The sequence below is a fragment of the Dromiciops gliroides genome, chromosome 1 (assembly GCF_019393635.1).
Source record: "Dromiciops gliroides isolate mDroGli1 chromosome 1, mDroGli1.pri, whole genome shotgun sequence".
In the NCBI taxonomy this organism is placed as follows: Eukaryota; Metazoa; Chordata; class Mammalia; order Microbiotheria; family Microbiotheriidae; genus Dromiciops; species Dromiciops gliroides.
In genome coordinates, this window is record NC_057861.1 from 621877198 (window position 1) to 622017508 (window position 140311).

At 38.8% G+C, this 140311-nt stretch overlaps 2 protein-coding genes across 3 annotated transcripts; one reads left to right on the forward strand and one right to left on the reverse strand.

Moving 5' to 3' along the window:
- Window positions 1-841: 841 nt before the first annotated feature.
- Window positions 842-76464, forward strand: TRAP1 (TNF receptor associated protein 1). Its single transcript, XM_043975257.1, has 18 exons — window positions 842-1297; window positions 21838-22002; window positions 23548-23630; window positions 24858-24998; window positions 45214-45285; window positions 49502-49662; window positions 58106-58215; window positions 59162-59235; window positions 63250-63405; window positions 64876-64996; window positions 65627-65696; window positions 67226-67373; window positions 69323-69508; window positions 71156-71294; window positions 72055-72140; window positions 73787-73932; window positions 75586-75658; window positions 76065-76464. Exons 1-18 carry the CDS (start codon window positions 1201-1203, stop codon window positions 76164-76166), a joined length of 2130 nt encoding a protein of 709 aa, XP_043831192.1. The 5' UTR covers window positions 842-1200; the 3' UTR covers window positions 76167-76464.
- A 1706-nt stretch (window positions 76465-78170) lies between these two features.
- On the reverse strand, window positions 78171-91315 carry DNASE1 (deoxyribonuclease 1). 2 transcript variants are annotated; one of them, XM_043977081.1, is made up of 9 exons: window positions 91215-91315; window positions 87354-87510; window positions 85911-85999; window positions 85432-85515; window positions 84517-84632; window positions 84114-84226; window positions 82711-82865; window positions 80771-80867; window positions 78171-79026 (listed from the first exon to the last, which is right to left on the reverse strand). In XM_043977081.1, exons 2-9 carry the CDS (start codon window positions 87492-87494, stop codon window positions 78973-78975), a joined length of 849 nt encoding a protein of 282 aa, XP_043833016.1. In that variant the 5' UTR covers window positions 87495-87510; window positions 91215-91315; the 3' UTR covers window positions 78171-78972. The 2 variants fall into 2 exon arrangements, with proteins under 2 accessions (XP_043833016.1, XP_043833017.1); XM_043977082.1 differs by lacking the exon at window positions 91215-91315 and adding an exon at window positions 89062-89089.
- Window positions 91316-140311: the final 48996 nt, after the last annotated feature.

The window sequence follows — 140311 nt, forward strand, 5'->3', positions numbered from 1 at the left end:
TAGCTAAGTCCTGATCTGGTTCCACTTATCTCTCTAGGCCTTGTTTGTCCTCTGGTTTAGTTTCTCAAGGAGAAGGTTCTTTGATGTGCCCCCAGAGAACTTCTGGGGTGCTCTTGGCCCATAAAAGAGAAGACGAATTAGTTTTGTTTGAGCCCAGAGGGCAGAACTTGGACCAAAGGGTGGAAGTATCAGAGAATCAAGTTAGAGACACAGTTAAGGAGAAATTTCCTAACATATAGAGCTATCCAAAAGCAGAGTGGTCTGACCCCGGGAGACAGTGGGTTTCTATTTCACTACCGGTCTTGAAACAAAGAAAGGCCAGATGACCACTTGCTGGGATTATCGTAGAAGGGTTGTTCATCAGGTAGGAGGCTGGACTTGAAGACCTCTCTCCTAACTTGGATTTAGTGATCAGGGGAAATGGGAGGGTCCTTGGAGAGAACTTCATGTGGGATAACGAATCTCCAGAAAGTGGCAAATTTTAATGCAACACCTAAGTGTCAGATCGTCATCACTTCACCACCATCATCATCAACAACAGCAGCAGCTCATCCAAACCCTTCTTTTTATAGATGGGAAAACAAGAAAATGAGACACGATAAGCACAAGTTTTGTAGACTCGCGACTTCGACATGATGAGGCTGACTTGTCTCTTTCTCTCTCCTCTATTTTAGCTCGTCACAAGTCACAGGTCACACTTGACAATTATCTTCCAACCCCATGGAGGGGTGCCTTGGGAGGCAAGCGGAGCGTTGCCCTTGACGACCAGACAGAAGGTCACTGAGGTCCCCTTCCGGGATTACACTCTAGCAGGTATGTCTTCGCCTAAGCCTGGCCGGCGTGGGAGCAGGTGCGCCCGCATCCCAATCTCCTCTCAAGGGCGCTCTTTCTTCTCTCTCCTCCCTCCCGTGCTCCAGGACTAGATGCACAGGCTGCCGGTATTTCGGTAGGAAAGCCTCTGAGGGTCACTCGAGGAGCGAAGGACCTAGAGCGGGATGGAGGGCGGCCACAGCGCAGGCAAATGGCCTGGACAGCCTAGTCGCATGGCAGGTGACGTCAACGGTCGCCGCCACGCGCTGCCCTAAGGCCCCGGTTGCTGCCTCCCTCTCAAGTCTTCTGTTCTGTCACCGACCCTGATCCGTTCCGCTCCTCACCCCTACCCCGGTCCGCTGTGAGGAAGCCTTTTCCCGGGAATCAGAAATGGCGCGGGAACTCCGCGGCCTGTTGCTGCTTGGGGGCCGACATCTACGGCCTCTCCTCGGGTCACGGGAGCCGGGGCTGCGGACTATCGCCGGAGGTAAGGAGCCGGCAGGGGTGGCGACCTCGCCCCCCGCCCCCCGCCCCCCGCCGCTTCCTCAAGCCGCTTTGGAGGAAGAAATGAGGCGCGGACCGCCAACCCGAGAGTTGGGCTGGGGCAGATCCACGGCAGACCGCGGAGGAGCTCGGATACTGCCCCGGAGGCAGCCCACGTGGGATTTCTGAAGTGGGGCGGGTCCGGAGGGGGGAGGGGAAGGATGATGATAATTACTGGCAACAAAAGTTTTTCTTTTCATTTCCGTATGAGACCAAGATGTAAACAGTCTTATGTATTCGGTCTTGGGATTTGGCCCGATTATTGATTAGTGGGAGCTTCAAAAAAGTGTTGAAACGGTCTATATGGAAAGCACTGTGGTAATCGCTGAAGGAGGTAAAAATAAGACCCAGCTCCTGCTTTCGTGGAACTTAGAGTCAAATAGAGGAGGACACCAGCAGGAGCTGTGATATTTGTGTGTGTGTGTGTGTGTGTGTGTGTGTGTGTGTGTGTGTATGCATGCGTGTATTTATGAGAGGGAGAGGTGCAAGAGAAGTGTTAGGGGAAGCTTGTCGGGATCAAAGACACTTGTGAAAAGTGGGTTTGAGCTGGAATTATCAAAGGGGCTAAGGGAGAAGACAGGTGAAGGAAACTCGGGTAAAGAGAATACTTGAAAGGTCTCAAAATAAGAGTCAGTACGGACAATTCGGTTTGAGTGGAGCAGATTACATTGAGATGAGTAAGGGGAAATAAGGCAGGAAAAGGAAGGTGATTTCGGATTGTGGGGGCCTTCAATGCCAGGCTGAGGAATTTGAAATTTACCGAGTAGGCAATAGGAAACCATGTTAAACTATTTGCGCAGAACAACAGTAACTAAGTTACACATAAAATTAGTTTTACATGAAGAATCCTTTGGCAAAGGAGTGGAGATGGCAAGCCCTGTTAGGCTGATGCAATATAAGTAGTTGATAATTGTTTCCATGAGATTGGTGGCAGTGAGGGAGGGAGAAATGAGATGATTGGGTAGGATTCATGGGGGAGAGTCATTGTTGGAGGCAGGGTGCCTGGGTGGTACCATTGACAGAAATTGTGAAAAAGAGGAGGAAGATTGGGTAATACCACAATAGTACAGTGGTGTGTGTGAATTAACTGGGAGAAATTAAAACAAGTTTATTAACACACATAATAAACATTACAACTTTTACTCTTTTAAAGAATGTTTAATATGTGATATATTCCTTTGCTGCAGTCACTTTACACGATTTGATTGTGGGTATGGAAGATTTTTACATTTTCACTAATTTATCATAAAATCATACTTTCAGCACATTTGATATTAAACATACCTTTGATAATCTGTTTTTTCAGATCTACACCTATCAGAACCCATAGATTTTTAAAAGTTTACATTCTGAATTTAAGCACCAACTAATTTCCATATACTATATAGAACCAGAAAAAAAATTGTACATGAAACTATACATCTTTATTTACAGCTTCCTTTTCCTTTTATGTATGTAATAAATTCAACATAAAACTTTTAAAGTCTGTCCTGTTTGTTTACTTCTGGCTTCCTTTTTGTCTCTTTTAAAATATTTCAGCAACCTTTTTCTTTTGGTACCCCCAATAGCCATTTTTTCTCTTCCTCCCACTCCTTCCCTTTACTTCCATTGAAGCAAAAACAACCAAAAAAAAAGCCCTCATGCATACTCAAGACAAATTTTGGAAGTGGTTCTCTGAAAATGGCTGACTATTCTGAACTTTGAGCATCAGGAGTCCTGAGCAATTTACTTAATCTAATTATCCTCTGGAATAGGAATTAGTCATTGTGTTAAGTCTTTCAAGTAGTTCTCCACCCCCCCCCCCCCCAATCATGGTTCTTGATTCTGCTCACTTCACTGTATCTCTTCATACAAATGTCAGGTTTTTTAGAATCTGTTCCTTTGATAATTTCTTATGGTGCAGTATTCTAGAACATTTATTATAATTTGTTCAACCATTCTCCAGTTGAAGGGCATCCTCTTAATTTCCAATTCTTTGACAGTACAAAAAGAGCTGCTATAAATATTTTTGTACATATGAGTCCTCTACTCAATCTTGGTATATTTGGCATAGAAACTTATTAGTGCTATCACTGGGTCAAAGGATATGTCCAGTTTGGTGACTTTGGGGGCATAGTTCCTAACTGATTTACCGAAAGTCTGGACATAATCACAGCAATACCAGTAATGCATGAGTATGCTTGTTTTCCTGAAGCCCTTCCAACAGTTAGCTAGCTTTTTCTTTTTGTTGTGTTGTCAATTTTTGATAATAAATGTGATGAGGAACCTGAAATGTGTTTTGATTTGTACTTCCCTATTACTGAGTAGGAATATTTTTTTGCAGGGCTGTTGATAGCTTGTATTTCTTCCTTTGAGGATTACCTGGTCATATCTCTGGCTATTATTTTTAGGGAAATGACTCTTGTTTTTATATATTTTAATCAGTTATTTATATATCTCCGATATAAAATCTATCAGGAACTTACTGCAAAGATTTTCACCCCCAGTCCACTCTTTTCCTTCTAACTGCATTGGGTTTGTGCAAAAGCTTTAAAATTTTATGTAACACAGATTCTCCATTTTATCTCCTATGATCTTTTCTTTCCCCTATTTGATCAAGAATTCTTTAAACATTTACTAAAGATATCCTTCCTTGCTCCTCTAATTTGTTTATGATGTTTTATATCTAGGTACTATATCTATTTGGAACTTAAATAATGCTATGTTGTGTGAAGTGTTGGTCTAAATCTAATTAATGCTTAACTACTTTTCAGTTTTCTGAGCAATTTTGTTAAGTAGGGGATTCTTACTCCAATAATTGGGATTTGGGGGTTTATTGAACATTGAGCTCCTATGGTTTTATGCATGTTACATATCTAAATTTGTTCCATTGATCTACTTCTCATTTTAAACCAGTATCCAGTATTTTTAATGACTACTGTTTTATAGTATAATTTTAGGTATTCTACTGTTTTCATTACTTCCCTTAGTGTTGTTGACCCTTTTGTTACTATTTTTTTCTAGCAATGTAATCACTTGGTAGGTTGATTAGTATGGCATGTGTGAGATTTAAAATTGGATACTAGAGCATTAATCTCCCCTCTTTAACCTTTCCCTTAATTTATCTCCCAGACTAGTAAATGGAAGAAGCTTCTGGTCTCTAGTTAGAGCTTTTATTGTTTGGTAGTTACAAGGTGATGTTGATTAGAGGGATAGGAAAGTAGAAATACAAAACAAATAGTCTTAAGTCTAAGCTTAGTCTATATTCCGTATAAAACTCACCAAAAGCCCAAGGCCACCTTTGTGGGGGGAGAGCAGAGTCAAACATTAGATCTGCAGTCAGAAAGACCTACATTCAAATTTTACTTTCAGTACTACCTCTGTGGGACCTTTTGGCAAGTTATTTCTTGTTCCTGGTCTTCCATTTTCTTACTGTAAAATGAAGGGGATTGAATTAGATTGCCTCTCATGGCCAGATGATGTTTATTATTCCATGGATAGCTATGGAATTTTGAAAAATGTAGATGAAAACTAATATTTTGGGGGCAAATTAAATGTATCTAAATAGCCAAGCTGCCCGTGTAGGAGAAAACAGTACAGCCCTACTTCTCTCCTAACTACTCCAGCAAAAACTGTCAGACCAAGTAGTGATTAGGAAATCTAAGGAAAAAAATAGAGTGGGGAATCTTTCTAGCTGAAGATCACAAATTTGACCTATAGGCAAGTGACTAGGGCAGGAACTGTGAAAAAGTGTAGGCCAGGATTATAGACTCAGCCTTGGACCTAGTCAACAGTGTGGGGCTTCTAAGAGTGGCTAGTATTGCAGAATTAGCCCTGGGGCTGAACCCCGGTTTGACAACTTAGTTAAATGAGTAGTACCTCCAGAATGTATTGGGAAGTTTAAACCTGGGCCAAGAACAGAGTTAGTCTAGTAGGGCAATTGTTCTGAACCTGATATACCTTTTAGCTAGCTGATGGTGAATGGAACCTACTGTTGTCCACTAGGGCGTTACCCACAGCTGTGTTGCCTATACACAACTTTCTGGACTCTAGAAAGTCTAGAGGACAGTGATCAGACCATGACCATGATCTAATGTAGAGCTTGCTGAAAATCTCAAAGTCTTCAGCTCCTTGACTTAAGTTGAACCCTTCAAAAAGGGTGATTTTTTTTTTGAAGGACCTAGCACTTGATACTTGAAGAATATAGCAACAGGATCCAAGATCATCCAAAACCACGTATATTTGAATCGGTTATTTACATCTCTTGGATATAAGAACAGAGTCTGGTTCTGAAACAATGTTCCAATCCTGGAAATAAATCTGGAAGAGTAAATAAACAAAGAGAAAAAGCTAAACAAATAAACAACAATGACAAAAACCTTGAAGAGGAGAATAAAACACAAGCAAAACTTAAGGGAAAAAAGAAAAACAAAAATAGCTTGGGCAAAAGGTAAACTACAATTCCTAACCTAAAAAAAATAAGAAATTTGAGTTGAAAATTATTATTAATGAAATGAGATTAGTAGAGCAAAGAATTGAAAAAGAAAAGAGAATTGACATCTTAGCACAAGGGGTACAAAACCTTACCCAAGCAAAAGATTCCTTGAAAGTTAAAATGGAAGTCAGAAATTAGTAACTCTAAATAGTCAAAGGCTATGAATAGACTGTTTTCAGAAGGAGAAATCAAAGATATCTATAGTCATTTTAAAAAATATTCTAAATCATTACTGATTAGAGAAATGCAAATTAAAATAACTGTAGTACCACCTTGCACCTATCAGACTGGATAATATGACAGGAAAAGAAAATGTCAAATGTTGGGGGGGGGGTGTGGAAAAATTGGAACATTAATGCACTGTTGGTGGAGTTGTGAATTATTTGTTCCAGCCATTCTGGAGAGCAATTTAGAACTATGCCCCAAAGGCTCTAAAACTATATACCCTTTGAGCCAGCAATACCACTACTAGGTCTGTACATCAAAGAAAAAGAAAAAGGGTTTGTATGTACAAAAATGTTTATAGCAGGTCTTTTTATGGTGTCAAAGAATTAGAAATTGAGGGGATACCTCTTGGTTGGGGAATGGCTGAACAAGTTGTGGTATATGATTGTGATGGAATACTCTTGTGCTATAAGAAATGATGAGCAGGATGCTTTCAGAAAAACCTGGAAGACATATGACCTGATAAAAAGTGAAATGAGCAGAACCAGAACACTGTATGCAGTAAAAGTTGTGTTGTATGATGATAAATGACTGTGAATGACTTAGCTATTCTCATCAATACAGTGATCCAAGACAATTATGAAGGAATATGATAAAAAATGCTATCCACTTCCAGAGAGAGAACTGATGGAGTCTGAATGCTGATTGAAGCATACTTTTTTTTTAACTTCTTTTTTTTCCACCTATTTTCTTTTGCAACAGTGCTAATATCGAAGTGTTTTATATGACTTCACAGGTATAATCTATATTGTATTGCTTGCCTTCTGTAAGGGGCTGGAAATTCTAGCTAGTCTAAAATATCTAATGAGTGGTTGCCAATAAATTATAAGCTTTAGCAAGAGTTAGACTTTTAAGCATTTATTAAGGAGAATAAGAATTTGGTGAAGAGAAAGAGAAAGGCCTAGATTTATCTGTCTATTAAAGGGAGAGCACATTTCTCACTCCCCTCTCCACCAGAGTCCTGACGAAAGAGAGCAAGAGCGCCAGTCTCGCCCCCTCTTCCTCCCACAAGCAAACTTCACTTCCTGACACCAAAGAGCCGCATTTCTTACCTTCCTGATGCCTTATCCTCATGGCAGAGCTTTTCTACAGTAAGTCTCCAGCAGGTGGCATCATTCCAGTCATTAACACTTCTCAAGGAAGGAAGGGAGGGAGAGAATTTGAAACTCAATTTTTAAAAAATGTTAAATTTTTTTGTTTACATGTAATTAAAAAATTTTTTTAAAAGATTGACTCTGTGATAAAAAGAAAAGTCAAAAGAAGAAAAAATGAACAAAGTATTTTGTAGCAAAAACAATTGACTAGAAAACATATCAAGGAGAGAGATAATTTAAGAATCATTGGATTAGCTGAAAGCCATGACCCCCAAAAAAGAGCCTAGATGTCATTTTTTCAAAAAGTCACAAAAGAAAATCTCCCAGACCTATTTGAACCAGGTAGTAAAATGAAAATAGTCACTTCATGAAAGAAACCACCAAATGAAAACTCCCAGGAACCATCTTCGCCAAAATCCAGAACTTCCACATCAAATAAAAAAAATACTACATGGAGCCAGAAACAATGAGTTCAAGTACCAAGGAACTACAGTGAGGCTCACACAAGATTTTAGCTACTGTGAAGAAATATAGATTAAGATATATATAAGATACAAAACATAAAAGATAAAAGATTTACAACCATTAATGTACCCAGCAAAATTGAATATTAATGCTATAGGAGGAGAAATGGATTTTTAATGAAATAAAGGTCTTACAGGCATTACTGATGAAAAGATTAGAGCTTAGCAGAAACCTTGAAATTCAGAGATAGGAGTAAAGAGAAAAGAGCATAAAATGGTAATGTGTGAATGAGCAACTGGAAGAGACTTTGTAAGGTGAAATATTTGCATTCTAATGTGGCAGTGACAAGTAATTTCTCAGAATTTTTTTGGGGGGGGCGGGTGAGGCAATTAGGGTTAAGTGACTTGCCCAGGATCACACAGCTAGTAAGTGTCAAGTGTCTAAGGCTGCATTTGAACTCAGGTCTTCCTGAATCCAGGGTGGGTGCTTTATCCACTGTACCACTTAGCTGCCCCCTATTATTGCATTAAAAAAAATTGTTATTGTACCTGTTTTAGCATTAAGCATATTATTATAACAGTAAAGGATTGACTGTGTATCTCCCTAACCTCTTATGGTCTCACGCCTTCAGATGTACATTGTCCTAAGAGGGAGACTGGGCACCAAGAGATGGAGGCCCTGGCATGGCCAAGGGTTTTATCCTCCTTTGATAGAGGGGGGAAAGTCATTATACATTGATCAAAGCTGATTGGTTAGCATCATTCAGTTCCATTGATCGACATGACTTGAGGGTGGTCTAAATTAAAATGAACTCTACAGATGACATCAGGGAAGAGTATGCAAAAGACCTGGCTAAAGTGCAAAGGTATCAATATCTAGGTGTGGTTTGATCCCATCAATCCTTCACTGAACTAGACAAAGGAGTCTGTCTCCATTTCTTTTGTTACCTTGGGTTTATCCCAAATAAGATCTGCTGAAGTTCCTGGTCTTTGGGGAGTGGGGGTGGGGATGGGGGCAGAGAAAGGACTGATCTCTGGGTCCCCCCAAGAAATCCATAATTAATAATTATTTTCTCACGTATACAAACAATTTTTTTGACATTAGCTGTGTCCAAAAGAGATAGGAAAAAGAGAAGAAAAATATGCTTCAGTCTTCAGGTTGAGTGCATCAGTGCTCCATATGGAGATAGATAGCATGTTTTGTCATGAGTCCTTAGTCTGTGAGGGCTGAATTTAATATATGGAGAGTTAATTGAGTGGCTTGCCATAATATTGGGGTCCTGGAAATAATGAGGCACCTCTAGGTCCAAAGCTCCCTCCCTCCGAACTGCCTTTTTAGATATTTCTCCCAGGCCAATAAGAAAGGAGCCTAACAAACAGCCTCTTTTACACAAACGAATCAGGTTTTATTAATGCAAATGAAATAAACAGCAAAGGTGAAATTAATAAAAATCAAAGAAAAGGGAATAGGGGAAAAGAAATACGGGTAATCCTCCTAACTCTAACCTGTGGATATTAGATCATAAATCTATCCTACTTAACCTTTCCCTTAATTTATCTCCCAGACTAGTAAATGGAAGAAGCTTCTGGTTTTCTAGATAGAGCTTTTATTGTATGGTAGTCACAAGGTGATGCTGATTAGAAGGATAGGAAAGTAGAAATACAATACAAATCATCTTAAGTCTAGGCTTAGTCTATATTCCGTATAAAACTCACCAAAAGCGGAAGGCCACCTTTGGGGTGAGAGACTGAGTCAAGCGCGTGCTGTTAACCGAGAGCCAGGCCGAGTCAAACTCCAGTCCGCGTCTGTCTGTGCAGCGCAGCCAGGAGACCAGCGGAGCAGGAAAAAAGGCCCCACTTCCGTTCTCTCCTTGCCTTTTAAGCTCGCACCCCGGAAGTCGAGTGCTCAGCAGGCAATCTGGTCTGCGTCGCAGGCGGACTGGTGTGCGTAGCTCATGCTGTTGGTCTCCTCCCCAAAAGGGTGGTCCTAAAAAAACCTGGCATCTCTCCATTATCTAACTGACTGTTAAAACTTTTTACCACAAACCTAAGTCTAAAAAATCCCCAAACTTGCTTCCAGTTCAGCTAATTCAAAAGAGCAGGGCTCATATGTTAACTCACCACCTGGGGTCTGTAGCTTCAATGGAAAAACAGCTTTGCAGCCAGGGCCCTCGGGACTCGTCTGCTGTTGCTGCTCGCACCAGAAGAGAAAGTCACTCTGGAAGAGACTCAGCTCCCCTCAGCGAGCGTTTACTCTTCCTCCCCCAAAAGGGGAGGTCCTTCAAAACTGCCTGTGGAGAGTGGTTTCTCCTGCTGACATCAGCAGCACATGGCACTTAGGGCAGTCCAGGTGTGGCTCATCCCAGTCAGTCAGCCAAATTCCAATAATCTTACCACATTCCCCCTTTTGTTTCTTTGAGGAACACAGGGTGTTTCCTTGATGAAACAGTAAAAAATAACATAATACCCTATGCTAATAAACAATATGTTAATAACAATATAGAAAAGGGAGAAAGGGGAAATTTTGTCCAGAGGGGCGGTCTCTCATGAACCCGTGCTTTGACACAGTCTGCAGAGGGAAGGCCTCTGCAGAGAATACATATTACAAATGGTATATATACTAACAGAAGGAAAAAAAAAACCCACAACAAAACAGAACTGTTCATTTAAAGTCTTTGAGATTTTGTCTTCTTGGAGTGGTGAAATGTCATCAGGAAAACTGGACTCTGGTCTGGATTCTGGTTGTCTCTGGACTCTTTTACTTCTTTAGCTGTTGAACTGCTGGATTTTCACTAATCCTTAGCATAGCATTATCAATGATCAAATTAAACAGTGAGAGTTCTTCAAAATATAACTCATACTCTTTATATATAATATTACATCTCCCCCTTTTATATAATACAGAGTTGAGGCAGTTATGCAATCTATAACACTTCTTATCGCCATGTGTCTGGATCAAGGCCAAATTTAGTAATGATGACTCCTGAAAATGTTATGGAAAGGTTCCCATACCACATCTTGTGGTTCTGAGACATTCAGCAATTGTGCTAGGCCACAGGTGGATGGATTCTGACCATGTCATCAGACTGAGTGAAAGAAAAAGAAAACAAGTTAAGTTAAACCAGGTGCATGTGTTGGAGCTTCCATGACACCAGGCTATTTTTGGAGGGAGAGAGGAAGAAACTGTACTATGTCCAGCAATTGTGGTCTACATAGTCGCCATCATAAGCAAACTATGGACTACCTGAATGTATTTGGCTGTTTTCTCATCCTCCATCAGGGCATCTTATGTGTACCTGTCTCTCCTCCTGTTGTACATATATTCTCTCCAGGGCCTGCATTGTGGAGTTGAACCATCTCCATCAAGCTCACTGTAAGAGCAATTAGTTTCTGAAATGATAAGTTTCCTTAAGTCATGAATCTCATATTAATTGCACCAAAGACAATATGATGGTAAAAATGTGTGTTATGCTGCATAACGCAGGACATATTTGTAATATATATAATAATTCCAAACCATACCCAGAGTATACATAATCATAATGACATATAAATGATAAAAGTAAAATAAATGGCTGATAATATTAAACATTATTACATAATCTTCTTTGAGCAAGTAAACCACATCACCTTGTACATGAATTCTCTACCTAGTATGACAATAACAGATACTTGAAGTGATAATCAATTTATCAAAAAGAAATAAAACTTCAATCAGCAAGACTCAATATTCAATATGTTCATTGATAAATCAAACAATAGGGTTCAATAACCCCCCTTTTTTAAATAAAACAATCCCATAAGTAAACTCATTAAACCCATGGTTCTTTCTTTTTTTTAAATTGTGATAGCTTCAACTTCTGAGGCCCAATGGCCCCAGGTATATACTTAAAATGTCTTTGAAATTTACTCAGTTTACAAAATTGAGTTAAAAAGAAACAAAAATCAAAACCAAAACCAAAAAAGCAAAAGGTTCTCTAAATACCCTTTTGTTAATGGGAATGAAATAAACAGAAAAGGTGAAATTAATAAAATCAAAGAAAAGGGAATAGGGGAAAAGAAATATGGATAATCCTCCTAACTCTAACCCAAGTCTATACAATTCCCCAAACTTGCTTCCAGTTCAGCTAATTCAAAAGAGCAGGGCTCATATCTTAACTCACCACCTGGGGTCTATAGCTTCAGTGGAAAAACAGCTTTTCAGCCAGGGCCCACAGGACTCATCTGCTCCTGCTACTTATACCACCCGAAAGAAACTGCCTGTGGAGAGTGGTTTCTCCTGCTGACATCAGCAGGACATATCACTCAGGGCAGGCCAGGTATGGCTCATCCCAGTCAGTCAGCCAAATTCCAATAATCTTACCACAAGTGTTTGGTCATTATATTGATCTAAGTTACTAAGTTTTTCACGGTTGATTTACAATAATGCTATTTCTTACTTTATAAATTGTTCTCTAGTAGTAGTATCAATGGGTCAAAGCTTATACACAACCCCATAGTTCCAAATTGCTCTCCAGAATGGTTGGATCAGTTCACAACTCCACCAACAGTGTATTAGCTTCCCAGGTTTCCCATATCCCCATCAACATCCAATGTTTTCCTTTTTTGTTATATTTGCTGCTCTGATAGGTATGAGGTTTTAATTTGCATTTCTCAGTGTTAATTTGCATTTCTTTGGTGAATAGTGATCTGGAGCATTTTTTCATATGATGATAGATAGCTTTGCTTTCTTTGTCTGAAAATTGCCTGTTCGTATCCTTTGACCATTTATGAATTGGGGAATGAATGACTTGTATTTTTATAAATTTGACTCCATTCTCTAAATATTTGAGAAATGAGGTCTTTGTCAGAGGTACTTGTTTCAAGAATTCTTTCCCAGTTTTCTGCTTCCCTTATAATCCTGGTTTCATTAGTTTTATTTGTGCAAAAACTATTTAATTTTATATAATCAAAATCATCTGTTATACATTTTGTATTGCTCTCTATGTCTTCTTTGGCCCTAAATTCTTCCTCTGTCCATAAATCTAACAAATAAACTATTCCATGCTCTCTTAATTTGCTTATGGTATTGATGTAGGAGGCAAAAAAGGGTTAATAGAAAAACCTAAGATGCAAGCTCTAATTCAGATATTAGCTCCAAAAGGGAGTTAGACCCCAGTTAATGGACAACTTTTGCTATGTTATCATACCCACAGTGATCAGTACCCATAATGGGACCATAAAGGGTCAGGTCATATGACAATAAAGGAAATGACAAGGATATAGAAATTCTAATGAAAACTGGAGATATTTTGAAACTAGCCATGGGAATCAGAAAGAGACATGCGCAGAAAAGGCCAAATTTGTCCCCAGATTCACCTTATGATGTTTAAACCCCCAAACCACACCTGCAGTGAAAAAGGTACCCACCTCGGTGGTTGGCTTAGGACCTCAGGAACTCTAAATTAGGATAAGCCCCGCCCCTGTAACACCCCTAGGTGGAGAATATTATAGTGAGGACAGGCCCTCCCCTGTACCTCCCCAAGGTGGAAATTATTATAATGAGACTGATAATCAATTTATCCATACTATAAATATAACTGTCTTTCCTTTCACTATTTGAGGGATACCTTGCCACTATTCTGGTTCTCTCCCTGTGGTCACCAACAGTATTGCAATAAAACTTGGGAAACTGAGTCACCAAGTCTTGTAATTCTTTTGGGACAACTCATGATCGATTTGACCCCAAATTCCATCCCACATCATTATCACTCCTTATGTGTAAATCATGTACCCATTTTGAACCTATTTTAGTATATGCTGTGAGATGTTGGTGTATACCTAGTTTCTGCCATACTGTTTTCCAGTTTTCCCAGCAGTTTTGGTCAAATAATGAGTTTTACCTCGATATTCTTTATCTTTTTTCTTCCAGATGAATTTTGTAATTATTTTTTCTAGCTCTATAAAATAATTTTTGGTAGTTTGATTGGTGTGGCACTAAATTAATTTAGGTATAATTGTCTTTTTTTTTTTTTTTTTTGCGGGGCAATGGGGGTTAAGCAACTTGCCCAGGGTCACACAGCCAGTAAGTGTCAAGTGTCTGAGGCCGGATTTGAACTCAGGAACTCCTGAATCCAGGGCCAGTGCTTTATCCACTGTGCCACCTAGCTGCCCCCTATAATTGTCATTTTTATTATATTAGCTTGGCCTACTCATGAGCAGTTGATATTTTTCCAGTTGTTGAAATCTGATTTTATTTGTGTGAAAAGTGTTTTGTAATTGTGTTCATATAGTTCCTGGGTTTTGTCTTGGCAGGTAGACTCCCAAGTATTTTATATTGTCTATAGTTATTTTAAATAGAATTTCTCTGTCTCTTGCAGCTTGGTTTTATTGGTAATATACAGAAATGCTGAAGATTTATGTGAATTTGCTAAAGATGTTAATTATTTCAAGTAGGATTTTCTAAGTATATTTGAACCATGAGATCTGTTTGCAGGAGGGAAGGAGGACTGAGACCTTTGTTCTCAAACAGGTCCTGAGGAATGTAATTTGAATGGTGTTAGTTATATACTGTTGAGGAGACCATTACCTTTCCTCACAGTGTCATAAAAGGAATTTGGTAGGACTCCTTCACCTATTTTCCTGAATAGTTTATACAGTATTAGAATTAATTGTTCTTTCTTTCTTTCTTTCTTTTTTTTACATATAAGGTATTTTATTTTTTCCGTTACATGTAAAGATAGTTCTCAACTTTTATTTATACAAGCTTTACAATTTCAGATTTTTCTCCCTCCCTCCCCTCTCTCCACCCTCCCCTAGACAGCAGGTAATCTGATATAGGTTATATCTATATATCTATATATCATATCCATATACATATAGATAGATATATATATATACACACATATATATATACACATAATAACATTAATCCTATTTCTGCATTAATCCTGTTACAAGAGAAAAAATCAGAGCAGTGATGCAAAACCTCAAAATAGAAAAAAAAAACAACAGCACCCAAAACAAAAGAAATAGTATGGTTCAATCAGCATCTATACTCCACAGTTCTTTTTTTTTTTTTCCCTTGGATTTGGAGATCCTCTTCTATCATGAGTTCCCTGGAACTCTTCTGTACCATTGTACATTGGTGAGAAGAATATAGTCCATCACAGTAGGTCAACACTCAATGTTGATGATACTGTGTACAATGTTCTTCTGGTTCTGCTCATCTCACTCATCATCAGCTCATGTAAGACCCTCCAGGCTTCTCTGAACTCCTCCTGCTCATCGTTTCTTATAGCACAATAGTATTCCATTGTATTCATATACCACAACTTGTCCAGCCATTCCCCAATTGATGGGCACCCCCTCAACTTCCAATTCCTTGCTACCACGTAAAGTGCAGCTATAAATATTTTTGTACATGTGGGTCCCTTTCCCCCTTCCATGATTTCTTTTAATTGTTCTTTAAGTGTTTGGTAGAATTCACCTGTAAATCCATCTGGCCCTGGGGATTTTTTCTTAGGGGGTTCACTGACGGCTTATTCAATTTCTTTTCTAAAATGATGTTATTTAAGTATTCTGTTTCCTCTTCTGTTAATCTGGGCAGTTTGTATTTTTATAAATATTCATCCATTTCACTTAGATTATCAGATTTATTGGCATATGATTGGGCAAAATAGCTCAGTATTGCTTTAATTTCCTCTTCATCGGTGGTGAATTCAGCCCTTTCATATTTGATACTAGTAATTTCATTTTCTTTCTTTTTTTAAAAATCAAATTAACCAATGGTTTATCTATTTTATTGGTGCTTTGTCCCCCATAAAATCAGCTTTTGGTTTTGTTTATTCAATAGTTTTCTTACTTTCAATTTTATTAATCTCCTTTGATTTTTAGGATTTCTAATTTGGTTTTTAATTGGGGATTTTTAACTTGTTCTTTTTCTAGGTGTTTTAGCTGCATGCCCAATTTATTGATCTGCTTTCTCTCTATTTTATTGATATAAGTGTTTAAAGATATAAAAATTTCCCTAAGAAATTTTTCCCTAAGAACTGCTTTGGCTGCATACCACAAATTCTGGTATGTTGTCTCATTATTGTTATTCTCTTTGATGAAATTATTGATTGTTTCTATGATTATTTTTTCTATGATTTTTTTTTTGACCCATCCATTCTTTTTTTTCTTTTTCTTTAGTGAGGCAATTGGGGGGTAAGTGACTTGCCCAGGGTCACACAGCTAGTAAGTGTTAAGTGTCTGAGGCCGGATTTGAACTCAGGTCCTCCTGAATCCAGGGCTGGTGCCCTATCCACTGCGCCACCTAGCTGCCCCCTCCCATCTATTCTTTAGGAATAGATTATTTAGTTAACAATTAATTTTTTTTTTTTTGGTGGGGCAGTGAGGGTTAAGTGACTTGTCCAGGGTCAGACAGCTAGTAAGTATCAAGTGTCTGAGGCTGGATTTGAACTCAGGTCCTCCTGAATCCAGGGCCAGTGCTTTATCCATGGCTTTTTATCAAATGTAATTTTCTTTGCATTATGATATGTAAAGGATGCATTTAATATTTCTGCTTTTCTGCATTTGATTGAGGTTTTTAATGCCCTCATACATGGTCTGTTTTTGTGTAGGTGCTATGTATGGCCAAGAAAAAGGTATATTCCTTTCTATCCTCATTTAGTTTTCTCCAGAGGGCTATCATATCTAACTTTTCTAAAATTCTATTCACTCCTTTACTTCTTTCTTGTTTATTCTGTGTTTAGATTTGTCTAGTTCTTAGAGGGAAGGTTGAGGTCCCCTAGTAGTATAGTTTTACTTTTTATTTCTTCTTGTAACTCATTTAACTTCTCCTTTAGAAATTTGGTGCATATGTTTAGTATTGATATTACTTCATCATCTATGGTACTTTTTAGCAAGATATAGTTTGCTTCCTTGTCTCTTTTAATTAGATCTATTTATTGCTTTTGCTTTGTCTGAGATCATGAATGATACCCTTGATTTTTTTTTCTTTTTACTTCAGCTGAAGACTAATGGATTCTGCACTAGCCTTTTACCTTTACTTTGTATGTTGCTCTTAGCTTCAAATGTGTTTCTTGTAAACAACATATTATAAGATTCTAGTTTTTAATCCACTCTGCTATCTACTTCTGTTTTATGGGAGAATTTGTCCCATTCCCATTTATAATTATAATTATTTCCTGTTTCCCTCCATCTTATTTTCCTGTTTATACTTTTCTCTCTCTTTTCACTTTTCTAGGAATTCTTGTTAGGTTTGTGTCTGGTCTGCATTTTTCTTTGAAGCTGTGCTTGTTTTCAAAACATTTTCTTCTGTGTTTGAGTCTTGAGCTTTCTTGTCACAATAGTAGCTTTTTGGGGGGGGGGCAGGGAATGAGGGTTAAGTGACTTGCCCAGGGTCACACAGCTAGTTAAGTGTCAAGCATCTGAGGCCGGATTTGAACTCAGGGAGTCCTGAATCCAGGGCTGGTGCTTTATCCACTGTGCCACCTAGCTGCCCCAATAGTAGCTTTTTATGGTCAGGTTCTTTTTCTGTTTGCTCATTCTTCCAGCCTGCTTCTTGACTTTGGACTTTATGTTAGTGCTAGATTCTGCTCATTTCTGTGTGGAAGAGATGTCTGGCCTTAGCTTTTGAAAAGTTTCCCTTTTATATCCTACTGCTTTCACAATTCAGTCTGGGAGCCTTAAAGTTTTCAATGCTTCCAAAGTGGTGTGGAGTTTATTGAGCATGTCAGATTTTGCTTAAGGAAAATCACATTAGCAGCAGTGTGGAGTGTGGGACACTTTGAGGCAGGGATACCAATTAGGAGCCCATTGCAGTTATATAGGCTGGAATTGATGAGGGCCTGAACTGAAGTGATGGTTGTATGAGTAGATGGGATCCTAGAGATGTTTTATAGTTACAAATGGCAAGACTTAGCAGTTGATTATGTGATACAGAGGTTTTGAGTCTGAGAGAATATACAAATGGTGGTGCCTTCAGCAGAAATCGGAAAGTTTGGTAAAGAGGTGAGTTGGATACAAAAGAAAATGAATTCTGTTTTGGACATGATAAATTTGAGAAACATCCAGTTGGAAATATCTAATAGAATATGAGCTCAGGAGAGAGATGGGTTGGATATTTAGATCTGTGAGTAATTTGGTGTAGAGATGATAATTAAATTCATGGGAACTGATGAAGTGTGTATGTTTGTGAAGGTGGAAATGGAGGAAGGTAGGAGGGGGAGAAAGAGGTGTGAGAGAGAGAGCTGTCAACTGTGTCAATTGTAGCAGAGTTCATAGGATGAGGACTATGAAAAGGCCATCAGATTTGGCAATTAAACCATTGGTGACTGGAGAGCAATTTCAAGAGTTACCTGTTTGGGAAGACAAAGTTCATGAATATGTGAAAAGTCAAATAATAGTAATATAAGAAATATAAAAAGGCTCAGTTTTCAAATGGATGCTGTAAATTGAGAGATAAATTTAGAGAGCCAGTGTGAGCTGATCACTTGGTCAGGGTAGGTAGACTTTATTGAAGGAGAAAGGTTTTGAGCTGAGCTTTGTAGGATACGGTAGGGTTTTGGTTGGGGTGAAATCTTTAGCATTGTCCTCCTTCCCATGGCCTTTTTTGTTTTTGTGGCATATTTTTTCTCTTAATGCTTCCTATTTTGTGTGACCTAAGCCACCAAATAATTTAGCACTAGAACACTGTAGTCTATCATTGAGGTTTGTGGTTTTTTCTTTGGGGTATTGGGGGAAAGCAGCAAAGGAAGAAGCAATGTAGATAACATATTTGGTATCTGGTTTAAATACTATTGCATTATCTGTTTGAGACTTAATTCTAGATGTCCTTATTCACCTGGAATCTAGTTGGTCACTAGATGGGTTTCTAATTGTTAATAACCTCAGAATTGTACTGGGAAATATTGAGGTCTCCTTTGGAAACCACTATGGATCATACCCATCATCTCTTCTTTCCTTTTCCCAGTTCTGGGTTCTGCTTTGAAATTTTTTGACTTGATGGAAAGGGGAGCCTCAAAATATTGGAGTCTCATTCCTTGGATTTATCTATTTCTTGTGGAGCTCATGTATTTTTTCGCCTTCTGACTTTATTTAATGGAGGAGAGGAGGCTAAGAGGAAGAGAAGGGGGCCATTCTTAGTTAAGGAAGGATGAAGGACAGAGAGGAGCTATGAAGGTCCCTGAAATAGTGGGGGGGTTTTTGTTGTTTTGGGGGGAAGCAAAGATTAGAGGAAGTGTAAAGCTAGAGGGAATAAGGCTCCAAAGAAACACAGTTTACTAAATGTTCAATGGTAATGAAGCATGAATTACAGGATTTACTAAAGTGAAAAACTGGTAGCCTTTCCCCTTTTCACTGTTTAAACCCTTTTTGGGCCAATAAGTCAATAGGCACTGATGAAGTACCTGTTCTATGTGCTGGTGCTTTTGGGGGAAAGCAGTAAAAATTAGCATTCTTGGTTTCAGGGGCAGATAGTATGTGAACAGGTAAGGATGGGCATGGGATTGGTGAGGAACAGTGAGCAGACAAAGTGGACTGATGTGGAAGCATAGATAAAGGTGGGACCAGTTGTTGAAGGGCTTTCAGTGCCAGAATGAAAAAGATTTGGTCTGAGAGGCAGTAGGGAACCAACCATACTAGTTTCTTAGCAAGTCAGAGATTGACAGTGAAATTTATGTTGGAAGACTCATCTGTCATTGAGATAGGTTGATGTGAGATGGGAAAACAAATTAGGAGGATTTTTAAATAATCCATGTATAATTGTCTAAAGAATTGACAAGTCTTTATGCATATGTGGATATAATTGAAACTGTTGGGTTTTGAAGCACTTAATTTGAGTATTAAGTATTACAATTTCTTTATTCCAAATAGAATGTGAACTTCTTGAGGTGAGGGACTGTTATTTTATCTTTATATCCTCAGGGCCTACCTAGCACAATGCCTTTATATAGTGAATCCTTAATAAATGCTTGTTAAATTGAATGCTTTCTTGGCCATCCTTTAGCCTTTGTAATTCCCTCCCTCAGAAATTCTAGTCAGCCACCTCGGATCAGCAGGTCATTCATTGATCCTTTGCTGTAGTGTTCTTCCAGTAGTATCTTATTGAACTTTCTTTCTTTTTTTTTCTTTTCCTCCTAAAGGAATCCATCGAAATTTAGCACTGATCTACTTTGTCATTGAAACCTTCCAAGTAAGAGTGAAGCACATCAGAAAACTATTGATTCAAACCAAGTGGCTAGAATGGTTTTGGCTTTTTAAAAGTTAGTGCTCAAATTCTCTTTGATCCAAAAAGAGCACCCCTAGGAGATCCGAAAGAAAGAAAGATTCCTTATGTAAAAAAAATATATATAGAAGTCCTTTTTGTGATGGCAAAAAACTGGAAACCAAGGAAGGGCCCATTTCAGAGGAAATAGAAAGATTTGTATGGATTGATGCCAATGAAGTGAGTAGAACCAGGAGAACAGTTTATGCTATAATATCAACATGTAAAAATAATTCATTTTGAAAGATTTAAGAACTTAAAATCAGCGCAGTGATATCTTAATTCTAGAGGATTGATGACTGAGATTTCTACCCACCTCCTGATGGGGAGGTGATGGATCAATCTGAAGAATTTGGCACACATTTTTAGACAAAGTCAACATGAATTTATTTTTCTTCGCATACTTATTTGTTATAAGGGCTTTGTTTTTCTTCTTTTCCAGGTGTAGGGGAGGAGTAGGAGAGATAAAATGTTGTTTGAAAATTGGGGTGGGGGGCATTTTTTTTTAATTTAGAAAGCAAAACCAAAACAAAAAAAGGATATTAGTCATGCTGCCAGCCAGTGAAGTTGAGCTTCTCTTATACATGTTTTCATTTTTATTATATGTATGTACTTGTCTTGTCTCTGCTAAATGATCAGCTCCAGGGAGGCAGGGACACTATGATATCTATCCTCTCTCCCCCCCCCCCACCCCACCATTCCACCTCCCCCGTGTCCCTTCCTCTATACCAACCTTCCTTCATTTATAATCTCCTTTAGTGAAATATACATTGCCCTTCACATTGTAATCATTTAATAAAGGACATTTAGGGCCCTCTATAATATGGCTTCCACTTACCTTTCCAATCATATTTCATATCCCTACTCTTTGTGTACTTTTTTAAAAAAAAATTTTTTTGCAGGGCAGTGGAGGTTAAGTGACTTGCCCAGGGTCACACAGCTAGTAAGTATCAAGTGTCTGAGGCCGGATTTGAACTCAGGTACTCCTGAATCCAGGGCCGGTGCTTTATCCACTGTGCCACCTAGCCGTCCCCTCTTTGTATACTTTTTTCAGACTGCTGTGCTAGCTCTTTCTCATACAGGATATTCTATATTTGTCTTTCATATCTTTGCATGGGTCATCCACCATGTCCCCTATATGTAATACTCCTTATCTCTGCCTCATAGAATCCCTAGTTTCCTTCAAAGCAGGGCTCTTATGCCACATCCTACTGGAGCCTTTTTTCTGAACCTTTCCCATGCCGTTACTACTTTTGCTCTCTTGAAATTACTTTGTATTTATTTATCTGTGTACATGTTGTTTTCCTTCCAGTGGAATGCAAACTTCTTTCAGATAGATTCTGTTTGTTTTTTGTCTTTGTAGTCCTAGCACCTAGCACTTTTATTTGCTAGTATGTACCTAATAAATAAATGTGTGTTGAATTGAAAGGATTGTTGAATGCATGGGGTAAGTCAGTGTAGCAGTTCATTGACAGGTTCCACTAGAAGTCTGGAGACCTAAGGCATAAATGAATTGTGTTTTGTGAATTTGAGTTTTTGAGATGTACAAAGGAGGATAATCAGAATAATAGTTAAGTAAAACAGAGGAAAACTTTGAATTAAGTTCAGGTACTGCATTTATTTCTTGTGGAATTATGGGCATTTTTGAAAAATTGGCAGCTTTAGAAAAATCCACACTTTTTCCTGCTAGATGTCATAGTACACTAACCTGTCCACATCTATTAATTGGGCAGCCAGATAGCGCCTTGGTTAGAACCCAGGGCTTGGAGTCAGTATAACTTGAGTTTGAATGTTACACCAGACACTCACTTAACTGTGTGACCCTGGGCAAGTTATTACCTCTTTATGTTTCAGGTTCCTCATCTGTAAAATGGAAATAAAAATCTCATCTACCTCACAGGGTGGTTGTGGGTATAAGGTGAGTTAACATGTAAAGTACTATAACTTTCCAACCATTTTGAATTTTTTTTTTTCCAGGAAAACTCTCCCCATGTCTGTGGAGAAATGCCAAGCTTGTGAACCCTATGCGGAACCTGGCTGTTTCTAGCATCTATGGTGGACAGAAATATAGTACACAAGCAGCTGAAGATAAAAAAGAGGAGCCACTGCACACTATCATCAGCAGTACAGAGACTGTTCAGGGTACTGTGTAGGAATTGGTTTGGGTATTGCTGTTGGGCTCAACAATAGGAAATAGTTGAGATAATGGAAGCAATTATGTGATAGAGTTATATATTAACTTTGAAATATAGCAGGCCTCAGACATATGAGGCGTCTCACTTTCCTCCCAAAATAATGTGCCATCTCTGTATAGCAAGGACTTATGGCTTTAAGCCTAATGTGTCTCACACCCTCTGGTGGCTGCCTATAAAACTAGGGGATGGTGTACCATCTCCTTAAATGATGATTTTTTTTTTTAGTGCTCATCAGAGGTAAGAAGTAACCTCCAAGTTTAGGAGGTTACTAGCTGAGCTTCTCCAAGGATTCATTTCTTAAATTGTATCTTTCATTCCCCAGGGGTTTTAGAAACTTTATAAAGATTAACTTAATAACCATTCTTGAAGTCTATCCATTTCTGGTTTTCAGTGTACAGGTAAAAGCAGGGTGTGAGAGAGAAAGGGATGAAGATAGATTCAATTTCTTGGATATAGTCTAGGGTCTGATAATCAAGTATGAAAAATTTTGGTTGCCAGATAATTGTGCTGTTCTATAGCCTATTAAAGGAATATCTAAAACCAATTCCACAATTTTAAAGTACTTGCCAAATTGATACTAATAGAATCTTTTTTAAAAGCCTGAGTCCCGTGGTAGTCATTTTTATATATGTATTTTTCTTCATCAGTAAAATTTTTTAAAAATTCACCAATTATATGTTAAAATAATTTCTTTTTTTTTTTTAAGTTTTGAGTTCCAAATTCTATCTCTGCCTTCCTTTCCTCCTTCCCTGAGGTGGTAAGCAATCAGATATAGATTATACATGTGCAATCATGTAAAACATTTCCATATTAGTTATTTTGTACAAGATATTTGTGTATTTTAATTCACACTATTTGAAATTTTCATTATGTGAAATATATTACCTGGTCCCAGGCCACCCAATGGAAATATGCAATGTGAATTCAAATAATAGAATCACTTCAGGGGAGTGAGTTATTTGCATTAATTGGGACTTAGCTGTAGACTAAGTTTCTTTTTCACTCTGTTGTAAAAAGGAGCCCTAGAAAACCTGAATCCACTGATCAAGATAGGAAATATTTATTTTGTAGGACCTCCTTACCAGGAAGACTCAACCAGAAATTATGTGTTCCTGAAATGTTCATTGACTCCCTTTATACTATTCATTATTTTTTTTTTCATGTTTTAAGGTTTAGTCCTCCATTAGTCATTGGATTGCTATTTCTTTTTTTTTTTTTTACATATAAGGTATTTTATTTTTTCCGTTACATGTAAAGATAGTTCTCAACTTTTGTTTATACAAGCTTTACAATTTCAGATTTTTCTCCCTCCCTCTACCCTCCCCTAGATAGCAGGTAATCTGATATAGGTTATATCTATATATCTATATACATTACTATTCATTATTTTAAAAAACAATAGCAGGCAGCTAGGTGGCGCAGTGGATAGAACACTGGCCCTGGATTCAGGAGTACCTGAGTTTAGTGGCTGTGTATGTTGATTACTTACTAGGTTCCATCTCCAAACACGAGTTCCAGGCTGAGACAAAGAAGCTTTTGGACATTGTTGCTCGGTCCTTGTACTCAGAGAAGGAGGTATAGTACTTGTTATTCATGCCTAATTGTTTCTGTTAGAAAAACTGTATTTTTATACAATTCTGAGGAATTTCAGATAGTATGTTAGTTATGAGGATGTACTGGACTCTGGGCAGGTTCTGTTCTAAGCTACCAGAGAGTCCTTTAAACAAAAATCTGTTTCTAGTTTCACAGATAAATCCACCCATATGGTCCTTTGCATAGGTTGACTCTGGAAATAAATTTTATTTTGTTGACAGTTTAAATCAATAAATCCCCTTGATGTGTTGAATGGGGGTGATAAGGAATTATGCTAATTTAAATCTGGCCTCAGACCCTTGACACTTACTAGCTGTGTGACCCTGGGCAAGTCACTTAACCCCAATTGCCTCATCCCCCCCCCCCAAAAAAAAAACCCCAATAGCAAAAATCATTAAAAGTAGTGGATAGAGCACCGGCCCTGGAGTTTAGAATTCTCACAGGGGAGACAATACTTAATAAATGAAGAATAGAAAAGTCTTAAATATATGTACATATAGTTGGTTATTGCTGTACAGAGATAAATAATTGAGTATTGGGCTGTAGATAAGAGTAAAATGGAAGGTTGACATGTATATGGTAAAGAAGAGAGGGCATTAAAAGAAATATTGTGAAAAGTACTGTTTTAAATATCTCAGTTTATACCAGATTGAGTTTTACTTGAGGTTAAATTATACCCTGTGGGTATTGTATGTAATTTTGTATCACATATATATGTAAAGCGAGGTCTATTATAGACTAGTTTTCAGTTGTCCCTAATAAAATAGATTTGTAGTGGGTCCTATATATATATGTTTGTAGAATACAGTTGATCTTAGTTTTATACAGATAGTTAATTGAAAGTCACTACTTGAAAAAGAAGCAGTGAACTTTTCTTCATTTATACAGTAGAAGAGATATGGTATAGTTTTTAAAAAATTGCCTAATAGCATTTACTTTTGATTTTAGAATTTTACATGACAGTCCCATAACTTTTGGCTGTAAATTCAGAAAAGATTCCATGTCATGACTTTATTTATACCTCCTGAAAAAAGGGTTCTGCGGAACTGCCTTGAGAAACCTCTTTGTAGTTAAAAAGTCAGGAAAACCCTATGTTCAAAGAACCAAACATGCTGAGTTTATTATTCCCAATCCTGTAGTGGTTTTAATTGTAGCTAAGTATTGCAGCATTTATTACAGGTCACTTCCATTTTGTCTCCCTTTTAATAGGTATTCATACGAGAACTGATCTCCAATAGTAGTGATGCCTTAGAAAAATTGCGCCATAAATTGATTTCAGAAGGCCAGACATTGCCAGAAATGGAGATTCACTTGCAGACAGACACTGAGAAAGGCACCATCACAATCCAGGTATCTCCTTTTAAATACCCAGCCTTGTATAATTAGAGAAATCATCTCTTCTTCCTTTTTAGCACTTATTTTAATTTAAAATTTTTTTTTCTTTTTTGAAACATTTTTTTCCAATTACATGTAAAGATTTTTTTTGAGTTCCAAATTTTTCTCTCATCCTCCCTTTCCTCCTTGCTCCCGAACCCGAAAGCAGTCTGATATAGGTTATACATTATCATGTTAAACATATTTCCACATTAGTCATGTTATAAAAGAAGAATTAGAGCAAAAGGGGGAAAAAACGCAAGAAAGAATCAACAACAACAACAAAAAAGCTGCAACAAAAGTGAAAATAGTATATTTCAATTTGCATTCAGACTCCATCGTTATTTTTTTGAATGTAGACAGCATTTTCCACCATGAGTCTTTTGGCATTGTCTTGGATCATTGTATGGCTGAGAAAAATTAAGTCTATCACATTCTATCATCACACAGTATTGTTACTGTATATAATGTTCTCTTGGTTCTGCTCATTTCACTCAGCATCAATGCATATAAATCTTAACAGGTTTTTCTGAAATCTGCCTGCTCATCATTTCTTACAGCACAATAGTATTCCATTATATTCATATACCACAACTTGTTCAGCCATTCCCCAAGTGATGGGCATCCCCTCAATTTCCAATTCTTTGCCATCACAAAAATAGCAGCTGTAAATATTTTGCACATGTGGGTCCTTTTCTCTTTTTTATGATCTCTTTGGGATATAGACCTAGTAGTGGTATTGCTGGGTCAAAGGGCATGACTCCAGATTGCTCTCCAGAATGGCTGGATTGGATCAGTTTACAGCTCCACCAACAATGCATTAGTGTTCCTATTTTCCCATATCTTCTCCAACATTTATCATTTTCTTTTTTTGTCATATTAGCCAATTGGATAGGCGTGAGGTGGTACTTCAGAGTAGTTTTAATTTGCAGTTCTCTAATCAGTAGTGATTGAGAACATTTTTTTAGATGGCTTTAATTTCTTCATCTGAAAACTGCTTGTTCAAATCCTTTGACTGTTTCTCAATTGGGGAATGACTTGTATTCTTTTTTATTTGATTCAGTTCTTTCTATATTTTAGATACGAAGCCTTTATCAGAAACACTGGCTGTAAAAAATATTTCCTAGTTTTCGACTTTTCTTCTAATTTTGTTGGAATTGGTTTTGTTTGTGCAAAACCATTTTAATTTAATGTAGTCAAAATGATCTACTCTGCATTTCATAATGTTTTCTATCTCATCTTTGGTCATAAATTCTTCCCCTTTCCATAGATCTGACAAGTAAACTATTACTTCCTTTTCTGATTTGCCTATGGTATTGCCCTTTATGTCTAGATCATGTACCTATTTTGACTTGACTTTGTTATATGGTGTAAGATGTTGGTCTGTGCCTGGTTTCTGCCATACTATTTTCCAGTTTTCCCAGCAGTTTTTGTCAAATAGCAAGTTCTTATCCAGGAGGCTGGAGGCTGGAGTTTTTGGGTTTATCAAACAGGAGATTGCTATATTCATTTACTGCTGTGTTTTGTGTACCTAACTTACTATACTGATCCTTCTCTCTATTTCTTAGCCAGTACTAAATAGTCAGTACTTCTAATGGGTAATATCTATAAAAAGATCATGAAGGGATGCATGGTACATTATAGCATTGGACATATTTTACTTTAATATCAGAGAGTAGACATCTTACTTTTTTTTTCTAAGTTGATATGTTTGTAGGAATATAGGATCTTAAAACCCAGAACCTTAAAGGTCAAGCATGGTACCTTGGAAATAGTAGGCACCTAATAAATGTTACCTGTACTAAATTGAGTCAGATCCACCTTTCTTCTTTTCAGATGAAGAAACAGGCTCAGAAAGGTTAACTGACTTGTTCAAGATGGCACAGCTATTTAGTGACAGAACTGTAACTATTACCTCACCTGTTTTTTAAATTTAATTGCCCATTAATGTGAGCATTCCCTTTATCATTATAGATCTAGATCATCTCTGCCTTTTCAGCCTGTATGATTTTTGTTCATGTTCTTTCCTAGTTCCTCCAGAGAGGATCTACCAAACACATTTGAAGCATTTCTCTGTGTCTTTTTGTATTTTACATATGACATATAGATTTCATTGGTGATAGCACAGTGCTGGTACCTAGTCGGCCACTGTCTCTCTGAAACGCATTTTTTTAGTTATTGCTTATTGTTTTGCTGGTTCTGATTACTTCACTTTGTATCAGTTCATGTAACTTTTCCCCTGTTTCTTCGTATTCATTAGTAATATTCCATTACATTTATATACTACAATTTGTTCAGCCATTTCTGAATCAAAGGGTTTTATCAAACACTCAGCTATTTTTTTTAATCATAAAAGTATTTATTTTCCAGTTACATGTAAAGATAGTTTTCAACATTTGCTTTTTTAAGATTCCTAGTTCCAAATTTTTCTCCCTCCCTTTCCTCCCCTTTCCCCAAGACAGAAAGCAATCTAATATAGGGTATATATGTACAATCACATTAAACAAATTTCTGCATTAGTCATGTTGTGAAAGAATCAGAACACAAGGGAAAAACCTCAAAAAACAAATTTAAAAAAAGCAGAAATAGTGTGGTTCAATCTACATCCAGATTCCACAGTTCTTTTTTCTGGATGTGGAGAGTATTTTCCATCATGAGTCTGTTCAGTGTTTTTGGTGCTTGCTAATTTAATCTGTTCCACAGATCCTACATTTTCTATTTTTAAGTAGTACCAAATAATTTTGATGATTACTCCCTTATAATATAGTTTGAGGTTTGAGAGTATTGCATTCCTTCTGTAAAGTTGCTATCTGTATGGTGGCTAAAATTCTAGATAAACTGTCTAAAAATCTTTTGAGTAGTCGCGATAAATTATAAGCTTTAGCAAGAGTTTAGGCTTTTAAGTATTTATTAAGGAGCATAAGAATTTGGTGAGGAGAGAGAAAGAGGCCAAGATGCCTTCATCTATCTATCTATCTATCTATCTATCTATCTATCTATCTATCTATCTATCTATCTATCTATCTATCTATCTATCTATCTAAGGGAGCCAGCATCTCTGCTCCATTCCACACGAGATCCCGGCGAAAGAGCGACCCCCTCACTCCTTCCTCCTCCCAGAAACCTCTTGTGAAACAGGAAACAGGGCTGTCTATACACACACAGCTCCAAGCTAATTGGCTGATATCTTTGATCGACAGTACCCATGAGCAAATGTCACTTCCTGACGCCAAGGCCACATGGCTATGTCCTCAGGCCAGAGCTCACAAAATGTTCCCAGCAGGAGGTGTTATTCCAACTCTCACACTTCTTCATTCCTCCTTTTTTCCTAGCTATTTACTTGAAATTCTTTGCACCTTCAGTTGTATTTTGTCCAGTTTTGTAAATTCCTTTCCATTTTGACTTTGATAAATTGTGACATCAATAAGAACTTCTTGACTTAGTGGTGGAAGAACAAAAGTAATGATTTGTTTAGATACGTAATAATGAAACAGCCATTGAGCAGGAGTGAATCTTAGAGGAAATCTAATTTATATGCAGTTGAATAAGAATACCTCTACAAAGTGGTCATCTAGCCTTTGCTTAATCCTGTGCAAAAATATTCAGTACCAGTTCCTCTTTAGTATACCTCTAATTGTTAGGAAGTTTTCCTTGACATCAGGCCTAAATTCACCTCTGCAACTTTCATGTGATGTTCCTAGTTCTGTGCTAGGGAATGTAGTAGAGCAAGTTGAATCCCTCTTCCATGTGACAACGTTTCAAATACTTAAATACAGCTATCATGTCTCTCCTAAGTTTTCTGCTCTTTAAACTTAAACATTCTTGAGACTCTGCTGTCTTAGTTGCCTTCCTCTGAGTTCTCTCCAGTTCCTCAGTGTCCTCCCAGAACTGGACTATTGTTCTCCTGATCTGGTCTGGCCATGGTAGATTATAGTAAAATTGCTTTCCTAGTCCTGGACTTAATGCCTCACATTTCAGTTCAAGGTTGTATTACCTTTTTTGACAGCCAACTCACACTGTGGAATCACAGAGGGCTGACAGTTCAGATATTTTAAAAAACAAGCTGTTTAACAATTGAGTTCAATTTGCATTAGTAGCATTTTCTCCATCACTTTCTCAAGTCTGTTCAATCAACAGAACAATAAATCAAGCTTTGGTTTTTAGCAGTTGTCGACTCTTAAGGTGTAAATGCTCACACTAAAAATACAGCAAGCTTTCAGAGCTGATAAGAACTGGCACACCTCTACAAACTACTATCTAGCCATGCATTACTCACCTTAGATTTGTCAAGTAGATTTTTTTTTTTTGGTTTGTTTTTTTGTGGGGCAGTGCGGGTTAAGCGACTTGCCCAAGGTCACATAGCTAGTAAGTGTCAAGTGTCTGACGCCAGATTTGAACTCAGGTACTCCTGAGTCTAGGGCTGGTGCTTTACCACTGTGCCACCTAGCTGCCCCTCAAATAGATTTTTTTTTTAATTTAATTTTGAAATTAAATACCTAAAAAGAGCATTTCCATATATACAGAAGAATATAAAAGGGGGCTATATGTGAAACTATGAATCTCTATTTCAGACCACTTGCTCTTTAAAAAAGCACTTAATAAATTATACTCATTATTTCTAAAATTGCCCTATTACTTTTCTTCTCTTCTGTGTATTTTTTTTAAATGGCCCCTTTTTGGAGGCATCAGCATTTTCCTCATCCCCCTCTCCTTCCATGCCTTTAAAATACAGAAAACAATAGTAACAAAAAACCTCTTAACAATGAAAATATGACCAAAAAATGAATCCACATATTGACTGTTTCCAGACTTGTATGTTTCTATACCCTAAGTCCATCACTTCTCTGTCAGGAAGCATGTACAACACACTTAATCATACAGAAGATGGTCGAATATTGCATTCATCAGAATCTCAAATCTGTTTTTTTGTATAATGTAGTTTTTCTTGTATAAATTTTTCTCATGATTCTGCTCACTTCACTCTGTGTTGCTTTATACTCCCCTGAAAACTCTGAAAGAGTCTCCTTCATCATTTTTTACAGTTCAGTAATACTCTATTACATTCATTTACTACAGTTTGTTCAGCCATTCCTCAACTGATAGGCACCTCATTAGATTTTAGTTCTTGGTTCAATCCCTTCCCTTCCCCACTGCTTTTAATGCTCCATTCGAGATTGGGAGGTTTGTTTTGCTTACCTCCCTGATATTATCCTTTATCTCAATACCCCCCAAACCCTCACCCCTGATTGTTTCCTTGTTGAGTTTGATATATTTCTGTACTACCAAACTGTTTGTGTGTGTGTGTGTGTGTGTGTGTGTGTGTGTGTGTGTGTGTGTTCAATCCTCCTTTGTCCTTTTCAGATAAGATTGGCATTAATTTGATGCCCACTTTCCCCACCCCTTCCTCTCATATTTGTATACTTACGTAATTCACTTATGAGAAATTGCAAGTTCCAACACCTCTTTCTTTTTTTCTGACTTTTAGTATGTTCCTTTTACTCTGTTCTCTTTCCCTTTATTAAATTTTTTTAAAAAATCATCTATCTCACTTCCTGCTCCCCTTATTAAACTTTTTTTTAAAAGAAAACCCTCATTATATATGTGTGTGTGTGTATATATATATATACATATATATACACATATACATATATATATATATATATATATATATATACCTTAGCAAAACAAATTCCCATATTGGTCTTGTTCTGCATTCCTTCTGTCAGGAGGTGAATATTGTGTTTCATCTTTGGTACTGTGGAATCATGGTTTGTCATTGTATTGATCAGAATTTGCAAGTTTTTCAAAGTTGTTTTTCTTATGATTTCCTCTGTCTGTTAAGCTGCCTGTTTGTAGGAGTAGAACAATACCATGGTGACATTGAATTCAGAGTTGGAGTTTGACAAGGCATGAGTGTTGATAAAGAACAAAGGATCGAGGGATTTGACATTAAAGGAAAGTGTAGGTTTGAACATCTGTAGGATTGAAATTGGGAAGGGGAGAAAGTGAATTTAGGGCAAGGGTAATTACTGTGAAAGGACTGAGAGATAGAGGTATTGGAGGTCCTGATACTGATGGTTTAGGAAGGGGACCTACAGGTCTAGTAAGAGACCAGATGTTTGTCATCTGAATACCAGCCTAAGTTCTGAGAGTTTCTTCACCATCTTGGTCACAGGATAATGAGTTTTTCAACCATAGTAACTCTCAAGGACCATCTATTAAGTGATTTTGTAGTGGGTAGTCATTGTGGTATTTATAATTGTTATATTGGTGCGTTTTTACCTCCTTTTTTGAATCAAGTTATCTAAAGTTTATTTTTTTAATTTTGGGGGTTTTAATTGTATTTACCTATGATTATCAGAATTTATTTTTTAAAAAATTTTCGTTCTATCTTTGTTAGTAGCTTTAATTGGGGGGGGGGGGGCAGGGCAAATGAGGGTTAAGTGACTTGCCCAGAGTCACACAGCTAGTGTCAAGTGTCTGAGGCTGGATTTGAACTCAGGTCCTCCTGAATCCATGGCCGGTGCTTTATCCACTGTGCCACCTAGCTGCCCCTCTATCTTTGTTAGTGAAATTATTTACAGATATAAATTTTTCCCCAATGACCAGTTTGGCTGTATCTCAGAAATTGTGGCATATTGTCTTTTTCTTGTTTTTAAATGAAATTATCTATTGTTTTTATGATTTATTTGACATGTTCCTTAGAATGATATTATTTAACTTCCACTTAAGTTCATACTCTTTCTTCAAATGACCTTGATTATAATTTTTATTGTGTTGTGGTCAGTAAAAGATATGTTTAATGTTGATGCTTTTCATCATTTGTTTTATGAGGTTTACATCTCAAACATGATCAATTTTTGTAAAGATGCCATTTTGTATTTCCATTTTAACCCTAGAAATCTATATCTAGTTTTCCTTAAATTTATTCAGCTCTTTAACATTTTTCTTGTTTTTGTTTTAAGATTTACTTAGGTCCAAAATGAAAAATCACAACTATTAGAATTTTACTGTCTTTCTCCCTGTAATTTGATTAAATTTTCCATCTACTATTTAGATTTTGGGAGTTCTTAACGGTTTGTGTCATGATGAACCCCTTTTCAATAATATTTTTAAATGCATAAAATAAACAGGAATATAATGGTAATCAATTATATTGAAATGAAGTAATTTTTTTCCCTAACCAAGTTTACGGGCCCTCTGAAATCTATCCATAGATCCCTTTAGGGGTCTGTGGACCTCAGGTTAAGAACCCCTGATTTGGAAACAATTCTACTTGTACATATATTTTGAGTGTGGATATTATTTCATTATCTATGGTGCCTTTAAACATAATTTAGATTAGCTGCTTATCTCTTAACTATATCAGTTTTTGCTGTTATCTTGTCAGAAATCACAATTGCCATTCCTTTGTTTAATTTGCATGAAGCATGCATAATAAATTCTATTCTAACCCTATCTGTCTATGCACATACATATACATATATATACATATACATATATATCTTGTGTTTCTGGTGTGTTTTTTTATCAATAACATTGATAAAAAAATTAGTGAAGAAACAAAGCAAAGAAAGACTTCTTAGAAAAAAAGCACAAAAAAAAAAAAAAGAAATCCTAACAGAAGAAATTTGAGAGCATAGGAAAGGAGATTTTGAATTAATTGAGAGAGAAAAGAGAAAGGACAAAAAAGGAGAAGACATATGTAACTAAATAAATGAAAACATAATTTAGTTAAAATACCCCAACTAGAAAGTAGATAGTCAAGGTGGAGAGAGCAGTACTATACTACTACTATGGCAGAAGAATTGCATCAAAATAGCTTAAGCAAAATAATTGAAGAGAGTAATTGTTGACTTAAAAGGAAGAGGATAAAAATTGAAACAAAAAAACACCAAAGGAACAGTTTGAGGAAAATATAAATCCAATGTTTACAACTTTAAATGTGTTGGACTAAGCAGTCTAATAAAACAAAAGGGAGTAGTGGAATGGACACAAAAATAAAAGCCACAGTCTGTTGCTTACTAGAAACACATCTAAAAAAGCAGAGACACACAGAAAATCAAAATCAGGCTGGAAGAAAATTTACCTTTTGTTAGACAAATCTAGAAAAACAGGAGTTGCAATTATGCTGTTGGACAAAGGAAAAGTAAAAATTCAAAATATATCAATAGATAAACAAAGAAATTACATTATCCTTAGAGAAACCTTATATTGTAAACTAATATCAATATAAAAGAAATATGTACCAAATGCCATAGCATTCTACATTCATAATGAAAATTGAATAGCATAATAATATAGTAACACAATAGTAGAGCCTTTAATGTTCCTCCTTTGGAGCTGGACAGAGTAACAGAAAGAAAAGCAAAAGGGAAAATATGGAGCTTAAAAACTGTTGGAAAATTTAGAACTAAAAGATTCATGGCATCTAATGAATGAGAGCATTAAAGAATATACATATTTCTCAATACCATTTAGCACCATTGCAAAAATCAGCTAGCTACTTTGCCACAGAGAAATTCTAAATAAATTTTGAAGAGCAAAAGTATTGAGCATGTGCTTTATAGACTATCACACAGTAAAAATAATGACTATAGGGAGTACAAGCAAAAGACATAGATTTAGGAGGCAGCTAGGTGGCACAATGGATAAATTACCAGCCTTGGATTCAGGAGGACCTGAGTTCAAATTCGGCCTCAAACACTTGACACTTAGTAGCTGTGTGACCCTGGGCAAGTCACTTAACCCTCATTGCCCCACAAAAAAAACCAACTACAACAACCACAACATAGATTTAGAGATTTATTGGCATCCTGAACAATGAATCAAAGGAAATAACAGAAATGATTAATCACTGAAAGACAATGATTACACACCCAACATTTCTGGGATGCAGCTAACGCACTCCTTAGAGGAAAAATTATATCCCCTTTCCCCCAAATACATGAATAAAACAGACAATTGATGAACAAAATGCAAAATTGGAAAAATTTGAAAAGCAAAAACCAAACTGGAAATAAGCATCAAAGGGGAAATCTTGAAAATTAGAGAAAATAGGTAAAATTAGAAAGACAAAAAAATTAGTTTCTTGAGAAGACTAACAAAAACCTTTTTTTAGCCAACCTGAAAGAAAATCAAATTAATAAAACCAAAAAATGATCAATATAAAATCACAATAGAGAAAAAGAAAAAGAATTATCAGGAGAAACATTGTTCAATTCTGCTTTCTTTTCCATTTTCCATTCTTTCTCTGCCTCTTCCTCTTGCTTACTCGGTTTTTAATTTTAATTTTTCTCTTTTTGACACCCTTCCTCATGACCTGCCTATTAGAGCTGAAATTTGTTTTACTAGTGACTATTCTTTCCCACTTAAGCTGTTCTCTACCTCCCACTCTTCATGTAATGTTTTTCTATAACAGACTATATAGCCATTCTCTTCTGCCTAGTTCAGTTAAGAGAGTCCTATCCCTCTACCCCCTTCTCTATGTTTGTATACTCTTATTCTGGTAAACCTCAATTATGAGAAATAGTTAATTCTCCTCCCCACCACTTTTTCTAGTTTCTTCCCTAGTGTATTCTTTTTCTATTTTGTTTGTTTGTTTTTGCAGGGCAATGAGGGTTGTGACTTGCCCAAGGTCACACAGCTAGTTAAGTGTCAAGTGTCTGAGGCTGGATTTGAACTCAGGTCCTCCTGAATCCAAGGCCAGTGCTTTATCCACTGCGCCACCTAGCTGCCCTGTTTTTTTCTTTTTAAAGCTGAACAAAACTACCCCTAAGCCCTAAGTAGTTGTTTTTATTCCCATGAAGGCTGTGGATTTCTGAAGACACATTTCTCTTCCCCATTTAGAGATAGCCTCTTCCAATTGTTTGGTACTAGAAAGCCCAATTTAAGAATATTTCAAAGGATCAGGCTGCCTCAACACAGTGCTTTTTTTTTTTTAATCCATAAGGCAAAGAAAAGAGAGATAGTAGACTGAGAATTTTTATTTCAAAGAAAAAACTTTTTGGTAATTTTTTTTGGGGGTGGGTGGGCAATGAGGGTTAAGTGACTTGCCCAGGGTCACATAGCTAGTAAGTATCAAGTGTCTGAGGATGGATTTGAACTCAGGTCCTCCTGAATCCAGGGCTGGTGCTTTATCCACTGTGTCACCTAGATGCCCCTAAAACAAAAACTTTTTGCATCAATTGACACATCTGTTCCTTCTGCTGTTAAAATGTATTTCTAACCTACTGTCTTCTGTTCTAGGAGATAGGTATCTCAGAGAATGTCTCTGAACCATTTCCCCTTGAGAGAAGTCCTTGACTTTCTTGGTCTTCTTTCTCTAGCACCTAAATAAAAGATTATTTTATTCTAATTGGATTTGTGTGTAAGAGGGTGTAATTCTTTAAATAGGAATATCTAAGGATCACCACAATTAATGCCTCCTCCTCCCTTGCTCCTCCCCCCAAAAAAAGTAGCAATACTCTGTTTTTTAGGCATAAGTTTTCCACAATTTTATTTAACATCACTCTAACATTCATGCATTTTTAGTGTAGAAATGATTAAACCAGCATAGTCTATCCCCTCCAATATCCTTCTACCCTAAGATTATCTGAGGTAATATTTATAAGAATCTTGAATAAAATGTAATAATAGGTTAAAATAGAGTTTGAAGTTTAACATTTCAGAACAATAATCACTACTTTATTCCTTTATTCTCCTTCCTTATCTGTTCCCCAGTTCTACTGAGTAATCTAATGACCTCTTTCCTCTGATCATTAGCTTAATTCTAGGTAAGCTATAGTCTAAATTGCTTCAGGGAATGGGGAATGCCAAACTGTGAGATTTAAAATTGGATATTAGATCATAAATCTCCCCTCTTTAACCTTACCCTTAATTTATCTCCCAGACTAGTAAATAGAAGAAGCTTCTGGTTTTTTAGTTAGAACTTTTATTGTGTGGTAGGTACCAGGTGATGTTGATTAGAAGGATAGGAAAGTAGAAATACAAAACAAATAGTCTTAAGTCTAAGCTTAGTCTATATTCCGTATAAAACTCACCAAAAGCCCAAGGCCACCTTTGGGGAGAGAGAGAGACCGAGTCAAGCGCGTGCTGCTAACCGCGAGTCGGGCCGAGTTGAACTCCAGTCAGCATCTGTCTGTGCAGCGCAGCCAGGAGACCAGCAGAGCAGGAAAAAATCTGTACTTTGTTTAAAATTTGGTTTCCATTCTCACTACATTTCCTTAAGAAAGACCTTTTTTTCTTTTTCTTTTTCTTTTCTTTTCTTTTTCTACAAGGCAGCTTACTGTACAAGGCACAGTAGATAGAACACTGGGCCTGGAGTCAGAAAAGCCAGAGTACAAATCTGGCCTCATATACTTACTAGCTGTGTGATACTGTCTGAGCAAGTCACTTAACCTCTGTTTCTCTCATTTTCCTTCCAGGATTGTTGAAAGAGTCAAATAAGATAATATTGTAAAAGCACTTTGTTCAGTGCCTGGCACATAGTAGGTGCTATACAAATGCTTATTTCCTTGCCTTTCCTTGTTCCAACCCACCTGAGGAGACAAGCCTAGAGAGGGTTTTTAGGCCAGAGAAATATTTCTTAATGTTTATAGAGAAACTGAAAAGTAGGTTTTTAAATATACTCTAACACATGGTGCCCATGTAAAACTGATTTACTGTTAACATATGGTTATTAGGGCAGATGGTACACTAATAAGACACCATCATCAGTGAATACAATCAAACTTTATTTAGACTATTCAACAATATAAGTGTCAACCCCTCTCAGATAGAACAAACCACCAGCCTGGTTCCTAAATATCTCAGTAAGTATGTCCTACCAGATGCTCACAACAGGGTTTCCTCTCTGCCCAGTCAGAGGCTATCTCTGTCTGAGATGGCAAGGTCTGTCAATCAGTACTACTTCTTGAGTGAACACAGATATTCAGTGTAGGGAACAAGGTGTCTCTTCTAATCATGACTCAGGAGTGAAATGATATCTGGGCCTCTGGTGGATTTTTGTGGTTCTGGCTAAAGACCAGACCCCATACATCTGGCATTATTTTAAAACTACCACTCAAGCACTTATTACAGAAAAGCAGCTAGCATAACAAATACTTAGTCACAGAATGGAGACTTAAAAACAAAATGGAGTTGTTCATCCTAGGTTAATTTATTAACTTATTCCTGCTGCATATTCTTTTATCCCATAGTATTTCTTCATTGTATTCAGAGTTTTCTTCTGTTTACTCTCTTCTCACACATCGTTCCTGGATTGAAATTTTATGCCTGTGTCAGTCCCTTCCAGATCCTTTCCTCTTTAGTCTGCTTACTGTGCTGCAAGTCTTATCAAGATAAGGTGACTGGAACCAGGCCTTGTCCTGTGCTGTAGTGTAGTCTCTGGCTTTTGCTTCCTTGTCATTTTGTTGGTCCAAGATGGGTACAAGGCCCAAGCTTTGGTCCTATCTCTGACTTCTTGGGCAATCTGGACCAGGAATCCCATCTCCTTCTGTGACCCTGGCAGGCTTCTAGCCAGATGTGGAAGACTATACTGGTCTCAAGCTTCTTGGAAGGCCCTTTGAAGTACCTTCCAGGCACTGTGCATTCTCTTCCTGGCTGGGCAGATACCCCCAAACTGAGGCTCCCAGAAGAGTGCTGACTTAAGACTTTTGGAAGAGTACGAGACTTGAATATACTTTCTGGCCTTGTCCTGCAGAAGTGGCCTACCGGCCTTATACTCTGTACCTTAGCTCATGTTGGAGATGCTGTATGCTGCAGTCCCTCTTTACCCATGATTCAGTGAATGAAGCATATGTTAATTGCTTACTCTGTGCAAAGCACTGGTAATACAAATAAAAAAGTAAGAGAAATCCCTGCTCTCAAGGGGATCATCTAATGTGTGCAGATAACATACTGGTTTACAATTTGGAGTTTTCAGTTGGAAGTCAGATGGAAAAGTCCTGTGGTCCTTAGGGTGTAGTGACAAAGCAAATGTTAATACCTCTTCTATTCTGTTAACTACACTGATGAAATCATATCCGTTTCTTATGTTAATAAACCATTCTATAGTGGCAAGGACTTTAGTGGCAAGAACTCTCTTTTCTGGGTCTGTAGTAGCTGTGGCTACAGCTCCTGCAGGAACAATTGTTAGGCTTCCTCTCCACAAGAATTGCTTCCCAGGATAAAGTCTGAGGACACTGAACTAGAAGCATTCCGAATTCTCCAAGGCTCATGTTTGGACTGGCTTTACACCCTTGTTCCATTGAAACATTGCTTAGATCTTTAGAAGGCTTTTGGCTGTCTCTTTGTGCAGTTCTGGACCAAGTGGGGAATGTTAATGGCAGTTCCCCTTGATTTTATTGCTCACTTGTTTCTCTAGTGCCGTTTTGTATTTTTGCTGCAGTGTTTTTTGGGGACACCTGTGCTGACTGGGACTTTTCATTTTTCTACTCTAACCAGACATATTGATGACTGTCTTCTTTCTGTTACTTCCTAATCATCTTTCCTCCTCACCCCAATTAGAATGCTTTTTTATAGCAAACAAGTTTAATAAAGCAAAACAAACCAACACGTTGGCTGTGAATGATAACATGTTTTACCCCAGCTACTCTGGAATCAGTATTGGTCACTGCATTGATCAGAGTTTTGATGTCTTTCTTTTTAAAAATTAAGTTTTTTTCCATGAACAAAAATCTTATTTTCTCTCTCTTTTCCACCTTTCCCTCCATAGAAAAGAAACTCTTACAATGAATTTACATAGTCATGCAAAACAAATTGTCACATTGACCATGGTGTGTGTGTGTGTGTGTGTGTGTGTGTGTGTATAGGAAACAGGAATAAATGGATCCCAACATTATCAGTAACAGGGATAAACTTGATCTCATTATTACCTACAAGTGATTTAATTTATACTCTCCATAACTCTGAAATTTCTCTATCTTAGTCCATCTCTCCGTTTTTTATGCCTTATAACTCTAATTCTCTGTCTTCATTTTATAACACCCAGCTACAATATTAATTCATTTTAAGTTTAGAAGGAAATATAATGGCCTCTAAAGTCCATATTGTTCTCCTTTAGGAAGCTTATTTTAGACAAAAAGTTAGAGTTCAGGCACAATCACTCTGAGCCCCCCAGTTAGGAAAATTAATAATATTTAGGCAGGGGGTAAGATCTCTACCTAACTTTACATTTGTGACTATCTCTAGAGTTTACCCCTCTTCTGTTGTTTAAGGCAGAATTCCATTTACTAAAAACATTAGGATAACAAAACATATTGGTGTGTCTGTGAATAGACAGGTGACAAGAGGGGATGTTGGAGAAAGCCAACCTTTGGGACTTTTCTTAGTCTGGATCTTCTTGTTGAAGATGCCTGTAGAGCTGATGACCCTCTTTGACATCTCTTTTTCCCTGGCACAGTTCCATTTCTACTTTTGTCTCCTTAGGGAGGAGCAGCTAGATGCCTCAGTAGATAGAATGCTGGGCCTGGAGTCAGGAAGACTCATCTTCCTAAGTTCAATTCTAGCCCCAGATTCTTACTAGTTGTATGACCCTGGGCAAGTCACTTAATCCTGTTGGCTTCAGTTTGCTTCCTCATCTGTAAAATGAGCTGGAGAAAGAAATAGCAACCCATTCCAATATTTTTGCCAAGAAAACCCCAAATGGTCATAAAGAGTTGTATATGACCAAAACAACTGAACAACAACAACAATTCCTTGGAGATGTGATGGAATGTCACAATTTCTCCAACTTTATCTCCCTATAGCCTCTAGTCTTTTCCACCTCTCTACTTTCCCAGGTCATCATTCTTGTTCTGGCCTTTTTTCTTCCTTTCCCAATTTGATCCCATAATCAACCAGTTTAATTCTGCTTTGTCTTTTTTATCCTTTAGTCTCGCCCTCCTATCCTATTGCCATTTATACCTTTCTAAACTGTAATCTTAGATTATTCCCATCTACCTTCTCTGCTATTACCCATATATTGCTGAATGCCAAAGAAATCACACAACTGTGCTAACCAAGTTCATTATAAATTTACACTTTTATCTCACTCTTTCCCTGTTTGCATGCCAATCCTTTTACTCTTCTCTGATTAACTGTCATACTCCCCATAGCATCTGTTCTTACTTTCTATTCCTCAAGCCAACCTTGACCCTTTTCTCCCCTCTATCTTATCAGAAAACCTCAGTTCATAATTCATAGAGGTCATCCATTATAAGCTCATTCTTCTTCTCATCTTTGTGCTTCAAGTCATCCTCCTATTCTCTCCTATGGATGCAGACTCAGAAGAAAAAAATCATTCCAAAAGCTTGTCCTTTTGATCATCTCATCTCCTTTACCCACTGTCTTCTTTTCTATTGTTTATAGACATGCCCAGATCTACCCCATCCTTAAAAAACCTTCACTTGGTCCTTCTGTCCCCTCTTATTCTATATTTGTCTTCCTGTGCTCAGCTAAACCTGGAAAAAGTTGTTTACACTTCTTGTTTCCACTTTCTCACCTCTACTACATTCTTAGCCCCTTTCAGTCTCATTTCCATAACCTCATCACTCATCTGTTCACTCCACGATTACTAGTAATCTTTTTTTTCTTCTTTTTTTTTTTGGCAGGGCCATGGGGGTTAAGTGACTTGCCCAGGGTCACACAGACTAGTAATCTTTTAATTGCCAAATCCAGTAGCCTTTTCTCATTCCTCATCTCTGCTCCTGACTCCAGGTCCAGTGCTCTATCCACTGTGCCATCTAGTTGCCCCTTTGCTTTCCTGACTTCTTGAAACCTGCATTTCACACTATTTCTTACCCTCTCCTGATTTCTACTAGTTCCCTATTTGCTTAAGTATTTCTTCTCAGTCTTCAAGTAATCTAAGGGAGTGATGATAAAGACTTAAAGTAGGGTTGTGAACTGATGTTGGGAATGTTATGGAGGTAGAAACAGCCAGGCGTGGCAACTGATTGGATATGGGGTTGAAGGAGAGTGAAGTCATAGAATTTTAGAACTGAAAGTTATTTTAGAGCTCTAACTCTTTTATTCTATAGACGAGGACCAAAGAGGAGAAAGAACTTTCACAAGAGCAGATAACTAATAAGTGGAAAGGGAGACCTTGAACCCAGATCATTTTAATCCTGTCTTAGTGAGTTTGGTACAACTTGGATATAGATTATAGAGGGAATATGGTTCTGTTCAGAGCCAACTTTCATGCACAGAACACTTTTGTTATTTTTTTGTATTGATTGAATGGAATTCACCTACAGTTTGGGAGTTTCTTCCTATATTTGTCTGATAGCAGTACTGGTTTCACACAGCATCGCTGAGGTAGAGACTCATTCTTTCCATTAAGTCACAAAAGTAATTATTTGTCTATATACTCCAAATAAAAAACCAGCAAAAGAGGTTAATCCATGTCTCAAGGATATCTAGCTGCTGCTTCTTCCTCTGTTCCTCAGTGCCTTCTAAATGTTTCATCAGAACAGGACCTGTCATTCTGGGGTCACCTTCTGCTTTAGTAACTTTGTCTTTGACACACTGCTATTTTTTGTGTGTGTGTGTGTGTGTGTTTGTGTGTGTGGCAATTGGGGTTAAGTTACTTGCCTAGGGTCACACAGCTAGTAATTGTTAAGTGTCTGAGGCTGGATTTGAACTCAGGTCCTCCTGAATCCAGGGCCAGTGCTCTATCCACTGCACCATCTAGCTGCCCAACACGCTGCTATTTTAAGTTTTCTTTAGAGCAGGAAGTGACTTTGGAATCATTTTTGCCCCTTGGATAATTTCTTTTCTCCTTTGGACAGTTTTGGGGGAAATTCTTTGATTTTTCTTCCTCTAGAAATTCAGCAAACACTTTTTGAGCCAACATGCTCAAGCTGCTCTGCTTTAATTGTGACCAGGGTGGTGTAGGATTCTGGAGCCATGTAGTCCTGATTGTAGTTGCTGGGTCTTGGTAAACCATTTCCCCTCTAAACTTTAGTTTCCTCTAAATATTTTACAAATATAAACCAGTAATGGATGCTCAATCATCTATTATTCCTAGTTATTACACATAAATGGCCATAAATATTTAAAACCAAGTATATCAAAAGATTCTATAGTAAAATACAAAAGTAACTGTTTGGAAAAACCAAGTCCCTTGATATCTCTCTCTCTCTCTCTCTCTCTCTCTCTCTCTCTCTCTCTCTCTCTCTCTCTCTCTCTCTCTCCCCATATACATATACGTGTGTGTGTGTGTGTGTGTGTGTGTGTGTGTGTGTGTGTATAGATATAGATATTTATTTATTTAAAGTTCTGAGTTCCAGATTCTCTCCCTTCCCACCCCCTTCCTGAGGCATTTAAGCAAACAGATATAGGTTATACATGTATAATTATATAAAGAATGACCTCGTCTCCTTTCTTAAAGAAATATAGTTTAAGGGCCTGGAAAAGTTAATTCTACTCAGGAAGATAGTATGTGGGTCATTAATATTTTTTGTCCTCTTAATTTTGTATTATGCATCTGGATTTTCTTGGCCAGATGTGCTTCCTCCTTGTCTTCAGGAGGTCTACTTGTGTAGAAGAAAATGCCTGACTCTTTGTTGAGGCTCGTCCTTTTGGGGTTTGCTCTTAGGGGTTTTTCTTGAGAAAAATGCCTGGTAGTAAGGAACAGTGCCATCTGGTAGCTTCAGGTGGGAAGTGTAGTAGTTTTTTCTAATGTGATGCAGCCATGTAGGATTGGATACATTTAAAGAAGAGCACAATTGCAAAGGACAGTTTTAAAGTTTGAATTTATTTCAATGGATTTTTGTCTCCCTGATCATGAATTATTAGATGCTTAGCAACAAATGCTTGACTTAACTTGTTCTTCATTCAGTAGTATGGGATACTAAAGTTAAAAAGTAAGGTTCTCAGAATAGATATCTACAGGTCCATTTAGTATTATGGCCTGAGACAGTTAGATTTATGTTTTCATTCTCAATATTTCTTTTTCATACACTTATGTTAACGTTAACTTGCTATGTGACGTTTTTGTTTGTTTGTTTTTGTTTTTTAGGGCAGTGAGGGTTAAATGACTTGCCCAGGGTCACACAGCTAGTAAGTGTTAAGTGTCTGAGGCCGGATTTGAACTCAGGTACTCCTGAATCCAGGGCCGGTGCTTTATCTACTGCGCCACCTAGCTGCCTGTGCTATGTGACTTTTAGGACAAAATAATAGGGAGTTAGTGTCCAGAACAAGACTCAAATTGCTTTGTTAGCAGTGCTATCTCTAACTGGATTATACTTCTCCTTTTCCCGTATAGTAATGGGATTTTGAAAACCAACTCTGTGTGGGTGTGTGTAGTTGTGTGTGATTTTTGTGTATGCCTTAAATAGTTATGCTTTCATGTATCTTTTTCCTAGTGGAAAAGTCCAAAGAAGGAAAAAATGACATTAGACACTAAAGTCAGGGAAGAGACATTTATTTGGTAATGGTGATTTCTGGTTGTGACCATCTATCCAAATAAATGTTTGTCCTGAAACCTATTGTCATTTTTAACCTAAATATTACATAATAATTAGCATTTGCAGTTGTGTTTTTACTTCCAAAAAAATCACAAAATCATAGTATATTACAGCTGGAAGGAAATTAGAAATCATCTAGTTCTAGTAAAATGATGAATCATTTTACAAATTAAGAATCCAAGGCCCAGAAAAGGTAAGTAGCTTATTCAGTCATATAGCAAATTAATGCTAACAGCTAATACTTCAACTCAGGTTTTTCGAATTCTTTTCCTTCATTTTTTACACTATATTATACTGGGTTTTTTTCTTATCATAAAAGTATTTTATTATTTTCTAGTTATATGTAGAGATAGTTTTCAACATTTATTTTTATAAGATTTCTAGTTCCAAATTTCTCTCCCTTCCCCACCCCCCAGACAGTAAGCAATCTGATATAGGTTATATATGTACAATCACATTAAACATATTTCTGCATTAGTCATGTTATGAAAGAAAAATCAGAACAAAATGGAAAGGGGCAGCTAGATGGCGCAGTGGATAGAGCACCGGCCCTGGAGTCAGGAGTACCTGAGTTCAAATCCGGCCTCAGACACTTAACACTTACTAGCTGTGTGACCCTGGGCAAGTCACTTAACCCCCATTGCCTCACTAAAAAAAAAAAAAAAAAGAATAAAATGGAAAAACTTCAAAAAGGAAAAAAAAAAGTAGAAACAGTATGGTTCAATCTGCATCTAGATTCCACATTTCTTTTTTCTGGATGTGGAGAGCATTTTCTGTCATAAGTCCTTTGGAATTATCTTGGACCATTGTATTATACTGGTTCTTAACCTTGAATAAATACCTTTGTGGGCCTTCCAGTATTGTACAAGGGTTTTCAATGGAAAATAAAGGTTTCAGATGGATTCCGTGAGTGTGGCTTATATATACAGCAAATGTACTAGGGAAACTCACTATTTAAAAGAACTTGTAAAGAAATCTTTTGTAAAATAAAGAATCTTCGAGGAACTTGAGATTATCTGTTTTATAAGTTTATAAGGAAGAGAAGCAACTGGTTTTATTTGGCCCCAGAAAGCAGAACTAGAAATAAGAGGTAAAAGCTTGTAGAAAAGCAGATTTTAGTTCATTGTGAAGAAAATCTTTTTAACAATGATGGCTATCCAAAAGTGGAATGCACTTGCACAGAGATGGTGGAATTTTTTCCTTACTAGAGATCTTCAGTCCAAGGTTAGATGACTAATTGTTGGATCCTTGGCCAAATGTAGGTTATAGGGGCAGCTAGGTGGTGTAGTGGATAGAGCACCAGCCCTGGATTCAGGAGAACCTGAGTTCAAATCTGACCTCAGACACTTAACACTTACTAGCTGTGTGACCCTGGGCAAGTCACTTAACCCCAATTGCCTCAACCCTCCCCCCCACCCCCCAAAATGTAGGTTATATTAGTTGTCTTCTGAGGTCTTTTCCACTCAGAAATTCTGGAATTTCTTTAAGTTAGTGAAAGAGCTGAGACTAGAAATCAGACTTCCTGGCTGCCTGCCTAGTACTCTGCATTAAACCACAATAGAATCACTTTCCCCCATATTATCATATCACTCTGGTGCTTTTTGTTTTATTGCTGTGAATGTTCTGAATTAATGTGTTTATTTACTGTAGGACCTTCATAAAGTTAAATAGTTCAATTAATATGGGAAGACCTAGAAAACTGTTTTTTAGTGGTATTAATATTACTTGGTTTTCTCCTTCAGGATACTGGCATTGGCATGACACAAGATGAGTTGGTGTCCAACCTGGGAACAATTGCTAGATCAGGTTCAAAGGTAAATAAATTCTTCATTACCTGTTCTTTAATTTTTTTGTAAGGGTTTTTGGCTCTCAGCTTCAACAACTAAGGGCCCTTTCTTTTTATAGCAATTACTGCCAAAAATAAGCCTCTTTGGAAGCAAAACCTAGTCTCCTTTGAACTCTGCCTGACAAGTTGCTATTTAACCAATGCATTCATTGTGAAGTTTTACATAAATCATTTCCCTAACACTACGGTTTTTAAAGGCTCCAAGTTTCTATTCACATAGTGTATGTTTGGGCCACAGTGTTTGGTTCCTTAATGATGGTAGATTGATCTATTTGCCACTGTTAAAACTTTCTCACTGAGGCAAACCAGTTATCATGATCTCTAGGAACAATTTTGATTTTGAAACTAACTGGAGAAGTGTGCTTTAAGAGATGCTTATAAATATGACAGCTATATTTATTGTCTCACTGTTCATTTTTTCTTAATGTTGCTGAAGTTATTGTTTAATTATACCAGATTATAATAATGAAGTCTATAATCTTGATATATGCCCTTATTTCTGAATAATATCGAATCTAATGTAAAAACATAGTTTTGTTTTTTAAACAAAAGGCAAAGGAGAGGGTGTTAACAAATGCTCTCAGGACTTTTAAATAGTTTTGCTGCTTGGAAGGGGAGCAACTTTTTATCATTCTTTGGGGTAGTAATTACAAAAATCATTTCTCACCAATACAACAAATATGATAAGTGTTTGTAATATGATGCATACTGTTGGGCAGAAGGATTACAGCGATGAAATACAATATGTCCATCTTCAGAGAGTTTACTGACTATTTGAGGGATTGGGGTGAAAAATGACTCATAGAGCATATAAATAAATGACTGCTCCAGATAGAATACTCTGAGAAATCTGAACAGAATGAGATTATTTTCAGACTTTATGGAGGGTTTAGTATCATAGTTGAGCCTTTAAGTAAGAGAGATTTCAGTAGACAAAGATGGGCATGCACAGGGCCTTGGAAAGGAGGTAGAAAGTTCATTCCAAGGATGACAGCCTGCTTAAGCAGTGTGAGAGATCAAGACAAGAATGGAGGCAGAAGAATAATCAGATTTCATTGGAACATAGGACACATCAAATTTTGTAAAATAAGAGTAGAAAGGTAGATTGGTGCTAGCTTGTGGAGGGCCTTGAATGGGATGGACCTACTGAATGGTCTTAAGGAGTGTAGCAATATTATCTGAATGGTACATTAGGATCTATATCTATCTATCTATCTATCTATCTATCTATCTATCTATCTATCTATCTATCTATCTATACACAGACAGACAATAGTGTGAAGAAAGGACAGGCTGATGGACACAGGAAAACAGGTTAATAGACTATTATCCAGTTTAGGAGATAAAGATGACCTAAATAAGTTAATGGCAAAATGAATTTGGAAAGGAGAAAATGGATACAAGGAGCATTACATAGGTAGAGTTTAGCTATTAGTTGAATATGTAGGAAAGAAGAGCAACAGACCAAAGATGAAATGGAAGTGCCTGGGTTTCTCAGGCTGGTAAAGCCATCAAGAGAAATAAGTAAACTGAGGATAGTAGGATGCAAATGGAAAAGCCAGTCAGACATAAGAAGGACAATGAGTTAGTCTGAAGGTAGGAGGGGGACAGTAAGGAGCAAATAAGGGTAATAGAAAGGGAGAAGCAGTTGATGTTGAAGGCAGGCTAGGTATTTCTGAGGACAATTAGTTACTTCACAAAATCATGGAGACTCTTAAGAGATAGATGGGACCTCAGATGCCATCCAAATCAACCTGTATGTGCTTAAAGACCACAGTGAAGAGGAGCCCATTCCACTTCTATGTAACTTGAACTTTTAAAGAGTTTCCTTATAATAAGCAGAATATATGTCTGCATCGTCTTCCTCTTTCTCCTAGTTCTGTTCTCTGGGACCAAACAGAACAAGTCTAATTCCTTCGTGACAGTTCTCTAAATACCTGAAGGCAGCCATCATCTCTTTCCTAAATCTTTTTCAGGCTAAGTATCCCCAGGCTTCAACCAAATCACATATGTCATGTTCTCCAGCCTTTGCACTGTCTTCAACATACTTTTGGGAGCTTACTCTAGGTTATCTTTGTTTTTTCTGATGCCACACACTGGATTTAGCAAAAATATTATCTCTTTCATTCTAGACACTATGTCTTTCTTAATGCAGCTTAGATAGCATTAGCCTTTTCACTATTATATTAGACAACAGTTGGCTTATATTAAGGCAAAAGGCCACTAAAACCTCCATATAGTTTCACAAAAAACTTGTCTGGCCATGTCTCTCCCACCTGTTTTTGTAGAGTTGATTTTATTTAACTGAAACCTCTTTGCATTAAAAACTCTAGTTCATTTATGTGTTACTTGTACTTTGTACATTTGTGTACGAATTCATCCCAAGTCTATGGGTTTTTTATTGCTGACTCTTGTTGGATGAATTACTGATTCCATCTTCACTATTCTTCCTCTGTTGTATGTAGTACCTCTGTGGTGCCAGGCTTGTCAGAACTATGTAGAAAGCCTTTTTCCTCTAGCTCCCTTTTTGGATTTACAAAATTCTGTGCAATTTTTTTTTAAACAAAGGGAATCTTTCCACCCCTTGCCAAAAACCTACCATTGCTTTATTTGTCCTGTGACCAAGAAATCCAAATTTTTTTCTTAGACACTAACTTCTTTTTTTTTTTTTAAAGAGGTACAATGAGGGTTAATTGACTTGCCCAAGGTCACACAGCCAGTAAGTGTCAAGTGTCTGAGGCCCGATTTGAACTCAGTTCCTCCTGAATCCAGGGCCAGTACTTTATCCACTGTGCCACCTAGCTGCCCCCCTAGACACTAACTTCTTAGCTAGGTGCACCCTTCACCTCGGTCCCCCAGGATCTATGGTTTTTACCCCAGGTCTTTGTAATCCTTAGAAGTGCTTTCTAGGGGCAGCTAGATGGCGCAGTGGATAGAGCACCGGCCCTGGAATCAGGAGTACCTGAGTTCAAATCCGGCCTCAGACACTTAACACTTAACTAGCTGTGTGACCCTGGGCAAGTCACTTAACCCCAATTGCCTCACTAAAAAAAAAAAAAAAAAAAAAAAAAAAAAGAAGTGCTTTCTAGGTTTCTGGTATCATGTATCCCCACATTAATCTCCAGAAGTGGTTAATGACCATTTTGATAGTTTTCTGGAGGTTCTCAACCTAGATACAAATCTCAGGAAGACAGTAGACCTCTGGTTTATATGTCAGGTTAACTGATAGCAGCCTATACACTTTTCAACAGGGAGTCTTCAACAATAGCTTCTCTTTCTCCCTCTCAGCATTATTGAATGACTTTTTATTTGATGTCACCTATAGATCTAAATCATCATTCCTTGCAACATAACGTAGTCCTTCCTCCAGAGATAGTTTGGCTCCTCCCATCTACAGGAAGAGCCCAGGATGTATTACCTAGCTCTAAGTGGTCTGTAGGCTTTTTTCTATCCTTCTTTGTATTTCCCCTCCCCCTGTTTCCTTTGTCCTTTCCCATCAATTCATTTACTTTGTGTTTATTTTGTACATATCTGTTTATGTACACATCTCTACCAATTGAATGTTAGCTACTGCAGAGCAGGAACTGTTCCACTTTTTGCCTTTGTTTTCCCAGGCCTAGCATAGGGCTGCTGCGTGATTAATGCTTTCTGGTTGATTGTTAGATTATTCTATCTTTGAACCTCTTGACACAGGTTAGAGTTTCCCTCTTGCCTTGTTGCTATCTTTTTGTCTTATTTACAGCTTTAAATGCTTTCCATTTCTTTCAATGAATCATGTGTTCTCCCTGGTTCTACTCTTCCCCTGGATAGTAGAGATGTGTTTCCCCAATCCTTTCCCTTTATCCTTTAGGGCAGAGACATAGGTGTCAGATGATACCAACAGGAAAACAACCATGGCCCACATGCTGAAGGTCATAGCAAAACTTTGTTCACTGCCCAGAGAGGCTTAAGGGAGATCATCAAGGTTTATTCATGAAAGACCATCTTGACCCACAAGAAAAGCAGCATGGAAAGAAACATCAGTGATTCAGGCATGTCCCCATAAGGGACTCCTCATTTGGGTTGAGCTTGGAGATCTTTTGGGAAGGTTGTATAATGAACACATCTGCCAATTACCTCCTTGTAGTAGTAGGTACCCCAACATAGTAAACCCTGACTACTCTCCCTCCCCCTTTTCACCACAGGCATTTCTGGATGCCCTGCAGAACCAGAGTGAGACAAGTAGCAAGATCATCGGGAAGTTTGGAGTGGGCTTTTACTCTGCATTCATGGTAGCTGACAAGGTGGAAGTTTATTCACAATCAGCAGAGCCTGGAAACCCAGCTTACCAGTGGCTCTCAGATGGGTGAGTGTCTGAAGAAGAGCTGGGTGCTAAGGAACAGCACTTGGAATGTAGTGTATTGACAACCTAGTAGATTGCTTGGAAATATTACAAAAGGAAGGTTCAAGATTTTTTTCCCATCCAGGTGAACAGGTATCTCCTGTTTACAGCTGAAATCCAAGTTGAAAAATCACTCATTTGGAAAGAATTAAGAGTAACTACTTAAAAGCCCTGGGATGGAAAGAATCTGTTTGGTTTTTTTTAGGTGACTTTTGTATATCAGTTTCTGATAAGCCAATGATGCTTGCTGTGGAAAATAGTGAGTTCTCAGCCAAGTGCGATATAGGTAATTCTGCAGGCTTTTATTTCAGCTATTTCTGTCAGTTCCTTTCATATAGTAAGTAGGCTCTTTCCAAATATTTCTTATGTGACTGAGTTGAAAATCCAAGATACCAAATTGAATCTTTTATTCAGCTTACCTTATCACCAGAGGGTTAGACATCAGGTAATGAAGTTTTTGGTCTCTGCAGTAATGAGATTTCATTCCATACATGGAGGGAATACTTGGACTGATGCAGTTTTGATTTCTTGAAGTATTTCAGGATTTCAAATACTAAGTTTATTTAACATTTGTCGAATATCTTCCTTCTGACCACCCATCTTCCATCTCCTGCTGCTCATGTCTCCTAGGCAGCAAAGGACAAACCAACTTTTCATCTGTGCCACCATGACTCTCTGCACTTTCACTTCCACTTTATGGTCGTCCTCACCTGATCTTCAGTCTCAGGTGAAGAGAGGAGTGAGACTTTCCTCTGCCTCTGGGCCTTCTGTTTCCTGTTCTGTGCATTCTTTGAGGGAATGGGACCAGTTGATACAATTAAACAACTTTTATCTGCCCCAGAACAAGGGAACTTCAATCTCTTGTTATGCCCTGAACTCTTCTGTGATGTGGAGACCCTTCCTGGAAGAGAAGCAGCCTTCCTTCTGACTTCAGGCCTCTCATTTCCTGCTACCTCATCTCTAGCCTTTGGGGGGAAGAGAAGTGAAATGGGGCCTCTCATCTGACTGGGTTTCTTTCATCTTGGGCTGCGTTTGTCTCCTTTTTTTATCTCCAACCTCCTTTTGGCATGTAATGTATTGACATCCTAGTAGACAGCTTGGGAATATCAAAGGGGGAGGGTTGGTGGTTTTTTTCATAGCATGAAGCACCATTTACTGAGAACAGCAGAACAAGTGGCCTGCAAGTGGTCAGCAATTTCCATTTAACTTATATGCCAGCAAGACCCCAGACCTTATTAGCCTTAGGGTCTGTCCCTGCACTTTTCACAGGATAGAGATGGCATCACAAAGATGCCATTGAGTGGCATGTTTTCATTGATGATTGTAACCACATCTGATCATACCTTGTATTTCCCAGTGATTCAGAACCCCTGTGGGTCATTATCCAAACCCTCCCCTACCACCCAATTCTTTATTTCCTTCCCACTCAAACCTTCCACTCCAGAGTCTAAACCAAACATTTCCCATTCGATCCACAGTACTCTTTGGAGTGCCTTTTTCATAGACAACAAATCCTCAGTCTTTAACTCTCCCACTCCTGTATTTTAGCAGTCATCAAGACCTAGCTCTCTCCTAATAACAGCCTGCCTGGCCACTCTTTCCTGTATTGGATGCATTTTCACTCATTTCCCTTGACTCACTGTTTGAGGTAGGGAAGTTAGAATACTTCTTGCTCCCCATTGCCACTTCCAGGTTTTCCCTATATCTCAGCCACTGAGGAACCTCTCCTCCTTTGAGATTCATATAATCTATATATTTTTTTCTTTTTTTCCCCTTTTCATTCATTCATTCATTCATCTGGTCTTAATAGTATTTTATTGTTTTCCAGTTACATGTAAAGATAGTTTTCAACATTTTTTTTTTCTTTTCTTTTTTTTTTTTGGTGAGGCAATTGGGGGTTAAGTGACTTGCCCAGGGTCACACAGCTAGTAAATGTTAAGTGTCTGAGGCCGGATTTGAACTCAGGTACTCCTGAATCCAGGGCCAGTGCTTTATCCACTGTGCCATCTAGCTGCCCCCTCAACATTTGTTTTTATAAGATTTTGAGTTCCAGATTTTTCTCTCTCCCTCCCTTCCCTCCCTCCCTTCCCTCCCCCCTTCCCAAGACAGAAAGCAATCTCATATAGATTATATATGTACAATCACATTAAATATATTTCTGCATTAGTCGAGTTGTGAAAAAAGCATCAGAACAAAAGGGAAAAACCTCCCCCCAAAAAAAGTAGAAATAGTATGGTTCAATCTGCATTCAAATTCCACAGTTCTTTTTTTCTGTATGTGGAGAGCATTTTCCATCATGAGTCCTTTGGAATTGTCTTGAGTCATTGTATTGCTTAGAAGAGCTAAGTCTATCACAGTTGATCATTGCAGAATGTTGCTGTGTATAACATGTAAATCTATATTTACCACTCAGTTAAAATCCTGGTAATTTGTTTACAGCAGAGGTATCAAACTAGCAGCTGAAAAACTCAGGAACTCAGAACCAGATTAAAATGTAATTGGGGGGCCACTAGGTGGTGCAGTGGATAAAGCACTGGCCCAGGATTCAGGAGGACCTGAGTTCAAATCTGGCCTCAGACACTTGACACTTACTAGCTGTGTGACCCTGGGTAAGTCACTTAACCCTCATTGCTGCCGCCCCCCCCCCCCCCCCCGCTCCCCATGTAATTGGGGAATGTTTGACAAAAATATAATATAACATAGATAATGTTAATTTGTGGTATTTTAAGTCAGTATGCAGCCTCCAGGGATCTTTTTTTTTTTTTATTATGTTGATAGTTTTCCTAATGTTGAACCAGCTCTGCATTCCTGGTATAAATCCCACCTGGTCAGACTCTATTATCTTGGTGATGAATTGCTATAATCTCCTTGCTAATATTTTATTTAAGATTTTTGCTTCAATATTCATTAGGGGGGCAGCTAGGTGGCAGAATGGATAGAGCCCTGGAGTCAGGAGAACCAGAGTTGAACTCTGGCCTCAGACACTTGACACATACTAGCTGTGTGACCCTGGGCAAGTCACTTAACCCCAATTGCCTCACCAAAAAAAAAAAAAAATCACTAGGGAAATTGGTCTATAATTTTCTTTCTCTGTTTTGGCTCTGCCTGATTTAGGCATCAACACCATATTTGTATCATAAAAGGAATTTGGTAGAGCTCCTTCACCTATTTTTCCAAATAATTTGTGTAGTATTGGAATTAATTGTTTTTTAAATGTTTGGTAGAATTAACTTGTAAACCCATCTGACCCTGGGGATTTTTTCTAAGGGACTTCATTGATGGTTTGTTCAATTTCTTTTTCTAAGATGGCCTTGTTTAAGGATTTTATTTCCTCTTCTGTTAAGCTGGGCAGTTTATATTTTTGTAAATATTCATCAGTTTCATTTAGATTATCAAATTTATTGGCATACAGTTGATGAGTAAAATAGCTCCTAATTATTGCTTTAATTTCCACTTCATTGGTGGTGAATTTACTCCTTTCATTTTTGATACTGATAATTTGTTTTTCTTCTTTTTTTTTGGCGGGGCAATTAGGGTTAAGTGACTTGCCCAGGGTCACACAGCTAGTAAGTGTTAAGTGTCTGAGGCCGGATTTGAACTCAGGTCCTCCTGAATCCAGGGCCGGTGCTCTATCCACTGCGCCACCTAGCTGCCTCTTCTTTCTTTTTTTAATCAAATTAACCAAAGGTTTATCTATTTTATTGATTTTTTTTTTCATAAAACCAGCTCTTAATTTTATTGATTAATTCTATAGTTTTCTTACTTTCATTTTTATTAATCTCTCCTTTAATTTTCAGGATTTCCAATTTAGTATTTAATTGGGGGAGGATCATTTCTATTTGAGTTTACCCCACTGTTGTTCTACAGACCTCCAGGTCATTCCCCTTCTTTTCTCATTGAGTTCAATAGCTGACTCACAGTTTTTCTCTCCTCCCCTCAGACTAAGGGATCTCAGCATATATGTTGACTCTTCATCAAACACCCTATCCACTCAGTTCCTTAACCTACTCACTCCCATGACTTACTCCTCCACCCACTTCGGCCACAAAGGTGGCCATATCCAGAATCTTGATATCACCCACAAATACTCCACCTCTATGTTCAAGAATTCCAAGGTTTCCTTAATATGGTGTTTCACCACTCCCTCTTCCTTCCCTTACCAAACCCATACCAGGACTTCTTTTGATTCCTCAGTTCTCTTAAGGCCATTAATCCTTCCTTATACTACTCAGTCTCTCTTCTCTTCTCCATCTTGGCTCCTTGGTGAGCCAGTTCACATCTACATTTTCCTCTTCTCTTTTGTCCCTGGCCCTCTTATCATATTGCAGATCTTTCCCTGTCAAACCTTAGCCTTGGATAACTCTCACAATCCACTGCCTTTGTTTCTATACACTTGCTAATGAATGAAGGAGGAGAAAATAGGAATTTATGCTATACAACCTCAAGTGGCCCAAAGTGGTCTTTGTAGAAGGCAAAACCTTCTATACCTTCTAGTTAACTCACTTCCCAAATCTTTTCATCCTTCCTCAAACCTCCCGTATCTCCCTCCCCCCCCCTCAGCTGAGAACCTTGCCTCATATTTTACAGAAAAAATTGAAGAGCTCCCTCTTCTTCCCTTCTCATCTCCTATCACTCAGCAGATGCCTTTTGCTACTATCTCCTCCACCCCACTTCCTTCCATCTCCACTATCCTATAGTTCTTTGACAATAGGTGTGTCTACTTTGTCCTCTATTCTTAACTCCCTGCAGTCCAGCTTCCAGCCTCATCATTCTACTGAACCTGCTCTCTCCAAAGGACATTCAGTGGCTTTTCTCATTTCTCACTCTCCTTGACCCCTCTACAGCCTTTTTTTGGGGGCGGGGGCAGGGGCAGGGCAATGAGAGTTAAGTGACTTGCCCAGTAATCCAGCTTCTAAACTCATTGTTCTGAAACATGAAATCATCTTTGTAATTCACACCTCCTCAGATCACTTCCCACAGCAGCTGCAGGACTTCATATTACACTCCCCATCTCAATTCAGCTTCTTTTTATGTGTCATATTTCCCCATTGGACTGTAAGCTCCTTGGGGCAGCTAGGTGGCGCAGTGGATAGAGTACCGGCCCTGGAGTCAGGAGTACCTGAGTTCAAATCCGGCCTCAGGCACTTGATGCTTACTTCGCATTACCCATCCCTCTGGCTTTGGAGATGGACACTTTACAATCTGGCTCCAACCTATTCTTCCAACATTGTTTCACTTACTCCTCATTCATACACTCTGCAGTCTGGGCCTGATCCCTTCCTGCAGTCTTCCACATCATTTTTTTTAAAAAAACCTTTCCCTTTTTCCTTTTACTTTTTTTTTGTTTGTTTTTAGTGAGGCAATTGAGGTTAAGTGACTTGCCCAGGGTCACACACCTAGTAAGTGTTAAGTGTCTGAGGCCGGATTTGAGTTTAGAAGCTGGATTATAGGCAGTTAAAAAGAGAGAGATCAAAGAAAGTGGAGACACCTATTATATACAGCCTTCTCAAGGAGCTTAGCCATAAAGGATAGAAGAGATAAGCAATAGCAGGATGGATATGGGCATGTTTTTTGGCTGTAGAGAAGGAGCAAGTAGACAAAAGAAGATGTTTCCCTTCTCCTCTGTTGCTTTTGCTACTCTTTCCTTTGTCACTTATCTCAGATGAAGAGGTGGCCTTCCTCCTCCCTACCAAGTACCAAGGCTAATCCTTCTACTTGCTCCAGCAAGAGGGCTTCTTGATAGTAAAAAGAGAAGTTAAATCTTTTAAGTTTAAACTTCAGCTTCAATTTCCTTCTTCCAAAGGATATTAATTTTATTCTTCCCAAGCTACCTGATTTTCTTTTCTGTTAGTATTCATGGCATTCTGGTTTCTTTCTTTCATTCTTGTATTATATTTATATATATCTTTATATTTTCCTGTATGTTTTGAAGAGAACAAGTCTGCAGCATTCTCATCAGCTTCCACAGTGTCTTCATCTTGAGATATTGAACTTTAGGGGTAAAAAACAACAACAAAACATTGGAATCTTGTGGTTTTTTTATTACATTCCCCACTGAATCATCCCCACTGTCTTCCACTGAGCTTACCACAATGAATGTTTTTAAAATATTTTAAAACAGGTGGGTTAAACTAAACATAACCCAAAAGTGACATTAGCTGCAGAATTTTACCACCATATTGCTCCACCTGTGCAAAGAAACAAGTAGAAATGCTTTCTCATTTGTAACATTCGCTTTGGATTGCTTTGTTGTTTTTATTGTTAGTGTTCTTTCCATTTGTGTTGTTTTAGTCATTTGGTATAATGATTTTCTGGTTCTGTTTACTTTGCATTGTTTCACTTCAGTCTCCCTATGCTTTTCTGTATTCGTTATTTCTAAGAACACTAATAACATCTCATCACATTCATGTACCTACAGTTTATTTAGCCATTCTCCAATGTATGGGCATCTACTTTGTTTCCAATCCTTAGCTACTACAAAAAATGCTTCTATAAATTTTTTGGCATACAAAGAACGTTCTTTTCCCAGCCTTTTATATCCTTGTGAGTTTGATGTTTAGTGAACTCTGTGTCAGAGAATATGGACAGTTTTGTTACTTTTCCCCTAAGTTTCCAAAGATGTTGTCTAATAAAGGAGTGGTTTTTGTTGCTCTTCCCTGCCCCCAAAATAAATAATCACAGGTGGGTGGAATTTCTCACAAGTTGTGTAGATGTTTTCAAAGCATAGCTTGGTTTAAACAAAATGACTTCTATAGCCTTAACAAATTTCACATTGCTTTTGATTTTCTAAAGCATGTTGTCTTATTTTTATTCCATTATATCTTATCTGACACTAATACCAGCAACTCTGCAGTTTAACGGAAGTACTAAATAAATATTTATTCAGTTATTTATAACTCTGAAAACTGCCACTGCTACACACTTCCAATGTTTATTTTATGAAAATAAAACCAAATTAATACTTAGGCAAGATCCTAAGGTCCCCTTTTCTGGTTCTTCCTATCCTTCCTATGTTTTTGCAGATTTTTCCATTTGGTTTTCTTCTGTTTTGTAGAGACATGAGACCTGGAAGGAAGAGCATAAAAAACAATAGATAGGACCAGAGATGTCCTGGAACCAGCTTATATGAAGGCGGGCGGGGGGGGGGGGGTATCAGTTGTTAAATTTTCAATGAGAGCATTTCTACCTTAGAAACTGGCAAATGCTACAAATTAGGGCTGGTTTTATTGATTGTCTAGAGAAGAGGTGTCAAACAACTGCACCTTGAGCTGAATTAACATGCAACTGGAAAATATATAATAAAACAAATAAAAATACAATAGAACATAGATGATGTTAATATGTGGTTTTCCAAGTCAGTATACTGCCCACAGGGATCCTTACCTAATGCTTAGTGACCCCATTTTTATTTGAATTTGACAGGTCTAGATTTAAAGAAAGTGATAGGAAAAAAAAGGTGATGTAGATTAAACTTAAAGTTATGTCATGTATATTTTTTTATTCTGAATTAATAGCCAGTTGTTAAACATTTACCAGCACATCCCTAGGTAGGTCTCAGGAAAGTAGAAATCTTTCCAGATTATTCAGTATTATATTTTTAGCCTTCCAGAACTCTTCCAGAATTCCTTCTTGTTAGAGCAACAACTACTAAACAGTCTTCCCCAGGTCAGAGCAGCAGTTGTCAGAGCCCTAAATTTCCCTTTATTATAAAGGGAAGGGGAAGGTAACAAGCATTTAAGTGTCTATGTGGCAGGAACTGTGCTAAGTGCTTTACAAATAATATTTCATTTGATCCTGACAACAACCCTGGGAGGGAGGTGTTGATATTATCCCCATTTTACAGTTGATAAAACCAAAGCAGACAGAGGTTAAGTGACTTGCTTAGGGTTTCATAGCTAGTAAGTGTCTGAGGCTTGATTTGTCCTCAGGACTTTCCAACCCCAGACTCATCACTCTATCCATTGTACCACCAGTTGCCTATAAATCATAATCTTGTATATTTCTATAAGTGCAAGCATTACTGTACTTATTTTACAGAATAGGAAATCAAGGCTGTGAGAAGGGAAGTGATTGACTTCATGAACCACTTCCTAGCTGTTAGGGGGAGAAACCAGGACTTCAGGCACCAGGTGGAATGAATGCACTTTCTAGGACAGCATGCTCACTGTTGCTCTGTAGTTTTCATAAAGTGGAAGCTGTCATCTTGGTTACCATTGCATGTATTAGGAGAAACAGCTGTGATCAAGCAAATAGCTGTCATTATTCCTTACTCTGGATGGCCCTAAAGGATCTGTGCTTAGTTTTTGTCTAGCCTTTGAAAATGTCCTGAGGTAAAATAACTGATTTTCTGTTATAAGATTTATTAGTACTTACATGGCATTATTTTTTCCCCTTCTTTTCCACTTAGCTCTGGAGTATTTGAAATTGCAGAAGCTTCAGGTGTTAGAACTGGAACCAAAATAATCATCCACCTTAAATCAGACTGCAAAGAATTTGCCAGTGAAGACCGAGTACGAGGTGAGCAGAGAAGGAAAGAAAGACCCTTTGCCCTTTGACAGACCTCAGGCTCTGCAACCTAGACCTGGTCTGTGAGTAGTGAACAGCTGAATCTTAAGATTTACCTCTTCCATGATCTCTGCTTTGTACTATAGTTCCACAGAAACTCCTTGGGGTGGGGCATGAGTGAGGAGTAGTGGTGCTCTCTTATGTGGGACTGTTGATGAAAATCATAGCTAACTTTTGAAAGGTAGCAATAAGAGGAAAAGGTAGTCAGGGACCAATAAAAAGATGTGTGTGTGTACATGAAGGGGAAAATTCTTATGAATGGGTTGGTATTATAATAATCATAATGTAGTAGAATTTACACCTGAATTTTGCAGTTTCAAAAAGCATTTTTCCCTTCATAACTCTGGGAGGTTGGTAGGTTCATTGTCCATGGTTACATTTTGTTACATGGTGGAGCAAGGACTCACACTCAAGTCTTCTGACTGCAAGGCGGTCACCCTTTTTGCTACACTTCCCTGTGTCTGATACAGCTTTCTGACTAGTCGCATTATTGCCATTTGGTCAACGTTTTCACTTAGACCTTATAAAAAGAGAAATATTGCAAAGGATTTTTACTCAGTCTCATTACCTTTACAGTTTTCTGTGTTCAGTATATCTTAGTATTTTGAAATATTCCATTTGAAATCTTCCCTGCCTGGCCAGTTATTTCCTTCTCCTGTCTACCACAGATGACACAATCAGCTACATGCCCCTAAATCTACTTACTTGAATCCTTCGTAAAATGCATGGTTTCATCTCCTCTACATAGTTAGATTATAACCCATGAGTTGCTGTGGTCAACATTCTGGTGATGACTCTTGTTACCTTTAGCTGGTTAATTCATTCAAGAGGGTCCAATACCTTTTCTTACTCTCAGTTTTAATCATTAATGTAATACTTGTGGTTTTTTTTTTTCCAGAGGTCGTGACAAAATACAGTAATTTTGTTAGCTTTCCCCTTTACCTAAATGGAAAACGCATCAATACTTTACAGGTAAGGGTTTGTCAAAGATCCCAAAAGGAATTCTACATGTGGTCTTGGGAACAAGTGGCCAGCAGAAAGAAGCAATGAAAAGGGCAGCTAGATGGCGCAGTGGGTAGAGCACCGGCCCTGGATTCAGGAGGACCTGAGTTCAAATCTGCCCTCAGACATTTGACACTTACTAGCTGTGTGACCCTGGGCAAGTCACTTAACCCCAATTGCCTCACCAAAAAAAAAAAAGAAGAAGCAATGAAAATTTCTATTATCAAAAACTGATTCCAGTAACCAGTCCAATTCTCATCTGCACAGAAATCCCCTCTTCAAAATCCTCAGTAAATGGTTATATTGTCTACACTTGAAGACAGAAATAAGCAATCAGTCCATCAACAAGTACTTAATAAATGCTTATTATGTGCTATTGATGGTACAAAGTGCAGGGGAGAACAAAGATAAATCAAAAACAGCCCTTGTCTTCAAGGGATATACATTCTAAATGGGGGTGAGGTGGAACAACATATAAATCAGAACATACAAGAGAGAATTGATGGAAGGTAACCATGTAGAAGATGGTAGGGGGTGGAGGGGGGGGCGGGGAGAAAGGGACAAGAAAGGTATCCTAGTCAAGTTGGCTTGAGCTGGGTTTTAAAGCAAGCCAAGGATTCTAGGCCCTAGAGGTTGGGAAGGAGGACATTCCAAGTATGAGTAACAGGTGGTGCAGAGGCCTGAAGATGAGAGATGGAGTATTTTGTTTGAGGAGCAATAGGTGTCCTCTAGGACTGAAGCCTAGAATGTTTTAAGAGGTGTAGACTTTAAGATTAGAAAGATAGAAAAAACAACAACAAAAAAAGAAAGATAGTAAGTGACATGTTTGTGAAGTGCTTTAAAAGACAAAAACTCTAAATTTAATCCTGGAGGTAATAGGGAATCACTGGAGTTTATTGAATACAGGAGTTATACGGTCAGACTTATTAGTCTTTAAGAAAATCATTTTGGTAGGTATGTGGAGAACAGATTGGAGTGGGGAGAGATTTGAAGTGTAGGAAATCCAATTAAGAGGCTATTGCAGTAGTCTAGGCAAAAAATGATACGGGCCCAAACCAGCATGATGACTTTTTGTATGTAAAAAAAATCATAGAGAAAGAAATTACACGTTTTGGCAACTGATTGGATCTGTATGGTAAGCAAGAAAGAGAACTAGAGTATGACACCAAGCTTGCAAACTTGGTTGATTAGAAGTAGAGGAGAGAAAGTGGATTTACTGAATGTAGATGACTTTTTTAAAGAGTATCTGAGAAAGTGAAGAAAACTATAGGGTGAAAGATAGAAGAGTATGGTAGTAAAGGTTTTGGGTTTTTTTTAAAAATTATGTTAGATGGGCATATTCATAGGTGACAATGAAGGAGCTAGTAGATAAGGAAGAGATTGAAGAATGGGGGGCAAGGTATGATGACAAAGACAACAGTGCTGGAGAAGTTGGGAATAATTCAGTGTTGGAGTTTGGCGAATTATGATCAGAGATTGACTTTATTTTTTAATTGTATTTTATTTTTTCCAAATTATATGTAAACACAATTTAAAAATTCATTCAAAACAATTTTTGAGTTCCAGATTTTTCCTTCCCTCCTTTATCTCCCTCTCTAAGACAGTAAGCATTTTTGATATAGGTTATATGTGTGCTGTGGTGTAAAACCTATTTCCATATTAGTCATGTTGTGAAAGAAGAAACAGACCAAAAGAAAAAAACAAAACAAAGTGAAAAATAATATGCTCCAGTCTGCATTCAGATTCCATCCATTCTTTCTCTGAATGTGGGTAGCATTTTTCATCAGGAGTCCTTTGGAATTGTCTTGGATAGTTATATTGCTGAGAATAGCTAAGTCATTCACAGTTGATCATCATACAGTATTGCTGTTACTGTGTATAATGTTCTGGTTCTGCTCATTTCATTTTGCATCAGTTCATGTAAGTCCAGGTTTTTCTGAAGTCTGCCTGTTGTTCATTTCTTATAGCACAATAGTATTCCATTACATTCATATACCACAATTTGTTCAGCCATTCCCCAATTGATGGGTATCCCCTCAGTTTCCAGTTCTCTGACACCACAAAAAGAACTGCTATAAATATTTTTGTACAAATAGGTGTCTGTCTCTGTTTCTCTCTGTGTCTCTCTCATCTCTTTGTGATATAGACCTACTAATGGCATTTCTGGATTCAAGGGTATGCACAGTTTGGTTGCCCTTTAGGCATAGTTCCAAATTGCTCTCCAGAATGGTTGGATCAGTAGTGATAGACTTTAAAAAACAAAGAGAGGAGTTTATATTTGATCCTAGAGGCAATAGGGAGCCAATGTAGTTTATTGAGTAGGGGAGTGACATGGGCAGATATGTGCCTAAGGAAAATAACTGCAGGCAACAGGATGGTTTAGAGTGGAGAGACTTTAGGCAAGGATACCTATTAAGGGATCACTGCTATAGTTTAGGCAAGTGATGAGGACCTGAAGTAAATAAGGTGGTAGCCAATTATATGAGTAATTGAATGTAAGAAGTGTTGTAGAGATAGAAAGAGTGAGATTTTATAACTAATTGGATACATGAAATGTACTAATGATAAATATAAAATTAATAGGGATTTCAAAAATCTCAGTTCACTGAAATTTTGGGGGTACAGAAGTGCTGTGATCAGATCTGCACTTAAGGAAAATCAAATCATTCTTCAGTCCAGCAAAACTAGCCTCTCTGTTCTCATCTCAGTGCCTTTTCTCTGGTCTTCCCCCATGCCTAGAATACACTTTCTCCTCACTTCTCTCATAGAATCCCTTTCTTTCATTAAGACACAGCTCCAGCACCACCTTCTACCTGAAACCTTTTTGCATCCCCCCCAAAGCCTGGGTGTCCTCCCTTCCTAACCTCCTCCTATTTAACCTCTCTTTATTTTTATATTTCGTCTGTGAATCCTTATATAAGTTTTTTGGTCATTGTATGCCTAACACTTTGCATAGTGCCTTGCATGTAGTAACTACTTAGTAAATATTTATTGATTGATGTTCTTAGGGGTGGCCCATCATTCTAGGTCTTATCTTTTAAGATCTCTGCCATGTGTTAACTATCTCTACCAGCTTTGTATTGTCTGCAAATTTGGAAAGCATGGCTTGTTAGCATCCCAGTGCTTGGCAGATAGAAGGCCCATGATAACATCATAAATCTGGACCCGGAAGGAACTTCAGAGGTCATCCAGTCCCACTCCCTCATTTTGTAGATGATGAAACCCATGCCCAGAGAGATTAAGGGTTTTACCTGAGGTCACACAAGTAATACGCACCAGAGGCAGGATTTCAGTCTAGGTCCTCTGACTACAGAGTTAATGTTCTTTCCACTGTACTACACCATTTGATTGATGACTTGAGTCATGATTTCAATTTAAGTCATGATATTTTTTTTAAAGTTGGCATAGGGAGAAGGACAGATCCCTGGGGCATTATACTACAGACCTTCCTACGAGTTAACATTGATGCATAAATGATTATTTGGTGTCATCCATCTTTATCCAATTCTTAAATGGTACTTTATTTTGAACCACATACATCTAGGCAAGTTTTTGCTCTGGATGTTTAATATCTCTATCTTATTCATCAGTCTGAGAGTCCTAAGGCAAAATACTTGCTCCCAAAGCCATATACATTCTTGTTTTCTTCCCATTTCTATAACAGCCTTCTGTGAATATCTTTTATAACACTTCCAAAAGTAGTGCATGGTTAGGCCAGAGAACGGGGACAGTTGTTTCTGAATTTTTTTTCGTGCCTACCCATAAATACCCCATCTATTTTACACAAAGAATCAGTTCTCCACTGATTGATTTGCTAAGTCTAATACTATAAGATATCCAGGCCTGAGCACCATTTTGTTGACTGGAGCTAACATTACAGATGTTGAATCACTAAAAAATTAAGTTAGACATGCTTGTCTATATTTACTTGATGAAAAGAAACATTTTAAGTGGATTGCTTTCCCAATTTATCTCCTTTTGCAGGCACTTTGGATGATGGACTCTAAAGACATTAGCGAATGGCAGCATGAGGAATTCTACCGCTATGTTGCCCAAGCTTACGATAAGCCCCGTTATATTCTCCACTACAAGACTGATGCACCACTTAACATACGGAGTATCTTCTATGTGCCAGAAACAGTGAGATACTCATGCTCTGATTTTTGTTCTTAGGGGATGTGGTGAGACTACAGAAGGGAAAATAATGCATTATGTATTCCTCTACTTAAGAATGAACTTCCCACAGTCACTTCCAATATAGGAGCCTGTGACCAAATAGAATAACAAGGACAGAAAAGTCAAAATATTTCCTAGCAGTGGCAACACCTTATCTCCCTCATCAAATTATAGCATAAATAATTGCCTATCTACAAATAGTGCTTTAAAGTCATGTCTAAAAGATGTGATGGGTTGTGAATATAGATAAACTCCCACATATGGGTCAGAGGCATTTTGGAACTTTTGAAGTGATGTTTTTCAAGGGAGAGAGAAAAATCTAACCATATAGGACTCTAAGCCTAAACCTATTTTGGGCTAATAATGTGACTGAAGGGTACCCCTTGTGGGTAGCAGCTGCTCTCTATGGGTTCTCTCTCTTCCGGGTGCCACTGTGCAGGATTCCAGTGCTTTTTATAAAGATGTTCAGTTCCTGACAGCAAAACAGAGTAAAAAGAGAGAGGGTGGGGTGGAGACAGAGTGTAAAAAGATTGAGTAGTTCTTGGGGGCAGCTGGGTGGCGCAGTAGATAAAGCACCGGCCCTGGATTCAGGAGGACCTGAGTTCAAATCTGGCCTCAGACACTTGATATTTACTAGCTGGGTGACCCTGGACAAGTTACTTAACCCTCACTGCCCCGCCCCCCCATTTAAAAAAAAAAAAAAGATTGAGTAGTTCTCTTTCCAAAAATATCAAACCCATTGGCTAAATATCATTAAAAACTCTAAGATGCCATTGTTTTATTATGAAGGCATAGTCATACTTTAAAAATAAAAATCCCCGAGGGTTTCCTAATTAATTCTAGTTAAAATTTAGCAAGGAATATTTCACAGCTGGGACCTTTTATTGGGTGAGGGTGAGGACATGATAGGAAGGGAGAAGAGGGGAATTGGAAAGAACAAATACCTTCCTGATTCCAGACACCTAGTCTTATTTTATACAGTCTCTATTTCCAGTTAAAATCAATATCTTGGTTATTCCCATTGGCTTTTTTAAAAAATTGACTTTTATTGACATAATATATTTTGATATGTAATATAATAAATATTGATATAAAATAAAATATCTTTTGTTTTTACATCATCTTGATTTCCCAATATCTCTCCCTCACCCCCTCCCAGAGCCATTCCTTATAATAATTGTTTTTTTAAAAAGAAAAAAAATCAGAAAAGAAAAAAAACTGCTCATTGTATTGAAAAAATATGACATATTTGATGTTCTTCACCTGCCAAACTCCTCTCCACCCCACTGGGAAGTGCCTTCTTATGTCATATCTCCTTCCAGGGGTCAAACTTGTTCTTTATAATTTTGCAAGATACATCTTTAATTGTTCTGTAGTTTTTTTAAATTTACATTGAAGTAGTTATCCCTAATATTATTTCTCTCTGTTCTACAGAAGCCATCTATGTTTGATGTCAGCCGAGAGCTGGGCTCCAGTGTTGCACTCTATAGCCGCAAAGTTCTGATCCAGACCAAAGCTTCTGACATCCTGCCCAAGTGGCTGCGCTTCCTGCGAGGTTTGAGGGCTAGACTTCTTTACTCCCTTCCTCAGAAATGGTGGAACTTGGTCACATGTGTGAATGATACATAGTGCCAAAGGTCTCTGTTGAAAAGACACTCAGAAAATTCCTTTTAAAAAACAATTCAGGGGGCAGCTAAGTGGCACAGTGGATAAAGCACCGGCCCTGGATTCAGGAGGACCTGAGTTCAAATCCGGCCTCAGACACTTGACACTTACTAACTGTGTGACCCTGGGCAAGTCACTTAACCCCCATTGGTGCGCCCCCCCCCCCAAAAAAAAACCAAATAAACAAACAATTCAGGCAGTCTTTGTGTCTGAGACCATTTTAAATGTATATTCAATCAGGATAAGTGACTACAGACACTGGTTTCAGAGATCTCTACCTTCTCTGATAGATCAGTTCTCTTTTTTTGTTCTTAGATCTAGATTTGTATTTTTTTTTTAAAGTATGCTTGGAAGACCACTCAGTTGTCTCCCATTATCTTTTCTTCTCTTTCACTTCCCCACCACCACCAGCTGAGCTCATTTTCAGTTTTAGCTGGGAAAATGGAGGGAGTAGTCTTTTTATTAGAGTACTGTGAGGTGGTGACTGTGTTTTGTTTTGTTTTGTTTTTTTATACACAAGGTGTTGTGGACAGTGAGGATATTCCCCTGAATCTTAGCCGGGAGCTTCTTCAAGAAAGTGCCCTCATCCGGTAAGCACGTGTGTTAGAGGAGGAAACATTGCATTTAAAAATGAGGACTCCAAGCCAGTGTTTTTGTACTTTTATCAAGTTCCAAGCTGTCAGATGAGAAATAAGAGCTCTAAAAATACACAAGTTTAGATGTCACATTCTCAAGTAAATCACAAGATTCACATATACCAACATCCCCTTTTCATCTAAAACTCTGTGACTATATCACGTTGGCCTGGTCCTTTGAAGAAAAATGTCAGATAAATTCACTCACCCTCAACTGAATCTTTTCACCTTCTCATTATCACCTAGAGCAGGGAAGAGCTTAGGTCCACAGTGTGAGAGGAGGTGTGAAGCCTTGAGATGTTGTGGCATATTTGGTTAATGGGGGGATTTTGGTTCAGCATGATTCCCTGTGAAGGTGGTGAGGAGTCAGAATCTGGAAAGCTTCTTCTAGATCAACAACCCTGAGAATTATTGTGTAGAACTCTGTGTCTTTTTAGTCTCCTGTTTCCAACAGCCTAGGCTATCAGTAAAATAGAAGGGGAAAAAATGTGGAAAAGACATAATGAGGCAGAGAGCTATGGTAGACAGAACCTTGGGCTTCATCAGCTCATAACTTTTTTTCCTTTTATATTTCTTGTTTTTAATTTTGTTAATCCATATTTTGTTATAACAGTCTCTTCTAATAGATGCCTAAAAATCAGTTCATTGCTTATAACAGAAAGAAGGGATGCTTCTTTTGACTCTGACAATATTATTAACATTAAGCATTTTAGTTGACCAGCATTTTATTATCATCTCTGCAAGTTGATTTTATTTATAAAATTGCCATTGTTTATATTCTCCTTTGTTTCTGTTTTTTTGTTGTACATCACTTCATACAAATCTTCTCATGTTTTTCTAAATTATTCACATTGATCATTCATATAGTACATTAATATTCCATTACATACATATACCATTGTGTTTTCATCCATTCCCAATGGGGGTGGGTGTAAATAAAATTCCAGCTTTTTTACTGTTACAAGTAATGTTGTTAGGGACATTTTTGTGCATTTGGATCTTTTCTTGCTGTGATTCCTTGGGATATTTTCCTTTAGTGGAAGCTTTATGTCAAAGAATATGAACAATTTGGCGATTTTATCACACAGCTCCAGTATGTTTTCTGTAACTGTCAATCCAATTCAGAGCTTAATCACCAGTGAAGTAGTATTCCTTTCTTAGCATAGCACTGCCAACAATGGGTTTCTCCATTTTTTAGCATCTTTGCTAGTTTGGTAGATGTGAAGTAAATCCTCTCAAGATTGTGTTAACTTCTCTGATTATTAGTTATTTTTAACATTTCTTTCTGCTGGTTACTCATAATTTAATCTTAGAGATTTGTTCATTGTTAAATGTTTGCTGTATACAGAAAACTGTGCAAAAAGTTGGAGATACAGGAATGAAAAATGTTCCAACCTCTGCTCTCAAGGAGTTGGACTACTCCAGTAAGGAAGTGTTTGATTAATGTCTTATGATAATTTTTTTATTTTAATTTCTTTCTGCAGAAAACTCAGAGATGTTTTACAACAGAGGCTGATAAAATTTTTCATTGATCAGAGCAAAAAAGACCCTGAAAAATACGCCAAGTTCTTTGAAGACTATGGGTTGTTTATGAGGGAGGGGATTGTTACTATTGCCGATCAGGAAGTCAAGGTAAGAGATTTATGTTTTTAGGCTTTCTTTTGGCTGTCTTAGATCATGAATCAGGACAAGTCTAGGGAAGAAATATGAAGAAAGCAGTGCTAGGGGTAAAGGGCTCCAGGCTGGATAGCAAGGCAATGATTTTCTTTTTTCATTTATCCCAGTATTTAAAAATCTGACATCTCATCCACCTCCTACATGGTGTCAATGAAAAGACCCTCCCAAATTATCAGAAGGGATAGCCCTAATCATGCTATATTTTTTAAAGCATCATTAGCAATTTTACCACCAGACTCCTCTGGAGGGACCAGTCAGTTAACAAGGAATTTATTAAGCATCTACTCTGTGCCAATTATTGTGCTAAGTGCTAAGGATAGAAAGACAATAATCAAAATGTCTCTGCCCTCAAGAAACGGCAGCTAGGTGGTGCAGTGGATAGAGCACCGGCCCTGGAGTCAGGAGTACCTGAGTTCAAATCCGGCCTCAGACACTTAACACTTACTAGCTGTGTGACCCTGGGCAAGTCACTTAACCCCAATTGCCTCACACACACAAAAAAAAGGTATAGACAGGTTTATATTTTTCCCCCCTTCCATAATGTGTATATCTGGTCTGGTTTCACCTGATTGCTATGGGATTTCCTAATAATAACTGGATGAACTTTTAGATTCCTGTTTCTGTATAATCTAACTGATTTCAGTCTTGTAAAAAGGTTAATTTCTAGAGAATAGGAATAAACTAGAAGAGGGCTTTGGGGACCATAACTAGGTCATGGTAGTAGAAAATCTTTGGTTGGAGACAGCCACATTTCTTACCTGCAAGGATATCCAAGTTAGTTGAATACCTTATAACTATTGTAAGACATGACCAGCCAACCCACTTCAATTTGGAATTATACCAGGCCAAGATAACATCTGTTGCTCTCTGATTCCTAGGCTTTTTGGATGAACAGATTACCTAGTTCCTTTGGGGTTTTTTATTGTATCATACCATGTGCTTCTTGAAGTTGTTTGGTCAGAGATGTCAGGCTGGGGGGTGGAGACGGGACTTCCAGCATATGTCTTCTCAACCAGAAACTGAGCCCAAGTCCAAACAGTCCTTAGTTTAGGATATATATTGGTTCCAGGGTCCTGAACCACCCATGATAGTCCCAGGGGAGGTCATGGAAACATCCTATCAAACTAGTTGCCCTGTTATCATCTTATTCCCATTAATAAGAAACCTTAAGGGCAGCTAGGTGGCGCAGTGGTTAGAGCACCGGCCCTGGAGTCAGGAGTACTTGAGTTTAAATCTGGCCTCAGATACTTAACACTTACTAGCTGTGTGACCCTGGGCAAGTCACTTAACCCCAATTGCCTCTCTTTAAAAAAAAATAAAAAGAAACCTTAGACCTAACACAGAAGATTCCATGGCTGAAACTACTCTCTTTTGTTTTTTTGTTTTTTGGGGGGTTTTTTTGGTGAGGCAATTGGGGTTAAGTGACTTGCCCAGGGTCACACAGCTAGTACGTGTCAAGGGTCTGAGGCCGGATTTGAACTCAGGTCTTCCTGAATCCAGGGCCAGTGCTCTATCCACTGCACCATCTAGCTGCCCCCCTCTTTTGTATTCCTAAGTTCCATTAGATACCTGTCTCATAATCTTTGAGCTGGAAGGAATCCTAGCAGTCATTTGCTTTAATGCCCTATTTTATATGAGGAAACAGGCCATATGGTTCAGTATTTAATGATAGAAGCTAATGTAAAACTCAGATTTCCTACTTACCAAGAAGTACTCTTTACACTATGGAAAATATTTAAGCCTTGAGATGGGGGTGGGAGGTTAAGAGGTACCATGCTTAGAGAGACTGGTTGTATAAGAATAGAGCATACTAGAGCAAAATATCACTTCCTCGTCCTCTGAAAAATCTGGCCCAGTTCATCTTGGAGCTAATCCCTGAAATTTTCCCTTACCTCCATTGCCAGGAGGATATTGCAAAGCTCTTGCGTTATGAATCATCTGCTCTGCCGGCTGGCCAGTTGACCAGCCTTGTGGAATATGCCAGCCGAATGAAGGCTGGTACCAGGAACATCTACTACCTGTGTGCTCCCAACCGACACCTGGCTGAAAATTCACCGTACTACGAGGCCATGAAGCAGAAGAACATGGAGGTAGGTGAACCATCACAGTCATATGGGCTCAACTGAGTAGCAACTAAGAGAAGCCTGCAATTAACCTTCTTACAAATATAATTAAAGTTGCTGAGATAGGATCTAGAACATGAAGCAAAGCCAATCGAGTCCAACTCCCTCATTTTACAGATGGGGAAAATGAGGCACAAAGTGATGATATAACTTACTCAGAGTCTTAAGACTAATAAGTGTCTGAAGTAGGATTTGAACTGAGGCCTTTTTGATTCCATGTCCAGTACTTTTCCACTGTAAAATGCTGGTTTTCCATGGTCCAACTTTAATAATTCATCATCTTTATGCTCCCTATTGCTTCTTGTCACCTCTGAGTGGCCTCAGTTTTCTGGTTACCTATGTTCCTCTGTACCTTCTCCTAGGTATCTAGTGTATAGAGTTAGATTAGATTAAAGTTTTAAAAAATGTATATATGGGGCAGCTAGGTGGCACGGTGGATAGAGCACCGGCCCTGGAGTCAGGAGTACCTGAGTTCAAATCCAGCTTCAGACATTTGACACTTACTAGCTGTGTGACCCTTGGCAAGTCACTTAACCCCAATTGCCTCACCAAAACAAAACAAAACAAAAATGTATATATTCTGAGAATATATATATTCCATTTCTATCTTGTAAATATATTAATATATTTAATGTATGTATTCCAGGAGAGATATTTCATACTTCCTAGTCTCCAAGTTAGTTATAGTTTTATAGCTATTGTGTTTGAATGTTGACAAAGAAATGAATGACTTCTATAAAAGAGGACTTGCTTTGGTTAATATCTTTTCTCATTTAGCCTTCATAAAAAGGAAACTATAATGAAATATTCTAATCTAGTCCATGTAGACTTTAAGAACTAAAAGGTCACCTGGTTCATTTCCTAAGTACATCTCTAGTGATAAGGATTTTGCATCTAGTTCCAGAGTCCCAGTCTTAGCAGAGTCTCTAGTACCTTAGCAGAGCCAGATGCTTTACATGTTATAAATTATTTCTAAAACCAATTCCGAACAACTGATGCTGAGTGAAGTGAGCAGAACCAAGAGAATATTGTACAGCAACATTGTGTGATGATCAACTGTGATAGACTTTGCTTCTCTCAGCAATACGATGACTTAAGACAATTCTAAAGGACTCATGATGAAAATGCTCGCCACGACCAGAAAAAAGAACTGTGGAATCTGAATGCAGATTGAACCATACTGTTTCTACTTTTTTTTTTTTTTTTGAGGTTTTTTCCTTTTGTTCTTACTCTTTTTTCACAACAGGACTAATGCAGAAGTATGTTAAATGTGATTGTACATACATAACCTATATCAGATTGCTTTCTGTCTTGGGGAGGGAGGATGCAAGGGAGGGAGGGAGAAAAATATGGATCTCAAAATCTTATAAAAACAAATGTTGAAAACTATCTTTATATGTAACTGGAAAAAAATAAAATACTATTAAGATTGAAAAAATAAAAAATTCAAACAATCTGCAACTTCTTCCCAGTATATTATTGGCTACCCTGACTAGGAAATTCAGTGGAATAAAAGAAGCATCTTTTTAAATTCACTGTATTCTTTGTTATTCTACCACCATGAGTGGCTTCTAGTAACCCTGGCCTATGTAAATGCTATCTGGCTCTTCACAGGTACTCTACTGCTATGAGCAGTTTGATGAACTGACCCTGCTGCATCTCCGAGAGTTTGACAAGAAGAAGCTGATTTCTGTGGAAACTGATATTGTTGTTGATCACTACAAAGAGGAGAAGTTTGAGGAAGGTTCTCAAGGTGGGCTTCTTACATATTTATAGGTCCCCATTCTCCCACTAGTAGGTAGTAGCATGCCATGGCAGCCTGTGTTTCCTAATTACTTAATTCTAGTTTTTGTTTAAATGGGGGAGAGGAAGTAGAAGGTAGATGTTACAATAAACCATAGTGGAGATAAAGAAAGCATCAGACTGGCTACAGTGTGCAGTCTTTTACTTAGTGACAATCCCCTCCCTCATAAACAACCCATAGTCTTCAAAGAACTTTTCTTTACTGTCCTATGTATTAGTGAATTTAGCATGTTTTTCTTTTATAAAGCTATTTGTATAATGTTCACAGTGGTTATTAAGACAGAAATTGATTGGCTAAAGATGCATTAATGGCAAATGATTTAATCGTCAGAAATCTGGAGGTTTTTCAGATAGTTGAGATTTGGCTCCTTGAAATTGATCAAGCTTCCTAGTCTGTTTATTTAAAAAGTAATACTACTTTGGCTATTCCAAATAAGGTGAAATGGACCCTTTTCAAGATCCTAGGTGAGAAAAAAAAGTTCTTTCCTCTTTGTCTCTCTTAGTTTTAAATAAAAGTCTTTTACTTAGCCAATGCATTTTTTTCTCTTGTGGTACAGAGCCAGTTTAAATCTCCAGCCCATTGGTGTTTTGCAGTGAAGTTTGTCATTTTGGTTTCCATTTGGAGGGAGTACATGGATATAACCCAAACATACAGTCATTGGTAGGCAGTGTCAATTAAAGTTTAGTTTCTAGTTTTCTTTCTGTTCTAGCTACTGAACGTCTTTCAGAGAAGGAGGCAGAGGATCTAACAGCCTGGATAAGAAATGCACTGGGTACTCGGGTCACCAATGTCAAGGTGAGGCTGCCTTTGGTCTTTGAGGCTACCAGGTACAAAAGCAAAATGTGATGAATAGTCCTCAGACACAGATTGTGTGTGTGTGTGTGTGTGTGTGTGTGTGTGTGTGTGTGTGTGTGTGTTTTCATGGCACTGTGCCCTGTCACTATTCAGGAAAAGTTAAATAGGCTTCCCTCTCAGTTCATATACTAAAACAAATAACCTTGACATAGCCAAATGCACTAAATATACAATGAGACAGTTATGCACAAATTGCAGCAAATAGCTGGCTGTTCAGAGAACATTTAATTTTGTCTCATTGTGTCTCAGGTTATATTATGTATAATTGTCTTCAAAGCAAAGAAAATGAATAAACCTGGATTTCCACCTCTTTCTTCTATTTAGGGGGAAAAAAGCTTTGTAGAGAAGGTGAGAATCCAAGGAGACTAATAAAGCAGGAGAGTAAAGTTTTTGGTGGACCATGAAAAATGGTGAAAAAGGAATCAAAGCTTACAATTTGAGCTCCAGTTTTTCACCAAATACTAAATGAGGAATACTACATGAGCTACTGTGTGCATATAGAAAAGAATTAAGATATAAACCTTGTTCTCAAGAAGCTTAAAGCTCCTTGAGAATCTAACTGGAAATGCAGAACTTAATAAACACAGGAATTGAAGAACATTTACCAAGGGATACAAATAAAAATTAATATAGAGTGGGACCAAATGAAGGCATAATTAAGTGTTGAAGGGTTACAGAGGAAACGAAGGTACAGTCCAAAGGAAGGATCTGTTGGAGAATGATAAGGGACATGGATTGATCTGTAAGTGATGGAGCAACAGAAACAAAGGCACGCAAGTGAAAACATTGGTCTTGTAGGAAAAGATAATTAACTTGTCTCAAGCTGTGCCTCAAGTAAATTAAGGACAAGTGAAATTTGTAGAGTAGGCAGAGTTTGATGAAGCACCTTGAATACTAGACTGATTTTGGATCTGATGTGAGGGTGGCCAAAATAGTACATTATGCATTCTTGAACAAGGAAGGGATATGATGAAAATGAAGCTCGATTATTTTAGCAGATGTATTTAGCATGAGATGGTGAGAAAGGAGAATTTTAAGGCAAAGAAATCCAATCAAAGACTGATGCAACCACCAATGCAAAGTGATAGCAGCCCATTGTGACTGAGAGGGAGGAGCTGTAGAAAAGGAGAAGATATTGCAGAGTCAGGGGGGTTTGGAGCTGGATTATTTGTGTTGAAGAGTAGGAGGATAAGAGACTATGACAGAGGACGATTTAGAATGACTTATTTTGAACTGGGGGAAATCAGGGGAATGGCTGAACCGTGGACAGTGGAGGGAAGAGTAATTCCCAATCAGAATTTTGTAACAATATCTCCCTCAAAGCACACATGAAACACCCTGAACATATATGTCTTCTCATAAGGATAACTTACCGGGTTCTCAAATTTTGCTCTTATAATTGATGAATAGTTGCGAAGGAAACCTTAATTAGATAAATATTTCTAACTAGTTTTTGTAAAAATATATTTCCTCAGAAGAAGAGTTAATGGTTCATCGTGTTTTGTTGTCTATGAGGAATTTGAACATTCACCTTATTAAAATCCTGGTGTTCCTTTCTATGCTTTCTCATCTCACTTGGTTTTTAGGTGACTCATCGATTAGATACCCACCCTGCCATGATCACTGTGTTGGAGATGGGGGCTGCCAGGCATTTCCTGCGCATGCAGCAGTTGGCCAAAACTAATGAGGAGCGTGCCCAGATTCTACAACCCACCCTTGAAATCAATACAAGGTACAACTGACTATGCCTAGGGATTCAGTCAGCATTTTCCTCGTAATAAATGATTGAGTAAACTATCAAGCTAATTTTTAGTTAATAAAGTGTCTTCCTTTGTACCATCATGGAGCAAGAAAGGTTGTCATGTTTGTTAAGAAGAGAGGCTTAAAATTGAGGAGGGAGGGGTGAAACATAGTGTCTGGGGTAATGAGGGTCTGAGGTCATTGGGGGAAGGAATGGGGAGGTGTAGATCCAACAGAGAGGCCCAGGCCAGGGTATACCCCAGCAAGCAGCAGTGCTGGCATTAATCTTGAGTTTGACCCCACTGCCTCTTCCTTGGCCTAGCATCTAGGTTGCAGGATTTTAAACTTGACTTTTGTAATGTGCAGGGCATAATAAATATTTACTGATGTGAACGTATAATTAGCATTACTCAGAGTCCTGGGACAGAGTATGGAGAGTAGTATAGAAAACTGGTACAAAAAAGTAGTTCTCTGAATGATCAAGGAGGTGGAAATTGAATCTACGTCATAATAGAAATTAATGTTTGTGATCAAAAAGAAGTCACAGTGACCCGATAAAATATTATGTTCTTGCTCCCCCATCACTACAGCAGAAAAGTGTCATCTGTAAAGGTGTAAAGCAGAATGACTTGCCCTGGGTACAGAATAAGTTAGAAGAAATAAAAACTAATTACTTACTATACAAAGGACCTGTGGAAAGCCCTGAAGAAATTGCAGTTATTCTCAATGAAATTTTATAGCATATATCTATTAGAACTTTGGGGGGGGGCAATGAGGGTTAAGTGACTTACCCAGGGTCACACAGCTAGTAAGTGTTAAGTGTCTGAGGTCGGATTTGAACTCAGGTACTCCTGACTCCTGGGCCGGTGCTCTATCCATTGTGCCACCTAGCTGCTCCTATTAGAACTTTTTAACCTATAGGTAAACCAATTTTTTTCCTCATAATTTATTTTAATTCTCTCTTGTAGTTAATTTTAAATATTTTTTCACATTTGATAAATTGAATCTCAGATTGTTCATAATAACTCAATAAGGAGAAATCACCAAATTAATATATTTACATTAACTTTCTTTAAACGTAGCCTTTTGGGGGGCAGCTAGGTAGAGCAGTGGATAAAGCTCTGGCCCTGGATTCAAGAGGACCTGAGTTCAATTCCAGCCTCAGACACTTGACACTTACTAGCTTTGTGACTTCAGGCAAGTCACTTAATCCTCATTGCCCCGCAGCCCCCCCCCCCCCAAAAAAGAAAAAAGTAATGAAGAAACACAAAACAGTTCACCAAGAACTTCTGAAAATTATTAGAAAACTGATAATCACCTTCATTGACTTGATGTACATAGTTGTGCTCCACTTTAAGCAAACCATATTTGAAAATCCATCTTTTAAAGCAGGTCAGTTAGAATCATTATTTATTTTACAAAAAGATTCTTGATTTTATAAAGGATTTATGATAGGAATTTTTTACATGATGAGCTCCTTTAGTATAGTTTTTAAAAATCTAAAATTCTTCCTGTATGTCATTGTTTAAAATAAGGTGCAGCAGTATCAGGGCAGGGTGCTTTAGGTATCTAGGGTATAGTCCAGGCATCGTCAAAGTAAGAGCTGGTCCTGGGAACGTTCTCACCACAGTGGCCTCCATTTCAGGCATCCTCTGATCAGGAAGCTGCATCACTTGAGGGAGAGTCAGCCTGACCTGGCCCAGCTGCTCATCGACCAGGTGAGTATGAGAATGTCTTTCTGAGGAAGAGTCCTCAGGACCTTGGGCTCCTGCCTTCAGGAAGAAACCCCCCTTTTCCTTCTCTTGTCATGATGCTTCTGGAGCTTTCCCAGCTTACTGTAGAAAATGCCTAAATACTTTTTGGTGATGATGTGCAAGGAGTTATGGTTGCTGCAGAGACATTTGTGTTTTCCCCTTAAATCCCATTTTGAAACTTAACATCAGTCAAGAAGAAAGTGTATTTAGTGCCATGCATTAGAGTAGAGAGACACCCCTTTGTTGCCCTGAAGGCTCAGAATAGCCTAGTCCTCTTCTGCTGTCATCTGAACCAGAGCCCTGTGGCTTTTTGGCTCTTTTTTCTACTACACATTGATGTGCATTTCTTCCCTTTCCTTTTGCTTTGCAGATATATGAGAATGCCATGATAGCAGCAGGACTGAATGATGACCCTAGACCAATGGTGGGCCGTTTGAATGAACTTCTCACCAAAGTTCTTGAAAAATACTGACAGCAGCTGTATTCAAAGGACAGAAATCTCTTCCTGGCAAATTCTAATAGTCCTTTAAGGAACTGAATTCATTTTGGATATATGGGGCATCAGAGGATGTGTTTTTACTGTAAATGGGGAAGAATGGAAATATCTACGATTCATAGTTCCTCTGACCTGTAGTAAAAAGTAACATGAAATCTTCCCATTACACAAAAGCAAACTTGAACTGTGAAGTACTGGCTTACACAAAGGGACACATCAGAGATGTATACCTTTTTGTCTTATTCAAGGAAATTAAAGTGTTTTTTAAAACCTCTGTGATATTCCTCTGCTTTGCCCTGAATTAACTGTGATACATGTATATGCTAATACTCATTTGGTACTTGGTGTTGCAGTGGATAGAGTGTAGCCTGGAGTCAGGAAGACTCATCTTCCTAAGTTTGAATCTGGCCTTAGACACTTAATTAGCTGTGTGACCTTAGGGAAGTCTCTTAACCCTATTTGCCTCAGTTTTCTCATCTGTAAAATGAGCTAGGAAAAAAATGGCAAACTACTCCAGTATCTTTGCTAAGAAAATCCCAAATGGGATCACAAAGAATCTGACACAACTGAAATGGCTGAACAAGAACAACAAGATGGAGATTTTAACAAGGATATAATAACAATAGTAATGTCTTTATGCTAAAGTGATATTTGTGATCTGCCAGCAGTAGAAAATAGGATGTGGTAGAACACATCTGTAGCTGGGGAAGCTGAGGCTCATGGATCACTTGAGCTCAGGAGTTCTTAGCTATAATAGGCTAAAACCGATTGGGTGTTTGGTACCAAAATGGTAAGCCCCAAGAGGTGGGGGGTTGTGGGGCTCAGACCCCAGGCTGCTTACAGAGGGACCCATGTCAGAAACAGAGTAGGTCAAAACTCCCACACCAGTTAGTAGTGGGATCATACCTGAGTGGCCATTATACTTCCAGTCAACCCATTGTTTCTCCCTGTCCACCCTCCACCCCAAAAAGAAAGAAAATGGTTTGTGTTTTCCTGGAAGTGGGAAAGGAATTTACAGTGAAGCATCCCTATACTCTTACCCCATCCCCCTTCTCATTTGTAGCATATTTGCAAGATGTCTTTCTGGGAGTAAGCATGTGCAGTTTAGTCACAGAGAGTCCAATAAGGCCAATTGCCTGTATAGTAATAAATTTGTCATATATGCACATGTATGTATATACACATTTGTATATGCACATACATAGGTACAAACACAGGTATGACTGGTTATACATTTTTGCCAATCTGAATGGTTTTTTTTAAACTTCCTTACTCCAGTACATTGTCTTTCTGAGTTTGTGAGACCTCCTCTGTCTCTACCACTGGGACACAAAAAGACAGCCTTGTTCTATGTTGCAGATGTGAACATCTCTAGAGTATATACAAAGCTTGCCATGGTGAGAAACCAGTTTTCTCAAAGTTTTTGAGGGTTTAATCCTGTTGTTTCTTCATTGGTATAATCCTTCCATTAACTCCTCTGTTAGGTGGAGTCAGGATTTGTCCAGGTCACAGCCAGAGCTATAACTAGGAATCCTTTGCCTGGGACAAGTTCATTTGAATTGGGAGATAGCTTATACCCCAAGAATCTGAGAAAGTTGGAGTGTTGATGGGATTGGCCTGTGGGCAGTTGTGCCTCAGTGGTGCTGTATCTGCCACATGGAGACACTGGGGCAAAGCATTGAGAGTTCTTTGGAGGAGAAAAGGGCAGTCTCTCCTTACTCCCATCCCTACCCACTTAATGGTGTAGGGTAAAACCCTTATGATCCTGTGCTGGTTAAAGCTCTAATCACAGATGAGTTTCATCCAAATAAGGTCAAATGAAAGGGGAAGAGAGAAAGAGACACTAGAAAACTCCTTTGTTAAAAGCTGCAAAAAAAAAAAAATCTGAGCTTAAAGGACCATTTCTGATCTAAAAGCTTTATTTCATGCTTCTCTAATCACTTATAATTACGTTGCATTGAGATTTAAACACAAGTGCATGTGAATCGAGAGATAATCAAAATGTAATCAGGACCATTACAGTCATTTATGGAGACAAGAGTAGAGCAGATACACTGGTGAACACTTGGCACATCAACAAATAGTAGTAGAATCTACTGTGTGCTTACATTCTGAACCACTTTAATGGGTGCTGAAGAACAGGGAATAACGAATGAATGAAAAGCATTTATTAAGCACTTACATGTCAAGCATTATGCTAAGAGTACTGAGAAATCTGTAGAGCTTATATTCTAATAGGAGGAGACTACATAGAGAGAGGACAGTGGCCAGGATCAGGCTCTTTCATAGTGATGGGTGAGTATGGCTGTGGGATATATCATCACTCCTGGGAACAATGGCTGTGGACTTGATCAAAGGCTTTCTTAGATTCCATTTAAGGTCTTTGTAATTACCTGTGTTTTAGTTCTGTAACAACTCAGAAATGGGTGTTTTCAGGCCCCTGACTGGGATCAAGTATCAGTTTTAAAACCCAATACACATAGTTGTCTTTTTCAGGTCCATGAAGGTAGTAGTTAGCATTTGTAACTAAATCAGAGAGAACACCTGTGTCTTTAGCAGATCCTATAGCCAGTTTGTCCAAATCTAATGATAGAATACTTTTCGTGTTGACATTTAGGAGCCTGTATGAGGGGGATGAGGTCAAAAGAAGGCATCAGCCCTCATTTTCAGTTCTTTTGGTGACTTTGGCTGTCGTTTTTGCTAGAGATGGTTATTAAGTAGAGAGAAAGGTAGGGAAGTAGATGAAGTAAGGAAGTTAGGTGAATATGGTCGTCATGGAGATTCAGGCTTTCTTCAGTGTCACCTCCACGGGATAATGATCACTGATGGCTAGAGCCTAAACAAAAGAAAAACCATCTGGTAATTAGGTCCATGCAACACCGGTGACAACATAACATTAACTAACACAGAGCATCACTTTTCAAGGCAGTGTTCTTAGTTTCAGGGTGGGGGAGAGGAAAATGTTACAGATGTGACTCTTGTCCTCAAGAAGCTTACAGTCTAGTTAGGGAAATGAAGCCTAAGCCTGGGAAAGATAATTAACAATATGCACTATTCACAGTAGTATGAATATGATATGGGCCCAGAGAACCATATCTCGTCTGTACAGAGAGAAGACAGCGTTCCAGGTATGATTCACTAGGATCAAAAGTGGGAAAGTGTAGTGTGGGGACTTGAAGAGATGAGTTAGATAAGAGCAGAAGGTAAACATGGTCAGAGGGGGTATGATGTAGTAGACAGTGAAATATTAGGAAAAGAAGTCTGGACTTGATCCTACAGTAGAAGTTGCTATAAGTTTTCTGAGGTGGAATGCAGAGTAACATCAAATCCTTATTTGGGGGGAATGACCATGACATCATGTGCAGGAATTCATTTGGAGGGAGGAAATGAGTACAACTAATTTATGTATGAAGAGGTGGGTACTGAGACTAGGGTGGTGACAATAAGAAAAGTAAGGAAAGGAACAGATGTGGAAAACATTTGGCATTAGTGATAGTAATGAATTATAAAGAGATGAAAGATTATAAATCTCTATGGATGGCAATCCACAAAGATAACACCAGAGACTGGGATTTTATGTCTAGAAGGGGCCTTTGGTCACCTAGTCCAAACTTCTCATTTAACAGCTGAAAAAAAACAGGCCAATTAATTTGCCCAAGGTTATATGGATAAATATGGGTAAGAGAGCTGCCACCTGAGCCCAGGCTGGGTGACTGGGAGAGAAGAGTAGATCAGAGAGGTCCTTTGGAAGAGACTGTAGAAAAAAGGGCCTGATCCTTGGGAACATCATATTTGTGGGGTTGAGGAGTTAAAGAAGGAACAAAATGAGAACGAAGAGCCCCCTGCTCTCTTCACTTAGCCACTAAAGCCGGATATTCCTGAGTCCTTTAAGAACACAGTACAAGGGGGTAGCTAGGTGGCACAGTGGATAAAGCACCGGCCCTGGATTCAGGAGATCCTGAGTTCAAATCCAGCCTCAGGCACTTGACACTAGCTGTGTGACCCTGGGCAAGTCACTTAACCCTCATTGCCCCGCAAAAAAAAAAAAAAGAACAGTACAGGGGGCAGCTAGTTGGTACAGTGGATAAAGCACTGGCCTTGGATTCAGGAGGACCTGAGTTCAAATCCAGTCTCAGACACTTGACACTTACTAGCTGTGTGACTGGGCAAGTCACTTAACCCTCATTGCCCTGCCCAAAAAACCAAAAACAAAAGCAAAAAAACCCACGGTACAATGCTAGATGATCCTAAAGGAGGCTTTTGTCTCATTGGAAAGATGCAGGGATGTGAACACAAGTACTAGAGTGTGTCTCCAATTCCAAAGTGGAAGGAAGAAGCTGCAAAAGTGGCTGTTGTGCCTAGGAATTGCATTAGTTAATCAGCAGCTGAGAGGTTTGTTTCACTTTTGATCAATACCCGTCTTTGAGGAAGGGCCTTTATAGTATCCCCATAAGATAGGGGAATGCTTTATCTTGAGCCAGATACTACAGGTCTTAGCTAAAAAGGAGTAACCATCATTGCAGGCTCATGTTCAATTACACAATTCAAAACAGGATAAAAAGTGAATGAGAAAAACTTACCATTTCGTGACTCAGTTTGTATGCTTCCTGGAAATCAAATATGGTGGCTGATTGAGGCACAATGGCTCCTTGTAGCTTAGTTCCAGAGACCACAATCCTATAACACACCAAGGTTCAAAGGTCAAGCCTCCCCTTAAATTTCATAGTCCCATGAGAGGCCAAGTGTTAGCATAGTGGTATGACAGGCACACAGACTGTACAACCAGGGACAGGCTCCCTTTTATACTCAGTGTGGACTAGGTCCTCGGGCCTGTACTGGAGGACCAATGGATCAGTACTGGAGCACTGGATTGGGACCAAGGCTAGTTTCTATAACTTCAGGGGAAGTTGGAAAGGGCTAAAATGGGAACTACAAAGTTAGGAAATACGTATGATATATAGTCTCTATTGAAGATGAGACTGAAGAAGCAACATGCTGAAAACAAGCAATAAAGTTTAGCACCAGAGAGTCAACCAGAGACAAGGTGTTACCCTGCCCAGACAGGTCAGCATCCATATCAGAAGTCTTTTTTTTTTTGGTGAGGCAATTGGGGTTAAGTGACTTGCCCGGGGTCACACAACTAGTAAGTATCAAGTGTCTGAGGCCGGATTTGAACTCAGGTCCTTCTGAATCCAGGGCCAGTGTTCTATCCACTGTACCACCTAGCTGCCCCTCATATCAGAAGTCTTGAATTGCCACCAGTCCAGAGAGGGTACCCAGGAACTTGGCAACTGTCCTCAATTCTGCTTTTCCTTCACCTGTCCAGCTAGGGCTAGTTTGACAACCACTTTGAGACTGAATTCTTGGGATTACAAGAGCCAGTCAGATAAGAAAGGTGAAGGCAGTCGAAGACTTTTCCACCCTGAAAACTCTTGAAGTTTTTAAGAGGACTCTGAGTCTGTCTGTCTGTCTGTCTGTCTCTCTCACTCACACATAGACACTCCCCCCTTACCTCTTGACATGTTATAGAATGTGAGATAAAGCTCTCCAGCTTTCCATCCTTTGTAATGTTGGACTGGAGGTAGGAAACGAAGCAGTCTGCCTCAGAGAGCAGTGGTGAAATGGAGTGACCCAAGAAAGTTTGAAAATAATCAAAACACTCCATTCATCCTGATTAAGAATCAGGTTATGTGTTTGTTTTTAAGCCTCAGTTATAAATGTTAGAACTGAAAGAGACCTTGGAGATTGTATTGTTCAACATATTCATTTTTTGTTTGTTTTTGGGGGTTTTTTGGTGAGGCAATTGGGGTTAAGTGACTTGCCCAGGGTCACACAGCTAGTAAGTATCAAGTGCCTGAGGCTGGATTTGAACTCAGGTACTCCTGACTCCAGGGCTGGTGCTCTATCCACTGTACCACCTAGCTGCACCGCCCCCTCCGGCCAACATATTCATTTTACAAGAACTAGGTGCTATTCACTCAAAAATCACAGTTTGGCTCCATCTAAAAAATGTATTGCATGCCTTTTATCCCTAATACCTCTTTTCTTATGTGCTGCATGTATTTTGCATACTTTATTATGCATGTTCCAAGAGTGGAATTTTTTGGAGAGGCACAAGGTACAAAGGTTGTGTCTTATCCCGGGTCTCATGGTCCATGGTTTATGAAGTTGGACCCAAGCACGCTCTCTCCTGGATAATGTAGCCTGCCTTTATTTCAAGCATATAACATTAGATGGGACCTTAGATATCACATAATCTAACCATTTCATTTGACAAGTGAGGTAAATGGGCCATGAGAGAGAAATTGATTTGCTGAAGATGACACAGTAGTGGCAAAGTCAGGGCTAGAACGTAGGTGAGCTACCTGCATGCAGGATCTGTCCCTTGGCCAGTGCTTATTCCGAATGCACTCCTTTATCAACATGAACAACCAGATAGATATCTACATGCCCAGCTGCCCCTAAACTTATGAGAGGATCCCAAACACACCTGAGCAAGCGGCCCAGGGACTGACTTTACCTGTCATAAGCACAATCAGTAGGCGTCACGGTGGTGTCTGTGGTATCAGGGATTAGCCACTGGAATGCAGGGTTGGTGCGCAGACGGATAGATGTCCATTGGGAAGGAGTGACATAGGTGCAATCAGCATTGAAGTCTCCCATGAACAGAATGTCCTGTGGAGCACAGTGCCATCATTAGCGAGAAGGGCTCTGTTTCTGGGTGGTAAACCTTCAGGTTGAGACTTGAATTTTTTTCCTTCTCCTTACTACTGTAGGGTGTTGATCAGGCTTCTGTCATTGGATACTAATAGGTATAGGACATCTTTACAGCCACTGAGGACAGTAAGAGGAGGGCATGGTTATGTTCCATCTCCACCAGCACACAACTGCCACACATAGGCAGTGACACCATTGTCCTGTCAGCACATCTGCTTTGCTTCTGTAGCCTCCATGGGTGGGATCAAGGGAATGAAAAGGAGAATATCATGCTTTTTAGAGCCATCAGGTCATCAGGACACACTGGGGTTGCTTCTTAGAGTCTTCCCTTGGTTGGGCAAACCTTGAGGATGAAAGGGACAATTCTCTTCATATCCCAAAGAACCAGTACTTTCTTTGGTACAAGGTCAATGATTGAACCTATTGTTGATGCCTTCAGGTGTTTGTCTTTTTTTTTTTTTTTTAAGTTTTAGAAAAGCACTTGAGTTTGGGCAAATTGAACTGTGCTCCAATTCTGTAGGTGATGTCAATCAGGCGCCTCCAATCTCCCCTGACCTTCCTCTCTCTCTCTCTCTCTCTCCTTCCCAAAGACTGAGGTGAGGGGAGTTAGCTAGCAATGATTTTAATTTCTTAGTTCCCTAGGTTAGCAGTTGGGCTCTGAAGCTGAGGGGCCTGTCTACCACAGTCCTCAAACACACAGGACTACACAGAGGACAGCTACCTTTTCACTCTTTGCTCAGCTAGTGTGAACAGCTGTAAACTCACTTGTCTATAGCCATTGATACCATGCCTATGTGGGTAGAGACTCAGCCATTCAGGGGTCAGGATGAGGCAGAATCAAAAACAGGGTGCTAGGTGGGATAGATATAGGAAGCAGGACTGGACTTATAATTTCATTGGTATAGGAAACTCCCAAGTAAAGAAACTCCCTTCACCAGGGCAGAGTAGTATCTTTTCTACAATTTATAATCTTACAGAGTTGCCCACTACACTGAAAATTTGAGGGGCTTGCCCAGGATGGCATAGTGGATAAGAGAGCTGGCGTCTAAGCAAGCGAAATCTGGGTTCAAATCCTCTCAAGTGGGATAATAAAAAAAAAAAAAATGGGAGTGAACACCATCCCTTCGTCACCTCCCCAAATGCCTCGCCTGGCCGAGGAGAAGTGAGAGGTGTATGAGGCCTGTGTTTAGGTCCTCTGGCTCATACCTCTGTGTTCCATTTTTGGCGGATATCTAAGTAGACATCGTAGAGAGCATCAATCTCGGTAACAGCATCATTGGGGGCTGCATGCAGAGGCGCGATGACAAACTCTCTCACCTCTGAGGAAGCAGCAGCAGCATCTATGGTCAGTGCTTGTCCCTGTGTCCCTCTGTCCATGCCTTCCCACTCCCTGTCCTCTTTCCTCACAACCCCTGCCCATTCCCAGCATGCTGAGTCCTATCCTACTGAGAGGGTAGGAGTGCAGATGAGGGGTAAAGGAAGAGATGTTATGGGGAAAAACCCCGAAAAGAAGATGCTCTTCTCAGGCTGTGGGAGGACCCAGGAATAGCCTAGAGGAGGTTGGCTTTTGGGACACCAGGTAAGTCTTTTTCCTTCCAGTGCTTCTTGCCTGTAGCTGGAGAGGAGAATTTGACAATGGCAGGCTCCCGGCTGAAGGTGTCATTTCCACAGGGCTCACAGCCATCGTCATAGTAATAGCTGTCTAGGACAGACACTTTGTCGGGTCTGCAGGGGGAGAATTCAGGCAGAGAATGAGCTTAAGAGAGTGGTGGATGTTTTCTTCCCTAGCTGGAGTGGAGGGTGTTGGGGAAAGCATGAAGGAAAGGAGAGAATGAGTAAATAGATGAATTTCTCAGCTTTTGCCTGGTCCTTGGTCCTAACTTCCAAAATCAGAGATGAGCTTTTAGCCCTTCTAATCCCTCCTTTCTAAAGTGGCTCTCCTAGAGAACTAAGACTATTCAATCAAGATGCTCAGATAAGAAAGTGGAAGCCTACAGACCTTTATTGGTTTAATCCTGGCCTTGGAGGGTTAGGCCCCTAGTGATGTCTGCAGTTTGCCCTGCTTGCCTTCTCATCCTGGCTTTGGATTTTAGGTTCAGGTCTCAGTTACCCTGCATCTCCTGCTCTGGATTCTGAATCTGGCCCTACTAGTGATAGTTAACACTATCATCAAGGACTCTGGCTGGTCCTTGATCTGATTCTTGATTATTCTTAGTTCTGGTTCCTGTCTTTATGTGAAACTGGTCCACCAGTGTCTCCCCACTTCTTCTGACAGTGATGCTGAAACCCTAATTAGGTCTTGGTAGATCAATAGGATCCTGGGTTGGAGGGGGGGCAGGGAGAGTAGCAAGGTTCCTTTCATCCAATTTCTTTGCTTATAGGTAGAATTCCACCTGACACAATTGCTGTCTGTTACCATTCCACCCTTACAAGGAGTAAATCCTTGTGATTAAAGATCTCAGTCCTTTATTTTTCTTTCCAAGAGAAGCTACCTTTGTTTCCTCTCCCAATCTGGGGTTATTACCTGAATACAAAGAGATAGCGTTCTTTATAAGTGCTCCGCCCTAGAGGCTCACTGACCACAAAATGATAGGCATTTGGTGAGTCTCTGAAAAGAAATGAAAAGTTAAACATTTTATTCCTGTAACTAGAGGGACCTAAATGAAGATGGGGCCAATGATGTCCCATCTCACTTAACTATACCCTACCTTCCACATTTTCTTTCTAGATGTTTACCTGGTACTGGAGGGTGTGGTGGTCACTGTATCTTGTATTAATGGGAAAAGAACTTGTTCGAACCCTAAGTATCCTTGGGCTCATCCCAAAAGTTTATGTTTTTACTGTCAGGCCTGTCTCAACCCTCCTTGTCATAGCCCTTCTCAATCTCATCATGGTCTGGGTTTCCAGCCCAGGATTTCTCCCTGGCAGCTCTCCTCTTTCACATCTTGGGATAACTAATCATCGTCTTCTTTCTAGATAGGACAGCCCAGCGCAATGACCTACCTGTTGAGTTTATCCATCAGTTTCCCCACAGCTGTCAGATGGCTGTCCCTCACCTCCTGGACCAAGGCAATATCGTACTGATTCAAGATCTGCAAGTGAGGAAAGAAAGGCTCTTTACTTTGAACAGTGAATTTCTGAGTAAGGAGGAGCTGGTAGACTTGTCTCTGTACTGCAGGTGGCCTCCCCAGACCCCCATTCATCCCCAAAGCATTCTTCCCCAGGCTTCCTCATGCTTCTCAGGTTCCCCACAATGGCAAAGCCTGAAGGACTCCCTGGAGTTGGATTTTTACTCTGTGAGACTACAAGAAGAATCCTAGCTCCTTTCAATTTTAGATTGCATGCTAGCAAATATCTCAAAGCCAGTACAGAACCATCAGTCAATTCACCCAGTAGGCAGGGTTACTTCTCTATTTGTATTTCCATCCTTATATTTCCATCTGCCAGAATGAATTCTATCTTAAACAAATCTCCCTTTCATACCACTTGCTTTTTTTTTAGTATATTACTTTCAAAACTGTCCTGCTTGTCTGTACTTCCTTCTGTTTTCTTCTATATAATTTTTTAAATGTTTCCATGACCCTCTTTTTTGGAGGGCATCACTCTTATTAATCCTCCTTCCTAAAAAACTCCCTCCCTCAGTTAATGGGCAAAGAAGGGAGTGGGGAGAACTCTTTAAGAGGTAAGTGTAGTTGAGCAAAACAAACACTGTGGAAATGTCTAAAAACGGAAGTCTCTTTCTGCCCTTTGTGCTCATATCCACTCTGTCAGGAGATGGGTAACCTCCTTCCTCAGGGATCCTCTAGTGACATGGTGGTGCTCTGGTCTTGCTGCCTTGGGACCGATTAGGTTCCATGAGCTCCTGGCCTCTCTGGCTGCTGGGAGGCTATCCTACTGGGCTTGGATGGCATCCCCCTTTATTTCCCTCAAGCTCTTGACTGGCTCCTTGTGCAATTTTTGGACAGAATAAGTCACTGTAGTTTCTCCTTAGAGTTCTTTATTTAATGCATTTATCTAATTGTTTGGTCTGATGCAAACTGCAGGATTTTGTTGGAGTAGGTAAAAGGGAGCTGGGTGATCCCTTCCTTCAGACAACCATCCAAGTTGGAAATCTCATGATTACTTTCAAAATACACTAAAAGGCTGTGCTGGTAAATGTTTAACAACTGGTTCTCAGGAGAAAAAGGCATGCATGACACACTTTCAAGTTTAATATGCATTATTGACACCATCTCCATCATCTTTCCTAAGTCTAGACAATCAACAAAACAACAAATTAAGCCCTGATTTGTAGCATTTGACCATTTCCAAAGTATAAATGTTCACAATGAAAATTTAGTAATCAGCTCAGAACTGGCTCCGGCATACCCTGTCTATTCCCCAAGTCTTCCTCAACTCAAGATCAATTCTGGTGACTGCGGCTCCCCCAGGCCACCCAGGACTTACCATCACAATATAGTCAGAAATGGTGTTATTAGACATCTTGGTCTCACCAAAGCTCCTAATGTTGAAAGCGGCGATTCTCAGGCACAGAACTACTTGCAGCAGATTAGCCAGGGAAAGGAGTGATAGTATTAACTTCATCATGGTCGTTCTGTAACCTCTATGGAAGAGTCTATAATTAGTGAAGTTGACTCCCACATGCCAACTTTGGACTCAAGATACAGACTGATGAATAGCAACAGCACAGATGAGATGTGGAGGAGAAATAGATAGGATGCTTTATTCTACCTCCAGATCCCACGCAGACAGGTGTCAGTCTCAACTCACCAGTACCAGAGTAGTGACTAAAATCATTCATTCTGAAGATCTGAGTTTGAATGCTGGCTTAAACACTTGTGAGCCCAGGCAAGTCACCTTTCTGTATCTCAGTGTCCTCATCTGTAAGACTGGGATAATAATAGCACCAACTTCAGGGCTATTGTGAGAATCAAATGACTTAACATGTGATTCATTCAATGAATACTAAGTGCCTAATCTAGAGAGCACTGCTTAGTGAATGTTTAGCTCGCTAGCTGATTCTACAAAGAGAGATGCCGTAGATCTTAGTTGTCAGGCTCAAGAATAGGCTTTGAATTTTTTCAATTAATTTTTTTCCAACGAACAGAAATCTATTTTCTCAACCTCCCCCACATCCCACTTCAATGAGAAAAAGAAAAAAAAAACTCCTTGTAACACACGCTTAGTCAAGCTAAACAAATTCCCTTATTGGCTGTGCCCAAAAACTATGCATCTCTTTCTTCAACTTGAGTCCATCGCTTCTCTGTCAAGAGGTAAATAATATGCTTCATCATCAGTCCCGTGGAATCATGGATGGTCATTGTGTTGATCACAGTTCTCACATTTTTCAAAGTTGTAGACTTTGAACTTAACAGACTCGTAAAACCTTCTCATCAGATGGGACTCCGGCTTCTTGTCTAGGAATCTGCCATTAAAGTGGGCAGGGAAGCCCTTTTCTCTTCAGATTTTTTATGTCTTTCCTGAGTCCAAAGGGGAAAACTAAGGTTCCTGGTCCTTCCACTATGTAAATTTCTACCAACATTCATAGGAACTGATTGTGAAGATAATGCCTATGAAAGAATTGATGTTCTATTCTATTACCAGATCTAGAAGACAATCAATGCCTATAAAAGAACTGATGTTCTATTCTATTACCAGATCTAGAAGACAATCAATGCCTATAAAAGAACTGATGTTCTATTCTATTACCAGATCTAGAGGATAATCAATGCCTATGAAAGAATTGATGTTCTATTCTATTACCAGATCTAGAAGACAATCAATGCCTATAAAAGAACCGATGTTCTATTCTATTACCAGATCTAGAGGACAATCAATGCCTATAAAAGAACCGATGTTCTATTCTATTACCAGATCTAGAAGACAATCAATGCCTATAAAAGAACCGATGTTCTATTCTATTACCAGATCTAGAGGACAATCAATGCCTATAAAAGAACCGATGTTCTATTCTATTACCAGATCTAGAAGACAATCAATGCCTATAAAAGAACTGATGTTCTATTTTACTACCACATTGAGAAAGAAAACATAAAAAAGTGGCAAAAGGCTTTTGCTGGAATGGAATGTAGTAGAAAGGATGTTGGATTTGGAGTCAGAATACCTGGGTTTGAATCCCAGCTCTGCTACTTACCACCTGTGTCCTCTTGGGCAAGTCCTTTCAACTTCCTGGGCCTCAGTTTCCTTATCTGTAACATGAGGTGATTGGACTAGATATTTAAGATCTCTTTTGTCCAAATCTATGATACTATTTCAGCTGAAGGACCACTGTCTCCACCCTAAGAGTTATGTGGCTTAATCAAAACACTGTTGGATGTGGAGTTAGTAGAAACCTGGGTTCAAATCCCACTCCTGAAAAATAGGCTAACTGACCTTGGGAAGGTCATTTAACACCTGATCCTCTGGGTTTACTCAGCATTTATCAACTAGGTGGGAGGTGGGGGGTTAGGGAATGGGGAAGATGTGCCCTTGACCTTTAACAGGAATGGGTTTGGGGGAAGAAGGAAGACATCAGGGACCATTGCTTCTGGCTCTGCCCACAAAAGGCAGCGACTCCCTATATCCTTCTCATGTCCCTTCCAAACCTCATTTTCAGGCTCAACCTTCAGCCTCCTAATCCTCACCTGGACACCCAGGGCTACTCTCCTCTTAACACTCTTTTACCTTAGTCAGATTCTTATTTGCCAGACTTTGACTTAAGAAGAGAAAAGGCATCTTGAGCAGTAGGGCACAGTGAAGCAACTTCCAGGTCAGTACGTACATTTTGCTTCTATTTGTAGCCTATAATCACAAAAACTCTCCTGCTCATATGCGCACCCACACGCACACACGAACACACATGCACACACACTCACCCACCCAGCCCTCCTTGCTCATGCCACCAACTAGAAAGCTGAAAGAGATAATACTTGCAGATCCCTCCCTTCTCTTTCCAAGAACCCTACCCTACACCATGGCCTGGTAGCTGCAATCCCAATGAAGCCTGGAGAGTTCAGCTGCTCTCATTTCCAAAGATGTAGCCCTGGCTGAAAGTAGCATCTAAGCAAGCAGGGTCTTCTTCCTCTTATGCTACAGATCTGACCTAACTCCAGTTCATCTTTAGGAGCTTGCAACCTAGCCATAATGATAGTCATGCTTTGGTATAAAGCAGAACATTATAGTTTTTTTGTTGTTGTTGTTTTGGTTTTGGTTTGGTTTGGGTTTTTTGCGGGGCAATGGGGGTTAAGTGACTTGCCCAGGGTCACAGAGCTAGTAAGTGTTAAGTGTCTGAGGCCGGATTTGAACTCAGGTCCCCCTGACTCCAGGGCCCGTGCTCTATCTATCCCTGATGTCTTCCTACTTCACCCTCCCAGCCCTCCTAGCTGCCCCTAGAACATTACAGTTTAAAAGTATATTTGAACAAATGAGTCCCAAGAAGCCTACGTGACTAGATCTCAAGCTTGTCACCCAGTAAAACACCCTGGACAGAGGTGCTTTCTGCGGAATCATGTGACAGATGAAAAGCTTTACAGAAGGTGGGGGATGGGGTGGGAAGAGCAGGTCTGTTAGAGGCAGCTTATCAGCCTTCAACACAAATATGAGAAACTCTAGCTTTCCTAAATAGATAAATAGACAGGGTAATTATTCACTTTACTTGAAAAGAACTTTCACTTTACAGAGCATTGATCCCCGAATTCCCTTAAGTAGGGAGCTCCCCTTATACATTTAAAATATGGATTTCTAAAGGTATAATAGCTATATAATATATATATGTGTGTATATATATATATATATATATATATATATATATATATATATATATATAGCTTTTCCAGAGCACATATTTTGTGTAAGGATCAAATGAGATACCCTAAAATGTGCTTTACAAATCCTAAAGAGATATAAAAAATGCCAACTATTACTATTAAAGCAAGATGTGCTCATCAAGCCAACTTTCAGAAAGCAGGGTTTTTTGGTCTTTTTTTTTTTTTTAAGGCAACATGTCTTGCTAGGGAAACAGCCCCATCTACATATAGGCAAGCATTCTCTAGGATGGATATAGCTTTCATAAAAATTGAATTTGGTTTCCAGAGCAGTGTGGTTTTGAAGAGGAACACTCCTATTTTCCAAACTGATACTGTTGTCTCTGAAAAGAACTACAAGATTCCTTCTCCATAAAACAGATTGCTCCAGATTACTTTCAAGATTCCTTCTGCATTCTAACATTTCTCCTGATCATCCCAACTGACCCAAGGGGGTTAATTCCATGGTTCTGCGGACCAGAATTTGAAACAAATAAAGTCTCACCTGAGCTAGAGCTTCCACAAGCACTGGAATAGGTAATCTCAAGAATTGGTGGTGGTGTTTTTCCCCTTTAGTACTGTACTTGGAGAAATCTCGTGCAAAAAAAAAAAAAAATCTGCAAGAGAAGAGATGATTCAAAAATACCTTAGCCTGACTCCTAATGCAATTGTGAGAATTCTCCTCCTGCTCAGGGGTTTTAAACGTTTAAGCAGCCATGACCTTTCCCAGGGTGTGTTTGTACATTGCGTCATTTCTGAGGATGAAGAACAATGCCACTGTGTTGGTTTTTAAGTGGGATAGCCTGCTGCTGAGGTGTATTTATTCTTATGCCTACACAAATCTTTAACCACTGTAAAAACAGTACTTCATATCATATTTAGATAAAAGTGTCTACATTTGTTTTCTTTTTATTTCTAAGACTAGCCTCAAAGACAATTACATTACCAATATTTGAATCTAGGTCAAGGGATCCAAACCAGATATTCATCCCCCCCAAAAAGTCAAAGTATAATCAGATTTTCCCTAATTTAGTCTATTTCCCTGGATCTCTTTTCTAGGAAGAATCTGAAATCCATAGTTTTGAGTCTGACAGTCCCAGCTAGACCTTAGTGAATTGAACACTGTCAAAAGTAACTTCAAATTGCCCGTTCTTCTTCTTCTTCTTCTTCTTCTTCTTCTTCTTCTTCTTCTTCTTCTTCTTCTTTTTTTTAGTGAGGCAGTTGGGTATAAGTGACTTGCCCAGGGTCACACAGCTAGTAAGTGTTAAGTGTCTGAGGCCAGATTTGAACTCAGGTACTCCTGAATCCAGGGCCGGTGCTCTATCCACTGCGCCACCTAGCTGCCCCCCATTCTTATTATTCTATTGTTTCCTGAAAAGTCCTTTAGATTGAGCTTGAATCTGCCCTTTCCACTTGCAGGATGTGGTTCACCCTATACCCTCCACCTAAAATGTCTTTCCTGTCCACTTCTGCCTGTGGAAATCTTATCCAACCTTCAAGGCCCAGCTCAAATGCCCCCTCCTCCCTGCATGCTTCTGCTAGAATAATGGGCAGGATAATTACTAAAGGCCCTTCCAGCTCCAGCTCCCATGACCTTAATCTCTCCCTCTTCTAGGTGCCCATAGTACTTTGCTTGTATTAATATAATAGTACTCTCCCATTCAGCTTTGTATTTATTTGTATATGCCTTATGTACTCTAGAAATTCTTAAATTCCTTGAGGAAAGAGATCGTGTCTCATTTGTCTTTTGTTAAACTGAATTCTACCCAGTTCAGCTTAGTTTTACCCTTTGGAGCTTTCCTTAGATTATGAAAATGATTCCCTGTATATAGAGAAATAGGTGGGATATAATAGCATAGTCTGCAGGTAAGCATTACCACTGACCCTTCCCCAGAGACACTTACTGAAAAAGAGAGGAGGTTTTCAGTTTATCAGGTGAAGATGCAAGAATATTTCTCACTGGGGAAAGATCACCCCATACTCTGTGTAAAAGAGGAAATTAAAGAGAAAAAAATGAACCTTTTGCTTTGTAGACCACAAAAAGTTTTCCTCACTAATCTGTTTTTTCTCCTTCTCATATGGCCCTGTTATTTTCCTAATCTATCTATGTAAGTATCTATGTAAGAAGTTGGGGAAAATAGCCAAATTATGGGGTTGGCATGGGTAGGAATGAAAAAAAAATCTGTGAAACTGTTGTACTTGTAGGGAGTGGTGGGAGTGAAAAGGAATGCTGAAGAAAATAGCAGAACAGAGGTGGGCCAGTCTAGGCTGTAGATCCTTACAAGCATGAAGCTTGTATTCTCCCGATGCTATTTTAAAATGAACTTATTATTTCAATGGTTTGGGAACTCCTATTGAGGAAACTCCTTCTTCTGGTTCAGATCAGCATCTCTGCAAATTATAGCCTTAGAGAGGCATGGGGTCCTGAAAGTTAAACATGATAATGTCCAAAGCCAATATTGCCAATAAATGTCAGAGGCAGGACCAGACATCTGGCTCTTAGGTGATCTCTCTATCCACTGCACCATCCTGCCTCTAATGCCTTTGAGAGAGGTCAGAAGAGTGATCAGAATAATGAACCCAGTACTTTAAGGGTTATTGCAAATGTCAGGCATGAGAAGAGGTTGCAAGTATCTAACTTGTTACCTAAAGACTTGAGTCATCTTTGGGGGGGGGCAATGGGGGTTAAGTGACTTGCCCAGGGTCACACAGCTAGTAAGTGTCAAGTGTCTGAGTCCGGATTTGAACTCAGGTACTCCTGAATCCAGGGCTAGTGCTCTATCCACTGCACCACCTAGCTGCCCCAAGACTTGAGTCATCTCAACTTTTGTCTTACCACTGGATTCCAATGACTCTGGAGGAGAGAGTGAGGCTGATGACTTTGTGCACCTCTGCTTCACTTAAATCCAATTCATGTGCAAGTCATGACATTACCCTCATGATGTCATTGGTCCTCTTTGAGAATGAGGGATAAACAACAATCTGTGATCAGTAGTAGCTTCCCTCTGGGAACCCAACTTGAAGTTCTAGTTGGACAATGTTATTGTCATTGTCATCATTATTTTCTTCTTCTTTTCCTCCTTGATATGGGGATGAGACATATAGAGGAACTAAGGGACTATTAAAGTTTAAACTGGCCAACTAGTTATCAGGACAGACACACCTAAGAAGTAAGGGTAGATTAAATTCTATAGCAGGATAGTCAGTTGGATGCGGCTACTACCTGAGCTAAAAGACAGAGTTAACTCCAGAGGTCAAAACTATCATTCCAAAAGAAAATTCTCCCTAACTCTCTTTCCCCCACCCCATACCCAAAGGGAACTTTCCATAGTCAGGTGGTCACCCCATCTATTCCCCAACCATCCATCCTTTATAAAAGCTTTTGCCTTTCTTCTGTTGGAGGAGCAAGATGTCTCTAAGATATCTCCTCTCCCTTGGTCACTTTCTCTAAGCACACAAATAAATTCTAATTGGATCATGTTCAAAAGTTGTAATTCTTTAAAGAGAAATACCTAAGAACCCCCACACCACCTCTTTCCCCCATGACACTTTTCCTCCTCCTCTTTCTTCTTTTACCTCCTCCTCCTTCTCCTTCTTCTCTCTCTTTCTCACCCTTTCCTCCTCCTCATCTTCAAAGGAATATAATTTTTGGTTGCTTATATTTTGTAAGATATTTTGGGGGTTAGATTTTTTGAAATTTCCTATTTATTTATATATTTTTTCAAAAAGCTGGGACAATTAACTCTTGATCTTGTGCAGTTCTCATTGATGATTTCTTGAACTATAGCTCTGAAAAAACAGGTTTTGAAAAAGCCCGTTGTGATTCAAATAGAGCTATGTGACTACATTTTAAAACCCAAATCATTCTGCCTTTCATTGAGTGGCAGCCCAAGCCTCTTTTGCTCCCTGTTTGAGTTCTGATGGCTCAGAGTGTAAATAGCAATTGTTTCTGTTCTGGCCAGAAACTCTGAGGGTATTCCCCTCTCAGACTGATTCTTTTGTGATGACAAACTAGGCCATATTTTGCCTCAATTCTTACCTAGTCCTTAGTCACTGAATGGGGGTTGCCTCAGAAAAACAGACCTGGGAAATACCTTAGCTTAAAAAGGCCAAGGTCTCCCACTACATCCTAGGTCATTGCCAGTTATCTTGACTTTTGTCTTGCCAGTAGACTGGGATGACTCTGGAGGAGAGAATGAGGCTCTGCCTCACTTAAATACAATTCATGTGCAAGTCAAGACATCACCCTTGTGATATCATTGGTCCTTTTCAAGAATGAAGGTCAACTCAGATTTATGGAAAGGAGAATAATTTATGACCAAACAAAAGATAGAGAATATTATGAAATGCAAAATGGATGATTTTGATTACATTAAATTAAAAAGGTTTTATACAAACAGAAGCAATGCATCCAAAATTAGAAGGGAGGCAGAAAGCTGGGAAACAATTTTTATAGCCAGTATTTCTGATAAAGGCCTCATTTCTAAAATATATTGGGAACTAAATCAAATTTATAAGAATCCAAGTCATTCCCCAATTGAGAAATGGTCAAAGGATATGAATAGGCAGTTTTCTGATGAAGAAATCAAAGCTATCTAGTGCCATATGAAAAAAATGCTCTAAATCACTATTGATTAGAGAAATGCAAATCAAAAAAATTTTGAGGTACCATCTGACACCTATCAGATTGGCTAATATGACAAAAAAGGAAAATAATAAATGTTGGAGAAGCTGTGGAAAAATTGGAACACTAATACATTGTTGGTGGAGCTGTGAACTGATCCAACCATTCTGGAGAGCAATTTGGAACTATGCCCAAAGGGCTATAAAGCTGTGCATACCCTTTAACCCAGAAATACCACAACTAGATCTTTTCCCCAGGGAGATCATGAAAAAGGGAAAAGGACCCACATGGACAAAAATATTTATAGCTGCTCTTTTTGTGGTGGCAAGGAATTGGAAATTGAGGGGTTGCCCATCAACTGGGGAATGGTTGAACAAGTTGTGGTATATGAACGTAATGGAATACTATTGTGCTGTAAGAAACGATGTGCAGGCAGATTTAAGAGAAACCTAGTAGGACTTACATGAACTGATACTGAGTAAGATGAGCAGAACCAGGAGAACAATGTACTCATTATCAACAACATTGTGTTTTGATCAACTGTGATAGACTTGACTCTTCTCAGCAATACAATGGTCCAAGATAGTTCCAAAGGACTCATGATGGAAAGTGTTCTCCAAATCCAGAAAAAAAAGAACTGTGGGATCTAGATACAGATTGAACCATACTATTTCTATTGTTTTTGTGGTTGTTGTTTTTCTTTTTTGAGGCTTTCCCTTTTTGTTCTGATTCTTCTTTCACAGCATGACTAATTCAGAAATATGTGATTGTACATATATGACCTATATCAGATTGCTTGCTGTCTTGGGGAGGGAGGAGAGAGGGGAGGGAGAGAGAAAAATTTGAAAGTAGAAATCTTATAAAAAATGTTGAAACTGGTAAATAATGTAACTGGTAAATAATAAAAGACTTTTATGGAAAAAAAAAAGAATGAAGGTCAAACAACAACCTAAAGGCTCAGGATTTAGCCCAGCTTTAAGATAACTAATTCCCTAAAGCTCAATCAAGAGATATCTTTTCCTGATAAAAAGATCCTAAACTAGTATCCTCAAACTGAGCCAGGGATGGAGAGGGTTCCCATGAGCAGCCTTGAGGAAGTAGCTTTGCCTTCTGGGCCTCAGTTTTTTTTATCCATAAAAGGAAGGAGATGGACTAGGTCAGTGTTGTCACCACACTCAAATAGAAAGGGAGGCCCACTGATCTGAACATCAGAATCCCTGCAGTCTGCATAGTGACTTAGTTTAAAAATATTGTGTTATCTACGTTTAATTGTATTTTTATTTATTTTAAAAAATATTTATCAATTACATTTCTTTTAGGGGCAATGAGGGTTAAATGACTCGCCCAGGGTCACACAGCTAGTAAGTGTCAAGTGTCTAAGGCTGGATTTGAACTCAGGTCCTCCTGAATCCAAGGCTAGTGTTTTATCCACTGCGCCACCTAGCCGCCCTCTATCAATTACATTTTAACCTGGTTAGGGCTACATGTGGGGGACAGGCTGGGCTACTTGGGGCCTATTGGCTGAGACAGCCCTTGTAGGCTGAGACACCCGGGGCTTCTCAAACTTTTTCCACTTGTGACCCTTTTTTGCCTGAGAAATTTTTATGTGACCCCAGGTATATAGGTATATAAATCACATAACTTTTTACCCTTGCCAAATTTTTCACGACCCCCACATTCAGTTATACAACTTTGTATGGGATTAAGACCGCAGTTTAAGAAGCTTTGGACTAAAGCATCTCTAAAGACTGACTTTTCTTACCTTTCTTTTCCCTCAGTAGTTTGGCCCCCTTATCCCACTCCTATGGTGCCTCCTACCCATATATTTGTTTCCACCTTCAACTCCTTCCAGGCTCCATGGCCCATTCACTTTCCCCTTTCTTGCTTAATGTTTCTAGGAGGCCCAGCTTAAAGTGTGGGAAGGAGCAAAGAGGCTTGGATCGGACCCAGCAGTCAGCACAGCAAGTGAAGATTTGGTAAGAACCCTGGGGAAGGGCAGAGCCAACAGACCTTGGTTTAACTTGATCAAGGAGGGAGGAAGCTAGACAAGGCCAGGTGATATCGGCAGTGAGTGATCTGTTGTTGCTTTGGGTAGGTGAGGGTGAGAGCTGTGCCTGGTAAACCTAGAGACAACATAGATTGCCAAGGAACTTATGGAACACTTGCACCATTAGCAATAAGCATGCCCTGCGGTGATGATTTCAGCATTGGCCTGCTGAGGGAAGGCTGGCCATATCTGTGAGAGACCAGCACACACACACACATACACACACACACAATCTATCTGTAGATATCTATATCTATATCGATAGATAGATAGATAGCAAATCACTTTGCTCCCGAGACAATTTCCTCATCTACGAAATGAAAAGAATGATGTTTGTATGGCCTGTACATGTTTATAGGGTTGTTGTAGAGCATTTATCGATGTGAGGTGCTGAAACGAGGTAAGAGAAGCAGCTGTTCTGGAGAAAGTGCTTTTGTTGACCATAAAGTCATATATAAATGTGAGCTGGATTTCTTACAGCATGTTACTGGCACAATTTGCTTTGGTAAGGGTCAGAGGTCGAGGGAGCAAAATCTGGCATGTGGATGATGGGTCCCAGTCCAGTTCAGAGTGGCCCCAAGGTCAGAACAAGGGAATTTATATGAATCTCTGCCAGCTAGACTTGAAGTGACTGGCTGACCTAATTAGGACTAAAAACAGAAAGGAGGCAAATTAGAAACCTGAAACTTACTTAACCCTTAGAGATACCTTCAGCACTGTCATGCTGTCCCTCCTCTCTTTCCTCATCACCCCCACTTTAAGTAATAAAGGTGTGCTGACAGAACTTTCTGGCTGGCACACCTAACCTAGATCAACCCATGATGCCTAAAAGAAATTCCTTTGTAATTGCTGAATCACTAAACAAATTACACTATACAAATGTAATGGAATATTACCATACTGTAAAAAGGGGCAGGGGGAGAGAGAGACAGAGACAGATAGAGAGAGACAGAGACAGAGACAGAAAGAGACGGAGACAGAGAGAGAGAGACAGAGACAGACAGGGAGAGACAGAGACAGACAGGGAGAGACAGAGAGAGAGACAGAGACAGAGAGAGAGAGAGAGAGAGAGAGAGAGAGAGAGAGAGAGAGAGAGAGAGAGAGAGAGAGAGAGAGAATGTGTATTAAGAATACAGAGATGCATGGGAAGTGAAGTAAGCAGAATCAGGAAAACAGTTTACACAATTACAGCAACATTAGTGGAAAAAAACCAATAAAATATCAAATTGAATGCTGTGAAATCATAATAACCAAATTTGGCCCCCAAAAAGAGATTTGAGAATGTACCTCTGACCTTTCTTTACCTTCTTTGCAGAGCTGGGGGACTATAGGTATAGAACACCAGATATAATGTTGGATGTGGTCAATGCCTTGATTGGTTTGTTGAATTTTTTTTTCTCTTTTTCTTCTTTGTTATAAAGATGGCTCTCTGGGAGAGAGAAGGGGAAGAAAAGATTGGGAAATAAAAGTAATATGAAAACACAACATATTAGCAAACAATAATAGTTCCCTCATAAGAACTACTTTTTTATCCTTTACATGATTTTTGTCACATAAAGTCATCTCGTCGAGAGTTCTAGTAGTGGCAGTTTTTGTTCCTGCTAAAGGATTATTGGTTATGTTTCAGGTAAGCTGTCCTCCTTGCCGTTCAGGCCCTGTTAATCAGTACCAGGGGTGTGATGACTTGAGTGAGCACTTGTAATAAATGTGTGGGCAGTTGGGACTTAAAGGGTATTTTATCAGATAACAGTGTTGTAAGTGTCAGGTGACTTAAAGGAAAGGAAGCAGCTGATGGAAAAAAGAACACTGCCCAGGTCTGCATTTGTCACCTGTATTTGTCAGGTGGATAGAGGCAAAGAGGATGGGAGCAGGCAAGTCTGAACTTCGGACAGTTTGTGCAGTGTTACTTCAGATGGGAAATGGCTATTTTGACTGATGTCTACAAAAGAACACCTGCAAAAACTATGTAAGAATTTTGATGGTCCCTGCCCTTGTAAGAGACTGTCCCTTGTGTGTTGCAATAAATAATGAGGGAGGGGTAGCTAGGTGGTACAGTGGTTAGAGCACCAGCCCTGGATTCAGGAGGACCTGAGTTCAAATCCGGCTTCAGACACTTGACACTTACTAGCTGTGTGATCCTGGGCAAGTCACTTAACCCCAATTGCCTCACCTAATAAATAAATAAACAAACAAACAAACAAACAAATAAATAATGAGGGAGGGTCATTTAGAATCAAATGACCAAGTCAAATAAAATGAACCTACCTGGAGAGGTAGAGCAGCCCAGTTAATACTTTTTTTTTGTTTTTTTTTTTTATGGGGCAATGAGGGTTAAGTGACTTGCCCAGGGTCACACAGCTAGTAAGTGTCAAGTGTCCGAGGCCAGATTTGAACTCAGGTCCTCCTGAATCCAGGGCCAGTGCTTTATCCACTGTGCCATCTAGCTACCCCTACTTTTTTGTTTGTTTGTTTTGTTTTTTATTTTTTGTTTTTGTGGGGCAATGAGGGTTAAGTGACTTGCCCAGGGTCACACAGCTAGTGTCAAATGTCTGAGGCTGGATTTGAACTCAGGTCCTCCTGAATCCAAGACCAGTGCTTTATCCACTGCGCCACCTAGCTGCCCAGTTAACATTCTAATAAAGGGATCCTTATGGTTCTCTCTTCATCTGACAATTGTTGGGAATTCACCCTCCTAGGTGCTCAGGATGCCTTCCTCAGTTCTTTGGAAACCCTGGATTTTCCAGCCAGGAACCTTTACAACTTCAAACATGGCCCATCAAACCCCTGTTTGGAAAGCTATGGAGAAGGGTTTTGAGGAGTCCCTCTCTGGATCTTCTTTTCTCTACTCTTACATTCCTTTTTTTCCCCCAAGAAGCAGACAAATTAAGCGGATTCCTAACTTAGGATCATACATTGAAAGGTGGTATGCGGGGCAGCTAGGTGGCACAGTGGATAAAGCACCAGCCCTGGATTCAGGAGCACCTGAGTTGAAATCCAGCCTCAGACACCTGACACTTACTAGCTGTGTGACCCTGGGCAAGTCACTTAACCCTCATTGTCCTGAAAAAGAATAAATAAAATATAAAGGTGGTAGGGATTCCAGGGGCCATGAGAAAACTTGAGTCTAGGGAAATTAACCGATTTATTCTATGTCACACAGGTAGTAACCATCAGAAGTAGGATTTGAACCCAGATCCCAGGACTCCAAAGCTAGCGGTCTTTCTTCTGAATCATTAGTGAAAACCCAGAGCACAAAATGGCTATTCTTTCTCATCCTCTGAAATCTTACACCTTTTTTTTTTTTTTTTTGGTATTTTTTCTGTGGCCAGAGCCAACTTAATACATACTGAGACACTAATCTAGAGGTCAAGATCTAGAGGACCAAATCATAAAAAAAAAAAAAAGACAGCACAAAGTATATCCAAACAGAAAGGGAAATAAGAAAATGCACGATAAAAATCTATCTATAGAAAGACAGAGACAAAAATCCCAGTCCCAGAAAACTAATGACAAAATGTAGCCCTCTTCTCTCATTAGAGGAAACACTCAGGCAGAGCATGAATTCCTTTGCTGAGAGAGGGAAAGAATCCAGATGAACAGAGTTACCATTTTTTAATACAATCCCATTAAGTTATTCTGGCTATATTATCCCGTAATAATCACGTCCTCCCCTCCTTGGTTCCTGCCCCTAAACTCCGTTAAGGAAAAACCACAATGCAATGGGTCATTTTATCTTAGCGGTTCCCCACCAAGACTGGACCTTCAGAAGAAAAGTCATGCAAGTTATTAATTTTAAATAACAGTAGTGTGGAAGTGAAGCCTTCCTCCTTCCCAGCTCCTCCTCTGGGCCATGACTTTATGTCACTCAGCTCCATCTCTTTGAAGGAATGGTTTTCCTTTCAAACTGGCTTTGGGAAGGAAATTGTGAGGGGGGAAATCACCATGTGACCCTTCTCATATCTGGCTCCGTTTGTCCCAATCTCTTCACACCAAAACTGCTGACTTGTTTTTGCCTAGGAACATCTGAGACCAAATTTCTCTCTTTGCTCTAGAAAGTTGTAAAGATGAATAAATGTTTCTCTTGTTTATGGCTCTGAGCTCCCACCCAGAGAAAAATATCTCTTCTGATTATATATTGCAGTTTTTTAAAAAAGAGCAATTTCTCTCTCAGGCATTCCACCTCTATTGGCTTTCTTAACAAGGACACTTATGGATCAGTAATTCAATGACTAACCTTATTTTTATTTATTTATTTTTTATTTTGGTGGGGCAATGAAGGTTAAGTGACTTGCCCAGGGTCACACAGCTAGCAAATGTCAAGTGTCTGAGGCCACATTTGAACTCAGGTCCTCCTGAATTCAGGGCTGGTGCTTTATCCATTGCTCCACCTACCTGCCCGACTAACTTTATTTACTTTGGAAAAACTGTTTTTAAAACAGAAGGGAAACAAAACAAATACACTCTTTTTTTTATTTTAATTTTTTTTTTATTTTTGCAGGGCAATGAGGGTTAAGTGACTTGCCCAGGGTCACACAGCTAGTAAGTGTCAAGTGTCTGAGGCCGGATTTGAACTCAGGTCCTTCTGAATCCAGGGCCGGTACTTTATCCACTGCGCCACCTAGCTGCCCCCACAAATACACTCTTAAGAAATGGAGATTTGGGGAACAGATATGCTTCCCTAGCAGGAGGAGGAGGAGGAGGAGGCATCATTAGTTCTCCCATGGAGAAATTAGTCCAAGCAGTGTGAGCAAACTTAGCCTCTGTTCCATGCATCTTCTATCTTGTATCCCAGGGATGGCTGCCTCAAGAACAGCACATTCGCCAATGTAGCTGCTGATCCTGGTGGTGGTGGCGGCGGCAGGAACAGCAGCAAGAGCATTCCTGCTTCCCTCTGGTTCCCAGCATAGCTGTTAGGAATGCCCAAGTTCTTTTTATAGCGTCAGCTGATTTCTTCCTCCCTTAAGAGTAAGAAAAGATACCTTATTAATCACAGCCTGACTATGTCAGTTGATAAGCATTTATTAAGCGCTTCCTATGTGCTAGGTACTGTATTAAGCATTGGAGGTTCAAAGAAAGGCAAGTCCCTAATTTCCAGGAGCTCCCAGTTGAATGGGGGAGACAACGTGAAAACAACTACATACAAACAGGCTGGATCCCAGATAAAGTAGAACTGATCAGGAAAGGGAAGACGCTGGCATCAAAGGAAATCAGATAAGTCTTCTCCTACAGGGTAGCATTTTAGTTGGTAAGTAAAGGAAGCCAGGAAAAGAGGATGAGGAGAGTAATGCAAACACGGGGAGCAGCCAGAGAAAAGTCTCTGGGATCAGCTGGGCACTGACTCCCTGCAGGGTCAAAGAGAAGAATGCTGGACAATTTCTGTCCTGCCCATTTTATCCTTTAGCTCCACCTTATCCTGGTTACATCTTGTTTGTATTTGGGTTTTTTCATATTGTCTCCCCTGTGAGCTCCTTGAAATTAGGGATTTGCCTTTTTTTTGTATCTGCAGTCCTTAACACCGTGCCTGACACATAGGTGATGCTTAATAAATGTTTATTGACTGACTGACATGGACAGACTGTGATCAAAAAGGTATCCATTGGGGCAGCTAGGTGGCGCAGTGGATAAAGCATTGGCCCTGGAGTCAGAAGGACCTGAATTCAAATCCAACCTCAGACACTTGACACTAGCTGTGTGACCCTGGGCAAGTCATTTAACCCCAATTGCCTCACCCCCCCACCAAAAAAAAGTATCCATCTCTAGCACTCATGTCTGTACCTCAATTCTATTTTTCATTTTTTTTTTTAATTCTGCTTGACTGATTCTTGGTGTCTCATGGATTCCTTATCTTCCAACTGTCCCACTTTAATTTTTAAGGCATTGTTTTCTTCAGTGAGATTATGCACCTTTTTTTCCATTTGACTAATTGAATTTTTTAAGGTATTGTTTTCTTCAGTGAGATTATGCACCTTTTTTTCCATTTGGCTAAGTGAATTTTTTAAGGTATTGTTTTCTTCAGTGAGATTATGCAGCTTTTTTTCCATTTGGCCAAATGAATTTTTTAAGGCTTTGTTTTCTTCAGCTTCCTTTTCCAAGCTGCTGATTCTTTTTTCATAGTTTTTTTGTTTTGCTTTCATTTCTCTCCCCATTTTTTCTTCTACCTCTTGCAATTGATTTTTAAAATCCTTTTTGAGCTCTTCCAGGAAGGCTTTTTGTTCTTGCGACCAATCCACCTTCCCTTGTGAGGCTTCAGATGTAGACAATTTGAGGCTATTGTCCTCATCTGAGTTTGTGTTGGCTTCTTCCCTATTGATACAGAAGCTCTCAATGGAGAGGGCTCTTTTTTGCTTCTTACTCATTATTGCAGCTTATTTATTTATTCTTTAAGTTGAGGTCTGCTCTGGGGGCACCAGGGTCCCTGTTTTGGGCTTCTTGTGCAGGTGTATAGGTGCTGTGTGACCTGGCTTTTACTCTGAGGCCTTTATGGTGTGTGGAGATCCCCCGCCCTGCACTTCCTGTCTGATTGTGCTCGGCCAGCCAGGCGCCAGACCCCGGCGTCTGATCCCGCCGTTCGTGGCCCTCTCGGCCGGTGCAGGTAAGTTTTTCCACTGTCCTTCTTGGCCACCAGATTTTTGAACCAGGTTCCGGGAGCCTCAGTTGTTCGGCTGTGGCCCGCAGCTCCTGCTGACTTGCCCCGACCCCCTTGGCGCTGGGTTGCTGCCCTGCGCTGGGCCTCCCTTTTGCCCGAGTCAGACCGACCTTTTCCTGAAGTCTTCTAAATTATCTCTGGTTGGAGGACTGTGTCTCTCTGTCTCTTTGCAGGTTCTGTAGTTTCAGAATCCGTCCAGAGGCTTGATTTAATGTTCGTTTTGAGGGAAAAGAAGGAGAGCTCAGGCAGCTTGCTGCTTCCTCTCCGCCATCTTGGCTCCGCCATCTTGGCTCCGCCCCCCTGCACCTCAATTCTAAAGGGCACTACATAAAAACATTGAATCAAAAGCTTTCCAAACAGCTATTAGTGATGTTTTTATAACAAGGGAGGGGCTTATTTCCTGGAATTAGTGTCCCTTCAGGAAAATGTTAAGGTTTTTTAAAAAGGGGCCTCTGAAATTTTTTAAAAATAATTTTGTTAACTGTATCTTAATATAATTGATTTTCTTTCTGATGCTATGTGTTTTATTTTGTGCATTAAAAACATGATTCTGAGAAGAGGTCCCCGGACTTCACTAGACTGTCCAATGGGTCCACAACACTAAAAAAGTTTAAGAACCCCTGTAAAGAATCTCAGAGTAAGGGCAGCTAGGTGGCACAGTGGATAGAGCACTGGCCCTGGAGTCAGGAGAACCTGAGTTCAAATCTGGCCTCAGATACTTAACATTTACTAGCTGTGTGACCCTGGGCAAGTCACTTAACCTCAATTCCCTCACCAAAAAAAAAAAAAAAAAAGAATCTCAGATTAGATTGGTTAAAATGACAAAAAAGGAAAATAATAAATGTTGGAGAAGCTGTGGAAAAATTGGAACACTAATGCATTGTTGGTGGAGCTGTGAACTGATCCAACCATTCTGGAGAGCAATTTGGAATTATGCCCAAAGGGCTGTGAAGCTGTGCATACCCTTTGACCCAGCAATACCACTTCTGGGTCTTTTTCCCAAAGAGATCATGGAAAGGGGAGAAGGACCCATATGTACAAAGATATTTATAGCTGCTCTTTATGTTATGGCAAGGAATTGGAAGTTGAGGGGATGCCCATCAATTGGGGAATGGCTGGACAAGTTGTGGTATATGAATGTAATGGAATACTATTGTGCTGTAAGAAATGATGAACAGGAGGAGTTCAGAGAAACCTGGAGGGTCTTGTGTGGACTGATGATGAGTGAGATGAGCAGAACCAGAAGAACACTGTACACAGTATCATCAACATTGTGTGTTGACCTACTGTGACAGACTATATTCTTCCCACCAATGCAATGGTACAGAAGGGTTCCAGGGAACTCATGATGAAGGAGGATCTCCAAATCCAGGGAAAAAAAGAACTGTGGTGTATAGATGCTGAATGAACCATACTATTTCTTTTGTTTTTGGTGCTGTTTTTCTATTTTGAGGTTTTTCCTCATTGCTCTGATTTTTCTCTTATAACATGACTAATGCGGAAATATGTTTAATGTTATTATATATATATGTGTATATATATATATATAAACCTATATCAGATTACCTGCTGTCTAGGGGAGGGGGGAGGGAGGGGAGGGAGGGAGAAAAATCTGAAATTGGAAAGCTTGTATAAACAAAAGTTGAGAACTATCTTTACATGTAATGGAAAAATAAATAAATAAAAAGAAAAAAAAGAATCTCAGAGTTGGAAAGGACTTCCAAGACCATCTGGTTCAACTTGTATCTTAACTTAAATCTATCCTCTCACACCTCTGACAAGTAGTCCTTCAGCCTCTTCTTGAAGCCCTCCAGCCATGGAGAATTCGCTGTCTCCTGGATGATCTTATTCCTCTATTGGCCAGGTCTAATTGTTAGGGAGTTTTTCTTTTTATGAAGCTGCTATCTACCTCTCTATAACTTGTATTGTACCTGCAACATTGTCCTTAGTATTGTCTTCAGAGGCCACCTGGAACAAGTCTAATATCTCTTCCATCCCCCACTAAGTCTCTTCTCCAAGTTAACCCTGCCATTTCCTCCAGCTAATCCTTTCATGGCATGGTTTCCAGTCTTCTTGCCATTCTAGCCATCCTCCTTTGGATGTGCTACAATTTGTCAAGATTTTTCCCAAATTATGGTATTTAGAACTCTTACTGGACTGGCTGAATACAACTGGACCATCCCTCTCTTAGTACAAACTTGGATTACATTAGTTTTTCTTGTCTTCCGTGTCATACTCTTGATTCTCAGATTACACTATAACCTGCAGTTTTTTTTTCATACAAATTGTTCTATAACCCTGCCTCCCAAATCCTTACTTGTACAATTGATTTTTTTTAAACACAAGTGTAGGAATTTATATTCACACCTACTTCACTTCATTAAGATTGAGCTGTATTTTTGAAGGGAATATCCACATTGATGAGATTGTAGATCTATTTGAGTATTTGAGATCTGGCCCATAGGTGTTGCCTCTCTAGATACTTGGGATCCTGATTCTGTCATCCAATATGCTAGTTATCCCTCTCAGCTTCATTTACTCTGCAGTTTTGATAAGTATATCATCCATACCTTCATACAAGTCATTGATAAAGAATGTTGAGCAGAACAGGACTTATGGTGCCAGAACATTGAGTCTCTCAACTAGAGTCTTTTGTCCAGTATCTTCAGTGTGGCAGAGTGGAAAGGTTATTGGAATTGGAATCAGAACCATCTATGAGCAAATTCAAGCTCTTATGCTTACTAGCTGAACCTCCAAATAAGTTTCCTCCTTTGGAAATGGGTTTAATATCTGTAGCACCCACCCTACAGGGTTGTTTTGAGGATCAGATTAGATAATGTATATGAAATGCCTTGCAAATTTTACTGCATTATATAAAAAATATCAGTTATCCTGATATTAATTCATCAATCCTATTCTTTGGGACCAGTGATTCAACCACTTCTGAAAGCTAAACTGTAAAAGAAAACATAACAAACTGCTTGGATAACAGTATGGATTTCAAATTCAGAGGACCTGGATTTGAGTTCCAGCTCTGCTACCCATGTAAACTAGGGCGACTCATTTTACCACTCTGGACCTCAGTTTCTTCATCTTTTAAATGAAGGGAATGGGCTAGTTGATATACAAGGCCCCTTCCAGCATTAAATCCTACATGCCTATGATCTAACCCCCTTATTTCTATCATGTTATAAGGATGCTTGTATCTCTAGAATGAAGCACAATGCCAGGTACATAGTAGATACTTAATAAATACTGGTTGGTTGATTAAATACTTTGCTGAAATCTAGCTATACAACATCTGTGGCTTTTCCATGATCTACTAGTCTAACAACCCCATCAATGAAGGAAACGAGGTTAACATATTCCAAACATGAGTCAGTTATAGCTTACCAAGCCATAGTGATACCAATGAGGTGACGTGTACTTCCATAAGCTATGACCTCAAATTCACCTTATTATTCATACCCTGTTGATTTTACAGGTAGATAACAGAGGCTTCGAGTTTATTGTTATTGTTGCTGCTGATTTTCTTAACTATTATATCCAGTGAATTAATTACGGATTGTCTCCACTAGTATTATTCCTACTTTGTTATACCCACTACTCTCATGGCATCTGACCTGACATATAGACCTGAACTTTTTTCTACTTCATCCTCCATCTTCTGATGAAAGCTCTCTTGATATTAAGTCTCTAGGCAAATATATTTGCATTGTTCTTCATTCTGGGCACTTTATCCCTGAGTCCATCATTCCATTCCTCTATCTAAGCTATTCTCAAAGTGGTCCAAGGATCCTTAGGGGTCTTTAAAACCCTCTCAAAGGGTCCACAAAGTCAAAACTATTTTTATAATAATACTAAGATGTTATTTGCCTTTTAAAATATTCTTCCCTTTTCCAACAAATGTTTGTACGAGGCCAGATTTTCTTCATATACTTCAATCAAAAGAATATATCACAACAGATTGAATGCAGAAGCAGATATAAGAATCCAGATGTCTTCTATTAAGCCAGACATTAAAGAGGTTTGCAAAAATATGTTAAGCAATGCCACCCTTCTCCCTAAATTGTTTTTGCTTCGAAAAAAGTTTTTTCCATAAAAACATGTTATTTATATTAATGTTTATTAATACTATTTATTATTTATATGCCACTTTAAATGAATACATTTAAATTTTTATTAATTTTAATTTCTAACATAATAAATATTGATAGACATTTATAACCCATATAAACAAAAGTTCTTTAGGGACCTCAATAATTTTTTTTGGGGGGGGGCAATTGGGGTTAAGTGACTTGTCCAGGGTCACACCAAATTTGAACTCAGGTCTTCCTGACTCCAGGGACTGTGCTCTATTCACTGTGCCACCTAGATGCCCCTCTTATTAATTTTGGTTTTTGTTTTTGTTTTGGTGAGGCAATTGGGGTTAAGTGACCTGTCCAGGGTCACACAGCTAGTAAGTGTCAAGTGTCTGAGGCCGGATTTGAACTCAGGTCCTCCTGAATCCAGGGCCGGTGTTCTATCGACTGTGCCACCTAGCTGCCCTCCCTTAATAATTTTAAGAGTATAAATGGATCCTCAATAATTTTTAAAAGTGTAAAGGAGTCCTGAGACCAAAAAGTTTGATAATTAATGCTCTATCTGAAGCCATGATACAGAAACTCAAATCTCAGATGCCATCTTTTTTTTAATCTTTATAATAATATTTTTTCCAGTTACATGTAAAGATAATTTTCAACATTAATTTTTATAAGATTTTGAATTCCAAATTTTTCTCTCTCCCTCCCTACTTTCCTCCTCCCCAAATTGGCAAGCAATCTGATATCAGTTATATATGTACAATCACATTTAACATTTCCACATTAGTCATGTTGTAAAAAAAGAATCAGAACAAAAGGGAAAAACCTCAAAAAAGAAAAAAAAACAACAATACAAAAAGTAAAAATAGTATGATTCAATCTTCATTCAGATCCCACAGTTCTTTTTCTGGATGTCGAGAACATTTTCCATCACAAGTCCTTTGGAACATTCTTGTACCGTTGTATTGCTGAGAAGAATCAAGTCTATCACAGTTGATTATCACACAATGTTGTTACTGTGTACAATATTCTCCTGGTTCTGCTCATTTCACTTAGTATCAGTCCACTTACGTCTTTCCAGGTTTTTCTGAAATCTGTCAGGCACCATCTTCTTCACTAAATATTCACTTCCCAGATCTTCTTTTATATTCTAAAGCCCTTACCTTCAAAGAGTTCATGTCCAAACAAGGGATAGAGAGGGTCATAGGAAATAAAGTGGACAATTTTGATTATATAAAAATAAATTAGTTTATACAAACAAAACCCATATAGCTCAAATTAGAAGGGAAACTCGTAAGTAGGGGAAAATATTTGTAGCAAGTTTTGGTGATAAAGCTCTCAAATCCAAGACCTATAAGAAAATTATTCAAATCTATAAGAATAAGATACACTCCCCACTTGATAAATGGTCAACAGATATGAACAGTTAGGTGGGGTATTTTTTTTGTTGTTTGTTTGCTTTTGCAGGGCAATGAGGGTTAATTGACTTGCCCAGGATCACATAACTAGTAAGTGTCAAGTGTCTGAGGTTGGATTTGAACTCAGGTCCTCCTAAATCCAAGGCTGGTGCTTTATTCACCGCACCACCTAGCTGCCCCAAATAGTTTTTTTGTTTTTGTTTTGTTTTGTTTTTTTGAGGCAATTGGGGTTAAGTGACTTGCCCAGGGTCACACAGCTAGTAAGTGTTAAGTGTCTGAGCCTGGATTTGAACTCAGGTACTCCTGACTCCAGGGCCGGTGCTCTATCCACTGTGCCATCTAACTGCCCCCCCCCAATGGTTTTTAAAGAAATCCAAACTATCAATAGCCACATGGAAAAATTCTCCAAATCATGAATATTAGAGAAACGCAAATTAAAACAACTCTGGAATCTCAGACTCATCAGATTAGCAACGATGACTAAAAGGAAAATCACAAATATTGGAGAGCCTTTGGGGAAGCAGGCACACTAATGCACTTCTAATGGAGTTGGGATTTATACTTACAACCATTCTGGAAAACAATTTGGAACTATTCTCCAAAAGTCACAAAGTTATACTACTACTAAGCATATACACCAAAGAAGTAAAAGAAAGAAGAAAAGGACTCATATGTACAAAAATATTTATAGCAGCTCTTTTTACCATAGGGAAAAAAAATTGGAAACTAAAGAAGTTCCCACATATTGGGGAATGGCTAAAGAAATCATGGTATATGAATGTAAAAGAATATTAACAAGCCATAAGAAATGATAAAATGGACAGTTTTAGAGAAAACTAGGAAGGCCTATATGAACAGATGCAGTTAAGTGATCAGAATTAATAGGAAAATTATGTAATAGAATTATTATACACATTTTAATTTATAAGAATTTTAAATAAAAACAATTATGAGAGACTTGAGAAACCTGATCAATGTCACAATGACAAATTCCAGTTGACTGAAGATGAAGCATTTTAACCATCATCTCCTGACAGAGATAATGGACTCAAAATGCTGAATATTTTTGTACATGGCTAGTGAAGGAATTTGCTTTGCTTGACTATGCATATTTGTTATGAGGGAAAGAAAATAAATGCTTTTTAGATGAAAATAATAATAAAATTAAATTTAAAGAATGAAGCCTACCTTCATTTAGCAACAGTGATGAAAATGCCACCTAAATCACTTTATTTCTTCCATTTTAAATTTTATTTTTCTTGTACAAAATTACTAATATGTTTTTCACATGATTTGGAACTATGCCCAAAGGACTATGGGACTGTGCATACCCTTTGACCCAGTAATACCACTACTGGGTCTGTATTCCAAAGAAATTATACAAAAGGGAAAAGGACCCACATATACAAAAATATTTCTAGCAGTTCTCTTTGTGATGGCAAAGAACTGGAAATCAAGGGAATGCCCATCGACTGGGAAATGTTTGAATAATTTGTAGTATATGAATGTAATGGAATACTATTGTGCTGTAAGAAATTATGAGCAGGCAGATTTCAGAAAAAACATGGAAAGACTTAAGTGGACTGATGCTGAGTGAAGTGAGCAGAACCAGGAGAACATTATATACAGTAACAACAACATTGTGTGATGATCAGTTGTGTTAGACTTAGCTCTTTTCAGCAATACAATGATCCAAGATAATTTGAAAGGACTCATGATGGAAAATGCTCTCCACATCCAGAAAAAGAACTATGGAGTCTGAATACAGATTGAGGCATGCTATGTTCACTTTTTTTAATTTTTTTTCTTTCTTTTGCTTTCCCTCTTTTGTTCTGAGTCTTCTTGCACAACATGACTAATGTGGAAATATGTTTAATGTGATTGTATGTGTATAACCTATATCAAATTGCTTTCTGTCTTAGGGAGGGAGGGAGAAAAAATTGAAACTGAAAAGCTTAGAAAAACAAATGTTGAAAACTGTCTTTACATGTAACTGGAAAATAATAAAATACTTTCATGACTAGAAAGGACAAAAATATATAAACAAACAGATGAATGAATGAATGGATAAATAGATAGATTGATTGATAGATAAATAAATAGTTGCACATGTATAACCTATATCTGAATGTTTGCTCCTTGGGGGAGGAGAGGGGAGGGAGGGAAGTAGGAACAGAATTTGGAACTCAAAGCTTTAAATAGAAATGTTTATTTAAAAAAAAATACCGGGGGCAGCTAGGTGGCACAGTGGATAAAGCACTGGCCTTGGATTCAGGAGTACCCGAGTTCAAATCCAGCCTCAGACACTTGACACTTACTAGCTGTGTGACCCTGGGCAAGTCACTTAACCCTCATTGCCCTGCAAAAAAAAAAAAAAAATTTTTAATTTAAAAAAATTAAAAAAAATACCACTTAAAATCTCCCGATACCTTCTACAACTCCATTCTTTAAAAGGAAAATAGTCACATTAGATTAGTATCACTAAAGAATACTTACTAAAGTAGAGAAGTGTATTAAGATATTTTAGATTTCCAACAAGAAGGATCTTTTGGTTACCAGTTAACCAAAAGTTCAGTTCACCAGAAATCATCTGTTCTACTCTGGTTCTACTTGATCACCTGGGAGCTTTTGCAGGGGGACAGGGGATGGAAGGGTGGGGGCTGCTTCCAGTCACGTGGTGACCCAAAGTTGAAAGGGCCTGATGTTTTGTATGAAGTAGCAAACCCCTAAGTGGTCCCTTAGTCCTTCACTCGTCCCAGGGCAGTGTCTATGAGGGTTGTATGCTGTGTCAGTTAAATGAGGAGACTGCTGCTTTCTGTATCTAGATGTGCCATGAAGGAAGTTGACACTGTGCTCTCCCATTCTCCCCCTGCCCCCACCCCTCCTTGAACCATGGATTCAACAAGGTTGCACCCTGGGCAGCCTTTTCCTGTGTTGTGTTTCCTTTCCTGAGTAATGTTGAGGTAGACGTGTCTAAGCTAAGGAGGTGACGTTGTGGATTAGAGAGGTCCTTATTCTCTCTTCTGAAATTGTCACCACTCTAGTACAGGCCTCATCACCTCATGCCTTGATTGCTGCAGTAGCCTGCTGTGGGTCTGCCTGCCTTGAGTCTCTCCCCACTCCAATCCATCCTCCATTCAGCCACTACTGTGATTTCCTAAAGCTCAGGTCTCACCATGTCACCCTCTACTGAGTGGCTCCCTATTGCTTCCAAAAACAAACACAAAATGTGCTGTTTGGCATCCAAAGCCCTTGATAGCTTAGCCTCCTACCTTTCCAGTCTTCTTATACCTTACTCCCCAACACATACTCTCTAATACAGTGACACTGGCTTCCTGACTGTTCTACAAACAAGACACACCATCCCTTGGCTCCAGGCATTCTCTCTGGTTGTTTCCCATGCCTGGAACATTCTCCCTCCCCTGCTCCAACTACTGATCTCCCTGGCTTCCTTTAAGTTTCAATTAAAATCCCACCCTCTAAAGGAAGCTTTCCTACTTAATTCCAGTGTTTTCCCTCATTTAATTATTTCCCATTTATTCTGTATTTAGCTAGCTTTTATATATTTGTTTGCATGTTGTTTATCCCATTAGATTGTGAACATATTGAGGGCAGGGACTGTCTTTTGCCTCTTTTTGTATCCCCAGCACTTAGCATAGAGCTTGGCACATAGTAGGTGCTTAATAAATGTTTATTGATTGGTTATTAGTTGTCAGTTTTTAATATTAACATTTCTTTTGTATGTAGGAATAAAATAACTGTTTTATACTTAACTCATCTATCTTTTGATCCATATTAGATATTACTCCTCTCTCCTGCACTGTCATCCAGCTAAACCGGCCTTCCATTCTGTTCATTTAATACCTTTGTACTTAACAATACCAATGTACCTTTATATTCCCCCTTTTGGTGAAACCGTAGACACGAACCACAACCCAAACTATAAGTAAATCTTTCCCTGGGACACAGGGGTAGGGGTTTAATGAGATGAAGAGTGGGATAAAAGGAAGCCTTGCTCCCTTCTCATTAGAGGGCAAACTCCCTAAGGCAGAACCCAGTTCAAACCACATGCCTTGGTCCAAAGTAGAGGGACACCTTAATGGGAAAGGAAATGGGGTTCAAATGGGTTCAATAATGGTTTAATGTTAAACTAGTTTCATGAGAGAAAATACGTGCATGTGCTTACAGTAAAGACCAAATCAGAATCTACTTTGCTGAGAGGCCTCAACCCTCCAAGGTGAACCCAAATAGAGGTGCACAGCAAGTGTATTTCTGAAGGCTGTGGACTAGAGGGGAAGTGATAGAAAGTGACAGAGGAAGGACTTGAACTGAGGTCTTCTTGGCTTCAGGGTTAGCTTCCTAACCACTATTCCATGTAATCTCTCATTTAAGGAAGTTAAAGGAAAAATATTACAGGGGCTTTTTAGTTCTCTGCCATGTGAATGGTTCCTTGGGGAGTAGGGGATCTGGAAATAGCAAGTAGGTGTTTCTCACCTTATAAAAATCATAAGATTTCAAAGAGAATTTTGTGGATTTGGGGCGGGTGGGGGAAGGATTCATGAATAATGGGGTTGAGAGCACACTGATCAACGTAGCAGGAAGCAAAAGTTACTTGTGTTAAGCAATTAATAACTTTTGCACAAAATTAAAATCAATTCTACACAATGAATCCACTATGAATTATGGTAGAGGTCATACAACACTGTCATAGTAAGTCATTTATTAAGTAACTACTAGGTACCAGGTATTATGCTAAGTACTGGGGATACAAAGGTCATGTGATTAAGAAACTACTCAGCACTGATGGAGCTACATTGATTAGTGATAAAACATGATCCTGGAGAGATGGACTGAACACTTCCATAACAGGAAAAAAAACCCCCACCAATCACTGCCTGAAAGAGATATCAGGAGGAAAACTTACAGGAATATCATAGACAAGTTTCAAAGCTCCCAGGCTAAGGAGAAAATATTGGAAGCAACAAGAAAAAAACCAATTTAAATATCATGGAGCTACAAAAAGGATTACACAAGACTTAGCAACCAAGGGTAACTTACCCAGAAAAGTTAAGTATAATCCTGAATGGAAAAAAATGACATTTAGCAAACTCAAAGACTTTTCGTATTTGTGACAAAAACAGCAGAACTTAAAGGAAAATTCACATATAATATCCAGGAGCAATATATGGTAAACAATAAAGACCAATTATAAGGGATTCAATAAAGTCAAATTGTTTATTTCTTACATGTGAAAGTATTATCAGTACTTTTATCACTCATCATTTTTTGGGTAGTTTGAAAGAAAGGCCTAGGCAGAGCTGAGTATGATGGGGTGATTAAAAAAATAAACTGTGGGGAAAGATAAAAAGGAGTACATATTTCATATAAATGTGGCATAAAAGGAAAAACTGATACAGAAGCTAGTAGGGGGAGGGCAGGTACTGCTGGAACCTTACTCTCATTGGGAATGGGTTAAAGAGGGAACAACATATATATCTAGAAGGCTATAAAAGTCTTCTATCTTCTAAATTCAGAAAGAAATAAGAGGGCAAGGGGATGGGGTTGGGGGAGAGAATAAGGGAGGGACTCTTACAGGTTTGGGTAGGTTAAGGAATAGAGGGGCAAGGTAGCAGGTAGATGTAGAGGAAATGAGGAGGGATAGGAATAGGGTAAGAAGGATAGTAAGGAAAAATAGGAAGGAGGGAAATACACAACAAGTAATTATAAGTTAGAATGTGAATGGGATGAATTTACCCATAAAACAGAAACTGATAGCAGAACTAAAATTTTGAATTCAACAATATGTTGCTTTTAGGAAATGCCATAAAAATGAGAGATATAAAATGAAGGTCAGGAGTAGAATTTATTATGTAAAAAAGAGCAGTGGTAGTAATCATGATCTCAGACAAAGTTAAAGCTAAAACAGATTTATCAAAAGAAAAAAATGGGGAAACTATACAATGTATTGGCAATTTTATTCAATATTGTTTTAGACCATTTAAAACAACTAGACAGTATAAAATACCTGAGAGTAACCTGCCAAAATAGACACAGTAATTATATGAACATAAACATAAAAAACTTTCTATACAAATAAAGTCAGATCTAAATAATTAGAGTAATATTTATTGTTCACAGATAGGTAAAGCCAATATAATTTTAAAATGACAATTTTACCTAACTAGCCTATTTATTTAATGCTATCTCAATTAAATTACCAAAAACTATCTTACTGAGTTGGAAAAAAATAATAACAAAGTTCATTCGGAAGAACAAAAAGTCAAGAACTTCAAAGAAACCAGAGGAAAAAGTTGTAAAGGAAGCAGATTCAGTAGTATCAGACCTTAAACTACATTATAAGGTGAGAGCATTATTGAAGTATAAAATAGATAATTTTGATTACCTTAAATTAAAATTTTCTTGTATAAATAAAACCTATACAGCCAAGAATAGAAGGAATGCAGAAAATTGCGCGGAGGGGGGAAGACTTTTCATAGACAATCTCTCAGATAGGATATGATTGATTTGGAATATAGCTGTAGTGTAGAAAATGATGAACTGGTTGATTTAGAAAAACATGGAAAGACGTGAACTTGTGAAGGAAGTTGCTATCCACCTTCAGAGAAAGAAATGACAAATGGAAATAAGCATAGTACAGTCTTACATATATGTGTGAGTATATATGTGTATGTTTATGAATATCTGTATATTTGTATACATATTCACACTTAATTGTAGCCTTCTTTGGGGGGGAGGGAAAAAAATAAAGTAAAAAGTACAAAGCAGAGAACAAAAGAAAACCTATAAGAAAGCAAAGAAAAGCCAGGCAGCTTTGAAAACAATGTACAATATTTATTATACAGGCTTTCTTGAAATGGAAATTTATTGTTATGTACTGAATCCTCTCATGTTCTGCTATGGACACGTCATTTTTTTTTTCTTTTTCTCATTTTGTATTTAAGTTTAAAATAAATTTTAAAATTTACCAATAAAAGAATAGTGCTGGCACATAGTAAGTGCTTAATAAATATTTATTGATATTTTTAAATAGATTTTGCTCTTTAGACTATTATATATATTGATAGTATAAGAAAATAAATGAAAAGAACATTGGATTTGGGATCAGTAGATTTATGTTCAAATTCCAGCTCCGAGACTTTTACTTATGGAACCATAGGTAAGTCACTTAACCTCTCAGGTCCCAGTTGTCTTATCTGTAAATTGGGGAAGGTGGATTAGATGTCCTTTAAGATTCCTTTCAGGGGGCAGCTAGGTGGTGCAGTGGATAAAGCACTGGCCCTGGATTCAGGAGGACCTGAGTTCAAATCCGGTCTCAGACACTTGACACTTACTAGCTGTGTGACCCTGGGCAAGTCACTTAACTCTCATTGTCCCACCAAAAAAAAAAAAAAAAGATTCCTTTCAGTTCTAAATCTAAGATCCTATTATCCTATATTTCTCTGAACCTTCTTTATGGTCTCACTAATAAAGTATCTTTGAAAGAGTTTTTTTAAAAAGCTTATTTAAATTTCCCTTCTCAACCAAGAATTGAGGTAAGAAAAAAATTGAAGACTTCAAGGATACAACTATTAGACTGTGAGCTCTTCAGAACAGGGCCTGGTTTTGTTGTTGTTTGTTTTGTTTGTATTGTTTCTTTTGCTCTTTTTTAGTATCCCCAGGACTTAGCACAGTACCTAGTGCACAGTAGACATTTAATAAATGCTTATTGACTTGATTTACATTCCTCAAATAAAACAGAACATTCAAAAGTCCCAGGCTATAATCCCAACTTCTGGTTCACAGACTCTTAGAATATCAATCTTATAGCTAGAAGGGACATCACCTGCAAGCAAGTAAGGACTTATTTCCCCCTTTTTACAGAGGTAATTGAAGCTCAGAAAGGCTAAACAATTTGATCAAGGTCACACCAGTGCTTAGTATAAGAGAAGAAAAGACAAACATTTTGTTTCAGTAAAGTACATCCCGATGATAGATAAAAGATGACTATCTCATGGGAAAATCCAAACAAAAGCCATCTTGTCCTTTATGGGAGTACATTTAGAATGAGCCACCATTAATGAAATATTAGAATAAGGGGTTTTTTAAACCTTTTTTTTTTTTAGCTGTCAAGTTTGATCTATTTAAGCTCGAAAATAACTTTAATTTATGGAATTTTAAACATAACAAAAACATGCATGAATTAAGATTCTGCAAAGGAAATCGGCCCAAGAGGAATGAAAAGCAATTTCTATGATATGGAAAAAGTCGGGGGGAAGGAGAGATATCTAAAAACACTGATGTGGCTGAACATAGAACTCATCAAATTTAGATTTTTTGAAATTGTGCAGAAAATGGAAGTAAGGATAGATAATGAAGTATGTTGGGAATTAAATATTCAAAAGGTCAATGGTGTAAGATTCTTTTATATGCTCTTTCATTTTGAATTCCTCTTGATGTTGCCCTTTATTCTCCACTTGGTGAATAGGAGTTCCAGAACCATAGCCCCAGATAAAGTGGAGCCTCCTAGATCTGTAAATAACTGGGGTATTCAGGGAGGGATTTTCACACTTTGGCCAACACTCACTCCCCTTTGAAGTGTTTGAGATACTTTGGCTACAGATAGTCCCTTTGCTGGAGTAAGGTCAAAATCTGTCTGTCCACCAAACATATCATGCTCATTCCTGCTTCCATACTTTATACTTGTTGGTACCCTTAATTAAAACTGCTCTTGCTCACTCTTCTCTACCTGTCCAGATCCTATCCATTCTTCATGGACTTAGATCAAGTCTCGCCCTTCTATGTGAAATCTTTCCTTGACCATTCCAAACTATAGTGATCCTCAGTTACTTACCATTTAGAGACTATGTCATGCAATTTAACACAATTATATAAGTCTTGTTTAAGAATTAAACTGTTTCTTGGTCCAAGAGTGCTGGGACACTCATTCCCTCTCCACTAAAGAGCCCATCTACACTAGGCTCAAGCATATGCCTAGTTTCAGTCCTAAGGTGGCCTGATTAGCTTAGAAGAAGGGCTGGATTCTCTTTCTTGTACTCTTAGGTTTGTTATATCCTCTACCAGAATACCTCAAGGAAAAATTGGCTTAGTTTTGGATTGTGTCTAGGGTTTTCCCAAAGAGATTAGTAGAAAGGTACTCCATGTACAAGGTAGGTAAGATATAGGAAGGTGGAACTTTTCAGTTGTTGCTTGTCTTTTCCCCAACAGTAAGCTCTGGGGAGTGGAGACTATATTTCATACCTCTCCTTTGGTCTCCCTGGAACTGAGCAGTGTTGTGCATAAACACCCAATTAATACTTGTCAAAGATTATAATAGTTAATATACTTCCTATCAAATAGGTTGTCTACTCCTTCCCTTCCTTTAAATTGCTGCCGTAATGAATTATGGGAACGCCATCTTAACAGTCAGTAACCACCAAATATATAGTATACACATACACAGAGAGCAAGAAAGAGACGGAGAGAGCAAGAGCGAGAGCGAGAGAGCGAGAGAGCGAGAGAGCGAGAGAGCGAGAGCGAGAGCGAGAGCGAGAGTGAGAGAGAGAGAGAGAGAGAGAGAGAGAGAGAGAGAGAGAAGCTCCTTTACTATTGTAATTATAATCCTGGGGCTAATTTAACTAATACTTGGCACCCCCTTCCATGTACTATGGAGAGTAAATTCCTACCTCCTGCTCCTGGAATCCCAGTGATTCTGCCTAGGTGAGAATCCCTTTCCTCTGCTCACTCTCCTTTCACTCTCATTGCTAGCCACCTCAGCTCTAACCCTCTTAAGTCCCTATCCTCCCTTGCTCTTCCATTCCACTATGTCCTCTGGAAACTTCTATTGTTAACAACCTCCTTCCTATGCATCCCAGATTTCCTGTTCTTCCATTCCTTCAGTACTCTAGTGGAAAACTAGCTTTCTCCTGAAGACACCCTATCTCTTGATAGTCTCCAAGGTTAACTGTTCTCACACACTCTATGAAATACAGGGCCATTAGAAGAAGCTGGCATACTCCTTGCTCCATATCACTCCCTTTTCCCCAATAAGTTCTGTATCTCATTTATAGGCTCTCCAACTTAACCCCTGTTCTCTTGTATAATCTGTATTCTCAGTTCTTCATTCCTCAGTGTCAATGACCTTTGTCTCCAGGTTACTTCAACTATGCATGAAAGTGGTGACGCTCCCACTTAAAATAATTTGCCCCAGGTACCAGAATTTCTAGTTGTGGATCTACTTGACTGACTAACTAAAATGTGGACACTCCTTTTCCCCACTCATTTCCTGGTCCCACCAAGGGTCATTAATGGCAGGTGTTGGTATAGTGGGGCATGGTGGTTTTACATGTACCCTTTTATGGTCTTTGCTTTTACTATGGCTGCTTCTCATCATTAAGCTCAAAGTGCCCCCCTGTGCAACTATATAAGTAATTTTACTGATAGGTTAGGCCTTTATTAGGGTGCTAAAGGAGGCAAGGGGCCCCACTTTAATCCTACTCCTCACCATTCTCCATATAGAGATTATCCTAGGATGGCAATGAGAAAAAAGCCTAGCAGTTGGCAGTAGCCATTACTACCCCACATATCCCCTGGAGGAAATTAATCAGTCAATAATTATTAAATGCTTGCTTTGTGCCAGGCACTGTGCTAAGCACTGTATTATATTCAACTTGAAATAAAAACAACTTTTCCCTCTCCTGCCAACAGACTGACCTGACAAGGAGATAGGGATAATGGATTAATTAATGATAAACTTCACATGTATGTTCAATAAGACAAATGACTTTAGTCTGGCATTGGACACACCTGTATTGTACCCACAGTTCAAAATCACTGGATTATGTTAAAAACAAGTGAATTATATAAGGGGTGTGTTCATATGCATAAATCTTGGCCTCATAATAAGTTTTATGCCAACCTCTTTGTGGATCCCACAGAAATAATTAATCAACATCCATAATTTTTCTTACTTGATAATCATTTTCAAATCAACTGATTGTCCATAACCTTAACCAGAATGCATTCTGCACACTGGGAATAATTTTTTTTTAAAGAGTGTAACGATTGGAATAACGCCACCTGCTGGATACTTACTGTAGAAGAGTTCTGCCCATGAAGGGAAGGTCTTTGAGGGCAAGACCAGGAGTCAGGAAGTGACGCAGGCTAGTGGGAGGAGGAAGGAAGAGACTGGCGCTCAGGCTCGCTCTCTTTCCTGGGGACGCTGGTGGAGAAGGGAGCTAAAAATGTGCTCTCCCTTTAATAGATAGAAATCTAGGCCTTTCTCTCTCTCTTTACCAAATTCTTATTCTCCTTAATAAATGCTTAAAAGTCTAACTCTTGCTAAAGCTTATAATTTATTGGCGACCACTCATTAGATATTTTAGACAGTTTAGCTAGAATTTTACCCCTTAACAAGAGCAAGGTGTCAATAACCTCATACTTATATTAACAATGATTTTTTTTTTTGGCAGGGCAATGGGGGTTAAGTGACTTGCCCTGGGTCACACAGCTAGTGTCAAGTGTCTGAGGCCGAATTTGAACTCAGGTACTCCTGGATCCAAGGCCGGTGCTTTATCCACTGCACCACCTAGCTGCCCCAACAATGATATTTAAAATGCTAGGGTTAGGGATGGGACCTGTGATTTCATTATAGGGAATTCCCAGGTGAGGAAACACCCTTTACCAATGCAGGTCTGCACCTTTTCTGTAACTGGCAGTCTTAGAGAGCTGCTTAAGAGTACCAAGAGGTTAAAAAAACTTGTCCACATTATTAGTAGGTGTTGGAGGAAGGGCTTGAGCCCAGGTCTTCCTGTCTCCAAGCCACCTTTCTATCCACTATGGGACATGTAGATAGCGAATTGGACCTAGAGTCAAGAAGACCAAAGTTCCAATCCAGCCTTAGAAACTCAATAGTTCTATGACCCTAACTTCTGTCTGTTTCATTTCCTCATCTGTAAAATCTGGGATACTAACAGGGTCTACCTTCCAGGGTTGTTGTGAGCATCAAATGAGATAATATTTATACTGTGCTTTGTAAATTTTAAAGTGTTGTATGTATTATTATGCCATACTGTTTTTCCTCACTATTTAAAATGGTATCATTTGAAAATTATCTTTAGCTCCCTGGAAAAGGCACAACAAAGTCAGCAGTGCCTTCATCAGTTTCCTGGCCTTTATTCTGTGATCAAAAAATAAGGTATATCGGGATCAAGGACAAAGGATAAAATACACACCTTGGTTTTCCCATTCATTCAGGCAGGGAAATGTACAGTGCTGGGCTAAGGGGCAGAAGCAGAAGAATCTTTTTTATTCTGTATATAGGGGTGTGTGTGTATGTGTGTGTGTGTGTGTGTGTGTGTGAGAGAGAGAGAGAGAGAGAGAGAGAGAGAGAGAGAGAGAGAGAGAGAGAGAGAGAGAGAGAGAAACACAGACAGAGACAGACAGAGACAGAGCCAGGTTGGGGTGGGGGTGACCTTTTCACCACAGGTAGTTTTGACTCCTTGGGTTTTACCTAATGGGAACATCAATGACACTAACAATGTCTCACTGCTGCACTTTTACTTGCTTTTTCCTAAAGAAGTAGGGACAACAATGTGACTGGGTGAAGGTGAATCCAAATGACTGATTCCACAAGTTGAGACTGAACAATGAGTTGATTCTTGTTCTCATGCAGGGTTTATTGTGGGACAACTCAACTTTATTTCCAAAGAACAGAAGACATTCCTTTGAGCCACAGGGGACTTAAGGCTTTTTGTTCACCCTGCAGTTCAACTAATTAGGGTTCCACAGGTGACCTTTGTTTCTGCTGTCCCAAATTTATGTCCTGCTTATTCCAACCTTTGCTCAACATTACCCCCTCCTCCTTCCTCTCCCCCAGGAGTTACTATAATTCAAATCCTCTATTTCCTTCAAGGCTCACTTAAAGACACATATCCTCTAACAAACTGTCCATAACAATATCCTTCCATGTTGCTTTTTTCTTTTGGTTTGCATTTCCTCAGAACTTATGTCCAACTATATACTATTAAGTACTATTATCTGGGTTTTTTTGGGTGGGGCAATGAGAGTTAAGTGACTTGCCCAGGGTCACACAGCTAGTAAGTGTCAAGTGTCTGAGGCTGGATTTGAACTCACATCCTCCTGAATCCAGGGCGGCGTTTTATCCACTGTGCCACCTAGCTGCCCCCTAGCTGCCCCCTGGGCTTTCTTTCTTGTTTATATTTTTATGCTTCTCCAGGGTCTTGTATTTGAAAGTCAAATTTTCTATTCAGTTCAGGTCTTTTCATCACAAATGCTTGAAAGACCTCTTTCTCATTGAAATCCCATTTTTGCCTTTGAAAGATTATACTCAGTTTTGCGTGATTTTTGGCTGTAGAAACTGGGACTACAGCCAAAAATCATGTACCTGGGCTTTCTTTTTTTTTTAGTGAGGCAATGGGGGTTAAATGACTTGCCCAGGGTCACACAGCTAGTAAGTGTTAAGTATCTGAGGCCGGATTTGAATTCAGGTCCTCCTGACTCCAGGGCCAGTGCTCTATCCACTGCACCACCTAGCTGCCCCATACCTGGGCTTTCTTAATGAAATGATTTCACTATTTCCTTTTCTGATTTCCTAAAGCACTTCTAGTAAGGACTACTTGACTGTATCATAGAATCACAGAACATCAGCGCTGGAAGGAACTATAGAGATCATCTATCTAGTCCAGGGCTTCTTAAACTTTTTCCACTCATGACCCCTTTTCACCTGAGAAATTTTTACTCGACCCCAGGTATACGGGTATATAAAAAGGGTATACATAACCTTGCCAAATATTCTTGCCAAATTTTTCACGACCCCCATGTTCAGTAACAAGACCTCATGTGGGGTCGAGACCCACAATTGAAGAAGCTAGGATCTAGTCTAAGGATTCTTAACCTTTTTTGTGTTACTGACTCCTTTGATGAAACATATGGATCTCTTTTCAGGATAATTTTTTAAAGGCATAAAATGAAATACAAAGAATTACAAAGAAAACCAATTATATTGAATTAATTATCAAAATTAAGAAACTCTAATTAGTTCAATTCTTTCATTTATAGATAAGGAAACAGAGGCCCAGAAATTGATACATTATCTTCTATTATAATTGTATAGTTATTCAATGTGGTGTCTCATCTTCCCAATAAAATTGTGAACTCTTCTGGTACTGTTGCTTCTTGTAATCAGTTGTGATCATCTTGTGATCAGTCTCATATTCTTGGTTTTGGTTATTGGGGAGTTGGCCAGCAATAATTAAATGAGAATTTCTGGAGATTTGCAACATATTGTAGAAAATTGCACATGACATGTATGTAAAGAAAAATTAAATATTAGTAAGTCATAAATGCATAACTTATATTAATCTATTTTATCATTTACTACCATAAGTATACATAATTTTATTATCAACAGTTAAATTTTGTTAAAAGTTGCATTGCAACAAAAAACTACAGGCCACATACTCTTTGAGAAGGGCTCCTTTGTTTTTCTACCATCCTGACTTAGTCACATGATTTTCTCCCACATTGATCCTTGTATCTTACATTTTTGGTAGGAGAAGGAAATTAGTGAAGCAGTTGCTGCAGTTACTCCAATGACTGCCAAGACTCTGCATAGTGTGCAAGATACTAATCTCTCTCAGAGAGAAACTGCAACTTTTTTAAGGGCACAGTATGCTTTATTTGTTTCGTGTATTAAATAAATAAGAGCAAAATGATTAAAAATAAAGGTTTGGAATGGGACCCAGAGTTACTTGTGTTTTTTCAAATTTGTGGGGGTCCTACACCCTTAACCCCCACAAATGTCAAGAGATGACTATATTTAGTGAAGAAAAATAGCTATTTGCATAAAAGCAGTACATTTTGTAGTCATTTAATCTTAACTATATTCTGGTCAGGATATAGTGTTAGTGAGGCCAAGGTCCACAGGTTGATCCCAATGTTTTTTTCTCTTCTTGCCTTTTGCCCCTTCAAGGCCTAGCTCAAAAGCCATTTCCTCCCCAAAAGCCCTCCTTCATTTCTCATCACTCTTTTCTCAGAAATAACATAGCACTTTGTTCCTTTTACTCCATTTTATTTCCTTTCACTTTATTTATTTCTTTATTATTTCTTTAATTTTACTTTCTTTTATTATAGTTTTCAATATTATACACACACGCGCGCGCGCGCGCACATGCGCACGTGTGTGTGTGTGTGTGTGTGTGTAATCCTCAACCTTCCTTAAATTGCAAACTCTACAAAGGCATGCATCGTTATTTTTAAAACTCTTTCCCTAGCATGGTACCATGTATACAGCAGGTACTCAATTAACGAATGAACAATTTCTGTAAGGGCCAGTTAGATTTGCAAAGAGAGAAGCTTTTTTTCTGGCTCATTATACTCTTAGTTCTAGGCAGTTCTCTAACAAAATATTTGTTACCCATAATGGGGACCAGGTACCAGTGTATATGGCCCCTTCCATCCTATCCTTTTTACTGCAAAAAATTCAAAGAACACAATCAACTTCACTTAAGGATATCTTTATTTTTAGTTTTAGAAAAAGAACTTATCCTAAAATCACTTGGTTCCACATCCATCTCCATCAAATTAATGTGAAATTACTTTTGTTTTCCTTCCTTCTTTCTGGTATGTCATTTGATCCATGGTATCATTGATGTGGGTTCTTCCTCCAATGATGCAGATTGCAACTCATCTATACTTTTTGACTCTTGTCCATGTTCTCCAATAAACCCTCCAACTCAACGTGAGGAAGACTCTCCTCTAGATTTGGCACCAGTTTAGCCCTTGGGACTTCATCTTTCACTCTGCTGCCTACCTGCTTTTCCCATCATTTATCTTCTAGATATTTTCCATGTCACTTCTTGTGGACAAGTCACTTGTGGAGAAGTCATATGCTATCTCTTACTTACACCCACAATTTTGCTCTATATTGCTTACTGTTAGACCAAGCATTTTTTTTTTTTAGTGAGGCAATTGGGGTTAAGTGACTTGCCCAGGGTCACACAGCTAGTAAGTATTAAGTGTCTGGGGCCAGATTTGAACTCAGGTACTCCTGACTCCAGAGCCGGTGCTCTATCCACTGTGCTACCTAGCTGCCCCTAGACCAAGCATTTTGATACATTGTGGGATCTTTCCTTCACCTCTTGCCCAGATCCCATATGACACCTTGAGGACATAGAAAGGAACAGGTCTTGGAGAGACTTTTTACTACCTCAGTCCATATCATACTGGAAAATGCCTGCCTTCTTTCCTCCTAAACCTTTCTGGTAGTGCTCTTGCCCATCTGGACTTTGACTCCCTATTTATACCCTTGAAGGAGGGAGCTTGGAGAACGAATATTCCAAATCTTGAGTTTGCTTCCCCCTTCTGAACAATCAGGAGTTCCCTTCATACCACCTCAATTCTGGGTCACTTACACCACTTTAACAAACAAGGAATTACCAACTACGATTCTTCCAGTAAGATGGTGCACCAACTGCCATTGCCTACTTCAACCTAAGATCTATTGGGTCTCATTGCCTTGAAGATTTATTCTCCATACTGCCAGGCACTGCTACCTGACCTGTCATGCTCCCTAATGGACCATGGGCCCCTAGCATCTTCCCTGCAGCTTCATCCTCTTACATGTATTATCTTCCCGAATTGGACTATAAGCTAAGTGCTTATTATGTACAAGAACTGTGTTAAGAACTGGGAACTCAAGTAGAAGAGCAAGACAGGCCCTGCTCTCAAAAGGAGCTCACATTCTAATGGGAACATAAGACATGCAAATCAGATGGAAAAGTACCATATTGTTTAGGGTGCAGCAGCAAAACAGAGGGTAATATAGCTTCTTTAATGTAATATAATAATAAACCAGCTCAGTTTCTGATTTTGAGCCATGTGACAGTGCCAAGGACTTTAGTGATAGAACTTTCTTTTTAAAAAATAACTTTCTAGGGGCAATTAGGTGGCACAGTGGATAGAGAGCTGGCCCTGGAGTCAGGAGGACCTGAGTTCAAATCCGGCCTCAGATACTTAACACTTAGTACCTGTGTGACCCTGGGCAAGTCACTTAACCCCAATTACCTCACAATAATAATAATAATAATAATAATAATAATAATAATAATAATAAACAACTTTCTTTTCTGGGTCTTCATTATAGCAGTAGTGGTTGAGGCAGCAGGGGCTACCACAGCTGTGGAGAAAGTTGGTAGGTTGCATCTCCACAAGGGTTGCTTCCTTGGACAATGGCTATAGAAGCCAGTCTGGAAGAAGGGGGCTAGTATTCTGGGGAGAGGTGCAGCTATACCTATTGTCTTCCTATTGGTATTTGGTGTTAGTGGTATCAGAGATGGCAAACCTCTCCTTTAGTGAGCTGCTTGTCTCAATGATGGTTTCAAGGGCCAAGGGCTCTTGGGCCTAAGGTGTGGGTTGCTTCTACAAGGGTCTAAGGGGAAGTAGTAGTAAAGGGAGAAGGGCTGTCTCATTTTTCTATTTGTGTCCCTAGTGCTTAGCATAGAATAAGCACTTAATAAATGCTTCCTTTTTCTTTCCTTCCTTCTTCCTTCATTTCTTCCTTTCTATGATTTGCAGCTACATTAAATCACTTGAAAAATATTTTTGTCTGAGACTTTACCTGGACTTCTTCCTGTGGGTATCTCTCAAACCAAAGTATTTCCTCATTGTGGCTGGACTTTTCCTTGGTCTGCTAATGGAAGGAAGGGGCCTTGTACTTGGATGAAGCTCCATAACTGGTCTGAGCACAGGGCCTGCCAGGTGCTATGTATAGTGGGCCAGACTAAGCTCCTCGTTTTAAAGGACTTGGGCTCTGCCTGAGGGCTCCAGGACCTTTCCTTGTTATAGTTACCACCTGGGGTCCTTCCCCTCTGATGTTGGGAAGAGCTATTCCCATGCTAGGTTCCTACCACAGGCTTCAGGTAGGATCAGGCTGGGTTTTGCCTGAGGCCTCTCTTCTGAAGCTTTGCTATGGCCACTGGGGTGCCATTAGATCTTGCCCAGAATGACCTGTTAAGGTCTGGGCTGGTGTCCTGTTGGGACTGGGTCAGCCTCAGCCTCAGTTAGATCCACTGGAAAGTCTCTCAAGAGCTAGGCTTAGATAGTAGGTCTGAAGGTGGCTTGTCCAACTTGGGCATTAGCTTTCCTGCCACCATGGTCCTAGCACAAAAGAAAAAACTCAAGAATAGAACTTTTCAGGGAACACTGCTTCACTCTGATCCAGCTCTGGCTGGCCTATGGCCTCTGCCTTCCCCTCTGCAACCTCCAGGAGAGCCCTGGATTCAGCCTACCATCTATTCCCTCTACATTCACCCTTGTACCAGTCCAAATCCATCTTGCCTGTCTTGCAGCCTCTTTCCCTAATTCTGCTCAGAGTATAGTATCAGCTGCAAACCAGGCCTCAGGCCTCTGTCTTTGCCCCAGGGACTTCTTCAGATTCCCAGACTAGTCATCTTGAATGGCCAGTTCCTGCCTTCCATACAGACTCACACGGGCAGTACTTTAACCTGTTCCTGCCTGTCATGAGATGAGATTCCTGGGTCTTATAGGACACAATATCACCACATGCTACAAGGGCTGGACAATGGCATAAATTCTACCTTTGCAACATCTCTAATGTTTAGGTTCCCTTCTCTTCTCTGACACTTCTATTGCACCTTGGGCCCTGACTATTGCAATAGCTTTCTGGTTAGTCTTCCTGCCTTATCTAGGTCACAGTAATAAAAGTGATCTTCCTAAAGGTCAGGTCTGTCACCACCCCAATGCAAAACAACTCCAGTAGCTCCTTACTGCTTTCATAATCAAGTGTGAAATCTTCTAGCTTTTATAGTTCTTTATAACTTTCACCTTTCCTACCTTTCCAGTCTTCTCAAATTTTATGCTCCTCCATGTACTCTATCATCCAGTGACACTAGCCTCCACAAGACACTTCATTTCCTAGCTGCATTTTCACTGGCCATCTCCCATGATTGAATTACTCTCCTTACTCCTTGGCTTCAAATTTCATATAAAGTCACTTTTTTTTTTTGTTAGAAACTTTTCTTGGTATCCCTTAGTGCTAATGTCTTTTCTCAGTGATTAACTTCCATCTACCTAAGATATGTATATATCTTGTATTCACATAATTGTTTGAATATTATTTCCTCCATTAGATTGTAAGTTCCTTGAAGGCAGGGAATATTTTTACCCATTCTTTGTATCTTCAGTACTTAGTACAATGCTTGGTGCTTAGTAAGCGCTTAAAAATAAATGCTTGTTTACTGACAGAACAAAAGAGTAATACATGGTGAAGTAAGCAAACAATTTACAAAATCACTGCAATGATGTAAATATAAACAGCTCAACTTTGATTAATTGTAAAAACCAATCTTAGTCCTGGAGAATAAGCCATTAAATATACCTCCTGGCTCTTAGGATGTGACTTGAGTCTTCTGCTAAGCTTTCTCTAACCTTGTTCCACCCCTTACAATTCCCACCTTGTTCCACCCACACGTACACTTCCTGATGTATTATGGTGTGATATTGCTTGTAATCTTCTACTGTCTTCTTCTGTAAAGTTTTGTAAAGAAGTTTACATTTCAAACCAGTATTGCTCTTGATTGCAACATCTCTCTGCTTGGCAAACAGATCAAATGTTTGCTGGCAAGACAGTTTCTGGACTCTTTTGGGTTCTTCATTTTGATGACTGGTTCAGTTGGACTTTTCTAGGACATGGTTATGATCCATATGGGTATCTTTTCCTTGTTAGTTAATAAGCATTTATTAAATACCAACCAAGTGCCAAGTATTATATGCTACCTTGTTCCATGATAGATCAGGCTGGAGCTGATTTGGTTATGGCTTTGAAATTTACCTTATTTATTAATGGTTTGACTACACAGACCAAGAGTTAGCATACTGTTAGATATAATTAGAATAATCATGAATAGCACATCTCATTACTGTATGCATGCAGGGAATTTTATATTTATTTTTTAAGGTAAATGTATTCAATACTTAATGATAAAGGACATTATTTTTATTCTTCAAACTAAAGACTAAAACTTAACTAAACTTAATTAAAAAAATTAGCAACTAAACTATTCAAAAATATAAACTTAATGGGCATATTTTTGAGACATTAGGATGTGCCTGGGCATACCAAGCACATGCTATATGCATGTCTATGGCAGAGAATTTATTCAGAAAAAACTTACACTTGATAACAATTTTCTGTCCACTAAGGCATAGTCAATTTCATACATTTGGTGATATGCAGTTCTTACCTCATTTAATTCCTCCTCTCTTCTTGGAAGAAAGTACTCATGACACACAAGAGTTCAACTTCCTTTATAGCCTATAAACCTTTGGCCTCTTTTGTTTTTCACGTCTGAGCTACATTTTCTAATATTTTCATGATCTTGCCCTGTACCCACTTTTAAAATGAAGTTACTAGGGTAGCTAGGTGGTGCAGTGGATAAAGCACCAGCCCTGGATTGGGGAGGACCTGAGTTCAAATATGACTTCAGACACTTGACACTGTGTGACCCTGGGCAAGTCACTTAACCCTCATTGCCCTGCCTCCCCACCCCAATGAAGTTACTGAGGGTCAAAATATATGTTGACTTGGTTTGAAGGATCTTGTCAAATTCTTAAAATTTCTCAACGTTGTCATTTTCTGCAATAGCTGTTGGTGAGTAAACTATAATTACATCAAAGGGATTATTTTGCTTATTTTCCTCAGAAGTATTTGATGATGAAATAGATGCTTATACAATAAAATGATGCTCTTTTTGATATTTGAAAACATGATGAAATTAACCCCACCAATTCTTTTTGAGCCTACCAGTTCCCCTTCTACTTAACTGCAACTTTTTTTTTTAACCTTTTGGCTTCTAGGCAAGAATGCAGGATGGTGTAGTGGATAGAGTTCTGCACTTGGGAGTTATGAGGATCTGGGTTTAAACACTGTCTCTGACACTTATTAGCTCTATGACCATAAAAACTTTGAGCCTCAGTTTCCTCATCTGAAAAATGAGGTGGACTAGATGGCTGCTAAGGTCCTTTCCAGCTCTCCTTCTGTAGTCCTGCATCAATATGTCTCAAGTCCTCTAATAGTATATTTTATATACCATTTCCTATAGGTCAGATTAATTCAATTCTGTGATTATATAGATGTATAGTACTTGAACTGACTCAGATTAAGTTGAACTGTGGGTTAAATTGGAACAGCCTGGAACTCTATTGACTCTTAGAAAGTGTTTATTTAGAACACAGAACTTATTTGCTTCAAACTATTTGTCTGAGATATCAAGGCAAAGGAATGGCCAATAATGGATAGGATGAATACTACATATCCTAACTACACCTGACTGCTAATATCAATTACACTCTTCCCTTATTCCTTTCTGTCTGGTTTAAATCAGAGTCTACAGGAAGTGAGATTGCATTGTCACTAAAGCAATCCCTTAAGTGCAGGTTTCTTGACTGAGATTTCTTGTTAAACTTTTCTACACAAATACTGAAATAAGGAAAGTGTAAACTGGATCCTTCATCAGACTAATGTTCAGGCACGTCTGACTCTTAGTGATCCTATTTGGGGTTTTCTTGGCAAAAACACTAGAGTGGTTTGCCATTTCCTTCCTCAGTGCATTTTACAGATGAGGAAACTGAGGCAAGCAGAGTTAAATGACTTCCCCAGGGTCACACAGCCAGTAAGCTTCTGAGGTCAGATTTAAATTCAGAAAGTTGTCTTCCTGACTCTGTCAGGAACTCTAGCCACTGTGCCACCTTGCTGCCTCTCCCTTTTCCTCTACTGACAGTAATTAGTGATTTCTTACCTTAAGAGAATGTTAATACCGCATTGTCTTATAATAACTTAAATTCACAAGGTTCTTTATGGCTTAGAAAGTACTTCCTACAAAAACATAGTGAATGCAATGTACAGATCAGGAAAATTTTCAATCCAGAAGGCTCACAGAAATTAAGTGATTTATTTGACCATAATTTTTACAACTAATAAGTAATGGATCTGGGCACAAACTCAGGTTTTCTGGTTCCAAATTCAGTGCTGTTTTTACTATATCACACAGTGTCACAAGTTGGGCAAGTATTTGGACTATATATGGATTATTTTCTACAAAGGAGAAAGGTAAGCTGAGCTACCTGAGGAAATAGTTGGAGATAACCTATAATTCCAAAACACCTGTAACCCCCTCCCACCCCATTCCTTCTTTCTTTTATCTTTCTCTTTCCATCTTTTCTGATGATCTTTTAGGGCCTTTGAGTAGCAAGTTTACTTTGCCTAGTGACAGTCCCTCCAAGAAAAAAATGATTGCTGCCTCTTGTTCAACAGGCTCACTCACTTAGGTTGTGCAAGTTGTAGGTTTCTGTATAGTCATCACAACTCCAGCGACCTGCATGGGGCATATGTGGAGAGTCTTCCTACATTCCAGAATATCGGTGAAGGACTCTCCTCTGGGCTTACATGGTGCCTATGCTCCTGATGACCATATTTTCTCAAATGAAAACCAGGACACAGAATCAATCAATCAACAAGCATTTATTAAGCACCTACTAAGTTCCAGGCACTATGAAACCAGAGATAGCCTTGTGTACCAGAGGTACCAAGACAAAAATGAAACAATCTGCCCTCAAGGAGTTTATGGAAGAGTGAGAGACGTGTAAATACACAAAACATGTATTTGGTAATTTAAGGGGAAGGCACTAGGAATTCCGGGAAGGGATATCAAAAATGCTTCATGTAGCAGGTGGTATTTAAACTGAGTTTTGAAGGAAATAAGGTAATGGTGAGAAAGGAATGCATTTCAAGCATGGGGAACAGGGAAGGAAAAGATACGGAGACAAGAGACTGAATATTTTATGTGAGAAAAAGCAAGGCCAATTTGGTTGGATTGAGAATATAGGAAGGAGTGTAATATATAACCAGGTCATAAAGGAAGGTTCTAGACCAAAGAAAGTTTATAATTTTAAACAAAATAGGGAGGCATTTGAGTTTATTGAGGAATATGACTTGGTCAGACTTATACTTTAGGCCAATCACTCCATTTATTTATTTATTTTTGCCAAACAGGTTCTTTTCTTTTTTAAAAATAATATACATTTTTTATTTAAAGTTTTGAGTTCCAAATTTTATCTCTCTTTCCCTCTCTCCCCTTCCTCCTCCCTGAGGAGGCAAGCAATCAGATATAGGTTATACGTGTGCAATTATGTAAAACATTACTATATTAGTCATTTTGTATAAGAAAACAAAAGAAAATAATGAAAGAAATTGAAAAATAGCAAGCTTCAGTCTATGTTCAATCAGTATCAGTTCTTTCTTTGGAGGTGGATGGTACACTTCATCATTAGCTCTTTGGGATTGTCTTGGATCATTGTATTGCTGAGAATACTTAAGTCATTCAATTCTTCCTCAAACAATATTGCTATCACTGTGTATAATATTCTCTTGGTTCTGTTCACGTCACTATACATCAGTTCATATAAGTCTTTCCAAGCGTTTCTGAAATCATCCTGCTTGTCATTCCTTATAGCACAATAATATTCCATCACCATCATATGCCACAGCTTGTTTAGCCATTCCCCAATTGATGGGCATTCCTTTGATTTCCAATTCTTAGCCACTACAAAAAGAGCTGCTATAAATATTTTTGTATAAATAGGTTTTTTTCTCTTTTTTTGGTATGTCTTTGGGAGATAAGCCTAGCATTGGTATTGCTGAATCACAGTTCTATAGCCCTTTGGGGCATAGTTCCAAATTGCTCTCCAGAATGGTTGGATCTTTTTACAACTCCACCAATAGTGGATTAGTGTGCCAGTTTTCCCATATCCCCTCCAACATCCAATATTTTCCTTTTTTGTTATATTCACCACTCTTATAGGTGTGAGGTAATACCTCAGAGTTGTTTTAATTTACATTTCTCTGATCGATAGTGATCTAGAGCATTTTTCCTATGATTATAGATAGCTTTGAGCACAATCACTTTAGCAGCTGTATGCAAGATGAATTGTACTTGGAGCGGGGGAGACCTGAAGCCAACTAAGAGGCTATTGTGGGGCAGCTAGGTGGCGCAGTGGGTAGAGCACCGGCCCTGGATTCAGGAGGACCTGAGTTCAAATCCGGCCTCAGACACTTAACACTTACTAGCTGTGTGACTCTGGGCAAGTCACTTAACCCCAATTGCCTCACAAAAAAAAAAAAAAAAAAGAGGCTATTGTAATAGTTCAGGCCCAAGGAGATGAAGGCCTGAATCAGAGTGGTAGATATGTGAATAGAGGAGACAGTTGTGAAAGATGCCATTGAGGTAGAAATTACATGATTTAGCAACTGACTACATGTGAAGGGTTAAGGGAGAACTAGGAACTGGAGATAATGCTGAGGCTGTGAACCTGGGTAACTAAAATAGGAAAATTTGGATGTCTGAGTCTGGAGAAAAAGATAAATGATAATTGAATGTTGCGCCACTGGAGCTTAAGAGATAGACTAGAATCTCTATTAGTCTAGAATCTCTAGATCTAAAAGTTATCTACATAGTGTAAGTTATTACACCTATTAAAGCTAATGAGGTGACAAAGAGAGAGGGAAAAGGACCAGAATAGAGCCTTGGGGTACACTGAGAGTTAAAGGGATATGGAAGAGGAATCAGCAAAAAAAGACTTGAGTGAGGTTCTATCAGAGAAGAGAGAGTTCAGTGTCCTACAAACCCAGAGAGGAGAGTACCGAGGAAGAGAGTGTCAAATGCTGCAGAGGGGTCAATAAGGATGAGAATGAAGAAAAGATCATCATATCAGGCAACTGAGAATAGAAAGTGAGAATTTCTACTGCTTTCCCTAATTGTGAAATATACTTTCAGAAACAAAATTTGCTTCTCAACTTCTCAGTTCTACATATCTGCGCAATCTAAAGGCTATTATCCTCTTCTTGGTACCTAAATGAAAATCTTGGCATGGAAAAGGTAGTCAGGAGTCAGAAGGGTGAGGGATATTGATTTGTGATTTCAGACACTGGAGACATAGAAAGAAATGAAGGTAACTGTCTTTGTGGTACAGCAAGGCACATATCACTGAGGTCAGAATGTTGTGTTTGTGTAATATTGGGAATGCCAGGCATTGCTCCCCATTGATGGACATTCTGCTTTGCACTGTCCTTTTCCTCAGGTGAAATACCAATGAGTAGAACCACCAAGCCCTCTCTATCTGGGTGCCCAATCCCTTCTATCTGGGGCGTAGAATTGTTGCTCAGAACTCCCCTAGCTCCATAATAAAACTGTCTGTTCCTCCTGACACTTAAATAGAATAGAAGATCCTTTTTCAATGATATACTTCCTAGATGAAAATCAACTGGTAAATTTAAGAGGACATGGCTAGAGAAGGTGATATTGACAATGCCTAAGGTACCTGGAATGATTTCTAGAGAACAATATTTATAGTAAGGGAAAAAAGGCTGTATGTAGATTAGTATTATGTAAATGGATATATTTAATGCAATATAAATATATAGATATAGATATAATTTTTATGTCAGGATGTGTTAGCAAAAGCAAAGACTGAGACATCTGTAAGGGAAGGCAAATAAATAAAGCTTACAAACTTGTGATTTTATTTCAGTCATAGCACAATGGAAAGGCCTTAAATAGGATCTATAAATAATAGGATTTCTGCTTTGTAGGGGAAGGCCCTTCATTCAACAAATATTTACACAACATCTATTGTGTGCAAGATCACACATAAAAAACACCAAGGCCCTCTATGTCTCTGGCTATATTACCCTTTTCTTAAAGGGGAAGTCATAAGCAATACAAGGTCAGATCCTCTAGGATTTCCCAAGCTATACAATTTAGTGGAGGTGAGACATGGATAAGGAAGGTGAAAATCAAATTACTAAAAATTAGATCACACAGAAGACTGAATTCACATTATTCTAACTATGTGAAACTGGTTGTTTATACTAAAAGTTTTCTCATCTGTAAAATATCCTATTCTCTTCAGACACAAGATTCTTCAATAGAATATAAATAGCCCATATTTACAAAGAACAATACTTCATACAAAGTACTTTTCTTACAACCCTATGATGTAGCTGGCACATGTACATTGCTATTTTAAATCTGAAGAAACTGAGAATCAGGGAAGTGAATTGCCCAAAGTGATATGGCTAAGTGTTAGAGCTGAGACTTGAACCTAGTCTTCTGATTTCTGTGCTTTTTTAAACCATGAATATGATTTTTTTAAAAGAATGAAAAATGTGATTATAAGCAAAACTACTGGGAAAAACCCTACATATGTGAATATACATATACACACAAGTATATATACATACACATTGTATACATTGTTTGTATACACACATACATTTATACATATGTATACACATTTACGTATAGAGAGTGTGTGTGTGTGTGTGTGTGTGTGTGTGTGTGTGTGTGTGTGTGTGTGTGTGTGTGTGTACCAGCAATTCACAGTCCCACCCTTCCTCAACTCTTGCCAGTAAAAACTTTGGAAGGAAGGAAATGGAAACTAATAAAAATCAAATTTGGGACTATGAGGATTCAAACCACTGATGTATCTGTTGTGTCTATTCACACAGTAACATTTAGGGGAAATAGTTGGCTATATATACACTCACATTAAACAGCAGACAGAAGTTTGTCACTAAGTGACATTTAAATCCTAAGAAAAAAGTGCTATAGTTGAAGCAAAGTGTTGCTTGGTAGAATCCAATCATTAATTTTTCAAGCAAAACACAACCCATCTGAAAACACATGATACTAGTCAGAAATGAAAAAGGTTTAAAGAACTAACTTTCTTTACACTTTGAAATCTCAATAGTGTCAAAATAGTTTTTCTCCCCACTTCCTATCAACAGCTTTGGTAGTTTTCGTAGCAGGGCTGTAGCAGCAGGCAGAAACTTTTTTGCATGTGTCCAGACAGCTATTTCTCTTTGCTTGAGCCCTTAAATATGCCTCCTGCCAAAAACAGTAAGAAGGAAATGACTTTGTAGTTTATAGACAAATTACAGGCCAGGAATATTTGTTTTCAACTTAAAATCATAAAATTTCAGAGCTCAAAAGGCCCTTGGAGATCATCAAATCCAACTCACTTTACATAAGGAAACAGAGATCCTCTTTCTTAGTAACTCCATAAAACTTTAACTCTCCCTATACCACTTTCCAAAAGAGAAATAGTCAGAAGTGTAACTAAGGGAAAGCCAACCTCAAACTGTTCTCCCTAGACAAAACTGATTTGGTTCTCTGGGCCTGAAGAGTAGTCCCACTGAGATTTCTGACATGAGACCAATGGCCACTTGAATATTAATCCTTTACATCTCATATTTCATTTAATAACCCCCCTAATGAAGCTGGATGTTAAGTCAGAAAGAGTCCTGGAGTTGGAGTCTAGACTTTGACACTTAATATCCTTATAACCTCTGTAAGCCTCGGTTTTCTATCCTGTAAAACAGGAATTATACTTGTATCATCATAACGAGGGATAGTCATAATGAAACTGTTTTGTAAAATGTTATATAAGAATGATCTATTAATTCCCATACTGATTTCTGCTTCTGGTAATCAAAGAAAATGCAGTTATCCTGACTTGTTAATTTTGTGTTTAAAATCTGGGTCATCATGAGTGCATAAAATACCACCTAGTCCTACCTTCTTATTTTAAAATGGGAAAAATGAGGGGAAATGAATTGCTTAAGGTCATACAGTAATTTGGCTTGGGGACATATGCTTTAATCAAATTACTCTTTCTACTTCCTGCTGAGATAAAATGGTTTGAGCACACATACCTGAAGAATGAATTACAGGATAGGCTAAGGAAAATGCAACCAGGATCATCTTGGAATTTGAAAAAAGGTTATTCTAAGCCAGAGGGGAACATGCACTAATTATATATTTACTATGTAAATGTTCTATCACACTGACTTGATTTTTCTTCAGCACAAGGCCAGATTTTTCTTAGTGGGGTGTGAGAAAAAGATCTTTCTGATTTCACTAATAATGAAAATGAAGCTTCCTATTGCCTCTAGTAAAGGAGCTCTTAACTTGGGGTCCATGAACTTTTTTCTTAGCATTTTGATAAGTATTTTAATACTTAGCCTTACTAGTCCTTTGTAACCCCATGCATTTTATCTTGTGCATTTAAACAATATTATGAGAAGGGATCCATAGGCTTCACCAGCCTACCAAAGGAGTTCATGACAAAAAAGGCTAAGAAACTTTGCTCTAGGATCAAATATAAGATTTGTTTAGCCTTTAATGCCCCTCACAACCTGGTGCCAATTTCCTTTCCAACCCTGTTATACATTACTCTCCTCTCTTTCCATTATACATCCCACCTCCTAAATGTGTGCCTGTACCTTTATAATGACTATTCTGCATGTTTAGAATGCCCTCCCTCTTCGCTTCTGCCTTTCAGAAACCCTTTTTTTCCTTTAAAAATATGGTTAAGTGACACATTTTACAGGAATCCTCTCTTGATCTCCCTGGATATTCGTGTCTTTCCCCCTAAAAATTAATTTCTATATATTTTTGTATATAATTTGTCTATAATATCTTTTGCATATAATTATATATGTATACAATTGTCTTGGCTGATCGAGTATAAGCTCCTCGAAGGCTGAAAGTTTAACTTTGTTATTGTATCCCCAGGGCCTAGCACATAGTAGATGCATTTGATTGTACACCACAGATTCTGATTTCTAAATTATACTGACATGTACATGGTACTTTCAAGTTTGCAAAGCAGTTTATGTACATCCTCTTGGGCCTCACAAAAACCCTTGGGATAGGATTAAACTAGACAGCCCTTGCAGCTCTAGAGCTACAATTCTATGAAGCTCAGAAAGGTGATGTGACTTGTCTACAGTTTCATGGCTAGGAGGACTTGAGCCCAACTCTTCCTGACTCCAATTCCAGCCTGCTCTCTGCTCTGTCATACTGCTCTTGTGTCTTATGATATTTAACATCTGACCAACCTCTGCTCAGATCCTATGCATCTCTTCAAATTTTTCTCTTGCTGCTTCAAAATGAGCTAGAATCATAGAATGTTAGAACTAGGAGGGACCTTAAGAGATCATCTAGTCCAACCTCTTCATTTTATAGGTAGAGAAACTGAGGCCCATAAATGTTGTGACCTGCTACACAGGTAATAAAGGATAGATCTGAACCTAGGACTTCTGCCCCAGGTTCCAATGATAGCTGAGTTCTAGAAGTTGATTCTAGGTCTTCAGATGTAGTGCTACCCACAACCTGCATAGTGATAAGACAAAGCAGGGCAGATAGGTGGTGCAATGGATAGAGCACCAGGCCTGGAGCCAGGCAGACCTCAGTTCAAATCTGGCTTCAGACATATTTACTAGCTGTGTGATCTTGGGCAAGTCACTTAACCTTGTTTGCCTCAGTTCCTCATTTGTAAAAGGAGCTGGAAAAGGAAATGGAAAACCACTCCATTATCTTTGTGAAGAAAACCTCAAATTGGGTCATGAAAAGTAGGGCATTACTGAACAAAAATTAACAAATACAAAGCAATTTGGGAAGACTTGGGGAGGAAGAAAGAAGAGAAGTAGAGAGCTTCCAGGAGGATGTGGCACCTGAACTGAAAGAATTAGTATGAAGTAAGTCTGGCAAAGTAAAATTGTGAAAGGTCTTAGCTGCCATGAAGCCACTGCTCCCTATTTAAGCTTGGGAGTGACATGGTCAGATCTATACCTTAAGAATATCAGTCTAGCTGATGACTCAGAGAGAACACAGTGAAAGCAGAGACCCGTTTAAAGGTGCGATAGTCCAGGCAGTGATGGGGCCCTAGGAGTGGAAAAGAATAGTTTGGCAAGAAGCCATAGACAAAGAATCCCTAACATTCAGCAACTGACTGAATGCTGGACTGGTAGTAGCAAGAGGAAAAAAAGTACCAAGGATCACTTACTCCGCTTGTCATCCTTAGTGGAAGGGTATTTGAGTGCCCTCACCTGAAATAAGGGGTTTGGGGAAGCAGGTTGAGTAGTAGAGCTGATAAGTTCTACTTTGAACCCACTGAGTTTAATATGCTGATTCTGGTGGAGACATAAAGCAGAGAATTGGCCATACTGGACTGGAGTTTAGGAGAGAGAATGGGCTGAAGATACAGATTCAGAAGTTAAAAATGATAAATCGAAGAAAAGAGGGTCCTCTGGAGCGAAGGGGCCGGTATGCCCCACGAGGGGATGGGAGATAAGAGAAATAGAACAGGGTAGGGTCATGAAAACCCAGGTTAGAGAGAGGGTATCAGGGAGAGATGACCTTCAGGATAAACTATAAAGTTCCGTTTGGCCTTTCACTTTCATAACCTGGCTCCTTCCTACCTTTTCTGTTTTTTTTACACCTTTCTCCCCTGCAGGTCATCCGTGCTCTGCATCTCAGTGACATCAACCTCCTGGAAGTTCATCTTCCGACTCTTCATTTTTACTGGCCGTCTCCTAAGCTTTGGAATTCTCTCCCTCCTCGCTTCCACCTCCAGACTTTGCAGAAGTCTCAGCTAAAATCTAACCTTCTGCAAGAAAGCTTTTCCCGTTCCCCTAACGCTTTCCTTCTATTACCTCCAATTTATCTTGTCTGTCCATAGGAAGTCCTTTGCATGTCGTCTCCCCCACTACACGGTGAGTTTGAGGACAGCGGAGACTGTCCCTTTACCTATCTTTGTATCTCCAGCGTAGTGCCTAGCACTTAGTAGGCGCTTAAGAAATACTACCTTGACTGAAGGGAGATAGGGAGGGTCTATGGCCGCATCAAGGC

Excerpts from the sequence above, each read along its gene's own strand:
- TRAP1 (XM_043975257.1), top strand. The coding sequence starts at position 1,201 with ATGGCGCGGGAACTCCGCGGCCTGTTGCTGCTTGGGGGCCGACATCTA. Across the intron at positions 24,999-45,213 it reads AAGGCACCATCACAATCCAG|GATACTGGCATTGGCATGAC; the intron begins GTATCTCCTTTT and ends TTTCTCCTTCAG. Across the intron at positions 73,933-75,585 it reads ACCCTTGAAATCAATACAAG|GCATCCTCTGATCAGGAAGC; the intron begins GTACAACTGACT and ends CCTCCATTTCAG.
- DNASE1 (XM_043977081.1), bottom strand. The coding sequence starts at position 87,494 with ATGATGAAGTTAATACTATCACTCCTTTCCCTGGCTAATCTGCTGCAA. Across the intron at positions 84,227-84,516 it reads ATTCTCCTCTCCAGCTACAG|AGGTGAGAGAGTTTGTCATC; the intron begins GCAAGAAGCACT and ends CTGCTTCCTCAG. Across the intron at positions 79,027-80,770 it reads ACAAACTGAGTCACGAAATG|GCTCTAGCCATCAGTGATCA; the intron begins GTAAGTTTTTCT and ends TCTTTTGTTTAG.